The sequence below is a fragment of the Camarhynchus parvulus genome, chromosome 14 (genome assembly GCF_901933205.1).
Source record: "Camarhynchus parvulus chromosome 14, STF_HiC, whole genome shotgun sequence".
Lineage (NCBI taxonomy): Eukaryota > Metazoa > Chordata > Aves > Passeriformes > Thraupidae > Camarhynchus > Camarhynchus parvulus.
This window is the reverse complement of record NC_044584.1, coordinates 1,640,001-1,761,529: the sequence shown is the minus strand read 5'-3', so window position 1 is coordinate 1,761,529 and position 121,529 is coordinate 1,640,001. Positions and strand designations below refer to the sequence as shown.

Here is a 121,529-nt window from a genome sequence, read left to right as displayed (position 1 = left end):
CTGAGCCCCGCGGGGCTCGGCCGGTGCCTCGGCCCGCCGTGCCCGAGCCCCGGTGCCGCTGATGGCACCGCAGGTCCCTGCTGGCACCCCCTGAGGGCCGGGCAGCGCCATGGGTGCCGCGGTGCCGCTGGGCAGCACCGGCCCCGGCCGGAGGGCGACGCGGGACGGGGCCCGGCCCGGAGCCGCCTCCGTGCCCGGGGAGCGGCGGATCCCGGTGCTCAGCCCGGCCGTGTGAGGGCTCCCCGGCACTATGGCCCCGGCAGGGCCGGCCTGAGCCTCCGGCCACCGCTGGCACCGGGAGGAAGATGCCAGCAGCCCCCCAGCACTGCGGTCAGCCTCGGCCGGGCGCGGTGGCCACCGGAGCCGAGCGATGGATTCCTTCTGCTTCGTCTGCTTCCAGAAAGAGGAGCTGCAGCCCCTGCACCTGCACAGGTGAGTGCCCGGGACAGCCCCGGCTGGGACACAGCTGTGAGCGCAGGGAGGGCACGGCACGGCATGGAGCGGGCACCGAGCCGGCCCGGGGGGCAGTGCCAAAGTTTCCTCCGGAGCGGGAGCATCCTCTCCCGAAAGAGGAGCCCGGGGCCGGAGCTGTGTACACGGGATGTGCTTCCCAGGCAAGCAGGAAACCGCTGGGCATCCCGTGCCGTGCCGTGCTGTGCCAGCTCAGCAGTGCTGCAGTGCCCATGGGAGCAGTGGGGCTGTGGGCAGCAGCGTGTGCACCCAGGGCCTCCCGAGGTGATCCCAGAACCATCCCCAATCCATCCTGGAGCCATCCCAGCCATCCCAGAACCATCCCCAATCCATCCTGGAGCCATCCCAGCCCACCTGAGCAGGGGCCCTGGGCAGTGTCTGCTCCTCCCTGCCCGGCTGGGGGGCCCAGGGCACTTGGGGGGTTCACAAGGGGAGCCTCAGGCCCGTCCCTCCGGGCAGCAGCCCCGGCGCTCGCCTCCCCCGTTCCCGAAATGTCCCGTGCCATCGGCGCTGCTGAGCCCCAGCCAAGGAGGATGCGCGGGGCCGGAACGAGCCGGGCGGGCGGCAGGATGCGAGGGGCGAGTGCTGGCACACGCTGTGCCCAACTGCTCCTGGTGGCACCGAGCCACTGCCGGCTCCTGTGCCACGCTGCCAGCCCCGAGCACAGCCCCTCTCTGCTCCCTCCAGGCACTGGCTGTCCCCAGCAAGGTCTGAGGGGCCTCAGGGCCACCAGCTGGATCCATGCAGGCAGTCTGGCCTTCCTCACGGGTGGCAGGGAGCTGTAGGGTTTGTTTTGGTGTAAACTATGAGGGTTTGGAGCTCAGTTCCCGTGAGTCAGTGCCCAGGTGGGGAGCAGGGGTACCAGGGACCAGGAGGGCCTGGCTGTGGGGGCACAGAGCTCCCGGGGCTCCTGTCCCACAGCCCAGCCCGGGCTCGGAGCTGGCCAGGGGCACCCAGCCTGTGCCACACCACAGGTGGCATGGGCCTGGCACCCTCAGCCAGGCAGGGGGCACCCGGGGTGGCAGCGTGGTGGCCCAGGATCCCCGGGGCGGCTGCAGGGACCGCCCCTCCCTGCTCGGGGACAGCGAGGGATGGACACCCATGGCTTGTGCCCAGAGGCTTCTCCCTGTCCTGCCCTGCTTCGAGATGGCTGCGCTGGGGGGTGGGGATATGTCCTGTCCCTGAACACCCCCCTGGCTGTCACCAGCTTGTCCCTGAGTCTGCGTCCATCCCGTGGGGTCACAGCTGCCATCGCCTGTCACCCCCAGCACAGCCCCACTGAGGGGGGGCTCTCCGGGGTGACAGGAGGTGCTGCGGAGGTGCTCCCTGCTCTGTCACCACCCCTGACCCTCACCCTGTCCCCCCCTGTGCCAGGGGCAGTGCGTGAGCCCCACGCGTGAGTGCTGTGCCAGTGTGTCTGTCCCCCATGTCTGTCCCCCCGTGTCTGTGCTCATGTCTTTTCACCTATGTCAGCCCGTGGCTGTTCCCGGTGCCCGTCCCCCCGTGTGCCCGTCCCCCCGTGCCCGTTCCCGCAGCCTCTAGGTGGTGCCAGGAGAACGGGCAGCGAGCGGAGGCGGCGGCCGGGCGGTGCCGGGTGCTGTGGGGTACCGGGGTACCGGGGCACCACCGGCGTGCCAGGGTGGGCCCCGTGGCTCTCCCCCTGCCCCCAGCTCAGCCCCCCCTTCCCCTCGAAGAAACGCGTTGTGCTTCTTTCCCCGGGCAGCCCACCCCGAAGAGCCCCTCCGGTCCCGTTCCGTGCCGGTGGCTGAGCAGCCGTCACCGGGCTCAGCGCTATTCCCAAGGTCTGACCGCGCCCGGTGCTGCCCGGCCCAGCCCGGGATCCATCCCTGAGGCGCTGTGCTTGGGATCCATCCCCGGGGCGCTGTGCCCGGGATCCATCCCCGGGGCGCTGTGCTCGGGATCCATCCCCGGGGCGCTGTGCTCGGGATCCATCCCCGGGGCGCTGTGCCCGGGATCCATCCCTGAGGCGCTGTGCTCGGGATTCATCCCTGAGGCGCTGTGCTCGGGATTCATCCCTGAGGCGCTGTGCTCGGGATCCATCCCCGGGGCGCTGTGCTCGGGATCCATCCCCGGGGCGCTGTGCTCGGGATTCATCCCTGAGGCGCTGTGCTCGGGATTCATCCCTGAGGCGCTGTGCCCGGATCCATCCCTAGGCGCTGTGCCGGGATCCCCCCGCTGCTCGGGATCCATCCCCGGGGCGCTGTGCCCGCCCCGCTCGGTGCCTCGCAGCCCCGGGAGCACCGCACGGGCTCCGGGCAGCCCCCCGAGGGTCGGACCCCTGGCAGGGGCTCGGCGTGTGCCCTGGCCTCGAGAGCAGCCCCGGGATCCCCCCGGCTGTCCCCGCCCGGGGTGGCAGCTCCCGCCCGGGGGGCACCGAGCTGGGGGCGCTCCGAGCCCCCGCCCCGGCTGCGGGAACCGGCCCCGCCGCCCCTTTCCTAGGAATCCCCGAGGGTGACTCTGTCCCCAGGGAACACCGAGGGGACACGGGTGGGACACGCCGGAGCCCCGGGGTGAGCGGGTCCCCCGCCCGGGCTGCGGCTCCCGGCGTGCTCCGCTCCCGCCTTCCCTCCCTCCTTCCCTCCGCTGCTCCTTCCCAGCATCCCCGCAGCATCCCCGGCAGCTTTGGCTCCTGTCACCGGAGCGCGGCAGGCGCGGGTGGCCGTGGGACCGGGGCCGTGTGGGGCTCGGCCCCTTGGCTCCCGCTCCGGCCGAGCGATGGCGAAGGCACAAGCGACCTTCTCGCTGAATTCCGAGGGGATTCGGCACGCTGGGAATATTTTGGGCTTTCCAGGTCATTTCCCGCTGCCCACCCTGTCCAAGCGCATCCCACGATGTGCACGAGCCGGATATTCCTTTTCCGAGCACAAATCCCAGGAGCACTCGTGGTCCCTCGGGGAGGCGGGGGCTCTTTGCACGGTTTGGGATTGCACGAGGTGATAAACATGTTTGATCTGGCTCCTTTCATCTCGTTAATCTTAATTAGTTATTAATATTCCGGGAGTGCTTTGAAGACCACGAGCTCAGTGCGGGCGCTCCCCGGTACAACTGGTGTTACTATGGCTCGGTGTGCGCGTCACCCACGTGCCACCGAGGGACAGGGACACCCCAGAGGGACCCGACGGCCCCCACGGAGCCCCGTGGAACCCCCCGGAGTCACATGGAGCCCTGCTGGGCCCCACAGAGCCCTGCTGAGCCCCATGGAGCCCACAGAGCTCCGCTGAGCCCCGTGGAGTCCCAAAGAGCCCCAGGGAGTCCCAAAGAGCCCCATGGAGTCCCGAAGAGCTCTGCTGAGCCCCACAAAGTCCCATGAGGACCTGCTGGACCCTGTGGGGTCCCACAGAGCCCCACAAAGCCCTGCCAAGCCCCACGGAATGCCACGAAGCCCTGCCAGGCCCAGCTGGTCCCGGTGCTGGCTTGGGCCCTGTGTACCCAGGGCACAGCAGCAGGATGGTGACACCGGGGCTGAGCCAGGTGTGGGGCGTGTGGCAGTGTCCCTGCAGCCCCCATGGTCCCTGGGCTGGCTCCCCGGGCACCGGCAGCTCCCGCCTGACCTAGAAACAGCCCCGAGCTATAAATAGGGAGAGAGCTGACAGAGAGCTCGGAGGAGCCGCGAGCGGGAGGCTGCGGGAGCCAGGACGGCACCGCAAGGACAGGCAGGGGACACGGCGGGAGAGGGGCCACGGCAAGGGCCGAGCCTGGAGCCACCCCATGGAGGCGGCTGCGCCTTTCCCTGGGCGCGCTGCTGTGGTGACACCGAGCGCAGCCCAGCTCTGCCCATCTCCCCCGTTTTCCTCTTTCCCGCACCTCCGCTGCTCCTGCCCCGTGCCAGCCCCGTGCCAGCCCCGTGCCAGCCCCGCAGCGGCCGCTCCGAGCAGTGCCAGCCCTAACCCAGCCCAGCCCGGCTGGCCGGGGCACTGCGCTCCAGCATTTCTCCTCCCAGCCCCATTCCGCTGCCTCCATCCCGCTGGGAATCAGCACCCTTGGAGCGCCCCAGCCGCAGGAGCCGGGAGCTGTGGCAGGACCCGAGCGGAGCGGGATGGAGGCACCGGCCCCGGGAGCCGCCGCCCTGCCCGGGGCTGCCCGTGCCCCGTGCCCCGTGCCAGCTGCCGGGCGGCCAGAGGGTGACAGTGGCACAGCCGGCACACATTAAAGCGGAGTGTCGGAGTGTGATTCAGCCTCTTGCCTTAAAGTCATTCATGAAAATCTTTAATTGCTCTGCACGCTCAGCGCGAGCGGAGCGGAGCCATCGTGAGTCAGAGCCGGCGGCTCCCGGCCCTCCCCGCTCTCCGGGGGCTCGGGGGCACTGGCACGGCTCGGACCGGCGGGGCGGGCACGGCTGGGGTGTGGGAACAGCCCCTTGTGCCCCTCGGAGAGTGGGGCAGCCCCACCACCGTGGGTCCCTTCAAAGTGACAGCGAGGGAGCCAAGGGACCTGGCACCCAGCTGAGGGACAAGGAGGTGCCAAAGCAAATCCCGGCCAGTGTTAAACCTCCCTGCTCCGCCTCGGTGGGCACAGAAGGAAACCCGGGAAGACGAGGTGTGTCCAGGGATGCTCCAAGAGGGAGCACAGTGCCAACCCCTCATCTTCCTCTTGGAGAGCGGTCACTGTCCCCCCGGCTGGGGGTGCCTGGAGCTCCTGGTGCCCAGCTCTGGCATCACTTGCTGAAAGCGCTGCCAAATTTAAAGCACCTGAAGGGAAGCCCCCGTGATGTGTTTGCCTCATCTGGCATTCCCTGGCTTGGCCTGAACGCTCCCACCATTCACGAGCCACAGGGGAAGCCACGTGTCCTGCACACATTGAGGAGCAGCATTTTGGGGGGCTGTCTGTGCCACGGTGGGCATCACCTGTGCCACGGTGGGCATCACCTATGCCACGGTGGGCATCACCTGTGCCACGGTGGCTCAGGGTGCCCAGAGAAGCTGTGGCCACCCCATCCCTGGAGCTGTCCAAGGCCGTGTTGGATGGGGCTTGGAGCAGCCTGGAAGGCGTCCCACGGCAGGGGTTGGAACGAGGCGATCCTGAAGATCCCTTCGAACCCAAACCATTCCTGACCCAGGGTGGGCGTCACCCACCCACGGGGGCATCACCCGTGCCACAGGAGAGGGAACAGAGTCTGGGAGGGCTCAAGGACAGCAGGGCCCGGGGAAGCAGCGGGCAGCAGGACACGCTGCTGTGCTGGGACCCCCGGATCGGCCTCGGGGGGATCGGGTGTGAAGCCGCCGCTGCGGAGCGCCGCTCCCATCCCCATTGTCCCCAGCGCCGAGCTCTGCTCCGAGCGCAGCCCGCGGTACCGGAGCTCCGCGCCCACGGGGAGGGGGCGGCTCAGCCCCGACCCCCCTTCCTGGGCTGCTCCCGCCCCGGCTCCCCCCGGCAACATCGGGGGGCGGGGACGAGCAGCGCCCCGCATCGCTCATCGCTCATTCCGCATCCTCCCATCCCCGCGGGGCCGGCGGCGGAGCCCCCCCGCGCCTCCCGCTCCTCCCGCTCCGCGCTCCCTCCCCGGGGCGGCGCCGGTGCCGGTGCGGGCGGAGCGCGGCGCGGGGCGGGCGCTGCCGGGGCTTGCGGGGGCGCCGCGCTCCGCTCCCTCCGCTCCCTCCGCTCCCTCGGCTCCGCTCCGCTCCTCCGGCGGCGGCGGGGCCGCGGCATGAGGAGCCCGGCGGGGCGGGCGGAGCGCGGCGGCGGCGGCGGCGGCGGCGGCGGCTCCTCTCCCGCCGGGGACGGGGCGCGGCGGCGGCTCGCCCCTCCGGTAAGGCGGCGGCGCGGGGATGGGGCGCGGGCACGGGGGGTGCGGGGATGAGGATACGGGGATGGGGGTGCGGGGATGGGGGGTGCGGGGGCGCTGCCCGCCCGGTACCGAGGCCGCCCTTTGTTTGCCCGCACGGCGCGGGGAGGGGACAAAACCCCCCATCCCGGTACAAGCGGCGCTCCGGGTGAATGGAGCGGGGTGGGCACCGCGCGGCGCGGGCGCTGCCTCCGGGATCGGTCGCCCCCCCCCGGCCCGGGTCCCTCCCGCGGCCGGCGGCACCTGCGCCCCGGGCGGCCCCGGTACGGCGGGGGGGCGAGGGGGAGGGACGGGGACAGAGGGGCGTGAGTGACACCGAGCGGGGCTGGGGCCGCGGGGCTGCTCCCCGGGGGCTGCCGGCGGTTTTGGGGGTGTCTGGAAGGATGCACTGAGCTGGAAGGCAGCTGGGAACAGGGGAAGGGGAGAGCAGGGAGAGGCGGCCTCGGGGGCAGCTCAGGCCGTGTCCCCTCATGTCCCCTCATTGTGTCCCCTCACCACCTCCCCATCTCATCTCCCCTTGTTTCCCCTCATGTTCCCTCACCTCCCCTCGTCTTCCCTCACCAGCTTCCTGTCTTCCCTATTACCTCCCCTCATGTCTCCTCATGTCCTCTTGCCATCTCCCCTCATGCCCCCGTCCATCACCTCCCCTCGTTTCCCCTCATTGTCTCTCCTCATTGTGTCCTCTCTTGTCCCCTCATCTCCCCGTGTCATCTCCTCTCGTCATCTCTCCTTGTCTCCCCTCGCATCCCTTCACCACGTCCCCTGCTGTCTCCTTGTGTCCCCTCACCGCCTGCCCCAGCTCCCCTTTCACCTCGCCCGCTGTCCCCGCTGTCCCCGCTGTCCCCGGGCCTCGGGGCCGCTCTCCGGTCTCCATCCCAGCCCGGCGCTCCCGGGCCGCAGCGGGGAAGGGGGAGCGTGACCCACTTTCCTCCGGTCCGGCCTCGCTGCCGCCGTGGCCGCGGGCGGGCGGCGCCAGCCGGGAGCCCCAGCACGGCTCGGGGACCGGGGACAGGGCGGCCCGGCCTCGGCACCGCTCTGTCCGGGACCCTCGGGGCTGGCTGTCCGTGTGCCGAGCCCCGACCTGCCCGGTGTCACCGTGTGTGTCACCGTGTGTGTCACCGTGCCCGGCTGCGGGAGCAGAGCACGGCGGAGGTGGGAGCATCTCCTCCACGGGATCATCCCAGCCGGCGGCAGGCTGAGCTGGGGGCACACAAAGCCTTGCAGCGGAGTCAGGGCTGGGCTTGTGGCAGAGGGACGTGTCCCTGTTGTCGCCAGGAGCGAGAGGGGCCGGCCGGCCCTGCCGCGGGGTCGGGCAGGTGCCGCTCGCTCGGGGCGTTTGTCTTTGCAGATCCCAACCGTGCGGTGCTGTCGGCGCTGGCGGAAGAGTTTTTGGGAGGGAGATGATGACAGGCTGATGAAACCAATCAAATAATGAAGTAATCATAAGTCCCCGGTGCTGGCGGCGAACGCGGGAGGAGCTGCGGGCTGGAGGAGCTGAGGTCCCTAAGGAAGCCAATCCTGCTCGGCAGCAAAAACCCCGGGAGGCCAGAAGCTCTGAAAGGCAGCCAAGGTCCTGTCATCGGGGCCGATGGACAGAGACAGTCCCGTGCGCGGGAGGGCAGGAAAATCCTGCTGGCAGCTCCGGGAGAGCGGAGCGGAGGGCGCAGGGGACGGCGGCAGGAAGGAGGAGCGGCGGAGGAGAGTCCCGGCACTGCTTTGTTTGCTCTGCCCGAATCGGTGTGTGAAACCTGAATCCCGGGACCGAGGGCTGAGGAAGCTTGTCACAGAATCCTGGCCAGGACGGGAGATGGTTCCTGCAGCGGGGGACACCACGGATGGGTGTGACAGGGCCTGACCCTGCCCTGCATCTGGAACATCTGCACTGGGAGAGCAGCTCCTGCCCGCGCCTGGCTGGGCGCTATTGGCTTTGCCGAAGAGAATCCTGCTGCCAGGCAGGCTGCTGTGCCCTGGGCAAGGAGCTGGTATGAGAACTGCTGGATACCCTGGAGTTCAGTGCCAGTCCAGCCCTGCACAGGGGCACTGGGCAGTGCCAGTCCAGCCCTGCACGAGGGGGCACTGGGCAGTGCCAGTCCAGCCCTGCAAAGGAGCACTGGGCAGTGCCAGTCCAGCCCTGCACGGGGGGCACTGGGCAGTGCCAGTCCAGCCCTGCACAGGGGCACTGGGCAGTGCCAGTCCAGCCATGCAAAGGGGCACTGGGCAGTGCCAGTTCTGCCCCGCACGGGGGCACTGGGCAGTGCCAGTCGCTGCGGGTGCCTCGCTGGAGCTTTGGTGCTGGTTCTGGTGTGTTCGTGGTGCTCCAGCCTTTCCCGCTGCTCTGGAGCCAGCTGCACAAGGAGACCTGCCCCACCCATGGCCTCTGCTCCCTGGGCTGCAGGAGGGGCTGTCCCCAAACCACTGCCAGCAGCCAATGTCCCCGTGCCAGGTGTGACCTCCTGGACACACTCGCCTTGTCCTGAGAGGCTTTGCATGTCCCTGGGGTGGCACACGGATGCAGGAACCCTTTCCCTGTGCCTGTTTTGCTGCTCTGGGTGAGGTGGGAAGTGGTGGCTGGCCTGGCTGGAGGCTGCCTGGCCATGGTGGTGCTGGAGGCTCCGAGCCCCGGTGAGATTCCTGTCCTGCCCCCACAGCCACGCTGTCCCCGTTAGGCCAAGGTGCCTTTGTGAGCCCTCCCTGGGCTGCAGCATGCCACAGCCCCGGGAAGCACAGCTCAAATCTGCTGTGCGGGTCCCAGGGGCACGGAGGAGAGGACAGGATGTCCCTGGAACGGGGTCAGGCAGGAATGGAGGTGGCAGGGCTGGAAATGCAGTGGGGCACTGGGAGGCAGCAGCTCAGTGTGGGGCATGGCCAAAGCACCACTGGCCCCTCGTTCCAGTGACACCAGGGTGGTGCTGGCATCTGGAAAACTGGGAGAGGGGACGGCTCTGGCAGGGCCCAGGGCGTGACTTTGCTGGCTCAGTGCGTTGTTTAGGGGAAACGGGGCAGGTTTGGAAGCTGGTTGGGTGTGGAGGGAGGGAGGTCCCTCCTGAGGGATGCCCTGGCCCCCAGCCTGCTGGGCTTGGATGGGAGTTGGTGTTACGTGCTCATAACTGAGGGCTTGGGGATGGGAAACGGGGAAATCAAATCTCTGCCAAGTGCAGGGACAGAGCAGCGTGGGCCTGTGCCCATCCCACTGCTGCATTTCACAATTCTCCCCTCTTTAAAGAGGAATCCGGGTTTTGCAGAGCCCCTGCCCTGCACAGATTTTCCCTTCATCGAGTCCCAGCCCCCAGCGCTCAATCGTGCATCAGGCTCAGCCCAAACCCTTTTCCTGTAGCCTCCCTCAATAACTGGGTTGTTTTTCTGTCAGTCTCTGATGTGGCCAGAGGGATTTTTTCCCCCTTTCCCTCTGAATTTCCAAGCAGCCGCTGCTCCAGCAGCCTTCTCTGCGGGAGCCTGGGGCAACTCTCCCGGGCGGCCTCTGCTCCTCTCAATGAGCTCCTAATGAGTTTGCAATTAGTTATCGGCAGAGCCGATGTGCCCGGGGCTGGAGCGGGATGTGCAGCGGGATGCAGAGCAGGGCGCAGCGCTGGGGCAGGACTGTGGGCTGCTGGCAGGATGCTGGGCTGTGGCTATGGGATGATGTCCTTCGGGATGTGCTCCACCGTCCCGGGGATGGAGCCGGGAGCCTGGGGAAGAGGAGCGGCAGCTGCCGACGGGAGACGAGTGGCTGCCTATAAATACCTGCCAGGGAGCAAGGAAGAGGTGGGTGGATTATCCTCCTCACTCAATGAGATAAACGGTTCTGAAGCTTAAACACAGAACAATTTTAGTCTGAATAGTAGGAGAAATGGCTCAGGATGCGGAGATGACGGCAGGAACCGCCTGTGGTGCGCGGCAGGTCCCGGGGCCGCGCGGCAGCAGCTTCGCTGCCTCTCTGTCACTGCGGGACCTTGAGCCGTGGGGGACGCGGCCGGGATGCTCATCCCTGCTCCCTGCTAGGGAAAGCTCCTTCAGGAGCACCTGGAACTGAGCTGGAGAGGGTGTGTTTGTCCTCCTTCGGACGCGGTGCTGCCTCCCTTCCAGGGTTTTGGGGCGGGAGAGGAGCTGGGTGCCGGGAAAGGCCCCGTTGTGGTTCTGGAGTGACCCGATCCGGCGTGGGGCCGCACAGGCGCTCCTTGGTGGGACTGGCCTGGCTGCAGAGGGATGTGGGACCTCAACCCGGCCAGGCCAAGCTGGTGGCATCTCCTGCCTGGCTGGCACTGCCAATCCCTGTGTGCCCCGCTATTCCCGCTGTCCCTGGGAGTGCACGGCGCTGGAACCGAGCCCTCGCTGCCTCCTGCTGCCGCCCCGCTTCGCTGCTCGCATCAAACCCAACATGCTTCCAAAAGCTTTCAATTTTTAATGACAACTTCTGTGTTTGTGCTTCCCGTGGCCTCGGCGTGTCGGTGTTTTGGCCGCCGCCGCTGTTTGGCTGCTCCTGGGCCCGGTGCTGGCCCCGCGGTGTTCCCGGTAGCCCCGGGCAGGCGGGGCTGCTGTTGGGAGCCGGCCGTGCAGGATCCCGGCCCGTGCCCATCCCGGGCAGCACATCCCGGTGCCAGCTGTGCCAGCCCAGCCGGACTGGGCGGGATCCCCGCTCTCCGTGGGCGCTCCTCGGTTCCTGCCCGGGAAGGACACACCTGGAAACCCCAACAGGCTGAGCCAAGGGGAAAAACAAACAGCCCTTGACTTGGAGAGCACTTCCACAAGCTGCCAGCCCTCCCTCTCCTCTCTCCTATCCAACCAGCAGGGTTTTTCCCCAAACCCAACCTTCCCGACTTGAATAATTGCATTTCAATGCCGGTTAATTAAGGGACATTGATGAGCGCAGCCGTAAATCCAAGCGTAGCCGGGATTCTTCGTGCAGGATGCTGGGGGCTGTTCTCAGTCCTGCCTCCAGCGAGCTGCTGCTGATCCACCTCCACCTCCAGCACCCAGACACTGCGATGGTGCTCCTCTGCCAGGGGGCCAATGAAACACTATGGAGATGAGCTGCTTCGGAGATCTTATGAGTCAAACTGTTACATTTTTGGAACATCATGATGTTGAAGTTCCTTTTCTATTTTTTCCCCAACTTCCCAGGGAAAAAAAATATAACTATAATAAGTGAAGAAGCTGAGCTTTGGTTTGGGATGACAGGCAGCACGGTGGGGGGAAGGAAGGAAGGAAGGAAGGAAGGAAGGAAGGAAGGAAGGAAGGAAGGAAGGAAGGAAGGAAGGAAGGAAGGAAGGAAGGAAGGAAGGAAGGAAGGAAGGAAGGAAGGAAGGAAGGAAGGAAGGAAGGAAGGAAGGAAGGAAGGAAGGAAGGAAGGAAGGAAGGAAGGAAGGAAGGAAGGAAGGAAGGAAGGAAGGAAGGAAGGAAGGAAGGAAGGAAGGAAGGAAGGAAGGAAGGAAGGAAGGAAGGAAGGAAGGAAGGAAGGAAGGAAGGAAGGAAGGAAGGAAGGAAGGAAGGAAGGAAGGAAGGAAGGAAGGAAGGAAGGAAGGAAGGAAGGAAGGAAGGAAGGAGAAGTTGGAGATACGACTCAGCCTTATTGGGAAGGGGCTGGGAGGATCCTTGTGTGTGAGCCTGGGGTGCTGCAGGTGCTCTGTGGGGTGTCTGGCACCATTTGGGGTGGCTGTCACAGCCCCTGCGTGGGGCTGAGCCCGTGGGCACCACCTGGGCTCTCTCTGCCCATCCTCACCCACGTGCAGCCACCGAGTGCCCTCCCCACGCCCCTGCCTGCCCAGGGTTTGTGCTTGTGCAGTGATGGAGTGCCCTGAAGACATCAGAGGAGATGCTGGGGTGGTTTCACTGCTCTGCTGGGTGACTCTGAGCTTGGATCTTCTTGTGGGAATGGTCAGAGTGAGGAGCAAACCATCCCTGCTTTGTTGGGAGTGAGGAATGTTGGTGCTGTTGTCCTTGTGTTGCTGGCTGGGCCGGCCTCTGCTCGGCTTTGGTGAGATCCCACCAGGAATGTGCATCCAGCAGTTCATCCCCAGCACAGGAAAGACATGGATATGTTGGAGCAAGTCCAGAGGAGCTACAAGGATGATTACTGGGATGGAACACCCCTGCTATGAGGAAAAGCTGAGAGAATTTGGATTGTTCAGCCTGAAAAAGAGAAGACTTTGGGAAGACCTTAAAGCCCATTTCAGTGCCTCAAGAAGCTTCAGGAGAGCTGCAGAGGGATTTGGGACAAAGGCCTAGAATGAGAGGACAAGAGGAATGGCTTCCCACTGCCAGAGGGCAGGGATGGATGGGATATTGGGAACTGGGAATTGTTCCCTGTGAGGGTGGGCAGGCCCTGGCACAGGGTGCCCAGAGCAGCTGTGGCTGCCCCTGGATCCCTGGCAGTGCCCAAGGCCAGGCTGGACAGGGTTTGGAGTGACTGGGACAGTGGGAGGTGTCCCTGCCCATGGAACAAGACTGGCTTTAGGGTCCCATCAAACCCCAAAGCCGTCTGGGATTCTGGGGTTCTCCACACCAGAGTGTGGCACCCTGGCTGGTGAAGGCCAGGAGCTGGTGCTGGTGGATGGACAGAGAGATGGGAGGGATTTGCTGCAGAGCCATTGTGTCCCCTTGGTGCCAGGGCAGGGCCCTGGTTCCACCCTGGAGCTCTGCCCCAGCTGGGGTGAGGCTCAGCTCCAGAGGGGCTCAGTGTGGAGCAGACAGGGCTGGCTCCTGGGGTCCCCACTGGGGACACAGCAGCAGAGGGGACCCCCAAAGGGCCTCAGCTGCTGTCCTGCAGAGGGGCTGGGAGCACACCAGGCCTGACAAAACGTGTCCATGTGTGTGTCCCTGTTTGTATCCATGTGTGTCCTTGTCCCTGTCTCTGCCATGCCTGGACCCCTCCCTTTGCCCCCAAACATCCACACGCCTGCAGCCCCCATGGAGGCTGGAGCACCCCCTCCAGAGCCATTGGGTTGGTGACCCTTGGGGACAGAGGGGTGGCACCCAGTGGGGGCTGCTCAGCACCACCCTGGCAGCCCCATCCCCCTTTGCCATGGGTGGAAACCTGGGGAAGGGACAGGATGGGATGGGATGGGATGGGATGGGATGGGATGGGATGGGATGGGATGGGATGGGATGGGATGGGATGGGATGGGATGGGATGGGGTGGGATGGGGTGGGATGGGATGGAATGGGATGGGATGGGAAGGGATGGGATGGGATGGGACAGGATGGGACACCATGGCCCTGCAGCCCCCACGGAAGCAGTGCCCCCTGTGCCTTGCAGCGCAACCATGAGCGCGGGCTCGATTGAGCAGGAGCCGTCGCGCAAGCTGGGCTGCTGCGGGGTGCCCCTGATCACCGAGGACATGCAGTCCCTGGCCATCCGCACCCTCTCGGGCACTGACATCACCAAGCACTACGACCTCATCCGCGAGCTCGGCAAGGGCACCTACGGCAAGGTGGACCTGGTGTCCCACAAAAGCACAGGTGAGGGGAGCGGGGCGTGGGCTGGGAGTGCAGGGGCCTGTCTGTCCCAGCCGAGGGCTCACTCCTGTCCCCTGCCCTCTGCAGGCACCAAGATGGCCCTGAAGTTCGTCAACAAGAGCAAGACGAAGCTGAAGAACTTCCTGCGGGAATTCAGCATCACCAACACGCTCTCCTCCAGCCCCTTCATCATCAAGGTCTTTGACGTGGTCTTCGAGACCGAGGACTGCTACGTGTTCGCTCAGGAGTACGCCCCCGGCGGGGACCTCTTCGACATCATCCCGCCTCAGGTGGGACCCCAGCCCCTCCCACGGAGCCTCTGTGGGATGTGGGGGCTCAGGGGGTGCTGGGCAAAGCTGCCCCTGGGCTTTGTGCCTGTGTGGGAGGGGCTGCAGGGACTGAGCACCCCCATCTGGGCTGGGCTTGACCACAAGCACCTATAAACAAGTGTGGGGCCCATCACCCATCCTCTGGGTGGCCTAAGATCCATCACCCATCCCTAGGATGGCCTGAGACCCATCTCCTGGGGAAGCTGTGGCTGCCCCATCCCTGGAAGTGTCCAGGGCCAGGTTGGATGAGGGTTGGAGCAGCCTGGCATAGTGGAAGGTGTTCCTTCCTAGGGCAGGGGGTGGAACTGGATGATCCTTAAGGGCATTTCCAACCCAAACCATCCTGTGGGGGGCCTGACACCCACCACCCACCTCTTGGGTGGCCCATGACCCAGCACCATCCCCTGCCCCAGAGCACCCACGACCATCAGCCCAAGGAGATGTGGGTGCCCGGGCGGGGTGGGTACCCCGGGGCTCGCTGGGGGTGCCTGACGCCGTGTCCCCCCCGCAGGTGGGGCTCCCCGAGGAGCTGGTGAAGCGCTGCGTGCAGCAGCTGGGCCTGGCCCTCGACTACATGCACAGCAAGAGCCTGGTGCACCGGGACATCAAACCGGAGAACGTGCTGCTCTTCGACCGCGACTGCCGCCGCGTCAAGCTGGCGGATTTCGGCATGACGCGCAAGGTGGGCTGCCGGGTCAAGCGCATCAGCGGCACCATCCCCTACACAGCGCCCGAGGTGTGCCAGGCCGGCCGCGCCGAGGGCTTCGCCGTGGACACCAGCATCGACGTCTGGGCTTTCGGGGTGCTCATCTTCTGCGTGCTCACCGGCAACTTCCCCTGGGAGGCGGCGGTGGCGTCCGACGCCTTCTTCGAGGAGTTTGTGCGGTGGCAGAAGGGGCGGCTGGCGGGGCTGCCCTCGCAGTGGAGGCGCTTCACGGACAGCGCCCTGCGCATGTTCCAGCGCCTGCTGGCCCTCGACCCCGAGAAGCGCTGCCCCGTCAAGGAGGTTTTCTACTTCATCAAGTGCGACCTCATGGCCGAGGTGCGGTGCCGGCCCTCGTACCGCTCCCGCAAGCACGCCAGGGACAAGCTCCCGGCCGGGCCCCACTGCCACGAGGCCGGCGGCTCCTGCACCCCCGCCCCGCTCAAGAGGACCGTCCTGACCGAGGGGAGCGGAGCGGCCCGCCCCGAGCCCGGCGCAGCCGCCCCGGGCACGGCCGGCAGGACAGACGGACGGCAGGACAAGGGCAAGGGGCAGATGGTCCTGGCCACAGCAATAGAGATCTGCGTGTGACGGCGGCGCCGGGCGGCTGCGCGACCCGCCCGTCCCCCCGCCCCGGGGACACGGATGGGGGAAGCACGTCGTGGTGGTGGTGGCGGCACGAGCCGGGACCGGGCTCTGGGTTTCCCAAAAGGAAAAAAAAAAAAAAAAAAAAGGAAAAGAAACACGATGGAAGAGGAAGAGGAAAAGGACAGAACTGGTTGCGCTCTGTAGCGCCGAGGATGCCGATCCCCCCGCCCCGCCTGGGCGAGGCCAGTGGCCGGAGCGCAGGCGAGGGCACCGCTCGCTGCTGGGGAGGCCGGGGACACCCACAGTCCTGGTACGGCTGTGCTGCCCCCTCCGAGGCTCCCCGGGGCACGGGGAGGGGTCTCCCAGGGCGGGGAGAAAGAGTCGGGGGCAGCGGGCAGCGGGTGATGCGCTGGCTCTGCCCCTCCCCTGCCCTGCCCCACCCCGCCCGGGAGCGGGAAGGCCGATGACCCTGCACCGTGGAGGAGGCCTTTGGGGGGTTTGGGTGGGTGGCGATTTGCCCTCTTCCACCGGTCCCTGCCGCAGCGCTGCGGACCGGGAGGGCGCGGGGAGGCGGGTCACGGGGAGCCGGGGGGTCGCCAGCAGCCCCCGACCCCCGGCAGCCCCGGCTGCCTCCCTGCCGTGGGAGGTGCTGGCAGCCATTGATGTAGCAAGTGTCCCTGTCTGTGTGTCGTTGTGTGTCCCAGCCGCTGCCGCCGGCAGCCCCTGCCCTGCCCCAGCCGGCTCAGGCCCCGCCGCAGGGATGGGATCCCCCTGGCCGGTGCCGGCCATGCCGCAGGTTGGATGCTCGGGCCGGGCTGGCTGTGCCGTGCCGCTGTCCCCGCGGCCCCTCTGCAGACCCTTTGTACCCAGGGACCGGGGGAGGGGGCAGCGGTGCCCCCCGGGCTGGCGGGGAGCAGGGCAGGGAGCTCCGAGCGGCCTCCCGCGGGCCCGCCTGCTTCTCTGTGCTGTCCCCATCGCCCCTCCTCGCTGTCACCCCTTCCCCAACCTGTCACCCTCCCCTGGGGCTGGCGGGGAAGCGGCAGCGGGACAGACCCTGCCGGGGCTGGCTGCAGCGAGGCAGGGCGTGCTGGCAGCAGCCACCGGTGGCCCCTTAGTGACAAGGTCCTGGGGTGTGCGTGGAGGTCACACCTTCCCTCCTGGGTTTGGGCGCCCAGCAGAGCGGGGAGCTCACCCCACCGCCGCGGTGGGGACGCTGTGGGGGCACCCTAAGGCAAGAGCACCCAGCTGTGGTTCGGGCTTCCCTCGCACGGGGTGGGTGCCGTGGGGCGGCCCCGGTGCCCCAATTCCCCACAAAGGGCTATAACGCTTTCCAGCAGCAGCAGCAGCAGTTTACAGAGCAGGGGCCGCCCCCGCCCCCGCCGTGCCCCGTCCCCGGCACCCCCCGGGCCCGGCGTTAGACGTAGCATTGCCCCACGTAGAGAGCTAGGCACCGGTTTTACTCCTCTTTGCCTTAGGTCCCTCGATGTCCTCGATCTTTCGTGCAATAATGTAGATAAGGGATCCCGGCCGCCCCGGGAGGGCTCGGTGGCACCGCCCGGCTGTGCCCCAGGGGGTGCCCGGTGTGATTTCTGTCCCCGTCGAGGTCGCTGTGTCCGTAGGTTGTCAGGTTTTTATTTCCAGTCCCCTCAGCTGTCGGGTTTCGGACCTTCTTCCCGTAGGAGAGGCTGTAGTGTCACAGACGTTACCTCAGTTTGTCACTGTTGAAAAGGATTTAAAAAAACCACAACTGAAACCATAAAAAATGACAAAATACATAGTTATAAAAGCAACAAAAAATTTCTCAATGGCGGTGAAGACTTTATTTTTTTTACTAACTAAAGCAAACGTGATGCTGCTCGTGCACAGCAGTGGCTGTGGCAGCGTCCCTCCACTTCCACCCTGTCACCACGGGGAAAGGGAGGGGAGGGATGTGGGGACAGCACCGTGGGCACCCACGGGTGGGGGGCACCCACGGGTGGGGGGCACCCACGGGTGGGGGGCACCCAGCGGCCCTCGGTGCAGCCCCCTCCGAACAGCCAGGGCTGCCGGATGCCAAATGTATTCCAGCCACGTCCTCAGGCTAATTTCAATTTCCTGGTAATTATGCAAATGAATGTGGATTTAATTAAGGGCAGATTTCATTAAAGTCTTCTTGGGGAAATGAGAACAGGGTGGGGGAGAGCGAGGAGGAGGGGGCGGTGGCAGGGAAGCAGAGATGAAGGCAGCGCCTGCCCCGGAAGATAAAACGGCCACGGGGGATGTGGAGGGGACGGGCGGGATCCTTTGGGAATGGGGACCATCCTGCAGGAGGGCAGAGCAGTGCCGGGGATGGATGCTCGGTGCGTCCCCAGCCCCGCTCCGGGCACCGGGCAGCGAGTCCTGCCCGTCCCCGGCTCCAGCAGCGGCGGCTCCCGGCCCCTTCCCTCCCACCAGGGCACCGAAAGCGTTGCTCTGACACATGATTCGTATTTTTCTCTTCCCCGGCTAAAAATACGGATTTGGCCACGCCGAGAGGTCTAGGAAATCAATGTCATTGTCACCAGGCTGGCTGGCAGGACTCTCCCCTCCCCTATCCAGACAAAAAAGGCATCGCTGCCATTTGACGTCTCGGAGCCGAAGCGGAGCTGCCTTTAATCCAAAGGGAAACGGGGCTAATTTTATCCCGGCAAGGTCGGGATGCTGCGAGCCCGGCAGCGCCCGCGGGGCAGGAGCTGCTTGTCTCCAGGCAAAAGCTCCAGGCACAAAAAGCGGAGCTGAAGTTTGCCAAGGCAGCACCTGCACGGCAGAGGTGTCACCTGGCCGGCAGGGCCACAACCTCCCCGGCCCCCTCCGGCTTTGCTGCCCGGGAGCGGCCGCTGACCTTGGGCAGTCCCCGAGGGAAGGATGAGCTGCACAGTCACTGCCCTGAAAGGAAAATAATCCTCGGTTTGGACAGGTCCTGGAGGAGCGGAGGGAAGGGGATGGGGTGGCAGGTGTGGAATGGGGTGGGTGTGGGCGCAGCATCCCGTAAAACCAGATCCTTCCGAGCTGGGAAGGCCAGGAAGGCCCGGCTGTGACACTCAGCTGCTGATCCCGCCTCGGATTTCATCCACCCCTCGATTCCGGAGCTGGATTGTGCCCGGTTTTCCTCACAGACACTTTGTGAGGCACTGCAGCCCCAGCTAAAACATTGGGGGTTGGGAGTAAAAATAACCGGGAATGATCCGCTCGCTCGTTGGGAGCCCAGTGATCAACGCCAAGCTGGCATCGCACGAAGTCCCACCCCAATCGCAAACAAGCCCTTTAAAAGGTAATATTTTGCCACTAGGATGGTGCCGCAGCTCGCTGCTGACTCAGGAGGGGCCGTGGGATGAGGAGGGAGTTCCCACGCAGCCCGAGCGGGGAGCGGAGCGCAGGGTCCGGGCTGCCGGGGCTTCCCCAGCCCCGCTCGGGGACAGGGGGACGCCAGCCCGGCCTGGGGAGCATCCACGAGCTGCGCTTCTCGGGGCTGATCCGCTTTCAAAAACTTCCAAAAATAGCGGCGGCACCGCGCTGGAACGGCGTGGGGAGGAAGTGTGACTCATGTGCCACCCGGTGCCCCGGCGGAACCGGGCGGGCGCCCGGGCGGGAATGCGGGAATGCGGGAATGCGGCAGCAGGAGAGCGGGCACGGGGGCATCCCGATGCTCTTTCTGGTGACAGCTGACTGCCCACGGAGGGGACGCAGCTCGGGCTCGTCCCTGCCTGTCCTTCCCGCGGGGACCCGCTGCAGTCTGCGGTTCCAGCTGCCAGGGATGATGGACAGATGTCAGTCAAGGCCTGGCAGCGGCCGAGGGCCCCAGCGGGAATGAGCTGCCGGAGACAGACAGCAAAAACTGTCCCGAGGTGGGGAAAAACGCAGCCTGTGCCGCCTGGCAAGGTCAGCAGGCTGGGAGGGAGAGGTGACCTTGTGTGACGAGCCAGCCACCTTTGGGAGGAGGCAGAGCAGAGCTGGCTGCGCCCCCAGGCCAGCTCCCAGCACAGCCCTGCCTGCTGGAAGGGCCCTGGGGCATCCCACGGGGAAGAGCCGCTGGCCGGGCCCTGCCGGGGCTGCCTGCCCTTGCTCCAGCCTCGGCCCCCGCGGGTCTCGGCTCGGGGCCGGGGGAAGCAGCAAAATGCTGCGGGAATCTCCCCCGGCATCTCCCGCCCGGCGCCGGCTCCCCACAGCGGCTCCGGGCACCTTCTCCCACCCAAAGGTGTTTGCTTTCCCCTGGAACAGGCAGGGCTTGCAGCGGGTGCTTTCCTCGTGGAACAGGCAGGGTTTTCCCCATGGAACGTGGAACAGGCAGGATTTTCCCCATGGAACAGGCAGGGTTTTCAGAGGGTGTTTCCCCACGGAACAGGCAGGGATTGCAGCGGGTTTTTTCCCTGTTTTCCCCATGGATCAGGCAGGGTTTTCAGCGGGTGTTTTCCCTGTTTTCCCCATGGAAGAAGCAGGGTTTTCAGCGGGTGTTTCCCCATGGATCAGGCAGGGTTTTCAGCGGGTGTTTCCCCATGGAACAGGAAGGGTTTTCAGCGGGTGTTTCCCCATGGAACAGGCAGGGTTTTCAGCGGGCTCTTTTGGCTGAGGCATGGGTGGGGGTGCCAGCTTTGGCAGGAGGGGGTTGGGGGCAGTTTTGGGTGCAGGGAGCTGCCAGGGCTCAGAGCACCCCCAGCCCTGAACACCCCCAAAGGTTCGGGCTGTGGGCTCCAGCTCGCAGGCCTCCCACGTTGCCATGGCAACTGCAGCATCCCAGCTTGGCAGGGATGGGAAATCTCCTCCATCCCCTCAGCGCCTCGCCCGGCCGTGGCTCTGCATCTGGCACAGGCAGCATCCCAAACCCACGGAGGAGCACGAGGTGCAATTCCTGCTGGCTCCGAGGGCTGGGCCGCACTCCTCCTTCCTGCACAGCCCTCCCAGAGCCACACGGCTGCCAGGGCAGGGGCAGGAGAGATTTCTGCTTTTCACATGTGGATCTTTCCATTCTGAACCCTTCCACCTGCTCTGGATCCGTGGGGTCCTGGCAAGCAGAGCATCCATCCCCCAGGCTGCTCCCACACCTTCCTGTTTTCTCTGGGCCCTGCTCCCCCAGTTGCCCCAGATTTGGGGGCAGCAGAGCCAGGGGTGTCTCTGGCCTGGCGTTACCCCATTAATCAGAGCATCCTCACGAGCATCCTCATCATTGCTCTCTGCAGCCTCCCGACCCCTCAGCTCCGAGCCCGGAGAGATCCCGAGCTAATTCCTGGCTGACAGCAGCGGCACAGGGCTGGGGAGAAGCTTAGCTCCTCTCGGAGGCTGCTGCACCTCCACAAAAGTCGCATTTGAAGAGCATTAATACAAGATTAATCGAGGTTTTAATAAACAGCGAATCGAGCGCTAATGGAGCCCGACTTGTAAGCCATGTGTAACACCCCGGGGGCTTAAAGGCATCCAGAACGCGGCTGGAACAGCTGAAAGGGGATGTTAATCACCTTGTAGCCCTGAAGACGCCGCAGGGGAAGGGAATCTTAGGGAGAAGACTGCAGGTGAGCCTGGGGCACGACCTCACCCCTCCCACGGCCACACGGGGATTTATTTACAGGAGTTTCCCCCAGCCCAGCCCTGGCACGATGGCGGGCGGAGGAATTTGGGACACCTGAGTGCCCCCGGCGCTGGGGCCACAGTGAAGCCAGGCCAGTTCACAAGGGAAGGCCAGATGTGCCCTGCAGCGCAGCAATTCCCTGTCACGAAATAGGGGGTGGTAACGGGACCATTGGAGGGGGCAAACCCTGCAGCTGCCCTGGGGTCCCTCTGCTGGGCAGGAGCCCATTGGCACCTCCCTGCCTGAGGCTGCTCCCAGATCTGACAATCCCAGGCAGGGATTTCAGTTCTCTCCATCCCGAGCTCCCTCAGCCTCTGCTGGCCTCGCTGCTGTTTGTGGCACCTCTGCAGCCACTCGAGGGCCAGGCCTGGCTTGAGGAGCAGAGCCAGGAGCCACTTCCAAGGTCCAAAGTCCCCCTGGACCCCGTGAGCGTGGCAGCTCTGCAGAGCTCCTGGGTCATGTCCGCCCCACAGGGCTGGCCAGGATGATTGGTGTGTGCCAGGGCTGCCTGCCCCAGCCCGCCCAGACAGCTGCCTTGGCTCCAGGCCAGGGGCACTGCAATGTTTGGAGGCTGCCAGCTGTGCTGGCCGTGGCTCTGGGCTGGACTTGGACTCTGGCTGGGGCTGGGTGGGAGCTCAGCAGCTCAGGATGGATGGACTGTGGTGCTTTAGTGGTCAGGAGCTTCTCAGGAGTGCTCAGTTTGCTTGGATAGCCCCTGTGGGGGAAGGAGCAGCTCTGCAGGACCCCAGAGCAGCAGGGCTGGAGCAGCCCAGGATTCTCTGTCAGGAGCTGAACACCATCTAGGCTTCCCAAGGAGGCTGGATCCTGGGAAAGGACAGCCCTGGGGACCAGCACCAATCCCATTTGTGTCACAAGGACCTCCCTGCAGGACGAGGCCTCCAAGTCACTGCCCAGCTGTCCCACCACCCATTCCTGGGAGCCACCGGCTCCTGCTGCTCCACAGCCCAGGGAGCATTCTCTGGCCCCTCTGCTGTGAGAGACCAGCACAGCTCAGGATCTTCTGCCAGAGCTCAGGAGAGGAGGAGCCCCACAGCCAGGGTCCCCCCTCAGAGCTGGGATTGCAGCTGTGGGTGATGTGGCCTCCAGAGCCCCCCGAGCTCCTGTGAGCTCTGTGAGTTCCTGTGAGCCAAAAGCACTGTCCAGTCTCCAGGCAGTGGCTGCCAGCTGAGGGACAATGGCCAGCCCAGGCAGAGGAGCAGGGACATCCTGCCCCACCCTGCTCCCTCCTTCCCTCTGTCACTTGAAGCCTCCCAGGTGTCAGTGCCAGGTAGGACAGCTGGTACATCACAGCATCCAGAGCACAGAATTCCAGAATAGTTCCTCTTGGAAGAGATCATTGGAGCTCACCTGGTCCCACCCTGCTCCAGCAGGGTCCCCCAGAGCATATTGGTCAGGATTGTGGACAGATGGCTCTGGAATCCCTCCAGGGAAGGAGCCTTAAGGGCCCCTCTGGGCACTGCTTGGTCACTGGAAGTTCTTCCTCATGTTGATGGTTATGGGAATGGTCAGAGCTTGGCCTCACTGATCTTGGAGGTCTTTTCCATCCCTAATGATTCCATGTCCAAATAGAACTCCTGGGATCAGTTCCTGCCCATGCCTGGGCCCTGCCCTGCCCCTCCCTGCACCCAGGGACAGCCAGGGCTGAGGGTCTCTCTCAGCTGGGGCTCCTCTCCAGGCTGAGCAGCCCCAGCTCCCTCAGCCTTTCTCACAAGGAGATGCTCCAGCCCCTCACCACTGTCTTGGGCAAACCAGTCACAAAGAGCCCCATTGGAGCCACCTGGGGGTCTTGAGCACCTGCAGCATCCTGGTGATCTTGCTGGACACGTTTTCATCTTCAGAATCATCTCTGAAAGCTCACAAAGATGTCAGGAGGCTCTGATGGCCAGGAAATGGCCAACATCCCAAGGGTGTGCAAGGAGGAGACTCCAGGGGTCAGAGCCATTGGGTCACCTGGCAGAGCAGCCAAGCACAGCCTCAGGACAGGGCTCAGCAAAGCCCCAGGTGAGGCTTAAACATCCCACAGGGATGGATGGATGGATGATGGATGGATGGATGGATGGATGATGATAGATGGAGGGATACATGGATGGATGATGGATGGATGATGGATGGATGGGATGGATGGAGGGATGGATGGATGGATGGATGGATGGACGGATGGATGGATGGATGGATGGATGGATGGATGGAGACAGACCCTACAGCCCCTCAGCTGAGCTCCCCAGGAGTTTTTGTAGGCCCAGCAGCCCCAGTTGACCCCACACTGTGAAATGTCCTGGCATAGTTTCTGCCTCGGTTTACTGATCAAACTGGTCACTTTTGGGGACAGGCAGTGCTGTTGCTGCTGGGCCATGGCTGTGCCAGGGACAGGAGGGCCCAGACAAGGCATTGGTTCCCTGGTTCCCCGTGTGACCCGGTGAGAGCCTGCAGGGAGCTCCTGTGTCTGTTCTGGCTGAGCATCCCCGTTGCCTGGGTTCATTCCCCTGAGTGACTCATCCCGGCCCCTTTATCACACAAAGAGCCCTTTGTGCTCCTCAGCCCTGCCAGGGGGAGTGCCAGGGACCAATTAATCCCCAGCTCCTGCTGCCACAGGCCTGCAATGGTGCCCTGGGAAGGGGGGATCAGGGACTGGGGAAGGGCCACTGCCTGCCCTGTGGGACAGAACTATTCCCACCCCAGGGAGAGAGTGGTGAGGCAAGGACCCAGTGATATCACAGCCATGGAAGGAGAGTTGGGCTGGGTGTGAAGGGACCTTAAGGATCACCCAAATCCCCTGCCATGGCAGGGACACCTCCCACTGTCCCAGGCTGCTCCAAGCCCCATCCAGCCTGGCCTTGGGCACTGCCAGGGATCCAGGGGCAGCCACAGCTGCTCTGGGCACCCTGTGCCAGCCCCTTCCCACCCTCCCAGGGAACAATTCCTAATTCCCAATATCCCATCCATCCCTGCCCTCTGGCAGTGGGAGCCATTCCCTGTGTCCTGTCCCTCCATCCCTTGTCCCCAGTCCCTCTCCAGCTCTCCTGGAGCCCCTTCAGGCACTGCCAGGGGCTCTGAGGTGTCCCTGGAGATCAGCAGTGGCTCTTGGCCAAGAGACCCAAGTGCTTTTGGCTCTGTCAGCCAGAGCAAGGCAGATGTTTGTGGGCACGGGAGGTGCCTGGCACAGGATGATCCAGTTTGGTGAGTGTGGGTGATCCAAGGATGCCTGCAGCAGGTCCATCAGCTCCTCCTGCTCCTGAGCCAGCCATGGACCTCAGGAGATGAAACCCAAGTGCCCAATTTTGAGTTTGCTGGGAGGGCAGCAAATCCTGCTGGCTGTGCAGTCATGCCCAGGCTGGTGGCTCTGGGACATTCCCAGGGCTCAGCAGGGCTCATGTGCACAGGGCTGAAGCAGAACCCCACTCTTTTTGGGGGTGAAAGAGTCAGTTTGGCCAGGCTGAGGGTGCTGAGCAGCCCATGTGGCTGCAGAGGGTCAGCACCCAGCTCGCCCAGCAGTGCCAGTGCTGGCCCTGGTCACAGCCACCAGAGGAGGGCACAGCCAGGCTGTGCCCGGGGGGTTGAGCTGCTCCTGCAGCTCCTGCCAGCTCTGCCCCTGCCCTGCTCAGGCTGGCAAGGGCAGTGATCAGGTCCCCTCAATCACCTGGGGTGGTGTCAGTGTCCCACTGCTGCTGGGGACAGCCAGGCAGCAATTACCAGGCTGCTAATTAGCTAAATCCATCCTCAGCAGGAGTGAGGCTCTGCCTGTGCCCTGCCAGGGAGAGCATCCAGCACCTGGGACACCAATCCTTCCTGGGGAGGGACAAAGGGCTCACCTGAGAGCTCCCAGTGTGTGAATGAACACAGTGTGCCCACCCAGGAGCTGCTCTGCCCCCAGCACCCACCCCGAAGGGAGCTGGGAGAATGGGATTTCAGCAGCAGGCACTGTGCTCCCATTCCTGCCACGGCAGGACCCTAAGGGGTTAACAGCAAACGCCACCTCCTGTATTTTATCTCTCCTCCATTGAGGCAGCTCCGACAGTGGCAGCAGAACAATGCAAAATTCTGATTAGCTCTGGTTTTCCAGCAAGAGGGGAGGCACAAGAGGGTGGGGATTTAATACTATTCTGCATAATTTTTAATCTAAATTCCATTTCTTTTCTTTTCTTTCTCCAGGAAGCAAACAATCTAGGGGGTTTTGTACTCAATTTCTTGCTTTCATAATCTAAATGAATTGTTTGCAAGTAGGAGCCAGCTGCAAAGCTGGCAATCTCGGATCAAATCTGCCTTTCTCCTAGTTCTTTCAATCATTAATTTGCTCCTCAGCTCTGATTAGCTAATCCTGGCTGCCTCGTGGCAGTTTCCAGGGAAAAACAGTGCAAGAGCTGCAGCTCCCATGGATGGAGGGATGGATTCCTGGTGGTGCTCCTGGTTGTCACTTCTCCAGAGACAAGTGGGGTATTCTCTAGGAGAAAAGGCTGGCAGGGTTATTTCTGGCATGCTGGCATTTTGGAAATACCAGAGGATGCTTCTTCCCCCTGCTCTGTGCAGGGTGTGCGAGTTTGTTACGCTGAGATTAATTAGCTGGGCTTTAAAATAGGAACCCAAAGCACTGCAGCAGCTCCTTGCTCAGAGATATCTGGGTGCTGCCCCATTTTTGGGATGGTGCTGCTGTGCCTGGGGGATGTGGCAGAGCTGCCACCTTCATTTCCTAGGTGGGAAACTGAGGCACAGGCGGTGGATGGAGCTCACAGGGCTCAGGCCCCAGCAGGGATGCCTGGAAGGGGATGGGAAATGTTTTGTGCCAGGCCCTGGTTTGTTACACAGTGAATTGATCTCGACTCAGGGGGTGCTGAGGCCCTGGCACAGGGTGGATCCCTGGCAGTGCCCAAGGCCAGGCTGGAGCAGCCTGGGACAGTGTGAGGTGTCCCTGGGGGATAGGATGAGCTTTAAGATCCCTTCACAGCCAAACCATTCATAACTCTCTGATTTTATTAATTAATTCCATGAATTAATGAATTAATTGGTCTCAGCTCCTGGGAGTGCTCCTGCCAAGCCCAGGTGGGCTGGGGGTGTCCCCGTGGGATGTCACCTCCCCAGGCTCACTGCTGGCACTCACCAGACCCCCCCTCCCGATGTCCAGCTGCAGTCCCACAGGCCTGAGGGCGCGGGGGACAGGGACAGGGCTCTGTGACCCCCGTGGCACCAGGCTGGCAGGGTCAGGGCTGCTGCTGCCCCCTCCTCACGTGCAGCTCCACAGGGCTGCTCCCTCAGCTGCTCTCTTTATTCCATTCCTTTTCCAGATAAATTCCCCGAGTGCTGGGGGTGGATCCTTCTAATTTCCATTTGTTTCAAAGCCGTGCAGGGCTCACAAGCATGACAGAAATGTGCCTGGAGTGCAGGAAATGGCCTACTTAGCTGCAGGAGCAGAGCAGGCTCCTCCAGCCCATGACTCCAAGGACCTCGTCCTCGCCAGGGACAGGGCAGCTGCCTGCTCCCCTCTCCAGCTCCTGTCTGGAGATCTCTGGTCCCACCACAGAGCCCAAAGAGCCCATCCAGGCAGAGCAGGGCTGGGGAGCAGAGCTTGGGAGAAACTTCCAGGGTTGGACAGGGCTTGGGAGCAGCCTGGGATAGTGGAAGGTGTCCCTGCCCACGGAAGGGATGGGATGGGATGAGTTTTAAGGTTTCTTCCAACACAAAGCAGGCTGGGTTTCTGTGATGGTGACACTGAAATGCTGTGTGAGGTCAGGCCAGGTCACTGTGTCCCCCTCTGTCACACCTGGCTGGCTGTGACAATCCCTGTTGCTGTTCCAGGATTAGAGAGGGGCAGGGCTGTGTTAGGACTGGTCCCTGCTGAGGAGGCAGAGCTTGCAGGGCCCCACCTCTGACAGCTCTGGGACTCACTGGGCACTTCCATCTCATCTCCAAAGGGACAGGTGTCAGAGGAGTCACCTTCCCACAGCTGGGAGGGAGGAGGGCTCAGCCCAGGCTCACCCCCAGCCCCCAGAGCTGGGCTGGCCCCACTGCTCTGCCCTCCCCTCTGGGACACTCACAGGGACTGTCCCTGCCACCTCTGCCATGGCTGGAACCAGAGGCAGGCACAGAATGACAGAATGTCCTGAGCTGGAAGGCACCCCAAGGATCATGGATCCCGCTCCAGGTCCTGCACAGACCCCAAACAACCCCACCCTGTGCCTGAGCATTGCCCAAGCTCTCCTGGAGCTCTGGCAGCCTCGGGGCTGTGCCCATTCCCTGGGGAGCCTGGGCAGTGCCAGCACCCTCTGGGGATGAATCTTTCCCAAAATCCAGCCTGACCCTGCCCTGCCCAGCTCCAGCCATTCCCTGCCCCAGAGATCAGAGCTGCAGCCCCCCCTGAGCTCTGCCCTCAGTCTCCTCCTCCAGCTGAACAATCCAAGTGCCCTCAGCTGCTCCTCAGACCCCTCCCCATGCCCAGGTCCCTCCTCTGGACACTCCAACAGCTTTAGATCCTTCTGATATTGTGGCATCCACACCTGCCCCAGATCTGAGATGAGGCCCCAGCAGGGCAGGGTCTGTGCCTGAGCAGGGCAGGTGGGAACAGGAGCTTCCTGGGCTGAGAAGTCTTTCCCAAAGGAAAAGGAGGCCAGAGTGTCCCAGGAAGGCTGTGGGTTTGCATTAACAGCAGCTTCCTTTCCTCTGGGCTCCTGGAAAGGCTGGCAGGACCAGCAGCTGCTGCAGGAGGAGGAAGAGGAGGCAGGGCCCTGTGCAGGGAGCACGGTGGGGGCTGGCCCAGCCCAGGACAGGGCTGCTGGAGCAGAGGCAGGTGAGCTGTCCAGCCTTTCATCTTATTGAACAGCTCAGCCTGGTGTGCTGACCCTCCAGGGATGCAGCTTCCCCTCTATTTCCATTCCATTTGCTGGGGTTTGTCTGGCTCAGAGCAGCAGCAGCAGCAGTCTCTCCATGCAGTCCCTGAGGCCTGGGGGAGGTGGAGTCCCCAGGAGGCGCCTGAGAGACACAGAGTGAGCACCTGGCCCTGTGCTTGCCTCCTGAGGTTCTCCCAGCCAGGGGAGAGCTCCAAGCCTTGCTCCAGGCTCACAAGCACATTGTCTCTGGATGGACTCCATAGGGAAGCACAGCCACAGGTCCCAGGGGGTTGTTTTGGGGCACTGAGCCTTCCTCCACCACCCTGAGCCATGCTAACACCTCAGACTGTGTTTAATTCCAAACAAACAGTGCTCTTAGAGCTGCTGGTGCCTGTGTGTCCATGTCCACAGTGGCACCCAAGGCTGCCTTGCCCCTCTCTGCTAGCAGGGCTGGGCCTCAATTCGGTGGATGCTCTCTGATGTCAGGGGGTCAAAAAAGCAGCAGAGCAGATCCTGGGCCTGGGGAGAAACCAAGGAAAGGGTTAGAGGAGACCTGTGAGTTCTGTGAGTGGCAAAGAAACTTTTTTCCAGAGGCAGGTTCCTGTGCAGAGGCTGTTTCTGGCTGGATTGATCCCAGCACAGAGTGGCTGTGAGTGTCCCACAGCCCGGGACACTGCTCCTTGTGAGGCCCAGGAGCTGTGTTTGCAAGGAAATGAAGAAAAGCAACAACAAGCAAGGTGCTAAGTGGAAATCCCCTCCCTCCCTGGCTGCTCTGCCTGTCCTTCCCAGGCCTGGCACGGCTGTTTGTGAGCTGGAGAGGCCAATGGGGTGCCAGGGGCTGAGCCCAGCCTGCAATCCTGGCTGTGCCAAAGGGCCCCAAAGCACTGGGGATGCTGTGCTGCCACCCACCCCACACAGCCCTCAGGCTCTCCTGCCTCTCCTCACAGCTCCTGAGTCTCTTTCAGGGGACTGCAGCCCCTCTGCCTGCTGCTCAGGGGACAGGGTCACACCAGGAGGGGCTGGGAGGTTTTCCCTGCGTTGCTGTGCTCCAGTTCCACGTTCCAGGTGTCTGCAGGGACGGTGGCTCCAGGCAGAGTGGGGGGATTGCTGCTGCCAGGGGAGGCTGGGCTGCTCCCCGTGGGCTCTCACTGAGGGACAGAGACTGTGTCACCCCACTGCTGTGATGGTGGCAGGTCAGTGATGTCACCGAGGGACAGCCACTCTGTCCCCACAGCCCCACACAGCCGCAGTCACGGCTGCAGGTGACAGCAGTGTCCAGCCCCAGGACACCCCAGTGCCCAGGCTGAGCACTGCACTCCCTGACCACTCCCTCATCACTGGAGACATCCCAGTCTGGGCATGGACCAGCTGCAGGGACAGCCCTGAGGAAGGTCACCAGCCGCTGATGGTGGCACCAACAAACAGGGCTCTGTCACTCCCAAATGGGAGCTGTGCTGAGTGTGCCTGGCAGGGTCACTGGGGGAACTCCCAAAGCCTGGATTTCTCTGCTCCTCGGGCAGGTGTTTCACCCAGGGCAGCTGGAGTGCTCCAGGAATGCAGCAGAAGCAGGCACAGATGTCAGCACTGCACCAGGCCACGTTGGAAAGCTGATTCCTCATCCTGCTGCCTAATCCCAAATCACACTGGGAGCAAGGATGATATTCCATTTCACTTCCATGGCTTGACTCCACCAGCAAAGGCTGCAGCTCTGCTCAGACCATGAGGATTTGAAACCCATGTTCATTTAACCCTCCTGAACTTTGCCTGACACGGACTTGTTCCTCATTAGCTTTGCCCTGCAAAGCCTGGCTGACATTTCACAAACTCATTAGCAGGAGATCAGAGCCTCAAACACCATTCCCGGGGCCATCCTTTGAGGAACAGATTCCCGGTGGGTTTGCTCCTCAGATCTCGCTGTGATTCCTGAACCTGCCCTGGATTTGGGAGACAAAGGCCCATTGGAGCTGCTGCTGTGCTGTTCGTGCCCCCAGGGAGATGTGCTGCTGCCCCAGGACCGCATTCCTTCTGGGAACCCCCAGCCCCCTGCTTCCAGAGGGATTAGCCTGCACACCCCAGGCTGCCAGGAGCAGGGAGAAGGGCTGAGCATGTTTGCTTTTTCTCCTCCCTAGCACAAAAAGCCCTCTAAGCCTCTCCCTGATAGGCTCGTTCCCCAAGCAGAAGGGATTTTGTGTCAGGCACGGAGATGTAATGTCCTTTCAAAGCAAATCAGGAGACAGCCTGCACTCGCTGGCCTGTCACATTCCTTGGCAACAGCCTGGCACCCTGGCAGCAGCCAGGGCTGGGCTGGCAGAGCCCTGCAGAGCCGTGCCCCGGGCACTGCAGCGCTGGGATCCACTCGGGAAAGGGCTGGGAGCTCAGGGATCTGCCTGGGAAAGGGTTGGGAGCTCAGGGATCTACCTGGGAAAGGGTTGGGAGCTCAGAGATCCGTTTGGGAAAGGGCTGGGAGCTCAGGGATCTGCTTGGGAAAGGGTTGGGAACCCAGCTCAGGGATCTGCTGTGCCCTCGGAAAGGGAACCCAGCTCAGGGATCTGCTGTGTCCTTGGGAAAGGAAACTCAGCTCAAGGATCTGCTCAGGAAAGGGCTGGAAACCCAGCTCAGGGATCATCTGTGTCCTCGGGACAGGGCTGGGAACTCAGGGATGCTCTGTGCCCTTGGGAAAGGGCTGGGAACTCAGGGATCTGCTCGGGAAAGGGCTGGGAACCCAGCTCAGGGACCATCTGCACCCTCGGGAATGGGAGATCAACTCAGGGATCCTCTGTGCCCTCGGGACAGGGCTGGGGGCTCAGCTCAGCCTCTCCGGGGCACTCGGGGTGCTTCTGTGGCGTTAAAGGCAGGGATGCACACTGTTAAAAGCAGGAATGCACACTGTTAAAAGCAGGAATGCACACTTCAAAGAGGGCTCGGTGTCTTTTAAGGCTCAGTCCTTAGAGCACTGGTGCTTGAAGGCAGCAGCTCTGATGTGTTAGCTGAGGTTACAAACACATCTCACTCTCCTGCTGGGCTTTTACTGGGGGAAAAAAGGGATCCAGAGGAGAGGTTTGTCCACTTGCTATCGGTTCTCACTCTCCACAAGTCTTTTATCACAGAACCACGGAATGGTTTGGGCTGGAAGGGACCTTAAAGCTCGTGTCACTCCACCCCTGGCATGGGCAGGGACAGCTCCACCAGGACTTGCTACCTCCTGATCCCAACTCCTCAGGCTCTGCCTCCTCTCTCCAAACCCCTCATTTGTTTTGAGCTAAATTTTGATGATTACAGCCTGAATTTTGAATGCATTTATGCAGTTTATTCCCATTAGCTGCCCACATGTCTGGAGCTCAGTGTTTCCTTTCTTGGGCTGAATTACTGAGAAAATATTCAGCTAGACCATCCCTGGAATGGCTAATGGCTTCACTCCTCCTCTTCCACTTGGATTTGGGCTTCTGAAATGCAACTTCCAGAACACAGGACTTGTGCCATAGGGCTGAATGAACGTTTCTTGTCACTGTTTTTGACAAATATCACAGACACTTGAAATTCTGTCCTGGGAGGGTGGGCAGGCCCTGGCACAGGGTGCCCAGAGCAGCTGTGGCTGCCCCTGCATCCCTGGCAGTGCCCAAGGCCAGGCTGGGCGGGGCTTGGAGCACCTGGGACAGTGGGAGGTGTCCCTGCCATGGCAGGGGTGGCACTGGATGGGCTTTAAGGTTCTTTCCAACCCAAACCATTCCACACTTCTGTGATATTTTTCTCAGTATTGATTTTTCACAAAAAGTAACAGAGTTTCTATGGAAAATACAGAACCTTTATCAATATCTCCAAATGTTTTGATTCAAAGCTGTGTCACCACTGCAATGTGGGAGACAGTTTGACAGGATTTTGGTCCCACCTTCCCCATGTTCTGGGCTCTCAGCCTAAGCCAAGGCTTGGGGCTGTCACCACCTCTGACTCACAAAAGTTATCATTTTCTTTGAAATTTCAACCAATATTAACAAGTTTCCTACATCACAGGAGCACAAAGAACACATATCCATAGCACAAACTTCTCCACTTGCCTGATTCTCATTCTGGGGATAAAGGAGATGCTCTGCAGTGTCCAGGACTGACTGGTTCTGCCAGCAGGCACTGGGGGCAGAGACAAAGGGAAGCAGGGTTAGTTTGCCATGTCAGCTGGGAGGGAGCTCTGAGCTCTGTGCCAGCAGCTCCAGCCACAGGCATCTGCTGCTGCTCCTCTTTACACAGCTAAACCCTGGCTTTTACAAAGCTTTGTGTAAATGGCTTTGCACTATTTAAATACAAACCTTCAAACAAACTTTAAATACAAACTGGACAAGCCACGTCCAGTTGCATAAGGGTGGTTCTGGGGCAGTGGGAAAAGCACATAAATCACATAAAAGCCCTGGGCAAGAGGCTTTTTCTGCACTGAGATAACACAGGGACCCTGCAGTGATTATGTGACAGAGTTGGAAAGCAATTTGTAGTGAACCATAAGGTCCTGGCTAGAACTTAAACTCTAGTTTAATACCTGTTCCTACTTGGTATTTCCCACATTGCTCACACACTATGGTTTCTTTATTCAGAATATTGCAAAAGTAGAAAAAATACCTAAGTCCTGTTTCTCATTATGTTCACTCCCCAGGTGAAGAAATGATTATCAATGTTTTCTATTTCTATCTCTATGCTTTCAAAATACAAACATGGTAAAAACACTTCTATGTTTAAGGAGTTTCACCTTTGCTCCAATTTCTGCATCCTTTGTAGACAGGATTACCCTTATTTAGATAGCCAAGGACTTTTTTAGTGCATAAAAAAAAGCATTGTAAGGTTGTTTGTTCATTTTTAAAGTGTTTTCTGGGTGTTTTCCCCCAGTGCCAAGGGGAGCGGGCACTGCCTCACCAGTCCTGGTTCTGCTCTGCCCCTCCTCAAGCCACACACCGCCTGACCTCAAAACGTATTCCAGAGGGATGGAAAGGCGAGGTACCAAACTCAGAGGTGCCTTTTGAAGGGACTCTGTGCACACTCGGAGCCTCAGGCTCGAGAACTCCCCCGAGGCTTTGGAAACCCCTCCCAGCTCCCTCCCCCACAGCCAGGTATTGCGCTTGGCAACAGTTTTCCCTTCCCTGGTTTTCAACAGCTCCGAGATTTTACACCCCATTTTTTTTTTTTTTTTTTTTTTTTTTGAAATTTCTACACCTCCTTCCCCTCCAAAGCTCCCCGGGATGAGTTTCCTACAGGGACAACATCGCTCCCGGCTAGCAGCAATTAGCACTTGGTAAGAATGTTTCATCAGAGAGAAAAACATCCAGCTAAGTTCCTCAGCTCCTGGCTTCTGCTCTGATCGCAGGCCCTAGTTTCAAGGCTGCAAGGCACAAAGCCTGGCCTAAACTCTAATTTTTCCCTGCTGCAGCTTGGTTTGGGGGGGCTTTAGCCAAAGCCTGCCTATTGAGCTGAGTTAACCAGGTGAGCCGCTAAGTCTGTGCACAACACAGGCCCTGACAATCTTAAAGTGCTTTTTAAATGCTTAAACCATAGAGGAGTAATCACTGTGGAACCAGCATCACCTCTTAAGGCAGCTAAATCTGGTTTGTCATGCATAAAAAGCAGAGCATGCCTTCCTTCCAGGAGTTGCTTTGAATCTATTGCTATAAATTCTTGCCTCTGCCACCCTGCAGCCAGGAAATGTGGCTGTGAAAACAAGTTCTGACAGGGAAAATTCAGATGCTTTATCCTGAGCCATCCAGGCAGCCAGATGCTGCCAGAACAAGCGAGGGGAGTCCCACATGGTTTTCCCTTGGCTGTGGATAGGATGGGCTCACTTCCCTCTCTGGGGTCCCCCACTGCTCCCTCTCCTGTTCCAAACCCCCCCTGTGCCCTGTGAGCTGCCCCTGGCACACTGCAGCCCAAGTGCCAGGCTGATTTTGTGCCCACAGCTGCGTTGTTCTGCCCCTTTTTTCTGTGCCCGGTGGGTTTTGGTGCAGAAATGATGCCCTGGATGTCCAGGGAGCAGCCAGAGTGGGCCCTGCTGCTGAACAACCACAGCAAGGAGGGTTTGGGGGCGCCTCCAAACCCCCCAGATCTGAATGCCTGTCCTTGGCAGGAAAGCTTGAACAGGCTCAGGACTAGGAGCAGTTTCACTGGCAGAGCCCACATTGTTCCTCTCAACACCTGATTCCTCTTTATCCCAGCCCATCTCTGACATCACAGATGGGAACGTCCTTCCCTCCCTCCCTGCCCGTGGCACAAAGCCAGAGAAATGTGGCTCAGCTGGGACTCAAGGGCTGGAAAATAATCCCTTCACGGCGGTGAGGCTCCAGCAGTGCAGCTGGACCCGGGCAGGTATTGCAATCCTGGGTCCTGGCAGAGACAGGAGATAAATATCCAGTGATTTATCCGGGACACAAAGGGCTGATGGAGCTGCGAGAGTAATTAACCTCTGCTGTTATTTAAATTGAAGATGTCTTGGCATGAATTGTCCTTGGGAGGCACCAGTGAAGTCAGGCTCGTTTGAAAAAGTTCCACAGCTTGACAGACAAAAAGGGTGTGAGCTCCTGATCTCCCCGAGGATCAGAGCCCTCCCTCCTCCCACCCTCGGGCACACCTTGCTGCACCTCCCTTCCACAGGCATTTTCCATCATGAAGGCAAAAATTATGTTGGTTTTTTATTTCTTTGGTTTTGGGGCTTTTTTTGTTTGTTTTTTGGGGGGTTTTGGGTTTTTTGGGGTTTTTTTGTGTGTGTGTGTTTTTTTTGGTTTTTTGGTTTTTTTCGGTTTTGGGGTTTTTTTTTGTAGAGCTGGTTTGAAAAGGCTCTGTGATCACTGGTTCTGACACTGGGGGGAGAGGCAGAGTGGATCCTGCTGTTTGGGGCTGGATCCATTCATTTGAGAGTGGATCCTCGTATTTGGGGCTGGATCCATTCATTTCAGAGTGGATCCTTCTCTTTGGGGCTGGACCCTGCTCTTTGGGGGTAGATCCACTCATTTGGGACTGGATCCTGCTCTTTGGGGGTAGATCCATTCATTTGGGAGTGGATCCTGACCCCCATAAGTGACACACAGGTATTTTGGAGCTCAGCACAGAAGTTCATCCTTTGTGCAGAGCAGGAGGGGGGTGAAGGTGCAGACATTGGCACAATTCCTGCTCAGCCCCTGGGGGCTCTGAAAGCCAGGAGGAGGCACAGGAGGTGTCCCTGGAGGGGCTGCCTTGGGACTGGCCCCTGGAATCCCAGCCAGCCTGGAGGACAGGGGAGTGCTGGGCTTTAAGCAGCACCCATGGCTGTGCTGCTGGGCAAAACAGAGATATTGGGATCTGGAGTGACTCTCCCAGAACTCCCTCCAGCAGTGACCTCCAGGTTCCCAAAAGTTCACTTTTTTTTTCTCATTGTAAACCAGAGGAAGCTGGGAGAAATCTCACCACAAAGGCCTTGGCTGACTGGCTGTTTGTCTCCCCTTGCAGAGAGGAAAGTTTGGGATGTGGCTCCCAAGGGTGTGATTTTAAATGAATGGAAGTCAAAATCTTGTCAATAGATTAAAAACATTTTTGAAAAGTTACCAATGGAATCTGTTCCAACCATCCCTCCCAGGTGTGGCCCTGGGAACATTTCTGCAGGGTGAGAACTCTGAGGTGCAGCCACGGGGATGCTCAGCTTTGATCCCTTGGAGCCTGCAAACCCCAGCACTCCTGAATCCACTGACAGCACCTTCTGGAAGTGCTCCAGAGGGCACAGCCCAAGCCAGGATGGGTTTTTTGGCCTGGCTGCTGGGCTGCTCCACATGGGATGTGGCACAGCCCTGGCTCTGGTTCCTGTGCCAGAGGAGCCACGTGTGAGAGCTGCACATGCCAGTGCCAAACAGCAGCCCCGTGCAGGGAGCCCTTCCCTCTGGGGAACACAGGGTTAATTGTCCTGCTAATCACTCTGTTTCACTAATCAGTCCCTGCAGAGGGGTTCTGTTTGTTTTTCCAGGCTTATACATCCTCTACCCAGCTTTTCTGGTGGTTTATTTAAGAGGCTAATTTTTGATTTTGCTTTCTGGTGTTTATTTTAAGGTTTGGTTTTGTGTTTGTTTTTTCTTTTTCTTTTCCTTCACAGCAAACATAAAATCTGCTAAGATATTTCTCCTAGGAATTTTATTGATTCAGCAGGTCTATTCCCAATGTGAGTCCTAATTGCAGAGAATTCCCTGGATTCATGGAACCACGCTGCTGAGCCTTATGGACACTGCAGCTCCTTAACAAAGGACACAACTCGGTTTTTTAAGGTCCTGAGTAGAGGACACATGGCTTGGAAACTGGGGGACACTCTCAGGTATTGGGCCACTCACTACAAGAGACATTGAGGGGCATGTCCAGGGAAGGGAACAGAGCTGGGAAGGGTCAGGAGGGGCTGGGGGAGCTGGGAAGGGGCTCAGCCTGGAGCAAAGGAGGCTCAGGGGGGACCTTGTGGCTCTGCACAACTCCTGACAGGAGGGGACAGCCGGGGGGGTCGGGCTCTGCTCCCAGGGAACAGAGACAGGACAGGGGGAACGGCCTCAGGCTGGGCCAGGGGAGGTTTAGGTTGGATATTGGGGAAATTCCTCCATGGAAGGGTGGTCAGGGCCTGGCACAGCTGCCCAGGGCAGTGGTGGGGTCACCACCCCTGGAAGAGTTAAAATGTGTGGATGTGGCACTTGAGGGCCTGGATTAATGGTGAACTTGATCTTTCCCAACCTGAACAATTCCATGACCAGTGAGTGACCCACAACAGGCTGCCCTTGAGTCAGAAGCACAGAAGAGAGGTGCCCTCCCTCAGGGCAGCAGCAGCTCCTCCTTACCTGTCCAGCAGGGAGTCCAGGGAGGTGACAGAGCTGTCCCACTGTGCTGCCAGCACCAGGCACAGCCCATCCTTCAGCAGGGAGCACTGCAAGAGAGGGAGGAACAGAGCCTTGGTGCTGCTCTGCACCTGAACAAGTCTCTAAGGGTGGCTGATGGGTGAGGAACAGGAGCCACAGAGCAACAGATCCCCCCAGGCAGAGGCAGTGCCATGTCTGAGCTGTCTGTGACCCCCCCAGCCCTCAGAGTGAAAACCAGCAGTGCCTGGGTGTGTTATTCACTCCCTGCCTCTGCTGGAAGCAGGAACACCAAGGCAGGTGAATATTGAGATATTTTAGCAGAAACACTCAGTACTTGAAGCAGCCCATCTCCCTCCTAGAGAGGGAGAGCAAAGGCTGTGACATTCATCTGGCACTCAGCAGTGCCAGATGCTTCTGGAAACACCCCAGCTCTGCCCAGGGCCATTTATCTCTGACAGGAGGAGGGAGGGATGGCTCTGCTCCCCCAGAGCTGCTGTGTCCTTCCTAGAGAGCTGTGCACATTCCCTGTGCAGGGGATGGATCCTCAGGGGACTCAGGGCACAGGCAAGCAGTGCTTACACTAATTGGCTGCTAGATGTAATTGCTGTTCCATACAGATGTACTTCAAAGGGATGTGTCAGTTTTAAAAAGCACAACCTGAAAAGATCTTACATGTTCCTATTACAGATAACACCCAAGACTTAGAACTGAGAGCTGGAAGCCCAAATGTTTGTGTTTTGTGAGGGAGCTGCTGTGGTCTGAGAGCCCTTGTGTGACTGCCACTGTCATTACTGTCCCCCCTTGCTTACTCTCTGCTGCTGGCAGCACCTTCCTGCCCATTCCACCTCCCAGCTCTGCCCAGGCAAGGCTCCTGACTGGGTGGGCTTCTCCTACCCCAAGAGGAAAACAGCCTGGGCCTGGTTTTCTGCTGCTGTGGAGCAATGCCAGCTCAGCCCAGCAGCATCCTGTGCCCAAACCCCAGGGCTGCACCTGCTGAGAGCCACAGAATGGCCTGGGCTGGAAGGGACCTCAAAGCCCATCTCATCCCACCCCCTGCCACGGGCAGGGACACCTCCCACTGCCCCAGGTTCCCCATCCAACCTGGCCAGGGATCCAGGGGCAGCCACAGCTGCTCTGGGCACCCTCCCAGGAAACAATTCCTCATTCCCAATATCCCATCCATCCCTGCCCTCTGGTGGGGGAAGCCATTCCCTGTGTCCTGCCCCTCCATCCCTTGTAAATTGTCTCTCTCCATCTTTCTTGTTGCTCCTTCACACACTGGAGGGCCACAGTTAGGTCACCCCAAAGCCTTTTCTTCTCCAGGTGAGCAATCCCAATTCCCTCAGCCTTTCCTCCCAGCAGAGCTGCTCCATCCCTCTGATCATCCTGGTGCCTCCTCTGCACTGGCTCCAGCAGCTCCAGCTCCTTTCTGTGCTGGGAGCCCCAGAGCTGGAGGAAACACTCCAGCTGGGAAAACCTCAGGCTCCAGGGCACAGTCCAAGAAGAAGAAGGGGTTTTTAGCATTGTAGAGGAGGATTAATGGGGCGTGATTACAGAGAGGGAAATAGAAACTGTATTTCTATGGAGAAACAAGAGACAGCAGCAGAGCACACAGAACAGGGTGATGGCTGACTGGAATGAAACATGCAATAAATGAGGGGTGGATGGGCCATTCCCACGAGGGCTCCCAGGGATGCAGGACCATCAGGAAGTGCCCCCAGTGCCCACATTACTCACCAGAGGTGCCAGGGCTCAGAGGCAGTGCTGCAATAATGCCACCAAAGCCTCGGGGCAGCACATCACAGCAAGGCATCATTACAAGGCTCTTCTTTAGTGCCAAGGAAGCAAAGCCCAGCTCCAGCTGTTCCATACCTTTGCTGCAACGCTGCCCTTGGCCCTGCTGAGCATCTGGGAGATGCAGAGAGCCTGGGCTGAGTCCAGCACAGCCAGACGAGCTGCAGTCACCACGAAGCCTCTGCCCAGGAGCTCCTCCAGCAGCGCCACGTACGGGGGCGGCTCCGAGCCCCGCAGGATCAGCCCGGGCAGCACCAGGCACGTGCTGGGCCACAGCTGCTCCAGCAGGGCCTGGCCTGCTGGGAAAACAGCACAACATTTGATGGGTCTCTGCCCCCAGTGCCTCTGAGCCCTCTCAGTGCCTCTGCCCTGGCACAGATGTGTCCATGGCAGTCGGGGGCACCGCGGTGTTGGGATGGCCCGGGATGTGCCCTGGGAGGTCCTGGGATGTGCCCAGGGATGTGCCCTGGGATGTCCCTGGATGTCCTGGGATGTGCTCTGGGATGAGTGCAGGGATGAACCTGGGGATGTGCTCTGAGATGTCTCTGGGAGGTGCCTGGGGATGTGCCTGTGGAAATCCAGGGATGTGCCCCGGGAAATCCTGGGATGTGCCCAGGGATGTGCCCTGGGATGAGCACTGGGATGTGCCTAGGGAGGTGCCTGGGATGAGCCCTGGGATGTGACCTGGGATGTGCCCTGGGAGGTGCCCTGGGATGCCCATCCCAAGCTGCTGCACGCCTCTGTGTCCCTGTCTGGAGATCACAAGACAGCAGGAGTGACCCCATTTCAGGAGTCAGACAAGGACAACTGCTGGTTTGCCACAGGAGCTCCTCTTCCATTTCCATTTTTGCCAAGCAGAGAGAGCTGCTAATCCAGCTGCTTTTATAATCCCAAATGTAATTCTGCTCAGCATACGTGAGGCTTAATGTATTTCATATTTTCCTCCTGATAAATCTGCCTGTCCATTAGGCAGCAGCTTGGTGATAATTATTTGCTGGAAGGAGCTTTCCTTGTGTGCAAGAGCTTCCTCTAGTGTCCAAGATGAGCCCAGAACGTGAGTGATGTGTCTGCTTTGCTGGAGGCACTTATGAGATCGTGCCTGACAGTCTAGAGATCACGTGGACTTGCTTTTCCAGGGCAGTAACTCTTTGAAATACATTTTCTGAGACACAAACACATCAGAGCTGTACACTGCTTTCCTTTTTACTCTGCTTAGGCATCTTCAAAGCTGAGATATCCTTGTGTAGCAGGAAATTAGGGGCATGTATTTTGAGATTAGCTCCTGACACTGAGCTGTGCAAAGCCTGCAGAATACCTGCACGCTCTCCACAACAAGCTGGTTTATTATTTTATTTTGTTTTATGTAATCTCTTCTACAAATCAAGTGATTTGGTCACAGCAAACCTGCACTAAGATGATGGGGAAAACACCCTCCTCAAATATCTTGGGACAAATCTTCCTTTAGAGACTCCTTGCACAAAAGTGCCTTGGTGTTCACCCCAGGAGCAGAGGACTTGATTTACTTTCCCCCCACTGCACTTCTGCACCTGCTGGTAAGTGACCAATGCCCCCCAAAGCCCTGTGTCAGGCAGGGCTGAGCTGTGATCCTGTCACTTTTTTGCCCTGCTCCTCTCCCATCCACAGCAATCCTGAGGTTCCACTGCTGGGATTAAGGACTGCAGTGATCAGGTGTAGCACAGCAACATTTTCTGAGCTGCCACATCAGTCCTGAAGCTACAGGAATGGGAATAATTGTTCTAAACAATTCTGTTTCACCACAGGGATGCTTTCACCTGGTCCCTGCTTGTTTATAAACCTTGGGATCAATCCACACCATCCCAAGGTGGGAGCATCCCCTCGTGGCAGAGCCACCTCCTGCCCTGCAGCACAGCTGTGTTTACACATGTCCATCAAGTCAAATCAGCAGGACAGGCCCTGAGGAGCTGCTGCATCCCAGCAAGTGGCAGCCTGGCCATAGCTGGGAGTCACCTGGAGCTGGCAGCTGCTCAGCAGCAGTGGGAGCTGAATGAGAGCTCAGCTCAGCTCAGGAGAGGCCTCTGGCCACGCTGCCAGCAGCACTCCCTGCACCAACTGATATTTATCCACCCCCAGCACAGCACAGCTCACCCTGCCCAGCCCTGCAGCCTCTCCAGGGCAGGCTCTGGATGGACACAAACCACCAGGGCTGTGCTGAGACACCTGGGAGGGCTCAGAGAGGAACAAGTGCTGCTCTGACTCCAGCTGTGCTGTCAGTGCTTGTTCTGCTGCTGCTGTTAAGGTCAGCCCTGGGGACAGCTCTGTCTGTAAAGCCCTGAAGTGCTGGCAGGTGAACAGTTAAAGGTTGGACTCCCCTGGAGCCTGTTCTCTGCAGCTCAGAGCTGTCTCTCCCTTCTGAAAGCACATCAATACCCAATCCTGCTGCCACCAGATGGTTTGTCTTGCTGTCCAATTAATCAATAGCAGTCCCAGTCTATAAGAGGAGTTACATTTCCTTACCAGGGCTGCCTGGCTGCTCAGAGCCCAGGACACTGGGATGTCTCCCTGGCTCATGGGTGAGGATCTTGTGCTGCTTCCTGATTGCCAGGCTGAGGATGGGGTCGTGTTTCAGGTTATGGATCTGCAGGAGGGAGGGAGAAGCAAGTCATGTGAACACATTACCTAATGAGGAGGGATAACACTCCTCAAGTATTGATTCAGGCAAGCTGTGAAGCTTTTGTTGTTGTGGTGTACTTCTGTAATTGCCAGCCTAGAAAACACCTGCTTGTCTGGAGAGACAAGAACATTTTGCATGCATTCTTCTTTTTAATTGAGGTTTAATTCAGTGCAGCATCTCATCATCCTTTTCAAGGTCCCATATCCAGCCATCATTTTAAAGTCTCCACTCCCAGGTTTTCAAGGCCAGGAGCTCAAAGAAAGCCTGGGAGGGTCTGACAGCTTTCCCCAGTGCCACACTGGGGTGCAGCAGCTCCCTCTGTCCCTGAATGAACTGGCACAGGCAGGGTGCCCTGCACTGAGCTGCACAGCCACACCAGTGAGGCCTGTTACAGATGTGGCCATTTCCAGAGCTGATCTCCTGAGAGGGCCATCTCAGCTGGATCACCTCTGAGCGACAGCAAAGCTCAAACCTTTCCATCCCTTGGCTGAGCACATCCCAATCATTTCCACATCATCACCATCCCATCCCTGAATGATCCAGAGCTGGTAAAAACCAGCTCCTGGGTGCAGTGTGCTCAGCAGTCAGGGTGAGGCTGCTGTCCCTGCTCCAAAGCAGGGCTGGTCTGAGCCCTCCCAAATGCACAGCAGAGCTTGCTGAACAAACACATCTGCAGCAGCTCCTCCCCACCGAGGCTGCCGGGCTCAGTGCAGAGGGAGGAACATCCCCAGGACCAGGGGAGCCTGGCAGCTCAGGAAACACACCCAGAGCTGCATTATCTACAGATAACAGCAGAGAAGGCAGGGGATAGCAGGGTGGCACAGCAGGATCAGCTCAGGAAGGGGCTCATTCCTACCTCTTGCTCCTGCACTGGCTGACCCTGCGCACAGCACAGCCCTTCTGGGAAAAACAGCTTCACATCCTGCACTGCCATTGCATAGGATCTGGAGCCTGAGAGAGAAATACAATGAGAAGGTCCTCTCAGGCCATGAATTAAACATTCTCTAGACTCACACTCATCTTTTGGAGAGATTGATGATGTGCAACTCACTGCAGTAATTGCTTTAAAGGCCAGCTGTTCTGTACAGTAATAGCAAACATTTTAAACCATTATATTTAGAATAGTTCCCCTGTCTCCTTGGTATTTTGATTTTGTCCTAGTATCACTCAGCAGCTTCCTCTTGTAAACAAGACCCCTTCTATTTCTTAACAGTGGAGCTGAGGGAAGCATGTTAAGGAGGCTGTGAAACCTTTCAATTCCAGCTCTAAATCCTGTTGTTCCCTTGCTTCTGGATCACACCAGGCTCCCCTTACTGAAGGGGAAGAGCTGCTGGTTAGTGAAACAAATGTACTTAGTAACAATAATGCAGGTCCCAAATACACTGGCAACTCTGACTGACCAAGGAAATCAGAATTAGCACGAGGCACTGCTGGTGGAAGAACATTTTTCTGTCCACCTCTGGTCAAGAAAGGTAAATTGAGCCTGGAACAGTAAGAGAAATGAAATGAGGATGGGTGGGGAAATGGAGAATCCTCTCAAGAGTTAAACCAGACCTCAGCTCCTTTGACCCAACACGACCCAAAGCTGAGAAACAAATCTGATTTCTGATAAACACTTCAGGGTAGGAAAGGTCAGAGGTGTAAAAGAGCTACTTAAAATAAAGTCCAGAGAATGGCACAGGAACAAATGGGCACAAAGTGTACGTGGCTATATTTAAGTTTGAAGATGTAAGAAGATTTTTTAGCTCTCAAAGCTCTGTGACATCCATCCAGTTGGGGTGGGTGCTCATGGAAAGGAAAACGTGATGGGGCTGTCTGTGAGGGAATTAACTGAACTCAGTGGCTCGAGAGGTCCCTCCAGGCTCAGCAGCTGAATATTTCCCTATAAAGCAACAGTGTTATAAAGCATTACTCAGAATGTTTGGAGATTTGTGCATGGAAAATATTAGAGAGGGAAAAGCTATTTCTATTGGAGTTCATCTAGACTGTCAATGTGCTGGCACAGATCCATGCTCCTGGGATACAAATATCTTCTGAAATATTCCCACCTTGGAGGCTGCCCATTCACAGGATCCCACCTGAGAGCACTCAGCCCTGTTGGAGCACCATAATTCCAGGGTTTGTATAGCCAGAGCCCTTAAGGCAGCAGTTTACAATCCTGAGGTTGTGTTAAATCCCAGTGTATGAGCTGGGCTGGATCCTTTCCATAGCTCCACACCAAACCTCCTGTGCTTCCATCATTGGTGCCATTACAGAGAACACAAATGCTCCCAAATGAGCCTTTCACTCTCACTTTGCTCAAGGTACAAGACAGTGTAGGGTGCACAATGTAAGAGCTCTTTGGATGCAAGGAAAAGCACAAAAAGCACAGTCCAATGGCCCAGAGGAGATGGGAGGGTGCAGGTTCACCTCTGCAGCTCAGCCCTACAGGATTAAAGCTGCAGTCTCCCTGGAACCCCATCTTCATCTCAATTGCATTTCCTTTGTCACTCTGGGAGGGAAGAGCAGGAGTTTGCTCTGCTTCAGGCATTAACTGAAGTTCTTCCTCAGCTGGAGCAGAACTAGGAAAGCCTGGTATTCCCTGCTAGGAAAGGAGGATGGGCTTGCACAGTCCCCCAGTTACTCACTGAAGGTTCTTCCAGCTTAACTGTGTTGGAGGAAAAGCTCTGGGATGTGCAGGGGGTTAGGAACACTCCTTTGCTCATGGATAGATGGCTCCAGGGCAGGGCAGCTGGGCAGATCCATCAGAGTTAGCTCCAGCTGCATCCCTGTTCCTGCAGTGAGTGCAGGGGGGGCTCTGTGGGCCAGCCCTGCAGCTGGGTCCTGGCAGGGCACAGAGGGCAGGGCCAGCTCTGGGCTCAGCTCAGAGCAACCTCAGATCCCAGCCTAGGGGTCTGGAGGGGGTCAGAACATCCAAGGATCTCTCCTGTCCCACAGGGAGCTCCCTGTAACTCCCAACAGAAAGGGGATGAGACTCAGCTCCCCTTGCTTGTTTTCACCGAATTATGCTGGGGATGCTCCAGCTGTAGCAAACATCTGAAATTTGGGATGTTTATTACCCATTCTTAGCCATGGCTGAGGAGTTTCAGAGCAATCTGAACACACAATCCATCCATTCATCTCAAGAGCAAGAGAAGCAGGGGCTGACAATGGAAAATTGTTGGCTGGAGAGCCCTGATCACTTTTTTTTTTTTTTTTTTGTATAAGTAAATCCTGCTCTTCAGTCACTCCCACAAATCCTGTGGGATCTCTCCTGACATTCCAAGCCCTCAGGTTCTGCAGCAAGGCCTTGGCTCTCTCTCCCAAGCTGTGGCTCCTTCCCTCCCTGCCAGTTCTCAGCAGCCCACCTGACATGGAAGGAAATGGGGAGTGACTTCACAGCCCAGGCACAATGGGAAAAGCCAAAAAATCCAATGGATCTTGTCAGGAAAGTTCCTCTGGGACTCTGGGCACAAAGTGCTGCCAGCTCACCTGAGTTTACAGAAATTATTGCTTTAGTTTTCTATATTCCTTTAAGTATTAGAGCAAAATCAGTGCAACACTGAGGAGAAACACAGGCAGGGAGCTACCAACCCTTAATTCCATGTGAATTTTGGAATGACACCCTTCCCTCCTTGTGCCAATGATGCTGGGCTCTCCACAGGCTGCTCTCTCCAGGGATATTTCCCACTTTCCCATCCTTTACCACCTCCCACACACATCCCAGTGCTTCCCTGCTGGCAGAGGAGCTGGGATGGGGCAGAATTCCAAGGATGCTGCCTTGCCCTGTGCCTCTGCCCATGTGCCAGCTGGAAAGAGCCTTTCCAGATGGGAAGCAGCTGAGTTGCCCTGCTTGCCTCAGCAGGTTTGGGTCACCTCTGTCCTGCCAGCCATCAGCACTGTGAGATGTTACAGGATGTCCTGGAGTCTTTGGGAAATCTTGGAGCTGGCCAATGGGTAATGGAGACATCGGGAAGGGACACACAGGCAGGGAAGACAGATGGGTTCTTGGGAATAATTCCAAAAGTACAAAATGACCAAGCAAGGAAGAGCTCAAAGGGAATGTGTTCTGATAAAGGCAGAGCTGGGGCTGCTCTGGGAGGAAGCCTTTTGGAATTTATCTTCTGGGAGAATATTTCATTGCTTGAGACACGCTTAGCTCAACCACCAAGAACACAGGGAAAGTTTCCTGGGGAATAATGTCCTGCAGTGCCTGCCAAGGCTGGATCTGTAGTGACAGATCTAGTGACAGGAGGGAACAAACATAACATAACACATTGTCTTTTTGTATATCTGAGCCTTTGGAGTTTTCTTTTACAAAAACCTACCATAAAATCCATTCTGGACTGTGCTGGTGCCATACTGAGCCCTCCAGAGGTGTAGATCCAGTGCCTGGGCCAGCTGAGGATCCTCTGGTCCCAGGAGATCCATCAGCTTCTTCACAGCATTGGGCCTCTGCAGGCACAGCACGAGGGCAGTGCCTGAGGTCAGGTAGGCACAGTGAGCTTCTACAGCAGCTGCATCCTGAGAAAAATCAGAGATGGAACAGTTCATGAGGAGCTGGTGAGCACTGGGAAATCCCAGCTTTCCTTTGGCTATGAGGGAAAGTTGTGAGTAAGCAAATCTGCTGTTGCTCCTTGTCTTCTCTCCTCTTTAATACACTGCTGGTGTCACAGACATCTTTTATGAAAAATCCTTACATCAGGATTGTTCCTCCTGAGAAGCTGAGAGGCCTCAGGAACAAAATGTAAACAATGATTATCTGCTGCTGTGGAATGCAATGGGTGCATCTGTGATTGGTCTCATGTGGGTGTTTCTAATTAATGGCCAATCACAGCCAGCTGGCTCAGACTGTCTGAGACACAAGCCTTTGTTATAATTTCTTCTTTTTCTATTCTTAGCCAGCCTTCTGATGAAATAATTTCTTCTATTCTTTTAGTATAGTTTTAACGTAATATATATCATAAAATAATAAATCAGCCTTCTGAAACATGGAGTCAGATCCTCGTCTCTTCCCTCACCCTCAGACCCCTGTGAACACGGCCACACTGCTGGTGTACTAAAGATTCCAAAATCTAGAGCTCAGCCACCAAGCAGTGCCCATTTTGTGCCCACTTTGTGCCCATTTGTTCCTGTGCCATTCTCTGGACTTTATTTTAAGTAGCTCTTTTTACACCTCTGACCTGAAGTGTTTATCAGAAATCAGATTTGTTTCTCAGCTTTGGGTCAAAGGAGCCGAGGTCTGGTTTAACTCTTGAGAGGATTCTCCATTTCCCCAGCCATCCTCATGTCATTTCTCTGACTGTTCCAGGCTCAATTTACCTTTCTTGACCAGAGGTGGACAGAAAAATGTTCTTCCACCAGCAGTGCCTCATGCTAATTCTGATTTCCTTGGTCAGAGAGTTGCCAGTGTATTTGGGACCTGCATTATTGTTACTAAGTACATTTGTTTCACTAACCAGCAGCTCCTCCTGTGACATCCAGCAGGTCACAGGAGGGCTGTTCCTTCAGGGGGACATCTGGATCAGGAGGAAACACAGGCAGAAACAAGAACCAGGATCATAAATACCCTGGGATGAGGAGCCACGTTTTGATTCTTCAGCTGATGTAAAGTGATGGATCACAAACACCAGAGCTTTGCTTTTTTGAATTCACAAGTGGCAGGACACCCCCCTCACACTCACACCCTGCTTCTCCTGAAGAGTGAACTCCAGACACTGATTAGGATCAGGACTGCAGAACTTAAAAGCAGGAGGGTCAGACCAGGGGCTGCAAGAAATCAGTTTGTTCCTCTGGCCTTGTCTGATGCCCTTTGCCCACAGCAGATTCCTCCACCTTTGCTTCTTTCCCAAGCACAGTCAGTTCAGCCCTGCCCACCCTGAGCAGAGCTGTGGGGATCACAGCACCCTGGGATGGTACACTGGGGAAGGAGAGAGGAAATGACAAGAAGCAGCCACTGCACTGGTGAGAGGAGGCTGCTCTGAGGGCTGGGGACAGACAGACTGACAGCTCTGGGACGCTGGGACAGGCAGCAGAGCTGGGGCAGGTGGGTGGCAGAGCTCTCTGGCCTTGCTGCCTGCTTTAATCAAGGAAAACCTTGGGAAGCCAGGCCTGCTGCAGATGTCTGGGCTGGGCACAAGGTCAGGGTGCCCACAGCTCTGCCTCCTCCTGCTCCTCCAGCTGAATAACAGGGCAGGAACATCCAGTTCTGCCTCTTCCTGCCCTTCCAGCTGAATAATGTGGCAGGAGCATCCAGTTCTGCCTCTTCCTGCCCTTCCAACTGAATAACAGGGCAGGAGCATCCAGTTCTGCCTCTTCCTGCCCTTCCAGCTGAATAACAGGGCAGGAACATCCAGCTGTGCCTCCTCCTGCCCCTCCATCTGAACAAGGTGGCAGGAACACCCAGCTGTGCCTCCCTGCACCCCACAGAGCAGCAGCCAGGGCTGGATGTTCTCTCCAGTTTAGAAAACAAGGGCATTTCCAGCTCCCTGCCAGAATCAACCCATGGCTGTTTATTTTTTTTCCCCAGTTTTTGAGGAAATAAAAACAAGAGGGGGGGGAAAACCCACCATTTGATTCAGCTGAATCACGTCATTCCCAGAGGTTTTAATTCCTCTATTTTTTAATCTTCTAAAAGCAGCAGAGGATAGCAATTCTCTAGATAAAACACTTCCAAAAGCAAATCCTATCACTTCATTTAAAAATATGGAGATAAAACACTTCAAGGCCTCTCTGCTTTTCTATCACGTGAAACCATTCAAAGCCTTTGACCCAAATCTTCTCTCGCTCTCTGCTCCTAAATTGCATCTCTGAGAAGTAGGTTATGAATTGACAGCCACGGGCTCAAGCCTGATATTCCCCCCTCTCTTTGCAAAGGCAAAATATTTCATGAGAAAATCCCTCTGTGCTCAAACTGGTGATGTATTTGGGGTTGGGTGTGGTGTTTGTCAGTGCTCCTGCCCCCTGGGCACAGGGTCACAGCTGTCACTCAGGGGCTCTCTGGTGACAGCAGCTCTGCTTGCATGAGGATGAAAAATTTCAGCTTGTCACAGTGCACTGAGAAATGGTGACATTCATTCAGTTCTGTATAATACAAAATAATCCCTTCCTGCTTGAAAATTTTTGTTAGTTAAAAAAAAAAGGATTTAATCCACTTTTCTATGGGTTTTCTCTGTGGGTAATGAAAAGCCAGTGATATTTTTCATGACAACTTTCAAAAGGACTGATAAAACATATCAATATTCATCCAGGTTGGAAACAGCTGCAAAGAAAACATTCCATTTCTGTCAAACAGACCAGAAAAAATGAAAGTATTTTGTTCCAGTGATTTTAGATCTAAATAACAAAGCTCTTTTGTCTTTTGGTTGTTCCCCAGGAAATCCACAGGCTTGTGGTTGAAGATGATGTTGTTTCTAATGGTCACTGATGGTGCCAGGGAGCTTCTGGCAGCTCCTCTCACTGCTCACACCACTCCAGACTCTGCCAGCCTGGTGCTGCCTTCACCCCCTCCATCCCCATCCTGCTCCACATCCCTGTGCAGCTGCCTGCAATTCAGGGAGCAGTTTCCTTGAGAGGAGGAACTTCCAGCTGTGCCCTGGCCCGGGAGGACTGAGGGGATCAAAGAGCAGAGGAATTACCCAGCTGCATTTACTGCTGGAAGCACAGGATGGGGCTGGAGACAACCCTGGAGTTCCTGAGTCCTGCTCAGGAGGAGCAGGATGGAGCTGGAGGGAACCCTGGAGTTCCTGAGCCCTGCTCTGGAAGCACAGGATGGAGCTGGAGGGAACCCTGGGTTCTGAGTTCTGCTCTGGAAGCACAGGATGGGGCTGGAGGGAACCTGGAGTTCTGTTAAGCAAGGATGGGGAGTGGAGTCTGCTCAGGAGGAGCAGGATGGAAAGTTCCTGAGTCCTGCTCAGGAAGCATAGGATGGGGATGGAGGGAACCCTGAAGTTCCTGAGTTCTGCTCAAAAGGAGCAGGATGGGGCTGCAGAGAACCCTGAAGTTCCTGAGTCCAGTCCCTGCTGCTGCAGGGAATCCCCTGTGGTTGCTGAAAGTCTGGCCAGAGAGAGAAAGTCAGATAAACCTTCCCAGGCCTTGTCCTGGGGGAGCTAGAGAAAGCTCAGAGAAAGAATTAAAATAATCCTTAATCTTTGCAGCTGGTGTTTTGAACGTGTTGTTTCTCGTAAGATGTTTACAAGAAGGGTGCTGTTGCTAATTAGCCAATGGTGTGAGAAGTGTTGATGAGGATCAGTCAAGTCCAGCTGTATCCTAACTGTCTATAAAAATAATGTGGTGTACAATAAGCTGGATATTTGCCTTCTGAGACTTGGAGTCTGTATATTGCTTTATTCACCTGCCCTCAATACAACAGCAACAATCCCCCACAGCAAGATCAGGCCCCAGTGGAAAAATAAAGCCCAAACTGCCAATGTGCAGAGGGATGGATCACTGGATGAGCCCTGAAGGGAGGGAGATCCAGCAGAACCCCCTGGGAACAGGCTCTCCTTGCTGGCTGAGCACCACCAGGTCAGGCTGGAAGCTGGGGAGACAATGTCAGCTCTATTTCCATGACCTTTATTTTCTATAATCATTACTAAAGTGCAGATAAAACATCTTGTTGTGGCTCCTGTGACTTGATAACCTCAGCAAAGAGCAGAGCAGGTGTTTTTTCTCGTGCTCCAAAGGCCACAAGCCTCTCTGAGCTCAGGGGGACTATTTCAGTTGGAAAAACAATCACAGAGCTGAGCTGGTGCTGCCAAGGATATTTGTCAAGTGTATGTAAATAATACATTAGAAAGGAAAAGGAGATGTGAGGTTGTCTTGCTTGCAGTGAATAAACCCAGATTTGCTCTCAAAACACAACAAAACAGCACTTGAGGGTTCTCTAGAGATGGATTTTGGACCAGGTGAAGTGAGAACAAGCCCTGGCAGAACTTCTAGCAGGGACAGACACACTGGCTCCATCTTCTTCAGCAGGATATTTCATCATCTCATCAGTCCATATAAAAACCTCCAAGGGTGTCAGGGGATAGTGCCAGGCTCTCTCCAGCAGTGCCCAGTGACAGGATGAGCAGTAATGGCCAGAAACTAAAACAGAAGAAATTCCACCTCCACCTGAGGAAGAACTTTGTCAGGACCCAGAACACCCCTCTGGCTGTCCAGGACAGCCAAGACCCCTGCCAGGGGGCTCAGAAGCCCTGGCACAGAGCCCAAAACACCTGTGGGTTTGATTATGACCTGTGGAGCAATTTACCAACCTTATATGAAGACCAGCAAGCCACAACCATTTTAGGTAGAATAATAGTGAAGTTATCATGGGGTGGAAAAAGTAGATTTTGGGGTTTTTGGAGGAGGGAAGATGGAGGGAACTGGGCGTGTCCTGCCTTTCTCCTTCTTCCTCTTGGCCTCCATCTTCTGCTGTGATGGTGGCACTTACAGATTGGTTTAGAGTAGAAGCTCACTGCCTAACACAGGTGATAGGTATTGGAAAGTAATTGTAAATATTGTACACGTAGTTTTTAGTATAAAGACATGACACCTCCCCAGGGGCAGGCAGAGTGCCTGGAACTGTCCTGCTGGACAGACCTCGGCAGGACAGGAGAAAGAATTTTATAGATAAAATACAAAAAACAACCTTGAGACTGAGAAATGAAGAGCCCTGACTCCTTCTTCAAGTGCCAGGCTGGGAAAAGAGACTTTGAACAATCTCGGGGTCACTGTGACCAGCTCAACAGAACTTCCTTCCATGGGTGGTGGCAGAGCTGTGGAACAGTCACCCAAGGAGAGCTTGGAGTCTCCCCCTCTGGAGACATCCCAAAGCACTGGATATATCCCTGTGGAAACAGGGATCCTGCCCTGGCAGGGGGTGGGACTGGGCGATCTCCAGAGGTCACTCCCAAACCCAGGATTATCCCAACTAGGATTCTGTGACCTGCTAAATGTCAGCAATTTGCCCCTATTTTAGGAGCCTCATTTGAAGCCCACCACTGCACCCCTTTGTGCCACAGGCTGAGGAGAAAATCCATCATGAGCATTCCTCCCATCCAAAAGCTGCACATGGAATTCAGCTGGAACAAACAGCCCTGCCCCCATGGCTGCCATTGAGCCACTTACCCACTGGATTTTGCAAATAACCCAGTCCCTGGAGCCTGCTGAGGCTTTTTCCAAATCTCCCTACTTATCTTGGGAGCTGAGCCTTTCCCAGCCCGCCCCAGTGTGAGCCATTCCTGCTGCTCTGAAAAGGATCAGGGGCCCCTGGACAGCAGAAAGCATTTCCCACTGTCTGCTCCCCTTCAGCAGAGGCAGATTGCTCTCTCTGCTTCCTCACTTTCAAACCCTGCTTTTTTCCTCATGAACAGTCTGTAATTTTTATCCTCATTAGTCACCAGCTTTTCAAGGCAACTGAATCAATGCTCAACAGCTGCTCTGGTGTGTTGGAGAACTCCAAAAACAAGGAAATTTTCAGGAAACAACCTCTCCTCACATTTACCCCTCAGGCATCTGCATTGCTTCCTGAGGATATTTGAGGTTTTTAAGATGTTTTCTGTTCCAGATGATCAAAAAGGCATTTTGTCTTCAACTGTGTGATTAAATAACATTGGGAAGCACATGCCCATCAACTCTAATGGCCACTATATCTCTCTTGCCAGTGTAAATATTTCAAACCCAGGTGCCTGTGTTCACTGCTACCATGCAGAAGGTATTAATTGTTCCAGAGCATTGCCTTGGCATGTGCCTGTTTTCTTCTGGAAGTCTCTACCAAGAATTTCTATGAGACAATGTTATAAACTTTCCAAACTTAACCCAAGTGCAATATCAATTATAAATGTTCATTTTTTATAAAGTCAAGTGGTTAAAGGTCTTCAGGAAAGCAATCAAATAACACAGATTGTTTTTCCCTAAGGGAAGTAAAAAAATAATAATCCAACTCCTCTCAAATGCCCAGAGTTCAGTTCCCTGGCTGTCACAGTATCCTTACATTCAGGGTACATCAGACTGAAGAAAGAAAAGGTTTCTAATGCCATGAAAGAACAGAAACAAACATCTATTTTTAGCTAATTAACCCCACAATGCCCTAAGATTTAAAAAACCCTCTTTATTGCCTATTAGACATGAGCAAGGACAATTTCCTCTCCTTGCAGGGGATTTTAGAGCCTGGCTCCCAGGGTTCAGCTGTGTCTGCAATGCAATCTCAGGTAACAGCACCCCAGAGATGTGCATTCCCTGGCAGGCAGGAGGCTGCCCCAGCTTTAACCACATGGAATAAAGCCAGGCACACGTGCTCCCTGGATGTGCCCTACCTGGAATGACCTGGGGCAAGGAACAGAGTGTTGGGAAGGATGAAAGTTTGACAAGAAAGTCTCACAGATATGTGTGTGCTTAACAGAAAGATTTTTGAATGTAAAATCTGAAGAAGGAATAGAGATGGAAGCAAGTTTTGATATAGAAGAAAAGAATTGCTGGGCCAGTCTTACTGGCTAACCAAGGAGGCAAAGGGTGTGTTAGAAAGGGTTTTTATGACTCAGAGCAAAGGATAAACCCACCTCAAACAAGAAGATGTTTTTACCAAGCAGAAAGATAGCACAGGCAAACAAGTCAGCAAAGTTGCAAGTAGAAAAAAGGTCTCAGAATTTTCCACTGCAGGAAAACTGAAAAACAACTTCTAGCTTAAACTGTAATGTACTGACTTTTAGTGATTGGAGAATAGTAACATGAATATGGTAATTACAGTAGTTATGACAGGGTATAGGTAAAAGCTAAGGTACAGATTGGTTCTACCATATTAAGATGCTCAGCAAAGAAAAGTATATAATGCACTGTAACCAAAAGAAAAGTCTATAATGCAATGTAACCAAAACCAAAGGGTCTCCAGGCCTGCCTGCAGCTGGAGCTGACAGCTGTATGCACAGCTCTGTCACCCATGACCCTGGACTGCTGTAACATCTTGGATGGCATAAACTGCATTTTGGAGAGCTGCCTGGAGTCCTGCATCTCTCATTCAGGCTGTTACAACAGAGGCCACCTGTTTGGCAGAGCTGAACAGACTCCTGAGGGGTCTGCACTGCCCACATTCTCCCCAAAGTTTCGTTTGGGAGAAACCAGGGCTGTCTTTATGGCCTGTGATAAAAGCCCTGAGCTCTCTCTGTGCTGATGAGGTGCAGATCTGATTGTTTCATGTGAAATACAAAGCTGTGTTTTATGTCAAGTACATACAGGCAATGTGCGCATTTGTGATTGTAATGTGTGTGGAAACCAACCATGGGACAGTTATAGAGATGAATTCTAATAATAACTGAGGAAAGTAAAGCATGGAAGAAGGCCTTTGAACCTATCCTTTGTTTGCAATTAACCTTTATAAGTCTTAAGTTGATTTAGGAGCATATGAATTAAAGCTTTGAGGATGTTGCTTTTTGACAGGAACTTTCTGCTTGTAAGCCTTAAAGAGTTTTGCAATAATAACCTTTTGAAGTATAATTTTAGAATATTGCTTGTAGTAAGGATCTTTGAAACTATAGCTTTAGAATATATAAAAAGGAAACATGCTTTTCTCAAGCCTTAACAAAACAGTGAAAAGCAGCTTGAGAATGGAAGATGAACATCAACTCAAGGATTAATGGCTTCGACCAAGGAAAGCTGGACATCACTGTTATGAGATTTATAGTCCTTGCAATCAAAAGGTGGACCCACATCTGGAGAGCTGGACCCCACCAGATGGGATACTTCCTTCTTTTGGAAACTGGACTGCCACCATCTGGGATACTCCTTTTGGGATACATCCTGAGAAAAACTAAATCACAGCAGTGTATAGAATTGTGACGTAAAAATTGGGAAGAGAAACTGCTGATGAGTAAAAATTGGGAATAGAACTGCTGAGAAAGCTCATGAGTACCCCTTTAAATACCTGTAAGCCTCAACTATGGGTGTGCAGTTGGAGGGAAAACTTCCAGCTCATACTTTACTGTCACCCTGGTTTTTAAAGATTTTCTAGGCCTTCTGATGTTGACATTCTTGTGGTGAACTTTCGCAGACACTTTCTGTAAATAACTGATTGTTTTGTCTTCTTTTATGGAGGATGAGAAAGTTGATGGACTGTTGGTTTGACCAGTGTCATTGGAGAGGTGTCACTGTCACCCTCCAATCCACTGTCACTTTTGGAAAACTATAAATGTTGGAGTCAGAAAATAAACTTCCTCTTTCTTCCTTCACCTTGAGAACGGTGGTGTGCTTGTGTTCTTTTGTGTCTTATAGTGACACTTTACTATATTAATTAATAAATTGATTGCTGCTTGAATATTGGCCTAGTCAAGCTTCTCATTTATAACATTCCATACAGCTCTGAAATCCCGGTTGGGAACCACTGGGCTTTTCAGGAATGGATTATCCACAGCTCATCCCTTTCCTCCCCACACAGAGGTGCCATTCCCTTCACTGACCTGCTGCAGCTCACAGGGCAGGAGAGAGGCAGCAGCAGCCGCTCCCAGCTCCAGGTGCTTCATCCCGACCACGCAGAACTTCTCCAGGTGCAGATCCCGGAGGATCCGGGGCAGCCCACGGCTCCACACCCCGGGTTTGATCAGCAGCACCGTGCAGAGAAGCTGTGCCCCTGCAACAAACACAGAGGGGTTTGTTTACTGCCCTGGGCATGGGGAAACCCGGCAAGAAGTTCACAAAAAAACCAAAAAATGAGTCCATAAAAAACCTGGGTATAGAGGATCATTTATTGATTTGGGTTCGCTTTGTTGGGGTTTCAGATTAAAAATGTATCTGAAACAGTCCAAGCTTGGAGGTTTCTCCGTCAAGGAAATCTGCTCCAGGTCCTAAAAGTTCTTGTGGCAGCTCTGTCGGATAAGACTCAAACCTTTATATTACAGATTAATGTTTTAAGAGAGATAAAATATTCCCTTTTGCATTTTTCATGTGAACCATGGTGATTATGTGATGTGATCCTTGAGTAGCTCTTACATTCTTACTCTGGTGTTCTGTGTATTTTAGAGCTCTGTTTCAGAGAGGCACTGACAACCCGACAGGTCCCAATTAATGTCATAAACCAAAAATTAATTGAATTGTCTTTACCAAAATTGACATTCCAGAAAAAAACTTTCTGCTTCTGACACAGCTCTCCCAGCACAGCTGCCAGGAAGGTGCAGCACTATGAGGAGCAGAAAACAAACCAGACCAAGCAAGCTTTGCTGTCTGATGAAAATGGATTTAAAGGCAGAAAATACATAAATTCCGTTTTTAAATGACAGCATTTTCAAATGTTTAGTCTTGCTAAAGTACTTGCTACCAAGAGTATAGTTAATATTTTATCCTTATAACATCTTCTGGAGATTTATTGGCAAGTGCAGTGTCAGAACCAGTCTGTGAGGCCCAGGAACTGCTGGTGCTGAACCACATCAATCAGCAGGAGCACAGGGGAACATCCTACAGGCTGCTGAGACTGATCCAAGCTGATCTGTTTGGGTACAAAACATGTCATTTTCTGTTTCTGTACACCCCAGTACTAATTACACAGATGTCAATGCAGCAAAGCATCAACAAGGCTACCTCCAACTTAATGCTGTTATTTCCAGGTGACAAGCAGGACGTGGCACAGAAACACAGGATCAAAAATAAAATCCAAGATGATTTCCTCCCCACTTGATATGGAAACTTAACCCTTGTGCTGCAGGGAGCCCTCCTGTTACAGATGTGCTGTTTTCCTCACATCATTCCTGAACAGAAAGGTTCCATAGCAACAGCCTGGAAGTGCAGGCAGCTGCTGGGCTCCACCTCAGCAACCTCACCCCTGTGTGTTATGTAAGCACTCAGGGGCCTCCAGATGTTTTCCTCACCATCTGCAAGGTTTCTGGCAGATATTCTCATTCTTCTGCTGTGTGAGTCACTACCTGCTGCATATTTAGGGATTTGAGACACTTCAGGAGGATTGCCAGCTTGGTTTGGTCAGACACCTTGTCACCCAGAGCTGGCTTTCTCTCCTCAGCAATTACAAGCAACAAGGACTAGAGAAAATACCACTAATTACCAATGGAACAATCTCTGCTGATCATGAATGAGCAGAGGGACCTGTTTGGCAACGCTCAAACCTGCCTGATTTCCAGTTCTGGCTGCTCAGAGCCTTTCCTGGTCTTTATTACGTTTCTCTACTTTGTAATATTTTTAGATCCATTCTTCACAATCCTTTCCTTTTTGCCTTCCCCAAAAAATTATTACATAGGTTTTGATTTCATAGCCTAACTGAAAATAGAGTTTAGTTTATATGCTATTTACAGATAATAGTTCAGATAGGTCTGACTTCAAATAAGTGGGAACTCGAGCAGATACCACATCTGGCATGCTGGATTCCAGTCTAAGGAAAATGTTGGTATCATCCTTTTTTTGCTTATTTTGGGTTGCTGCATTCAGATGATTTAGTTCCACCAAGCCCTTTCAAAGGACATTTCTCCATTTGCTCTTCTCTTACCTGCTTGCAGGAAGGAGAACAGGGATTCTGCTCGGCACCTCCAGCTCTCACCCACTACAGGAGAGAAGCAGATTTGAGTGAGTTTGGTGTGCTCTGAGACAACCTGAGAATTGTGCTATCATCTCTACATAAAGCAGCCAATATTACACACTGATATTTTAGGGTGTAACAATGGGACATGGATGGATTGCTTTCAGATGTCCTGGGACACCCTGGGAGGGGTCACTTTTCCCCCTTCTCTGGTAATCCCAGGAGCACAGGCTGAGCAGGGCTGCAGGTCCTAAATTGCTGAGTTTGCAGGGATCCCCAGGACGAGGTGAGAGATGAGGAATCTGACTCCATGTTCTCAGAAGGCTGATTTATTATTTTATGATATTATACTATATTAAAGAATGCTATACTAAACTATACTAAAGAAAGAGAAAGGATACAGACACAAGGCTTAACAAAAATGATAATGAAAACTTGTGACTGACCCCTCAGAGTCCAACACAACTGATGGTGATTGGTCATTAAGTAAAAACAATTCACATGAAACCAATCAAACAATGACCAGTTGGTAAACAATGTCCAAACCACATTCCAAAGCAGCAAAACACAGGAGAAGCAATCAGATAATTATTGTTTTCATTTTTCCCTGAGGCTTCTCAGCTTCCCAGGAGAAGAAATCCTGGAGAAGGGATTTTTCAGAAAATACGACAGTGACCCTAAATCATGCTGGATCTTGGTTACCTTTTCTGGGATTTCAGGGAGTGGTTAACAGTGGTTTTAAACCTATCTGTGCTCCTAATATTCCACAGTCAGCTCAGATGCTGCCCTGTTTCTGGTGCTTTGTTTGATGTTCCCTCAGAAACAAAGAGGTGCTGTGGATCCTGAGTGCTGCTGATAAAACCTCCCTGGCACTTCCCCAGCCAGCCAGGAGTGGCTGCTCCAGTGGTTCTCCAGGAGAGCAGAGCAGGATGAAAGGAGTCTGGGGAATCAGAACTTAGGACAAGAGCCAACAGAAAATGTTCCCTTCAATTTAATGCAAAACCTGCAGTGACCTGGAGATGAGCACAACCAAGGCATTTCAGGCACATGAGAATTGAGAAGTTATCAAGATCTAGGGCACAGTGAGGGGAATCCTGCATCAGACTGATAAAAGACTTCCTTTTCCAGTGACTGGCAAATTTAGCCACTGTAACATGCAAGGTAGATAAGAAAAAACTAAAATCTGTTTGTCAAAACAGAATTACCTTTTTTTTATTATTATTACTGTTGATCCATATCTATCTATTTTCCATAGTTATGTATCTGGAAGGTATTTAGCCAAAGAGATTGTTTTTTCCTAATGAGCTCTCTTTCTCTTTCCACATGTTTGTTGCAACAATAAGAGCACAAATAACAGGTGGAACCAGCCCTAAGGTCCTTGCCTTATCTCATAACTTTTTAGCTTATCCTCCCAGCACCAGCTTTTTTTCCTTAGTGCTGGAGTTACCTTAAAGGATTTTCAGGATCTGTGAATCCCATGGTGACCTGGGCAGCACTGGGATGTAAATGACAGAGACACAGGAAATGCACCTTCTGCTCTGATTTCATCTCTCTAAAACATCATGAAAATCATCATTTCTGGGATCTACACCTGAAAAAAGCTACTAAAGAGCTGACATTAATTACTTTTCCAGCTGACTTTGCACACCATCCCTCAGCAGGTGGTTCTCAGGACTGTGGAGAGGAAATGTGACAATACTCACACCTTCCCCCGCCCCAGGGGGACCCAGCTGGCCTTTCCTCCCCAACTGCCTGGGATTAGGATGTCCAACCAAAGGTTTACTAATCCCATTTCAATGGCTCTGACAGAAGACACACAGTTTTCTTCAATCTGTTTAAGAGTCTAAAATAACTTGGTTTTTTTTTTTCAAGAGGCAGCTGGTGCTTACCTGTGGTCTTCCCTTCAGTCCTGGAGCTCCTGCTGGGTGGTGGCAGGAATTTCCCAGCAGGGCGGTGCTCTGCATCTGGAGAAGGAAGGACAGGTATTTTTATGGATTCAAGATGGGAAACCTTCAATGTTTGGGGCAGGAGGGTGACAAAAGTAATTTTATTTAGCAGAGCAGATGTTCAACCTGCTACAAAATATTGTTCTTGAGCACAGGTATCTCAATTTCTCCCACAAGAATAAAAATACAAGGAAAAAATGGAATTACCTTATAAAAGAGACAGTGCAGGATGCTGAAGTTTGGCCTCAGCTGTTCTCTTTTGTTCCTCACAGTGGCTTTGGTGCAAAAGGCTGGCACTGCCATTACAACCTCCCTCAATAAACTGAGCTCACAGCTCTGCTTTCCTCTTATCCTGCCTTTCCATCTCAAGATAACTTTAATTAAGGGCTGCAGTGCATGAACTCTTTAGCGTTTTAGGCACCACTTTGGGATGTCTGATGCCTTCTCTTCTGAAGGCTCCGCTTCTTGCTCACCAGTCCCACAGAGGACACCCCCATAGTTCACTGACAAATCAAACTTGTGAGCCTAAACCCAGGATCTTTTCCCAGACAAATCCTTCTTCATGGTATTCAGCAAAGCAAATTTGTTACTGCACACTATGCAGGCACAGTGGGTTTGACACAAGTGGCTAAGTTTGTGTTGATGACAAAGGACTTTTCTTCCCCAAGGAAAGATAAAGGAAGGGCTGTAAATTCAAAGCACGAATGCACTTATGGGACTGCATCCCTCCCCTTCAGCTGATACATGGTGTTACCACAATCTTTGATTTCTCTCTGCCTCTGAGTAATCATAAAATCCCACAATGGCTTGGGTTGGAAGGGACCATCTTGTTCCAGCTCCCTGCCAGAAACTGTCAGGGCTCAGAGCTGTTTCTCTCTGGGTGAGAGGAGTCAGGCAGCCCCAATTCTTCTCTGAATATTTCACATTAAAAGAAAACAGTGGGAGCTTGTATTCTGCTGCTCTAAACCATCCAGTATCAATAACCCCACAGTCTGCACAGTGATTTAGTTTTAAGAGGCATGGCTATACATTTCCTGCTACAGGAGGAAACTATCAAATTTACTGTGCTGAAAGATCGATGCTGGCACACATCACTGAACTCTGAGAAGCTTTTGACAGCAAAGGTCTCCATTCCTCTCTTCATTCTCCTCCAGGATAAAAAGAAATTCTCAAGAAATCTGTTTTCTTACAGACTGGTCACACCTTCAATCTCCTTGAGCACAGGGCAAGGCTGAGGCATCAAGCTGCAAGTCTGGCACCACAATTAGGGGCCCACATTTAGGTGTGAGAGCTCTTGGGCTATGTTCTTCAGTTTCTCTTACAGAAAGGGTTTAAAATGCATGGTATTATTTACTGATCTTGCCAATTGCTCTGATATCTAATTAGTACTTATGGAGTACCTCAAGATCATCAGAAAGGGCACCAGGCCAAGCACAGCCACATTAATTAAAAAAGCCACCTTGTGGGTGACGTCACTGGCTCCTGCTGGGTTCATAGCCTCACCATAATTCAGCCAAGCACAGAATTTACCCCCATATTATTACATTCTCCTGTGCCTGAGAAAACCCCCAGCACTGGATTCCTTTGTCCAAGCTCAATCAACTCCCACACCCCCTACAGCTGAGGAGGAGAACACAAACACTAAAAACGTGCCTTACCAGTTACCAAATCCGCCTCTGTGAAGAAGAGGATGGCTTGTCTGAAGGTCACCTCTGGGGTCAAGGCCATGAGTGCCTGTGGGAGGCTGTCAGCTGTGCTGAGCCTGTCCCTGCCCCGTGTCCATCCCTGCAGGGCAGCTCCCAGGGCCTGGAAGGCGTCGATGCCGCGGAGCGCGCACACCAGGACGGGGCTGGACGTCAGCGTGCCCAGGCTGCTCTGCCAGTGAGTGTCCCCAGCCTCAAAAGGGGTCACCTCCCTGGCCTGGCACCGAGTGAGGTGGGGCAGCCACTTCAGGCCCAGCAGCTCGAGTCCTGAATCAAGAAAAATGTTTTTAGCACCAGGCAGCAGTTTGTGTTTTGTAGAAGTTGTGCTTTCTTTTGGACACAAACATTTTATTTCACGTGGATTTTTTCCCTGCGCAAGTTCCAATGCTGTTCTGACTTCTGTTTCATCCAGAATGGACTGTAATGCAAATATAGGAATATACTGGGAAAACCCATGAGATGCAAATTCTAAGAAATGCCATTAGAGTGAAGAACAAAAAAAGGGCTATCTGGGAAATCAACAGGGAGCCACAGGGAGCAAGTGCCATGATTTGATTAGAGAGCACAGCTAATGGAGGAGAGTGGAAAGGGAATCACTGAGAGTACACTGATAACAACGTGGCTTGGCACAGCATAATCCATAATTATGGATCCTTTAGCACCTCTCAGAACACTTTAAGCAATGTTTAGAAGAATAACAAACTACAGCAGAATGCTGACTTGTCTCTAAAGTAGTTTCAGTGTTGTTGGGGTTGTAAAGTTGTCTTCTGACTATGTAGGAAGGTATTTAGGGCTCAGTCCACGAGTGATGGAAGTTTCTGTTGGCTCAGATCTCGGATACAGAACCTCATAGGATTTTAAGCAGTATTTCAACACAGTATTGGGAGAGTCAGATACAACACAGTGTAAGACAGGCAGACTCCGAGATCTTTGTGCCTACAGCTCCTGTGTTATCACACTTCAGTGCAACCTGCACATGAAATTACATAAATCCCTGTCCTGCCTAGGGCCTGACAGCCCTTTTCATGCACATGTGAGCAGCCAGTGTGGGGACAGCCTCACTGCTCCTCCCGCAGGGGAACCAGAGCGTGAGGGGCCTTGGTTCTGCTCACCCAGGCTGTCACTGCAGTCACAGAACAGAGCTGGGACTGCCAAATTCCTGTCCCACTTCCAGCCCAGCCTTACCTCCCCCTGCTCAGGGAGGGACACGGTGCTCTGTGTTACATAAAAGCTCTGCAAGCCCAAGCATTACTTGGAACTCATTTGATGCTCTCTGAAGCAAATTATGCCCACCTGAGCTGTTTGTGACTGCCCATAACAAACCAAGAGAAATTCTTCAGCTCTCTAGGCGGGTAACAAAGAAACCCATTCTTCCTGAGGCCTCTTCACCACATTTCCCATGATGTTCCTGCTATGCTAAAAAGAACAAACATTCCTGCCCAAGGTCTCCAGCCCTGCCCAGAGCTGGGTTACCTGCACTCTGAGGCTGATCCCTGAGGGGGGGCAGCAGGATCTGCTGGAGGAGCTCCCCAGCACTCTTCAGAGCCTGCATTCCCACCAGAGTCAGCATCACCACCTGCTCCATGCCGGGCTCAGCAGCAAAAGCTCGGTGGCACAGGAAATCCAGAGGGATGGGATGGGGCTCTGGCACCACGCTGAGGTTTCCTCCTGTCCAGGGAGAGCATCAAAACAAAACTGTTACCCCATGAAAACACAGCTCAGGCTTTTTACTGTGAAGGAATTGTATAAATCCCAACCAGAATTTCACTGTATCCTCACACTGCAGCTCAGGAAAATCCTCCTGAAGGAGGAATATTAACACAGCAAAGCCCCTCTAATTAGTCCCAGTCCTTCCCTGGAATTACATTTTGCCGTGTAAAGCAAATACATTCCTTGTAATTTTGATATCCTTATTCACACCATTAGGCAGAGCTGATAGATCTATACCAAAATGATTTAAGGCATCAGTTTGGGGATGATAACTAATGACTGACTTCACATTAAATCAATACCTCATTTTGCTTTCTAGGACATAGCAGGGCACACAATTGGGAGCTAATTTGGGGACTGCTGTAACTCTGTGCTTCTATCCACAGTCCTGTTGGGAACAGCACAGCCTGGAGAATCCCTGGCCCATCAGAAATCCCTTTCTGTTCCATACTGATTCACTACATGATTATGTAAGCAATAAACATTTATTTACTTACTTATTCCTACATCATAACATTTCATCATGCTAGAGAATTGTGAATGACATGCATTTAATTTTCATTTTTCCTTAGGATTTAGAATCACTTTGGTTTTGGAGAGCAATATGTTTCAACTCAAAGCCCTGGCATCCAAATTTTCAAATAATTAAATTAAATTAAACTAAGTTAACTTCCTGAACACATAAAACCCCCCAACATGTAGTTAGTGAAATAAACATGGGATTTTTTACTCCAAGTGTACAGAACTAGGAGGTTTAAGACTCACCCATGTGAGTCATAGATTAAGAACAGAAAACCCATTTCCTTGCTGTTTGAAATCATATCAATCTCCCAGCTTTGAATGAATGAGCTACCACAGTGAATACAACTGTACAAACTGAAATTTAGAATATCTGAGTAAAATGAAATTGGAAAGTGCCTTTTCTGCACCTACAGAACTATACCTGCCAGCATTTATCACTTCAGCACATTCCAGTTCTACACACAGCCCACAATTTATCTCATTTTAATATTTTGACTTCTCTTGAAACTATGGCAATAAATACGTATTGATTTGCTATTAATCTTCTAATTACCTTAATTAAGGCTTAATTGGATGTTACTGTGTCATGTTTCAATAATTTCTTTTTGCATGTATCTTTTAACTTACTTCATAAAGGTATTTTCACTTTGATTTCCATTGATTCTTCCATGAGAGTTACTGTGATTGACTGGCAGCAGAACTGTCACTGACATTTCATGAAAATCCTTTCACTAGGATTTTTCTCCTGAGAAGCTGAGAGGCCTCAGAAAAGAAATGTAAACAATAATTATCTGCTGCTGTGGAATGTGGTCTGGAGATGGTTTACCAACAGGTGCACCTTTGATTGGTCTCATGTGAATTGTTTTTACTTGATGACCAATCCCAGTCCAGCTGTGTTGAGGCTGTGAGCAGTCACAAGATTTTATTATCATTCTTTTCTAGCCTTCTGATGTCTCCTCTCTCTTTCTTTAGTATAGTTTTAGTATAGCATTTCAAATATAATATATCTCATCAAATAATAAATCAGCCTTCTGAAACACGGAGTCAAGATTCTCATCTCTTCCCTCATCTTGGGGACCCTCAAACACCACCACACAGAACAGTAAATGAGATCCTACAGACAAACAGCAGATTCCTAATGGTTTTATCCAGGAAAATCCTTGGTAGTGTGGTTGCTCCATCCCTGCAAGTGTCCAAGGCCAGGATGGACAGGGCTTGGAGCAACCTGGGATAGTGGCAGATATCCCTGCCTGTGGAATGAGTTCACAGAATCACAGAATAATGAGGTTGGACGAGACCTCTAAGATCATGAAGTCCAACCTGTGCCCTCACACCTGAACTAGACCATAGCACCAAGTGCCATGTCCAGTCTTTTTTTAAACACATCCAGAGATGGTGATTCTACCACCTACCTGGGAAGAGCATCCCAGTAATTTATTATTCTTTCAGTGAAAAATTTCTTCCTAATATCCAACCTGTCCCTTCCCTGACATAGCTTGAGCCTGTGTCCTCTGGTTCTGTCAGTGCTGCCCGGTGGCAGAGACCAACCCCACCTGTCTGCAGCCTGCCTTCAGGAAGGTGTAGAGAGCAATAAGGTCACCTCTGAGCCTCCTCTTCTCCAGGCTAAACAGCCCCAGCTCCTTCAAACATCCCTCACAGGGTTTGTGTTCCCAGCCCCTCACCAGCCCTGTTGCCTCCTCTGGATGTGCTCGAGCATCTCAACATCCTTCCCAAACTGAAGGGCCAGAACTAGACACAGCACTCAAAATGGGATCTCACCAGGGCTGAGTACAGAGGCAGAATGACCTCCCTGCTCCTGCTAGCCACACCATTCCTAACTGTTCCATGTTGCAAGGCAAGATGTATTCTATTACCATCTGCATGGCAGTTGTCTTTTGCCAAGTGGGCAGTTTGCCTTATCTCTCTCTGAGTAATCACAACCACTCTTCCCTTGGGAGGGGACATCTGCTGATAGCAGCTATTGAATGTCACTGCATGGCTGATAAGAACTACAGCATCCCATTGGGAGATGCGAGCCCAGAGGGAGGAGCCAAGCATTGCTACCTGGATATAATCTGGAGATCCTGGAATAACTGCACGGCTTCTCCACTGGATTTCCCAGAAGAGCAGCTGCCTCTTCTTCCACTGGATCTTCACAGGAAGACTGCACCTTTTCTCCAGGATCCCTGCTCCAGCAGAACCACACCTGACTCTGCAGGAGGGCTGCAGCCACAATTCCAATGGGACTGCTGCCAGCACCCTGACCCACAGGGTGTCAGGTTGTGTTCTGACTCTGTCAGTGTTGTTCTAGTGTACTGCACTGTTTATTTTATCTTTTTATTTTCTTCCCTATTAAAGAAGTGTTATTTCCTACCCCCATATTTTTGCCTGAGAGCCCCTTAATTTAAAATTTAGAGCAATTCAGAGGTGTGGGGAGGGTTCACATTCTCCATTTTGGAGAGGCTCCTGCTTTCCCTAGCAGACACCTGTCTTTCCAAACCGAGACACTCATGCAGGCCAGGATGCCACTGGCCTTCTTGGCCACCAAGAAGATGAGGTTTGAGGTCCCTCCCAGCCCAGAGCAGTCCCAGTGTGTGCTCCTGGAGCCCCTGACGTACCCAGGCTGTGCAGCGCCGCCGCGGCGTACGGAGCCCCATGGAAGCACAGCGACGGCTCCTCTCCAGCAGCTGCAGGGGGGAGGCTGTGCCCGCTGCCAGGGCCTGCCTCTGCCAGCTCCTCCATCAGCCCTGCGCTCAGAACAGCAGCAGATGTGAGCAATGCTGAGCTCTGCTCAGTCTGACATGAAAACACTCTGCTGTCAAATGTTTGAGTCACTGGTCACAGCTCCACTGCAGCCTGAGCTTACCCCAGACACCACACACAGCTGAACCATCCCCTCTCCCCAAAATCACATGGGCCACTTAAAAAGGGGCAAGGAGCTCTTGAAAACAGAGGCTGGCCCACAGCTTTTTCTTTTTCAGCAGCACCCAGTTGTTTCTATCCCCTTCTAACTCTGCTGGGAACTGAAACGTGGAACAAGTGCACAGATGCTGCCACAGAGCTCCTGAATTTGAATAAATATCTTAAATAAGGTGGTGTCCACTAGGAAGAGTCCCAGATCTGAGCCCAGTGCTCACGTGGAGGCCCTCAAGGTGTCTCACACATCCAGGCATGAGGCCAAAGTCCTGCATCCCACAGGGCCCTCATGGGCAGGGAGGTATTGCTGGGTGACAGACCTGAACAGAGACATCATGTTCTGCTCCTGTGATTTCCAGCCTGGAAAATATCCCATTCCACACCACTTTTACAGACACTAAGTGCTTAAAGCCACAATCTCTCAGCTCCCATTCTCCCTCTAAAGAGCTGGGCTGTGCACAGGCAGTGCATTAAGGTGTTGCATACAGTACATTTCCACAACAATTAGTTCAGCCTTCTGTAATAATGTTTCAGACCACAGTTTTAAAGGCTTGTTATTTTTTAAATTACTTTGTACACATTTGATTGCTTCCTACCGTAGAAACCTGTCAAAAATTCACTGTAGTGGAGCATGGGAAATGGATTATTGGTGTTAGAGGCTGATGGCAAAGCTTGGATGTCAAATGTACCACTCACAATCACCTGCTCCTCAAAATTCAAAAGGCATGAGGCACCAAAAATGGGTCATCACTGTCCCAGCAGTATTGCCTGTTGTTTATTCAAACTCAGGGCATGGCAGAAAGCAAAGCTTGGACAAAAATGTGTGGTGTTTGGACCTCAGGACACAGATCCCACCAATTTATCTGCTCTGTTTCAGGAGTATTTGTCAAGTTTTAACTTGCTTTGAAAATTGAACAGCATTCGAGACCCTGAAGGGGAAACTGCTTTTCTTATTGATTACAAATGCAGAATTTCTTAGTGAGGTATTTACCCTACTCCAATCTCAGTGCTATGCTGCACTTCCCAGAGGCTAATCCAAAGCTTGTGGGGAAAGAATATCAGCTTCCCCTCTCCAGGGCTCTGGAATATGGACTAAGGTGTCTTTCTGCAGTACAGGACTGATGAAAATAGCACAGAACACATGGAAAGAGGCATTTGCAAAATCTGTCACAAACAAAGGGGAAAACCCTGAGTTCTCTAGCATGAGGGAAAATATTTTACCTTTCCAGACTACCCTTCATTCCAGCCCCCCTTATGTATTTCTAGTGGAAATTTCCCCGTGCAAAACATGAACACAAAACATCATCTGTGGCACTGAGGGAAGCTGCAGAAACTGCACTTTTTAATGAGCAACTTTCCCTGGGTGCAGAGGCAGCAGGTGACACGGGGCTGTAATTACTGTGCCATGATTAATCCTCTGTGTCTGCACATGTTTTCAGAACATTCTGTGATAGTCTCAAGAGAAAAAGCCCAGGACTATTTGAATTGTCATTGTTTCCCCCCCTCCCAAACCTCTAAATGTTCTTTCCTATTGTGGATAAATTAAAGGAAACAATTGGGCTGGGGATGAATGTCTCCATGATGGGCAGTGTGGGATGGTGTTAATGGAAGGGTCACCCACAGTGATCCCTCTTGGGAAGGGGCAGGGCAGGATTTCTGTTCCCTCCTGACCACTGCTGTTGCCTCTGATCTTCCCCACTTGAGGTCCATGTCAACTGATCCTTAAGAAAACAGAAACTCAAGTAAGAAGATTTAAGGCAGCAGCTTGGCTGGGTTTTGGCAGTCCTTCCACAGAAAATGAGTTACTTTGGTGTGCTTGGAAGTCACAAGGATGCAGGACTCAAAGCTCAGGTTGATAGGATCAGATGCTGCCCTCAGGCTCAGAGGCACAGCTGGATTTTGGCACCCTACCTCTCTGGGCAAAAAGAGTTTCTGAGAGGAGGTGATTGAGGCCATAAAATCCCAGCAAGTCCTGAGCTGGGAGGGCCCACAAGGATCCTTGAAATCCAACTGTTGACTCTGAGCAGGACAGCCCCAACAGCACCTCCATGCACTGGGTGTGAGATGCCAAAGTCAGGCCCAGCTTTGAAGTGTCTGGGGACAAGGCTCACAAATCCAAACAGGAGGTTACAACTTCACATAAAGGAAAAACATTTCCCATAATGATGGAACAAAGGCCCAGGGAGGCAGGAGAATCTCAGATTTTCAAGACCTGACAGAAAAAAAGCCCTGAGCATCCTGAGGGAATTCATTGCTGATGCTCTGCTGAGTGGGATGCTGGATGAGAGACCTTCTGAGGCCCCTTCCACCAGGAACTACTTGGTGATTTTAAGTTCAAGAGGACTCCAGAGCTAAAGATCAAACAACTGGCAAAGGCCAGGCAGCTCTGTTGGATGCGCAGTAGTGACTGATTCACACCTCGGTCTGGAGATTCCTACAGCAACATGAGCAGGCCTTGATATTCCCAATAAATATTCCCTGCCCTGTACAGCTGGGGTTGGACTGCTGATGTGGAGCACCCTGCAATGCAAACCCTCCCTGGCAGGCTGCTGGGCAGGGCATTACCTGTCAGCAGGGCAGGGATGTGATGTGTGGCATTCTCCTTCCTCAGCAGCAGCACCAGGCAGTGCCTGCGGGGCTCACCAGGGACTTCTCCTCCTGCAGCAGCAGCAGGTGAGCCTGAAATCTTGCCAGGGCAAAAGACAGCAATCTGAAATAATGAAGGGCAGATTAAGACTGCTAAATCCAGATGTAATTACTATAGGGCTCAAGCAAATAGATAAATTACAATGGCATAACAAGATCCAGCTCACCACTGAGCCATAGGAACTCCAATATCTGGGTGCTCTGAGTCATCTTTTCCTGAGACAGAGAAACTTAATTTAAACTCAGGGAAGAGGCTTATCACAAAATCATTCTGCCCTGCAGCTGGGCTGGGCTAAAACCAGAGCAGTTGTAACTCAGCTGATAGGTGGTACCATCCACCATAAGTGGATGTACCATAAGTCACTCTAAGATTATCTGGAGTCTCAATTGAAGGGATGATTTTCACATTGGAGCAGTGGTTGCTGCTGTTAACTCCTTAATGGTCACTTAGCAACATGCTCCAAATATCTGGCTATTTGGGCTGTAGTATTTCATAAATAGGTTTGATTCATTCTACAAAATATTATGGGCAGAGACATTGTTATTCCTTAGGCTTGATCACAGAACAAGCAGAAAAGAGGGAATTTGTAGAGTTCGATTTGCAAAATTATGCATTTCCTGACTGACACAGCAAAGAACCCTCAGCATGATGATTTGAAGTGTGGGGTCCACTCCTTTGTGAGAGGTGGCATATAATTCCTGTGGGATTTATAATATAACAAGGGCAGCACTGGACTTCTTGCATATATTAAGTTTGACTGCAACCTTGCATTTGTGATTATTGCTGTTTCCTTAGGCTGACTTGTCAAAATGCCAAGTGCACTTTACCTCAAACCTATCACCGTGTTAGGCAGAGCTTCAAAGAAAAAAAAAGTTATTTTTGAAAGCTCTTTTTGAAACCCATCTGGAATGCACTGAAGTAGGGGACTTCATGCTGAAGAGCCCAGAGGGACTGTGAAGTACATCACCAAATATCAGTCTGATAGTGAAGACTCTTCTCCTGAACCACCTTTGCACATCAGTATTTTGGTTCATGGGGCTACTGCCAGCTCTTGCTTATTCTGACATCAGTGGCAAAATTCACATTTCTTTTAGTAGGAGCAGGGTGATGAATCTACACTCCTGTTCTCCATGAGAGGCCAAGGCTTTGTGGGGCTTTTCTGCTAGGGAAAAAGCCAGCACTGAAAGCAGCCAGAGCTCACTCACAGGAACACAGAGAGCTGGGAAAGAGGGAATGGGTGTCCTCCAGCACTCACTGGAGGAGGGCTGGCACCATCAGCTGCAGGGCAAGGGGTGAGGCAGGGCACAAAGGGCACAGTACCTGCCCTGCTGCCATGCCCAGCACAAGGCCCTGCTGTGCTGAGAGCTGCAGCTGCCGCAGTCCTTGCAGCACAAAGCCCCGGCGGGCACAGGCGGAAAGCACGGCCCCATAGGCACATGGAGGCACCACAGGTGACACCAGCAGAATGATGTCCCCTAGATCAAAGAAAGGGCAAGAAAAACAGCATATTATTGTCACAGGAGCTGTGGTATCAATGCAAGGCAGCTCTCAGAGCAGCTGCCTCCACCTTGAAGCAAACAGCTGCATCCTGAGCAGTGCCCTGTGCTTTATGGTTTGTTTGCTGCATCCAGCTCATCATGACTGCAATCCAAGGCCAGCCCAGAGTGGGAAAGCTTATGGCATCATCAGTAATATCTTTGTGAATCATCAGATGAGACAAGCCAGGCTGTCTCCCCAGGTCTGGGAGCTGCTCACAGGCAGTGTGCTGGTGCTGGCTGGGCTGTGGGAGCTGTCCCCAAGCAGCCCCTGGCACTCAGGGCAGGACTGAGCCTTGTAGGCCTGACCATGCTCTGAGTGACCAAACAGGGCAACAAGAACTACTTGTTCTTGCTCAGTTTGTCCACTTCAAAGAGCATGAAGCAGCTCTGGCCATTCCTCTGTGCTCTCATTCCTCTCTGCTGTTACTGGTGGTCCCAGCAATCCTGCCCAGCACCCCCTTCTGCTTCCTGTTGTCCCTCCTTTGTTCCTGCCTTTAATCTTCATCCCAGACACAAGCTCCTGAAGCTCTGGATCACCTGTGATCTCACCTTTGGTTTGGTACCCTCTGGGGCCTCACAGGTTCCTTGGACATCATGACAATGGCACCAGCCTGCCCTGTCCTACCTGATCCTCTTCCAGCAGCTCTGGCTGCCCAAGCTCTCCCTGAGTCCCTCATCCCAGTACAAACAATTGGCCTCCAAGGCCTCCTGAGCAGCCCCCCACATCTTAAGCAGTGCGAGACAAGCTCAAAACTTTTCCCTGGAGCCTCTGACCTGCCTGAGCTCTCTGTTTTTACCATGACCTCCATTATTACACTTTCTCAGTTCTAACACAGCTTTTTTATCCCTCACAATGTATATTCAGATCTCCATAAGCTGCCGAGAGTGAACTCTGAAGACAAATCCTTAGTACCACTTCTATATGGGTTTCCTCTACGCTGCCTCAGTAATTTCTCATAGCTTTAACCAATAGATTTAATGAGATTGGAGGATTTTTCATTGTGTCCCAGTTGATTCTGAGGGTAGGACAGTGAATATTTCTTTTTTTCTAGACTTTGTGATATGGATATCTGTCCTGCCAAGGCTCAGCTTGGTAATTCAAAGCAACAGCACCAAAACAAGGGAAACCTTGTATTTGTCACTAAGGATGGGACAGGCAGGATGGTTCTTTGCCTAAAATCTCTGTTTGGCTTTATGGCTTTAACACTGGATTTTAGCCACATTCATGATATGGGAACAGTCAAAATCTAAGATTGTTGATGGGAAGATTTTAGTTCCATTCCAGTTGATAACACTTTAAAAAACATTTTTTTTTGCACACACATATCCCAAACCCACAAGAATATCTGCTTGGGTCACCAAAACTGATTACTGAGAAGGGGCAGGTCTGCCTAGCTGCAGTACCTCTGCTCTGCATGGGTAAATATTCCTGGTCCAAGAGGAGCTACTGGAGACCAGAGGGAAGGAGTCACTGAATGTTTCTTTTCCTGAAAACCCCAAGGGTGTCTGCTCCCAGAGCGGAGTTTCAGCTCCTCTTGCCAGAGCAAAGTTATCTGAGGAGCAAAGCTTGACAGTGACTTCTGAGGCTCCATGCAGATGGAACGTGGTGTGGTGGAACGCAGCAGCCCACAGCAAATATGAATCATTAAGGGCCATAAAAGGAAGGGGAGGCAGCAAATGTGACTCATTCCATCAGTAGCCACCAGCTGCCATCAATCCCAATCCCAAATAACAGAGCCAAGGGCTGCCTGCCAAACTACCTGAGTTAACATGAGCCAAAAGATGAAAAACTCTCTCAAAATTGGTTTTTTCCTTTCTCCCTTCTCTATTTTCCTTCCCTTCTATTCCCTTTTCATCTTTTTGCCTTATGCTTCCATCCTTTTCTCATGGACTCTTTTCTTTGGCAATGTAATTCCCCAAGCCTTCTTTCCCTGTCACTCCAGTCCTGCTTTCCTTTTGCCATCTCCTCCCTGACAGCTGCTGAACTTCTGCTCCCCTCTGCTCTCCCTTCATTCCTGTGAATGAAATTCCCACCTTCAACTGGGCCAGCAGACACCAGCCAGGAGCACTGTCTATCCCCAGATGGGCTGTGCCAGGCCCACTCCAGGGGATGTTGGCCTTTCCAGCAGGAGCCCAACACCTTTTAGCCAGGCAGGGCCTCGGCAGGTGTCCCCTGGATATTGCTGGTTAGGTTTGCTGCTGCTTAGGTACAAATTCAGGGGCTGAACACTGCTCCTACAAAGGGAAAATGGGGATGTGAGGTGATAACCCATTGATATTAGTCCCATAAAATGCTCTCCTTTCTGATTGTGGTCAGCCCTGCCCTAAACAAAGCTTTAACCTTTTAATTCCCCTGATGATAATATTGACTCTTCAGCAGGAGAGGCAAAGGATCTCTGATCAATGAACCAGCAGTTTAAGGACTCTGTTAGCTCTTCATGTGGCTGTTTCTTTGTGCAGAGATTTCCTGTGAAGTGTTTTTTGTTTCTTTTTTCCCCTTTCAGTGACATCCAAGCAGCACCCAGGACTCCAGCAGCTGCTCCCATGGGGAGGATGAGGTGGTGCCACTTCTGTACTGCTTCATTTCAGGCAACAGTGTCCCACTAGAAATTCATTCCTGCCTCCAGAACTGGCCAGGTCACAGCCCTGAGCAATGCAGAGGCAGAATGCCTTAGCTGGGCTGGAGTAAAGTGATGTTATCAGTGAAAGAGAACTGTAAACCCTCAAATTTCATTTCCTAGCACTGACCTTTGGTAGTTGAGACAAGCATGGCTGGAGGTCGAGGCAGCACCAAGCCCTGGAGGTCAACTTTTTCTTCATCTGCTCCTGCCCCAGCTGGGGGAGGTCTCTCAGAGCTGCAGAAAAATGATAAATATTAAATGAAAAATATTAAAAGGTTCTGACTCAAACCTACTTTCTGTGACAAATCCAAGGCCACAGAAGCTTCTCTGGTAAAACTGCTTTACTGGAAAAGCCATTTCAATCCCTTGTCCGTGACATGAGCTGCATCAAGGTCTCTCTGACTGAACATCTTTTCATATTGCTCCCCCTGAGGCTCTCTGTGTTCAATTAAAAGTAGCTAATGCAAAGTAGTCAGCTTGGCAAAGAAATCTGGGAATCAAGAAATATGTCAGGCTGCACTAGCAGAGCTTTTCCCACCCACAGACACATCCTAGTTGCTATTCACTTTGGGTTCTTTAGGCTGAGTTTAACCAGTTTGAAGGGTTCGTGTTAGGCAACAAGCATGATCCAGTCTGGCAGGGATGTTCCTGCCAGAGAAACTTCCACAACATTCCTGCACATCCAAAAGGACCCAATCAGGGCAGGGTGAACAGAAGGTGTGCTTGAAAGCCAGGGACTGTCTGGGAACAGTTTTGGCGGGGATGTGAGCTCAGGCTGCTCAGGCAAACCTGCCTCATCCCCTGCCACCAGCACGGAGCTGGCTGGAACACATCCTGCTTGCTCACTCCCAGGAGCCTGTAGCATTTGCAAGTCTAATCTGAAAAGGGCAATCTGAGCTGCAGTTTGTATTCCTGTCTCCCAACAGACCAAATTACCAGCATTAGGAGAAAGACAAGTGCATTATTTAGGAGGTAGCACTGCTCCGGACTGAGTTATACCAGAGGAGCAGAATTTATCATCTTTGTAAGAGGAAAAAGGCATCCCTGAGGAAAATAAACAAATAAAGAGAATGAAACTCGACCAAATTGATTTTTTTTTTGACATCTTAAACATAAAAATGGTGACAGTCGCTGGTTGTGGCTGAGAGCAGAGCTGAACTCTGACACATAATCCTGCACAGCAATCCACAGGTTAATTCCACATGGCTCAGCTTTGCCACTCACAGAAAGCACTGACAGCAGTGCAGAGCATCTCACCTCCAGCCTGCTGCCTCTGACTGTGCCACCCTGCCCCCAGAACAGGCAGCATCCCTAAAAACCTCTTCAGAACCCGCAGGTCTGAGCTTTCTGCAGCAGAGTTTCTCATGCAGTACAAGGTTTATAAGCCCCCCTTCATTTTCACACACTTCTCTCATCATCCTCCAAAGAGCCTTTTCCTACTGAATCCCTTTATCAGTTGATAAATAGGGCAAAGCCAGAGGTTTCCTAGGAGAGGGTCACTCACTGGCACACAGCCTTGCAGCTCTACTCCAGCACCAGGTGTCCAAATAAGAGTGTGAATTAGGGGCCTGGATACCAGGGAACAGGGAATGGGAAGCAACTGCAACTGTCCCACACCTGACACATCCAGGAGCTGAGAGAAGAGGAGCTGGAGCTGTGCCAGGGCAGGTTTAGGATGGAGATCAGGAAAGGTTCATCTCCAGAGGGTGCTGGGCACTGCCCAGGCTCCCCAGGGAATGGGCACAGCGCCCGAGGCTGCCAGAGCTCCAGGAGTGCTTGGACAATGATCCCAGGAATGCCCAGGGTGGGATTTTTGGGGTGTCTGTGCAGGGCCAGGGGCTGGGCTGGATGATCCCTGTGGGACCCTTCCCACTCAGGATATTCCATGGTTCTAGGATCCGCTGCAGAAGAGAGAAGGATTTCTGCAGACTGCACAAGTGGCTTGGAAATGCACAAGTAGAGGGATTGCTCCCCCTGCGCTGCCGTGCTGCAGGACCCTTGGAGGGCTGGCACAGAGATCTCTGAGTGCCTGCCTGCCTCAGGACCCAGGACACAGAGATCTCTGAGTGCCTGCCTGCCTGCAGGGCTCACTGCCTGTGCAACAACAGCTCCAAGCCATCCGGGGCCATCACCTGGAAGGCAGGGGCAGCATTCCAGCAGCTCTCCCTCCGAACCAGAGGCACAGCTCCCGGTGCACCCGGCTGGCCAGGGGCAGGAACACGACAGGCTCCGCCCTGCCACAGCCTCGGGTGATGTCCTGCAGGATTCCGTGGGCTCTGGGGCCTCTCACACCTAATGCCAGCACTGGGGGCACCTTGCCAGGCTCTGAAGTGTAGGAGGAAGGCAGCTTTTCTGTGGAAACAAACACTTGTGTGAGTAAAACATGGAACAACCCACCCCAAAGTCGTTCACTCCACTCAAGGGCTCTTTTCAGATCTGTCAGAGCCAGACTTCAACAGAGAAACCACCTGGTTACCTGTCCTGGGAATCCATCACCTGGTTATCTGCCCTGTGTCACAGACACATCTTGTGAAAAATCCTTTCCCTTAGGATTTTTTCTCCTGAGAAGCTGAGAGGCCTCAGAAACAAAATGCAAACAATGATTATCTGCTGCTGTGGAATGCTACAGGTGCATCTGTGATTGGTCTCATGTGGTTGTTTCTAATTAATGGCCAATCACAGTCAGCTGGCTCAGAGTCTCAGAGTCAGGAGCTTTTGTTATCATTCCACTTCTTTCAAGCCTTCTGATGAAATCCTTTCTTCTATTCGTTTAGTATAGTTTTAATATAATATATATCATAAAATAATAAATAAGCCTTCTGAAACATGGAGTCAGATTCTCATCTCTTCCCTCATCCTGGGACCCCTGCAAAGCACCACATCCCTGGGAATCCATCTCCTGGTCACCTGCCCTGGGACAGAGATGCTGGCAGCACCTGCACGTGTTCACCCAATAGCAAACCTGAGGTTATTCAAGGCAATCTCTTGAAGAAAGAGGGATTTGTTGCCTCATGTTTGCTGTGAAAAGTTATTACAGAGCAGGTGATGCACTGGAAGTGTCCATGCCTGTGGCAGGGGTTGGAACTTGGTGGTCTTCAGGGGTTTTTCAGCCCAACTGTGACTCTGAGCCAGCACTTCAAGTTCCTCTTGTTCATCACCACAAGCAAGGCTGGGGGATTGAAGTGCAGGACAAGAACAGGGGCCTGAGGAATGGGATGGATTTGAAGGGCATCACAAAATGGAAATCTGGGGACTTCTTTTTTACACTATTTCCTTCTGGATTAAATACAGATTTTGTACAATGCTCTAAGGTCCAGGCAAATATTTGATTTGCCACCTTTAATTTTCTGCCAGGATTTGAACCCTGACTTCCCTTATTTCTTTCCACAGCTCTTCCCTATGACTCTGGCAAACCTTTCTCCAGCACAACTGGGGCCAAGGAAGTAACCCAGAAAAAGCAAATTTGCCTCCTTTCCAATTCTTACTGCAGATGTCAGAAAATGCAGCAAGGTGTGTGATTTTCTTCCCTTAGGTTTAAAAACATATACAAATGTATCATTTCTTGCATGAGAATCAGAAGGCAGAAAACAAATCTCCAGAGCAGGTAGATAATGGAGCAACTGGCTGTAAATATTTAAAAGAATAATTTTAGGATTATCAAGCTAAGGGAAAAATCTAATTTACAAACTTGCACAGCAGTTCTCAGCTCAAATGAATTGTCTCTTCATATGAAATATTCTTAAATAATGGTGCATGGTACAGAGCATTGAAGCAGATCTGCTGCCTGTCAGCTCCTAATGACTGCAGGTTTTATGGTTTTCTTATTCATCTCTGGAGCCCTCCTCCATTTCTCCAGCTCTCACCAGGAATGTGTTCTGTGCACAGCACCCAGACAGCTGCAACTGCAATCCCATTCCTAGGGCAGCCTGCTCCTACTGCTTTCAAATGCAAAAAGGGAGTGAGGAGACTGGGGAATTTTCTTTGCTTAAGCTGGTCTTCATTCCCCTTCTGCCAGAGGAGAAGGAAGCCCATTTCTCTCCCTCTCAGCCTGCCTGTGCCTTTCCCAAGAGAAATGGATTGTTTGTGGCACATCTGAACCTTCCAGAAGAACTTCCTGCCTTAAAAAGAAGCACAATCTCTAAACTCTGCAGCTAAGGGCACACCTGTTGCTCTGGAATACCTGAATATTATTGTGCTGCTGCAGCAACCAATAATATTCCATAATGCTTTAAGGCAAGCTTCATCATCTCTGTTTCTCAAATGGGAGAAAACAAAGACTTGAGTGGTACATGCCAGTATTTGATACATTGATGTCTGATGTTCAAGACTTTGTGATTTGAGTTCAGAGCCCCAGATTGTGTTTATTTACGTTCTCCTGCTGGTCTCCCACCTCAGATGGGATTCTATTAAATACTGTGGCATTTTGGTGATGGTTTATCAGCCAATGCAATTACAGGCCAGATAAATCAGTACTCCTGTGTCGGAGCCCAGTAAATTCCCCTGACTGCCCTGGAGGGCTCAAGCTCTTGCTCGGGGGTTCAGAGACCTTGGCACAGAGCCCAAGACCCCTGTGCCTTTGATTTTGACCCATGGAGCAAATTACCAACTTTATGTGAAGAATTGCAAGTCAAGAGAGTTTAAGTAGAATAATAGTTAATTTATCACAGGGCGAAAATGTAGAATTTTGGGATTTTTAGAATGGGGGTTCAGGAGGCAAGATGGAGGAATCTGGGTGTGTCCAGTCTTTCTCCTTCTTCTTCTTGGCCTCCATCTTCTGCTGTGATGTTGGCACTTTTGGATTGGTTTAAGGTAGAAGCTCACTGTCTAACATAGGTGATAGGTATTGGGAAGTTATTGTAAATAATGTACATGTAGTTTTTAGTATAAAAAGATAACACTGCCCTGAGGGTGGTCAGTGTGCCTCTGACTGACCTGCTGAAGGGACCTCGACAGGCCAGAGAAAGAATTTTATAGATAAGAAACAATAAACAACCTTGAGAATGAGAATAGGAGAGTTCTGACTCCTTCGACTGCCAGGCTGGTTGAAAAGGGACTTTCTAAAGCATCTCGGGGTCACTGTGACCAGCAGAAGTCCCAAGACTCCTGAGGTCCCACAGGCAATGAGATGGGGGAATTGTGGAAAAGGGAAGCTGGATTTTCTGCAGCTAAAAGCTTCAGGAGTATCAGTGGGGAACTAAATTATTTTATTTAACTCACATGAAATGTGTGAAAGCTCGCTGCAAAGGAACAACAGCTAAAGTCTGAGACCCAAAAATGCATGAAGAGTTAAAAATTCAGCTCATGGATATTCAACACCAGGAACAGAAAGAAAGAAACAGTCAAAGCTATTCTATCATTTCTTTTGGGAAAGATACAGGAACTGATAAAGTAACCCTCGTGCAAATCTGACTCTGATCACCCTTCACCTCAGTGCAGTTACAGATCAGGGAAGCTCTGGAGGAGAGGCAGAGCCCACCTGAGCTGGAGAGCAGCAGCTCCTGGCCGGGGTAGAGCAGGCGGAGGCCGCAGACATCCAGCCCAGAGCCCAGCAGCAGCCTCAGAGTGTGATGGGTCTCCAGGGGGTTTTGGAAGAGAGCCTCAAACAGCAGCACCATGGCAACCTGGACAGCCAGAGAAAAACATGGAAAAAGCAGGGAAATGCTCCCAAGGCCAGCAGAAGCTCAGAGGTGCAGCCCTGCTGCTCACCTGGAGTTCCCAGGATGGATCTGCACTGCCAGAGCTACAGAGAGGCTTGGGTTTGGTTTGTGTTTATGTGCAGCTCACACATGAGGCTCTTGGCTTTGGGCTAAATCACAGCTATTAATAATTATCATTTAATCTACTTCTGCTGATATAACTTTGCCTTTTGTCACATAAACCTACTAGTGAAAAACTGCAAGGCCTCTGGGGCAGAGCCCACAGTGCATCCCTTCTGTTGTTCACTTTGTGCAGCACCACTTGCCCATCTTTGGGTGATGAAATAATAATAGACCAACTGCCTGTGTCTCTATACCTTTAACAACACCAAAATCAACACTAAAAAAACATCAAAAGGCAAACACATCACTGGTGCTGTCCCAGATTTACATTTCAGAGTCTTCTGTACCAGCCTAATCCATTTCAGCCCATCCTGGCTTGTAGGAAGACTCACACCAACACATTCTGAATGTTTATACCCAAAAGGAAAGCAAATTATTATTATTTTCCCCATCAGAGAAACAAATTGTTTTAAAAAGCAAGGGCTTTACAACAGGGAGCTGTGTGGTTCTGTGGATAATAAATTGTCTAGCTGGGGATCAGACAAGGTGATTTTCTGGCCCCAAATTTGAGCGTGGTTCTCTTGGATGTTGAGCAGCTCAAGGATTTCCCCAGCTCAAGGTTTATGGCTGCAGCAAACACCAAATGAATCCATCACTACTGGACACTTGAAATGAAATGCTACTGCCCCATAAAGACATTATGAGGCTTTACCATCATGATAAATGAAGATAGAAATTTACTCAAATCATATAAAAGTGGTCTAATTAGGAATAAAAGCTCCATTTCTTTATGTTTGCCTAGCTGAAGCTCTCCTGCTATTAACCCAGTACTCACAGCAGCCAGGAAGGAAGAATTTTCCTGTGGCTGCTCTGAGTCCCTGGGGCTGCCTGGGCTTGGGGCCAGCTGTGATAACAGAGCCATCTAGCACAGGGAAGCCTCAGGAAGTGCCAGTGTCCCCTTTCCTCAGGAGCCTGGCACTTGGCCTGGCTCTCCATTGCAAATTGGCTGAGCTGTGCCCAGGCTGGTCTCAGAGATCACCAGTTCTGGCCACTGAACCCTGGGCTTCTGACTTGGCCTGGTCACTGGGGGCTCCCACTGCAGGGCTGTGCCCAGCTCTGGGGCCACCAACACAAGAGAGATGTTGGCCTGTTGGAGCAAGTCCAGGGGAGCCCATGGAGATGCCCCAAGGGCTGGAGCCAGGCTGGGAGAGCTGGGGGTGCTCACCTGGAGAGGAGAAGGCTCCAGGGACACCTCAGAGCCACTGCCAGGGCCTGAAGGGGCTCCAGGAGAGCTGGAGAGGGACTGGGGACAAGGGATGGAGGGACAGGACACAGGGAATGGCTCCCACTGCCAGAGGGCAGGGATGGATGGGATATTGGGAATTAGGAATTGTTCCCTGTCAGGGTGGGCAGGCCCTGGCACAGGGTGCCCAGAGCAGCTGGGGCTGCCCCTGCATCCCTGGCAGTGCCCAAGGCCAGGTTGGATGGGGTTTGGAGCAGCCTGGGACAGTGGAAGGTGTCCCTGCACTTTGCAAAGCTCCAGGGCAGACATCAGGGTGAGCTGCTGCCTGCTGAGAGAGAGGCTCACTGAGCCCTGCTTTGGAAATCAGCCCTGCTGCCTAACCAGCTATGAAAATGTGGCTGTTCCACCCTTGAAGTGTCCAAGGCCAGGCTGGATGGAGCTTGGAGCAGCCTGGGACAGTGGGAGGCCTCCCTGCCCATGGCAGGGGTGGCACTGGTGGCTTTAAGGCCTCTCCAACCCAAAGCAGTCCTTGTCTTTGTGACCCTGGGCTGATCCCTGTTAGTGCTGCTGGCCCTGCCCTGCTCTTCGCAATAAGAACTCATTTCACATGGGTGAGGTCCTGAACATTTTGTGCTGCACTCCTCACCAAGAGCTAATTGAAATCACTTTAACCTTCTCTTCTCCTGGGGAAGAGTCAGTACAAATACTCCCTACTTGTTCATACCACACACACAGTTACTCAAGGTCAGGCAGAACCAGAACCTTCAGAAATTTCTTGGAATGTTTCTGAGTTTAATCAAAGTTGTGCTGTTTACTGACTTACAGTCAAGTGGTTTCAGGTTATCAAAATTTTGTCTACTCTTACAAATTTGCACCTGGTTGGTAGCAATTTCTCCAACCTACACATTTCAAAGTTTAATCTTCTGTGGCTCAGAGCAATCAGCACATCAATACTGATGACATAAAATACTCAGCTGATGTATTTAGGTCTGAGTGAAAAATACTTCAAGATCAGTATTTGTATCAAAGCTCTAGATTGAAATATTCCAGGGCACTTAATTGTCTCTCAGTGTCCCCCCTGAGCCCCAGGGGAGGAAGGAGGGGGTTGTTTGTTGTTCTTTACCTCGATGTCTGTGTCCCTGCAAGCCTCCATGGCACTGCTGTCAGGGAAGTGTTTGTCATCACTCTCAACTGTCTGCCAGTAAAATCCCTTTGGCACTGCAAACGCCTTCTCCACAGCCTGAAATGCACAAAGGACAGCTCTCACTTCCATGTTGCCTTGGTCCCTTAAAATAAAGCAGGAAAATCAGGATCTTGTGGCCACAGAGCACACAAGGATGCAGCTAGTGGATTAAACTCAGCCCAGTGTTGTTAATTTATGTCATTTGCTTTCTTCCAACTATTCCAGGAGCTTTATTTAAGTGATATCCCAAGAATATGAATCTGCAACTGCTTCCCAAGAACCTGAGCATTCCCAGGGTCCAACCCAGTGACTCCCCAACATGCAGAGCACCTCCAGACAGCACCAGGAGCTGCATCCATCAGCTGAGACCTCAATTCTCCACAACTGTGCTGAGCACTCAGCAGAAAAGGCCTTTGTGAAAGCAATGCTCTAATTAACCAATCAAATGGAAGGGTAGGGAAGGGATTGCATGAATTTCTACATGCCTGTAGCCAAAATAGCACATTTCTCCTGTGCTCATGTCACCACAAGTGACACATATCTGTTAGCCTCATCGTGCCACATCCTCATGGATAGGCAAAAATCTGGCATTTAGGTCACAGCTCCACACAAGCACAGCATTTCCCAGGCTCAGCACCTTATTTTGTTTTTCATCCATTTTCTGGGCAGCCAAGCAAGCAACTTGTACAAGTGCAAGGGTAAGGATGTGTCACTCAGGAGAGGAGAATGTGCTGTGACTGCACGCTCTGTAAGCAAGGCCACAGTCCAGGGACAAAGGCAACCCTTGAAAGTCACATTTGTCAGCTTCTGCTTAGAACATTCCAGAAATACAGATGCATTTAGGCAGAGTTCACAGTGGGCAGGAATCATTCCAGGGACGAAGAAAACAAAAATAGTCACTTTTAAACCACAGGCTCAGGTGTAACTCAAAGAAGTTTCACTACTTTTAAAGGCTCCACTTTGATTTACTGCAGGTGTTAATTTGTCCTCAGCTTATGTGGACTGACCTTTTCAAAAACAGGAAAAGAAATTAATTTTCAACATGGTCTCATCAGGACTTTTATGATGGAGAGAAAAGGGGCTAACCCTGCATGGAGAAGCATCCACTCTGCATTATGAGCTCCATATAATGCTCTTTAATTGTGTCATCACCTGAGAGATTTCGGGTGTGCTGCTTGGCAAATGACAGGCACTTCAGAGCATTCCACAAATGTTTCAAAGTAACAACCAGAAAATGAAATTCATTTGAATATTAAAGCCCCTCTGACAACTGCCTTTCCACTTCAGTAACCTTTTGTGTTGTCTCCTTCCTCTGTTTCCTGTGCTTCATGAGATATTTGCCTGAAATCAGAACTGGGGATTTCACTTTTCACTCTGTTTCAGTCAAATCAGCTGCACCAAACAAGGGCTTTGGCATCTCCCAGTGGATCTGTGCATTCTGTCCTGCAATCCATCAATCCCCAGCCTCCACTGCTGATATTACACTTGGTTGCTGTGGAAAATATCATCAGAGGAAAAGCAGATTTAAGGGAAGGGATCTTCCCCATTCCCAGTGCATGATGCCAGCTCCTATCTGCAGCAGTGAGCCCAGACAAGCCCTACAGAGTGGGAATGCAGCAAAATCCCAATTTCTTGTTTCTTCCAGCTGTTCCTTGAACAAACTGTGAATGCTCCAGAAGGAAGAGACAAATGTGCTCAAACCAGCACCAGCCTCTATTTCCATAGAAACCTGCAGGATAATCATCCAACTCCAGGGCACAGGGTGGAAAATCCAAGGGGATTCCAGGGTGGAAATCCAGGCTGGAAAATCCAAGGAAAATCCAGGGTGGAAAATCCAAGGGGATTCCAGGGTGGAAATCCAGGCTGGAAAATCCAAGGGGAAAATTCAAGTGGATTCCAGGGTGGAAATCCAGGCTGGAAAATTCAAGGAAAATCCAGGGTAGAAAATCCAAGGGGATTCCAGGAGGAAATCCAGGCTGGAAAATCCAAGGAAAATCCAGGCTGGAAAATCCAAGGGGAGCACCCTGGTGTAAGCTGTGGATCCATGGTGGTCCCAGGATGCTGTTCCAAGGCCACAGCAGGGGTGTGGCCACACCTGGGAAGCAAGGCCTGTGGGAATTGTTCCTGTCATCTGTCACCTCTGTTTTCCAACAGCCAACCTGAATGGGAGTTCACAAACCAACAGAAAACAGAGCTTGAAAAGTCTTATTTCTTCCAGAAAATCCTTCTCCTTGAGACAGGTGGCTGCAGGATGAGCACCCTGCTTTGTCCAGCCTGGCTGTAATGTCCATTGCAGAGCTCCTGACACAGCCTTCCTGTGCCATCAACAGGAAAAAACAGGCAGAAAGTCACTTTCCCTGTGAGGTAGGACAGAATTGCATAGAGCCAGTTGTTCTAATACTGAGCTGAGCCCTTTTGGACACAAAAAGAGAGGGGGACCCTCTGCAGGAGCCTTCTGCTACTGAAAGAACTTGGACACTATTTCTGTTTATGACACTTTAGTGCTACTTTTAATGTTCCACAAGAGGGTGGGTGTGAGAATATCACCTCAGGGCTGGTTCCTGTCACTCCTTCAACATCACAGCAGCTGTAAATCCTTTCCCAAGCCTGTGGAAGCATCAGCTCTGAGCGCTGACCTGTCCCTGGTGGGAGGAGAGGAGACTCCCCAAACCCTCAGAATGGTGAAGAGGCAGCCCAGCCTTTGATCCCTACCTAGAAACACCTTCCCAGTGAGGCTCTGAGCCCTGCACCAAGCTCCCATCTCCTGGGAAAAGCCTCCTCCCAGGGAGGAAGGCTCCTGCACTCAGCCAGCAGCAGCTGCACAGCCCCAGGGATGCTCTGACTTCTGCTGTGACAGGTTTCAAAGCCCAGACTCATGAACCATAACCATCCCCATGTGTGCCTCCAGGGCTTCTTACAGCACTGACATCCTCTCCATCCACACTGCCATGATCAGGATGAGCAGGGAGGGAGGGCACATCCATAAACTCCTGGTTTTAGTTATTCCCTTTTGTCAATTTATCCTTATTTGGTTTGGATGCCAAATTCCAGCTTCTGCCACCTTAAGACACTGGAAAGGACCACTGTATGCCACAGCTAGGATTGAACACACACCAGTTTTTCCAAAAGCATTTAAAAGAAACCTCAAGCTCCTGCTTTGGTTCAGATAATATTACTCAGATGAAGGCAGAAAGAAGGAAACTCACAGGAGAACAAAAACATGCTGTAAAATCCTCAGCAGAAAGAAGAATAAGCACATTTCAGAGAAGACTGGAGCTGCAGCAAAGCCATGAATATTTAGCTGTCACACAGAAATATGACCAAGCCTGTGATCCCCTCTTTGTGCTTCCAGTGTTTTCTGTTCCCATCTCTGACAACAAAGGAAGAGCTTTTGCTGTCAGGTGATCTGAGAGAGTCTTCTGAGTTGCAAGGAGTCTTCCAGGCTGTTCCCAGCCCCAGCAGGAAAACAGAAACTGCAGGAAGCATCCCCATGTACTCCCCAATCTCATCTCACACACAAGACAAAGTTCTGCTCAGCCATTATCTCTGTGAGACAACAGCAAACCCCTTATAGAAGGATGGTGCACTTGCAGTGCCTGCAGAGCCAGGGGGGAGTTCTGTGCTCAGGTAACCTCTCCCTGCCAGCCCTGCTGAGCACATCAGGGCCAGCAAAGAAAGCACTTCCCTCTCTGTCTCTCACTGAGCAAGGCTCATGGCTGATGGGATTCACCAGATCCTGCCCCTGAATGAGGCACATCACTCTCAAACTCTCTCCTCTCCCTGCTGCCCTGGGCAGGAGCAGAATTTTCCTGGTAGAATCCAGATGAACACAATGCTGAGTGTGTTCCCTGCACATCTTCCCTCCCCACTGTGCAGGTTCTCTTCAGATGGATGCAGAATTTAGTACAGGTTGCTGGACATATTAATTATTTTATCATTTACTAGGAACTGGTATTCAAATTCCATTTTACACATCCATTTTTTTATCTTGACATTTTTTTTCAAATAATTAAACGATCTATGCCTACATTATCCAAATCATTTGTCATCAATACACATTCAATTAACCTTCCTCTATATTTCCTAGTATCAGAAACAATAACCAACTGTCATCATCACTCCACAACCACCCCCAAACACAGAAATAACCCCCCCCAAAAAAACAAACAAAAATACAAACCATGATGATAAATCATCAGCCAATCACCCACCAAATTCTACGTTCTTGTAGCTTATAAAAAGCATGACAAGTGGAGGCACCACAGGCAGCAAAATCTGGGATAGAGAGGGCTCAGCAAGGAAGACATGCAGTTGTGGTGAGTGGATTTCAGAGAGTTTGAAATGGATCTCACTTCCCCTTGCTCCCCTTCTGGATTGGGGAGATCTTAAACCACAGAAGACAGAATGAGAGAGCAGCTCCCAGCTTTGTGCCCAGCAGCACCAATGGCAAAGCACAGCAGCTTGAGAGTTCTTTAAAGCTGCTCTTTTCAGGAATAATGAGTGATGGACACAATCTAAATGTGAGCTGTCAAATTCTAGGAAGAATGAAAACCTCTAATGTTTTATTCCTCTCCAAGCTGTGCCTTCATCTTTGTGCCAGCTCTGGTAAACATCAGTGTAGTCCTTCCTCCTTCTAAAGGTTAGGGGGTTTTATTTACAAATGCCAGTGGCTGCCTGAACTCCTGGCTCCATGAAAATAAATGCCAGAGTCCAGCAGGATTCAGCCAGGGCCAGGATGTCACCTTCTGCCTCCTGAAGATACAGCCATGCAGCCATTCTGGGCTGCAGCTATGGATTATTTTCTATAAATGTAAATAGATGAAGTGCCAGGACAAACATTTCTCCTCCAGACAAGCCTTATCCATGTGGAATCTCACCCAAGCTGCTGGTACAATGTGAGCTGGCTGCCCTGCACACTGAGGCTGCCAGCCAGGCAAGACCTGAGCCTTTTCACTGACTCACATAAAGAGAAGCCACAGGCAAGGTTTGAAAGCAAAGGGAGGAGGAGCCTGTCCTTTTGAAGCTCCTGCTTGACAGTTCCAGCCTGGATGTCCCAGAGCTGAGTGCTGGCTCCATGGCTGGCACTGCCCATGCTGCAGGACCCATCCTGCCACCTCTGCTTTGGGTGAGCCCATGTGGAGGAGCTGTCCTGGGTGTTTTATCCCTCCCTAATGCCCAGTTCAGCTGCACAACAATCAGATCTTCCAAACCTTGGAGGAGGAAAGCACAGCCCTGGGCTGTGAACTGAAGCTGGGAGCTCACAGCAATATGGGGATCAGCTCTGGGAGCTGAGAAAATTCTCCAGGGAGCTCAGGCAGCATTTCCATCCCAAAACATGGCCCAGCTTGGGTGCTGCTCACACAGCATGGAATGAGAGAGAACACATGGGCAATAACCCCAAATCAAACCACAGCTGCCCCAGCACAGGCACAGAAGCACAGCAAAGCCCAGTGGCTGCAGCTGGGGATGTGTGAAAGGCAGTGCCCACACAGCCACTGCAGGGTTGGCTGAAAAGCTGATGTGGTGATGAGCAGCAGCTCCCTGAGCATGCCTCTCTCAGCACTGAAATTAAAAGTTGGTACAGCAAAAGACAGTGGAAGATGCTGAAGGCAACTCAGCAAGGCCAAGGCCATAGTGCTTGTCAATGAAATAATGTCACAACACTCAGAGCCCTGAGAGCTCAGAGTTCTCACTGAGCTCATCTCAAACACAGACTCACAGAGCTGAAAGATCCTCTGCAAGTGCCTCCCACTGCCTCTTCAGAGGCTGCACACACAGCCTGGGAATCTCAGCTCTGAATCTGTGCCTCAAGTGCACACAGCAACATCTGGGGCTGCTTTCCACAGGGATTTCAAATTCCAGCAGCAATGGCCAGCTCTTCATGTATCCAACATGGTTATTTCAGAATGTGAAATAAAGTGTGCAACTTTCAAAGCTTCTGTGTGTGAGAGCTCCTATGGCAACACAGTTAACATCAACTCCAGCAGGGAAAGCCCAGAAATCTGAAATTCCACATGAAAGAACTGCTCTACTTTCTGCCAGCCCCCTGCCACACATCAGCCTTGCTGTTAGGTCAGTCTTGTGCTGCTGAGCATTTTCAGCAGGCCTGGGTTACAATACTGGGGCAAATTCAGCTCCCTGGACCCAGTTCAGGGATTCTTATCTACAATTAGCCAGAAAAAAAAAAAATTAAAAATGGAGCTTTGCTTAAGCAAAAAGTAAGGAGGAAACTTTGTGTAGACCTGCCCTTAATCACTGCTATTTGAAAAAACCCACACAAACTTTGTGTCAGAGCAGGGAAGCTACTGAAGGAGCACCTGATCATCGTGAGGTGCACCAAAATCAGTTTTCTGGGACTTAGAGTAAAAAATCTCCTTCACCTTGACTTAGGGATGTCTGTGGACAGAGGAGGAGGGATGGAGGTCCTTAAAAGCTCCCTGGAAATGCTGCTGTGCCCTGACTCCTCTGTCCTGGCAGGTACCTGCACAGGCTGGGAGTTCAAGGAGATGCTCTGGAAGATGACCATCAAAAGCTGCACTTTTTGGGCAAATGTCCCAATGTCCAGAAAAACTGAGGGAGAGGAAAAGAACTCCAGGATGGAGCAAGAGGCTGGGGAAAAGCAGCATCAACACTTGCTCTGTGTGTGCTGTCTGTATCCCTAAGGTGAGAGTTTGCATCCTGAGGCTTAGCAGCAGAAGTACTTTCATTTTATGCTAAAATGAAGAAATCTTCTTTCTGCTGACAGGGGACCTTGCAGTTAGCAGCTTTCACAGGGATGTTGTCACTCCCAGCCCAAGCTGGGCTTTAATGACTGCATTGTGAGCTGCTGCTCCTATCAGCAGTGAATTGCTGCAGGTTAATGGGCTCATTGCACAGCACTCATAAAAATGCCTCCAAAACCAGCACAGGCAAAGCAATCTGTTTGAGGTCCAGAACAGGCAGAAAATCCAGCAGACAAATTGACTGAAAACAATACATTGGCTCATGCACTAACAAACAAAAAGCATAAAGGTTATTACAATTACTGCTGGCAATTGCTCCCCAGATCACACACAGAGCTGCTCAGTACACAACAGATTCCCTCTGTCTCCATCTCTACCCATTTTTTTTTCCACCATCCTGCCAGGATTTCTCTCTCAGACTCTGATCTACCTGGAGCAAAAGCAAGGATTCACTCACTGCATGTTCCTCCACCACGTGGGCACAGGTTCTTTGGGCTGCTTAGTTTTGTACACACTGCCTCAAAACAAATGCAAATGTACAAAAAGCAAAGCATGGATCACTGGCCTTGTACCAAACCTTCAGACCAAAGAAGTTAAAAGAAGATGATACTGAGTTTTCTATGCAGCACTTTTTGGTTGTATTTTAATGACACTTGGGAACATTCTCAGTTGGTAGCACTTTGCAAAGCTCCAGGGCAGACATCAGGGTGAGCTGCTGCCTGCTGAGAGAGAGGCTCATTGAGCCCAAGCTTTGGAAATCAGCCCTGCTGCCTAACCAGCTATGAAAATGTGGCTGTTCCATCCCTGGAAGTGTCAAGGCCTGGCTGGATGGGGCTTGGAGCAGCCTGGGACAGTGGGAGGTGTCCCTGCCCATGGCAGGGGTGGAACAGGATGGGCTTTAAGGTCCCTCCCAACCCAAACCATGCTGTGATTCCACAACTCTGTGAAAAAACACACAGTGGTCTCAGCCTCACTTAGTCCTGGGGGGCACAGAGCACTTGAACTTGGGAAGAGAATGTGGTTTTTAAACTGACATCATGTTTTCCATGGCATCAAGGCAAAGATCCACCCCCAGAAAGTGCCTGCTATCTTGCTGTTCAATTCCTAATGATTTATAATTCCTCTAATAAGGGATTTGCATAAAAGCCCTGGCTGTTTTAAATGCTGCCTTATTTTATGCCTTAAAAGCATGAAGCAGATTTATCTTTTACGAGTAGTCAGACTCTTTATGGCTCTTGCTTCTGCTTGAAAGCCACAGTGACTGCAAATCAACAACACTAAGCCTCCTTTTCCTGCACACAAGCGGGATAAACCTTTAGGCAAATTGCTAAGTGCACTGCTAAACCCCTAAGCTTTCATGGCATTGATTCTCACAGAGTCATAGTAATCCCCAAATCTGGGTGAAATGGCAGAAAAGTTCTCATGCTACATCATTTTCAAAATTAAAACATCATTGTGAACAAGAATTGCAGGCTTTGCCATTCCCTGGAATTGTGTCTCAAGGGTTTTGTTCATTTACAAATATTGGGAAAAGATCACAATTGTCCAAAGGCTGGTGCTGCTGTGGGAAAGAAATAAACAAAAGATTCCTTCAAAAGGTATAGAAATCAGGTCATATTCAGTGCTGCTTTGAAAACCCACTCTAAGTATTTATACCAAGGTAGGAAAGGCTGGGAAAGGCCTAAAAGCAGCATTGGGTGCCCTCAAGGAATAAATTCCCCCAATTAGTATAAGGAATTCTTGTTACATTTCATTTGGTGGAATATTTGTTATGGAGCACTTGCTAATCTGACAGAAGTGAAAGGTTAATTATTATTCTGCTTCTGGACAGCAGTGAGTGCTCCTGCAGACATTTCCAGGCAGCCAAGAGATTGGAAGCACTTAGTTTGGAGAAGTGCTGTGTCCTTGGAGCTCACACACTTCCCTGGAAATCCACAGATACTAAAATCACAGAACTGAATCACAGAATATTCTAATATTAGAAGCGTTTGTTTTCAAACTCTGTTTAAATCCTTTGCTAAAGCAAATGAGAATAACACTGGAAAAACAACTTTTACTGGACTTGATCAAAAAATTACCAGAAGTCCAAGCACTTGTGTACAGTACCTGAGGGTCAGGATTAACAGTAATGATGTTACTGAGCAGGACAGAGGGAATTGCAGGAACAAGGGGGCACAGCTGGTTTTGGAAGCGACTGGCCAGTTCATCTCTCCACCAGATAAGATCTGGAAGCCATGTAGACATCAGAAATGCAGAAATCTTCTGGTAAAAGCTGGATGTTCCCTGGAGATGTTCTGCAGTCTGCAAAGAGCCAGTGGTTAAAAAGCTTTGGTGATGGTTTCAGAAACTCTGTCTGCACCTGGCAGCTGCAGCAGCTCCTCCTCTGCCCAGAGCCACCCCAGACCCCAGTTCCACCCAGCTGCCCTCAGATTCTCCAAACCAGCCCCTGGTGTGACACCCTGCACCTCCCAAGCCACTGCACCCTTCATCCCATCCATCAGCTCTCAAACCCTGCTCCAAAGCAGATCCCACCACCCTCAGAGGTGGGAGAAAAGACCATAACCAGGACCATGAACCAGCCCAACACAATGAAACATTAACTTCCAAAGACTTTCTCAGGGATATAAATGAAAACAGGTGTTGGTGCCCCATCCCTGGAAGTGTTCAATGCCAGGGTGCAGAGAGCACCGAGCAGTCTGGTCCAGTGCAAGCTGTCCCTGCCCATGGCAGAGGGTTGGAATTAGAAGAGCTTTAAGGTCCCTTCCAACCCAAACTATTATGTGAATTTTAAAGATTGAGGCTAATATTAATACTGATACATTAATATTGAATACTGCACTGCTAAACTACAGTTTTCCATCATTTAACCTCCCCTCTAAGCCTCATTGTTCTTCAGGTTGATTCTTAATTAGCAGGACTTTCAGAGAATAAAACCAGTGACCTCAAGGAGACCTAATTAGAAATTAACAGACTCAACAACTGTGCAGAACATCTTCTCTCCACCAGTTACTCAGAGGGAAGAGAAGGAACTGGTGTGGCCTCATCTCAGATCTGGGGCAGGTGTGGATGCCACAATATCAGAAGGATCTAAAGCTGTTGGAGTGTCCAGAGGAGGGACCTGGGCATGGGGAGGGGTCTGAGGAGCAGCTGAGGGCACTTGGATTGTTCAGCTGGAGGAGGAGACTGAGGGCAGAGCTCAGGGGGGGCTGCACAGCCCCCCCCGGGCAGCTCTGATCTCTGGGACAGGGAATGGCTGGAACTGGGCAGGGCAGGGGTCAGGCTGGATTTTGGGAAATGTTCTTCCCCCAGAGGGTGCTGGCACTGCCCAGGCTCCCCAGGGAATGGGCACAGCCCCGAGGCTGCCAGAGCTCCAGGAGAGCTTGGGCAATGCTCAGGCACAGGGTGGGAGTGCTGGGAGGGTGGGACTGGGTGATCCCTGGGGTGCCTTCCCACTCAGGAAATTCCATCACTCTGTGATTATTGCACCTAAAAAGTGAAGCTCAAAGAGGAAAACCCCAAATCAAAGAACAGAGATTGGGAGCTCCTCTGAGCCTCCAGAGAATGAAGTGATGGAGGGACAGAGAGGAGCCCCAGATCTGCCCACAGTGCCAGTGGGATAACTGGAGATGCCTGGCAGAGAGCAGAGGCTACACAAATCTCATTCCCATGTACAAATCTCATTCCCATGTACAAATCTAATTCCCATGTACAAATCTCATTCCCATCAGACGTGGAACTGCAGCCTGTCCATCAGCACACAGGAATTACAGGAGGTGAGTGTTTTGACATCTCTTCTGACAACAAGAAACCAAGACCAGGCAGGGATGTTGAAATCTGCCTCACTTCTAGCAGCTGTTTGGAGGAGGACAGAAATAAAATCACCCCTTAATAAGCTGATAAAAATGAGAGGAAACATAGCAGAACCCCTGGATATAAGACTAGATGCCATCCCAGCTGAATAAGCCAAAAGACTTCTCAATGTGCAAAAAACAGGGGCTTTTGCCTGGAGAAGCCACTCTTATAATTCTATTTATAACTATTAGACCTTGAGGCAGAAAACCAGAATGTGATAAATAATAAAAGATACACACAGAACAGTGAAGTGGTCAGTAATTAAGAAATTGATGGCTCAGAGCCCCCTTTTGGGGCTGCAAATGGACCCTGGGCTCTACACATTAGTATTAAAATATCATTTGTCATCATGGTTAACATTTACAGATACTGGGTCTTTTTTGCATAATCAAAAAAAAGTAGCTTAAGGTATCCCTGAATTCTTATAACAAGCAGATGCAACAAGAGCACCTGGAAACCCAATCATATTTTAAAGGTAAGGCTTGAAAAGTGTCTTTTTGTGCCCACAGGAGACAACTGGAACAAGAACCAGTAAGTGCCCCAACAGGACATTGTTTTCCAATCCATCCACTGAAAACTTGCACTTTAACAGGACAGTGAGAGACTGAGGGCTGCAGTGTGAAGAATAAAGTCCACATTTCTCTCCACAGCAGCTGAAGCTGCCCAAGGGCAGGAACAGAGAGACTTGCTGTCATTTTCCTTGTCTCTGCTGGGGCTGACATCCCAACTTGTGTTGTTCCTCCCAGCTCTGATCTCTGCTGGGGAAAGCAGCAGCTCTACAAATGCCTCAGGAAAAAAAGATTGACACAAGTCAGTGCTACCACAAAGAGCCTCTAATGAGGGACAGGAAACTCAAGTCCTGCTTGCAAGAGCTGCCCCAACACCTGAAATGTCACTGCTGTGCAACAGAGCTGAGCTCAGAAGTTTGTCATGATCAGGGTGGGCAGGCCCTGGCACAGGGTGCCCAGAGCAGCTGTGGCTGCCCCTGGATCCCTGGAAGTGCCCAAGGCCAGGTTGGACAGGGCTTGGAGTGACCTGGGATGGTGGAAGGTTGTTGTTCACAATGTGAACTGGCAACTTCCAAATTAATGTATTTTTTGAAAGACTTTTACCATGAATGCATTCCCACAAGAGTTACTAACACTTTACAACAAAGACAAGACTTTCTAAGTATAGACAAGGACAGTAATAGAATTCTTAGACTTTCGGTTTTCCCAGCTATCATCTCAGCAAATTGTACTGAGAGCTGATGATTTCAGCTCTTACTTACAATGCTCCAATGGTAATTCAACCAAAACCAACAATGGCTATTGCTCTTGCATTACCAATGAATATAAATAAGCAAGTTGTATACTAAGAAATGCCTGTTAAGAGTTTCAGCCCAGTGCCTAATGTCCTTTAGATAAAACACATCCTTTAGATAAAATATGCCTTAAGAATTCTCTACAAATTCATTTCTTTCTCACATTAGGTGTCCCAGCTTCTTGCAGGGATTTGGACTGGATGGCCTTGAATGGTCCCTTCCAATCCAAACCATTCTGTGATTCCATGAGAAGGACTGGAAAAACTGCACAGTTTGTTCCACCAGGTTTGATTTAACCCTTCCCAGCTCCAACCAAACACTAAGGGCAGCCTGAGCCCACAGCTCCAAAAGTTCATTCTGTTCTGTAACCCTGGGGAAATATTTTGAGCATAATCAGTGCTCAATAATTTTGGTGCTTTGGCCAAGCCCTCAGCTGGAATCAGCAGAGAGCAGGTCAGGCTCTGTCCCTCCATTCCCTTTGCTCCACAGAGGAAACACCTTGAATTCATATAAGAATTTAGGGAGAATTTATAAGAATTTAGGAAGACCTTAAGCTACCTTTTTTGGATTATACAAAAAAGACCAAATATCTGTAAATGTTAACCATGATGACAAATGATATTTTAATACTAATGTGTAGAGCCCAGAGTCCATTTCCAGCCCCCAAAGGGGGCTCTGAGCCATCAATTTCTTAATTACTGACCACTGTCATCTGTGTATCTTTTATTATTTATTACATTCTGGTTGACTTCAGTTGCCAACAGCAAGTCCTTGTCCAGCCCAGCAGAGCCTGGCCTCTTCAGCCTCTGCTCAATCACTAGTGGAAAAGCTGCTCATTGTTTTGGGCTGGGGTTTTTTGGTAGTGTTTTAATCATGACATTTGCTGCCAGCATCCATTATTTATTTTCAGGAGCACTGGAGCCACAGCTGTGAAACTCCAGGTTTTGTGATACAACATGGGAAATTCAATTTTTGCTGCTTCCAGGAGGCAGCTGCAAGTGAAGGGGATGCTGAAATGTGTTTTAAAACCATGTTCACACATCCTGATCCATTTAGGCTCCCCATGGTGTGGCCAGCAGGTATAACACAGAGATCTGGGGATGAAACAGGCAAAACCAGAGTAGAAAATCCACTGAAGCCACAGAAGTTGCTTTGAGCCACCTGAGAGGAACTCAGGAGCCTCAGCAGAGCACAGGGCAGCACCTCCAGGGTTCCTCAGCCACAGGACAGTTATTCAAGCAAGTGGCTCTCAGATTTGGGGGACACAGGGATTGCTGCTCCCCACATCCACCTGGCCACATTGCTCAGGTAAAACCAGGCAAAAGTAGCAATACTACCTAAAAAGCTGTCTCCAAAAAAGAAATAGGTACAAGATGCTTGAGCCTGTATCAAATCAGCTCTGTGAAGGACAGAACCAACACAGCAGAGCCCAGAGCTGCAATTTCACAGCTTTGTGTTCAGGACAGGAGCTCATTATCATGTTTTACATCACAGGTGCTCACAGTTCATATCATGTTTTACATCACATGTGCCAATCCCAGCATTTGTGCAAGACCTGCCAGTTTTATTGCACAGCTCAGGCTCTGGGGCCCACCAAAACTGAGGGCACAGGCTCATGTCCTGCTTCCAGGCCTCAGCTCCTGGCAGTCAAATAAAAATAATTCCTCTTCCTGTGCCACACTCTTCACATGGTTAAAATAAAGGAGGAAAAACCAGAATAGGTGCCAAAAGATGTGCCTCCTCCAAATGCAGCTCAGTTTCTGCAGTGTGAGGTTACAGCTAATGAACAATTGACAAAAATGATGCCACGGAGAGCTGGTTTCTGGTCTGCACATAACCTAAAAGCAGCATTGTTGGATTATGCCCTTTTCTGACTCAGAGATGGGGCAACTGAGAGGCATTTAAAAATTTTTATTCTATTTTCTCATGTCTCACGTGAAGGGTGAGACAATGTAGATGTTAAAATTCACTCCATCACAGTTAAATGCCATAACCTGACTGCAGCACAAGTGAGGACAGCTTGGGTTGGCAATCAGCTGTAAAAGCAACCCCTCAGTTCCATAGCATTGGGCTGTTCCCCATCCCAGTCTGGGCAGCTCTTCCACTGCTCTGTCCTACCCTGCTGGGATTGCAGCTTGAACTGGCACATCCAGCCTGGTGCTCAGTGCAGAGCACTGCTTGCACAACTACCAGCTGTAAATGCTGCTACTCACTGATGCCTCGTGGCTCTGGGGGCAGCTCTGGGCTGAAGGTTCCTCTGGTGCCACCAGGCAGGCGTAGAGGGCCAAGCCTTCCTCTGTCCAGGCCTGCTGCAGCCCCACCACCTCAAATGGAGCTTTGGGACCATCCTTCCTCTTCACAGGAGGCACCTGGAAATCCATTGGAACACAATTCCATTTTTAGATGGACTGAAAAAAAACCCTTTATCTTGCTCTGTTGCTTTTGAGTAGAGCCCCACAACAAGCCAGGGAGAACTCTGCTTTGATTAGTAGATTAGCTGTGGTTTAGCCAGTAGAAAAATCAATAAAGACCAAATTAAATAGGAATAACACATTGCTTTTGATAAGCCATAGGATTTATTTTCACAATGAGGACTTGCAAGCTCTGACTTCCACCAGTTTCACTGTGTGGAAGCAGGAATTCACATTATTTCCCTGCTCCAGCAGGGGTGAGCACAGAGCCCCTGCCAAGGCTGCCCAGAATGTTCCTGTCACAGCAGCACCGTGTGTGCCTTGATCAGTGACACTGAGATCAATCCAATCCCAGCTACAGATCAATGCAAAGGGATGATCCATGCCAAGGGGCTGCTGCAGGCTTCCCTAAGAACCCAAACTGACAGCCCAAACCCCAGCAATCCCCAGAGTGTGAATCCCCTTTTAGTTGGGCTGAGGTGATTTCTTTTTCATGGATTTTTGTGCACATGTGTGTGGGAGGCAAACATTCTATTTTCCAGTTTATAGATCTGATTTAAAGCAAAAAGGGTGAAAAGTGATTTCTGCAACCCCAAGACATGAATTATTATTGTGAATATCAGTTTAGATCCAGGGAGAAGGTTCCAGTGGGACAGACTATGCCCTGGCTCTTTAGGTTGCTCAAATTTAAATAAAACATAATCCACTTTAACATGCAGAACACATTGAAATCTTGATCATAAATTAGAAAAGAGAGAGGAGAGACACCTGAAACAGCCTGGGAAGGCACTGGGATGCTGCCAATTGTCCATGGCAGCTGGTGAAAAGGGGCAGAAAACTCTGGGAAAGCCAGACACAGGGAATCAGCAAAGCCAGGAGAAAGGAAAAGCAGAGGTATCTGATCCAGAACATGCTCTGGATGGAGAGAAAGGCAAGTCTCAGCTACAGGGCTGTAATTCCCTCCCAGGGCTCTGGTGGATACAGAAACTCCAAGTCTTGTTCTCCTGGTTTATACCACCACCAGTCTCTAGGTGCATTATCAGCTCTATTTACTGCATTTACAGGGAGATAAAGGCCTTTAAAAACATGTTTCTAACACAGGGCCAGGCTGGATTTTCAAACAGCTCAGCTGGATCATTCAAAACACCAGCACCAAGTCCTCCACAGCTCTGAACACTGGATTCCCATGGGGAATTCTGCACCATCCAGGGGACCACTGCTCCCAGCTGGCAGCATCCAGCACACCTCCAATGGAATCAGCAAGGAAATGCTGATTTACACAAGCCAGTCCATGGAATTGCATGGATTATCAGATGAGAATTTGGTCTAAAAATGTCTCAACATTTCCAATGGTCACAGAAATGTTTTATGAGAAATCCTTTCCTTAGGATTTTTTCTCCTGAGAAGCTGAGAGGCCTCAGGAACAAAAGGTAAACATTGATTATCTGCTGCTGTGGAATGCAACAGGTGCATCTGTGATTGGTCTCATGTGGTTGTTTCTCATTAATGGCCAATCACAGTCCAGCTGTCCAGACTGTCTCGGTCAGTCACAAGATTTTGTTATCATTCCATTTTTCTTCCTTTGTTTGCTAGCTTTCTGATGAAATCCTTTCTTCTATTCTTTTAGTATAATTTTAAAAATATATATCATAAAATAATAAACCAGCCTTCTGAAACATGGAGTCAACATTGTCATCTCTTCCCTGGTCCTGGGACCCCTGCAAACACTGCCACATTCAATTCTTTCAGTGAAAGAAAAGCAAACTTCTTCATTGCTATCCAACAGCCATTGCAGAGCCTGTGTAGAATAAACTGGTGGATTTTACCTCAGTTTTTCTTGGGCACAAAATCCATCTGAACATCTGAGCCTACACCCAGCAGAGTGACACAGCCCGGGAAGCTGAGGAACCCTTTCAGGCTCAGAGAGAATTGCTACAAGGCAGAGCTCAGTTGTGGTTTTTTAAATGGTAATAACACAAAGGAAGAGAGCTCACACTGCAGCTGGTCACAAGCTAAGGAGTCTGAAAGGAAAATTCAGGATGCAGGGCTGTTCCAGTGGCAATTTTCATTAGCACTGGACTAACACTAAAGAATGATAGCAATGTTTTAATGCAAGCACGAACATCATTAACAATTAATTGTATTTAAGTGGAGTTTAAGTGATTTAAAAGCCTGGCTGCTCAGGGTGAAATCTACCTTGACTGCGTGGATCAGTATTGGTATCCCAGAGTTTTCCCCAGGGAAAGGAATAAGGCCACTGAGCAGGGTGGGAAGGAAAAATATATACTGGGGAGGAAAAATACACAGTTTTCCCTAGGGAATAAAGAGTGATATGGATGGGAAGGAGAGAGGATGGGGTGGTTTCTTTAGAGGAGAAAAACATGTGAACCAAAGGACAATTAAGGAGCCCCTCACTTGTTCACAGCACTCTTGACCATCAGGAAGGGTCTGTTCTTATCTAGAACAGTGAAAACCAGGAACCTGTGTCCACTGCCAAGGACAAAGCCTAACAGCCAGCAGTCACTTTCAACAACTGGAAATCCTGCTCAACAATCTTTCACTTCTTCAGAAACTCCACACACAACCCAGCTCCACCGAGTCCAGCGAGACTTTTATTTACAGACCCTGAGGTGAATTAAAACTCAATTTCCACTTTGTTCAGCCACTGTTTTGTAGCTGTTGGGTGGAAAAAAGGAGATTTCAAGAGTGGTTATGCATTCAGTGGAGGTCCAAACACAGCCCTCATCACCCAGAGCCTTTAGTGGCAGGTCACTGCACTCACCAGGGACAGCAGCCACGTCACGAGGGCCTGGTAGATGTTGGCTGCTCCCAGCACCTTGTCAGGCACCTGCCCCTCACACTGATCCGTGGCCACTTGGCCACAACTTGCCAGCCAAATGGTCAGCAGCAGCACCTCCTTTTTCACACTGCAGGATCCAGGCAACGTGGCAATAGCTGGCAAAAAAGAGGCTTCCTGTCCAAAAAAAAAATAGTATGAAAATGAAAGTCATTTGGATTACTGGAAGTGTATTCATCATCAGGAATTAATTATATTCATTGCCATCACAGGAGGGGCATTTAACACCCAGAGAGCATTTATCAAAGAGGGAGAATGAGCCATAAAAGCCAGGTTGTTCCATCAGTGACACCTGCCTGAGCACTGCAGGTTTTCTTGGACAGCTGTCACCTGGGTCCTCTTTTAGTCACACACTGCCTGGTGAATGGAAGGTTACACTGTCACAGCTGGAAAAGTGTGATTGAATTTATTCTGTATTCAAGACTCAGTGTTTGGGGTTTTTTTTTTAATCACTGAAAAGCCCTCAAACAAACCTGATAGTGTGAAAACTCATTATTTTCTGCTTCACCTAACATCCCTAATTTCAGAGATGAGGTCACAGTTAAGGGAACTCACCTCCTTTCTTTACTTCAGCATTGATAGTTGGTTATTTAGGATACAAATTCCCTCTCCTTTAAGATAACTGTTCAAGACACAACTTCAGGCTTGAACTCTGGACTTGCAGTTTTTTGTCTTCTCACAGATGCTGCAGCTGTAATTATTGGCTGTCTTCTTTCTATTCAGCTTGCTTCCCATGACATTCTTTGGTAAATTAACCAAAAAGTCCCTAAAATGCCAAAGATTCTCCAGTACTGCTCCTCAATAGTTACCATCACAGAATCATGGAAAGGTCTGGCTTGGAAGGGGCCTTAAAAGTCATTTTCTTCCACCCCCTTCCACAGGCAGGGACAACTTCCACTGCACCAGGCTGCTCCAAGCCCCATCCAACCTGGCCTCATGTTTTCAGTTGCTCCATGTAGCCCATAATGAGGATTTCTGCCCACACCTCTACACTGAATGAACCTTAATTTGATTTACCTGAATTTACTCTGAAAGCAAAGTAAGCTAAATCCAATTACAGTCACTTTAATTCTGAATTAAAATGTCCAAAAGTGTGTTTCACAACTAATCCACTTGACAAGTTAATGTAGCTTGACTTTTGTGCTGGTCCTCAAAACAGACAACTTCTTAAAATGGTTTAATAAGGACTCAAACTAAAGCAGCTCTACTGTGTCACCCAGTGTTTTGATACAAAATAAAACTGTTAATTAGCAATAAAGGCAAAATAGCCATGAAAACATGTGTGATGCTGCAGATTTGTATTAATTCATGGTACTGCAGTCCTGGGGTGCCAACAGAATTCCTCAGGGCTTTGACTCCTCCACTGAAATCCCCTGAGGAAGAGACCTTGGGATAAACTCTGGGATCATGAGGGAAAAATGACCTTCTGCTATACCCTGTGCTGGAGAAAGGATTCTTCCTCCTCCCTCAGCAAGGGTGTGGGGATCAATTTAAGAGCTGATGACATAAACAGGATCTGTAAGTAATGTTTCAGCAGGAAATCTCCAACTATTCCAAACTTCCTTGGCCCAGTGGTTTTCTGACCAAAATCAGATAAATTTACTCATTAAGGTTCTTTCTGACTGAAGTTCTGGTGAAGGTTGGACCTTCCCTCTCCTCCCTCTGCCAACCTCCTCACCCCAACAAGAATCTAAGTGTAGAGCTTGAATAACTTCTCAAATATTAAGACTAATGAACAAAAAATGAGTTAATCCAGTTTCATTCTGGGCAAGAACAGCTGAAGAAAGATACAAGTGGTGCTTTCAGGGTATGGCTTCCCACAGCACTGCCCAGTTTACCCCAGTCTGCAGAAGAGAGTTCAATCTGCCCACGTTACACTGGCTTTTATTGGTGAAGTATTAGGTTATAAAAAGCCTAAAATTACTGAAATGCTGGGCTATTTTTGGTCGCTCTGGCTGGAATTGTGCTGTCACTCAGAGATAGGCTTGCAGCTGATTGCAGTCAAGTGCCAACAATTACCAAAGAGTAAATAAGATAAAATTTCCTATTCCCAAATTCTTGCTATTTTATTTTGCAATTATAGTTTATGTCATTACAAGTTCCAGCCCTTCAGCTCAGTTTCCCAACCCTCCTCCATCCCCAGCTCTGGCCTTTTTAACTCTCACATAACACCAGTGCAAGGAGGAGCAGCAACCACGGTGAAATATCCATGATAATCCCAAAGGAAGCTACTATTCATTAAAAACTCATTTTAAAAAGTTGAAATTTACCTCCATATTATTATTATTTTAAACCAGAGCTGTTTATGATAACAGCAAGCCAAGGCCTGGTGGGCACAAGATTGCCAGCCAAGATTAAGATCATTTTATTTCTAATAAAACAGCTCAGAGTGGTTAAATGATGCTTTGTTGATGTTTTTTAAAAGAGTAGTTAGCATTACTCTTCCTACACATCCATGTTAGATTGGACAAAGAGTTTCAAAGACTGGGAAACATTAATGCCAGAGCTGTGAGAGGCTGGAATGACCAACTTTAGGAGCCAGGCAAGAACTTCACAAAGATTTCCCAGCAGAATCAACTCATCCAGTCCCAGGAGATGCCCCAGCGGCAGGATAGGCCAAGGAAAAACCAATTTTTTACTTTAATAGACACAATCTCTCCCTTTGAGGTAAGTAAAACCTCAATATTTCCCTCCCAGCACCTTTTCCAACACTAATGTGGAAGCAAGGCAGCATGTTCCATCCAAATACCCTCCCTACTGCACTGGACAGACCCTGCAGCAGCAAAAGCTCCATCCAAACATCCTCTGCTTGGAAAGGAAGAGAGGTTAAACTCACAAAATCTCCTCCTTCACCACAGAGGGGTGAGTGAGGGGCAAGGGGAGGAACAGCAATACTGTCACTCTCATTGGCTGGAGGTTTAATCAAAATAATTGTTTTCAGCCCTGTCTAAATTTATCCCCCCTATGTCATCTGCACCTTAGCTTGGATCCCAGATTTAAGAGGCAATCCCTGATGAATGGCAAATTACTGACTGCAGAACTCTTTTGCCAAAGGATGCATCTGCTGTGGGTTTGTAAATGTGAGCTGATTTCTAAGTGCTGGAGCAGCTCAGCTCATTTCTCTAATGAACCTTCCCCTCTCATTGCACAGCTGCTCTGGCATTCCATGTTCTGCTCTGCCCTGTTCAGAGCTCCTGGTACAGGACATAACCATGATGATTGTGTGGTTATATCCCCATTTTCCACACAGACACGTGGGAAATGCAGGATTTTTAGGACACATTTAACAATTCTGGCCATCTAAAGCAAAGCAGATTATCACTATTCCACGGCTTCTAAAAATTCCTGCATTAGATGAAGACATATTGGAAATGTCAAGTGTTTGTTCATTTTCATTCTGTGGGGAAGGAAAAATGATGACAATGCCATCTGTTAGATGATTTGAAACTCCACGTTAAAGTGTGGAATAAACCCTGAAACCATTCAAAAAACTGCTTTATCACTGCAAAGTGGGAGAAAGGGGTGAGAATGAGGAGAGGCTCTGCAGTTCCTGCATGCAACTGGCAGAACACTCTGGAATTAGGAAGTTGACTTTTCCTGACAAAAAGGAGAGTACAACTGATGTTTAATGGTCTGAATGGTCTTTTTGTAAATGCATTTCTGTAGCAGAGTCACTCTGTGGCCACCACTGCCTCTCTGAGCATCATGCTGAGGTTATGGATCTGAAAAACACGATGGGGGCAAGATGGCATTGACATTTCTGATGTGGATGAGGCTCAGATTGCTCAAATGGAGGAATTATGGTGCTCCAAAGCAGATAACTCTGCCAAGGGAGGCTGCAGGGATTCAGGGAGCTGTGTAATGGAGCATTATTTGCTCTGATCTCCATAGTTTTCAATTCACTTAGGGCACTCCAGATCATGAGAATTTAAGTTAAAAATATAATAATAAACAAAATGTCTTTGCTGACAGTTTTCTTGCTCTGGACAATTATTCTTAGTCTTGGGTATGAAGAATAAAACCTCTTAACTGCACTAAGGGAATTCTCAGCTGCTTCACTGGAGTTAATGGCTCATCTATCAAAGATGTGGATAAATCTGGCCCATAGCATTTGTTAGCAGGGAGATGCTGTGGATAACACAGGATCAAAATATTTTTGGTCCAAATTCAACAAATTAAAAAATCCATTCAAATAACCTGTAACAAACAGTTTTTGTTTTGTTTTTTTTTTTTTACATATAATTTCTTCTTTATTTTTAGAAGTAGGAAAATTTTCTTTAAAAGGCTCAGCTCAGGTAAGCACTGACCTGAGAAATGCATTAAAATTTAAACCAAAGCAACACTGAGCCTTATTTGCGTTTGTTTGCTTTCCAAGCCATAATCATTAAAAATGAGAAGTGCCTTTTCCATGATTGGTGTTTACACTCCAGTAACACTTGGAGAGGCTCAGAAGGATTCCCAGCCTCATTGTGCTGGTGTTCTGAGCACATGTAACAAAAAGTTCCTCCTCTAATGAGTTTATACTCCTGGTTAATGAGAAGCAGCTGAAATGAGTAAAGGAAGTTTAATTACTTACACATTTCATGTGAGCACAAGACTGGGAATGGGGAGCTTGTGCCTCAGTCCTGGCTCTGGAATGAAGGATTTCTCTGTGGAACTGTAAAGTGAGGATAATATTTCCTTATCCTGGTCCCTGTCTAGCTGGATTAATTATCAAGACTCTGTAAAGTGCTCTGAAGAGGAAGAGTGTAAGATAATCAACAAACTTTCAAAATTAACCTCTGTTCCCCTTCCTAATCCTGAAAGTGTTGTGGCCTCTCTGCCCCCTCAGCATGATCCCATCTGCATCTTCCACTTGTTCTTCAAAGGATTCCAGCCTGCCTCACACATGAGATGTGCCAGCACTTCCAGACCCTCCCAGGGAAGGGAATTGCACCTGCTCATCTGGAATTGCTGGGACAGAGCATGGACTTGCTCCTCAGCCATCTGAAATCTAGGCTGGCATTTGGCACGTTCTCCAAGATGGGTTTAAATCCTATAGGAATGGCTGTGTTTGAATACTACAGGAGATTCCCAGGGGGGTGGAACAAGAGAATCCTTAAGGTCCCTTCCAACTCAAACCATTTGGGATTGGTTCTATGATTCACCACATATTTATCACCTTGGAGAAAGCCTCATTTTTTCTTCCCATCTATTTATCTTTTTTATTTATCATTTCCCCTGATTGTCTATGGAAATCCCCAAAGAAATAAAGAATAATAAAGGGTCTGGGAGAAGAAACTCTGCTCAGATGCTTTATCAGGAAGTTTTTAGCAGAGCTAAAGTGGTTTATTCTACAGACTGTCAGCTTCCAATTAAAATGGATTGTATCCAGTTTGTCACAGGCTCTGTGCTCTTCCCTCCAGCTATAAAACACCCTCCAGACAAATCTTCAGACCTGTGAGTTTGGGGCTGGGTGATCCTGAGAACTGCTAAGTGCTTACAGTGCTCCCTGAAGCTGGTGGGAACTCCAGGTGCTCGGCACTGAGCTGGGCAGAGCTCTGTGTTTGCCAAATAAAAATAACTGCACGATTCTTCCACTCCATAATCTCAGATAAAGCCCGGAATTCCATTCCCCACCACTGAGAATAATGCCCCATAATGAGTATTTGTGGAATAATGTGTTTACAAGTTGTGACCAAGCTTATCTCCCTGTGTGCTGAGATTTGGAACAGGAGCCCAGCCCAAGTCAATGCTGAACAAGAAGGCATGAGGGAAACCAGGAGTGTAATTTAAATCCTGCAGTTCCTTTAACAGACAAGCCTGTACATCCCCTTGGAACAACAGAGGGGCAGGTTCAGCCTCCTTTCATCTACAAATAGCATCAGTGATCACAGCCCTGAGGTAAGGCCAGGAGTTGGGAATTCTATTTTGATTCCAAGAGAGAATCACAGCAGAAAGTATTTGTTTCTCTGTGTAATTAAACGTGACTGGCACTTGTTCAGAGCCACTGCAAACCCAGGGCAGCCTGGCACATTGCAGGACCTGAGGAGACAAAAAGCCCAGATACAGTTTTGTGTCCTCCTGCCCTCTCTGGGATAAGAAATAGAATTTGGCTCGTGGACATTTTACATTATTGTCTTGAAGTTTAATGTGATCATCCTGCTAATGTGAATGGAGGAGTATTCAGGACCTCTACGGGCAGCAAGCTCATGCATGGAATCCTGGAAACTGTGCTCCTTTTCCTTGTATTAACCTTTCCCTTAAGCAACAGCAACCAATGTTCCCATCTGTCAAACTCAGGCAGCAGTGTATTGAGGAATAAGCCTGAACTCATTTTAATCACTTCCAAGATATGCCGAGGACTATAAAGGATTAAATATCTCACATTATCCTGGGGCCTTTCCAAACTGCAGTCAGAGAAACAGCACTGCAAGATCTCATTGCTTTGTGAATCTCTGGCTCTTCAATTCCTTCCACAGCTGGAAAAAGCACAAACATGGGAGCCCCTGGGAGCCATCAGAGTGCCTCTCCAGGTTCACATGGAAGGGTCTCCACGGCTTTTTGGTGACCCTGTTGCATTCAGCACAGGTGAATTTCCTGGTTCTGAGCATTTCTACAACAATTTGGCTGGAAACCCTCTTAAAGCAGCCAAAGGTTATGAAAGCAGCTTTACTGTGTGGCTCTTGGACCTGCTCTGGTGGTGTGAGCTGAAATGGGGAGAGGAGCCATGAGGATTGTTGTCATCTTATTGCATACCTCCTTGGTATTTCCATACCTTCTTGGTGATTTCTCATGGGCATCTCCTTGCAGCACTGACTCCCTCTTCTTCTTCACAGCACAGCCAACAAACTCCAACTCTCTCCTCTAACCCACTCTTTTGTGGCACTCTTCTTCTTATTGGACACAGCTGTGGCCTATTAAGAGCAGGCCTGTTCCTAATCTTTGGTGATTAGTACAGCTGCAACTCCTCAGGTGTGAGATTACCTTCTGCACTATCTTCATTTTCTTTATTTTCTTAACTTCTATCCCTCCACAGAGGATGGGAAGTACAACCTGCCCTAAGAGTGCCTGGGCACCTCCATAACATTCCTGACTCTGGGAACACAGAATTCACAGGATGAATTCACAGAATGACCAGGTTGGAAGAGACAGAAAGATCATTGAGACCAAGCCATGCTCTAACAGCTCCACTAAACCATCAAATAAACCATCCAGTCTTTTTGTAAACACATCCACAGAGATCCAACTCCTCCTGTGTGGAGGGAGGTGTTTGTAACACAGACAGGCAAGGCCTGGACCCTCTGCTTGCCTCTTAAGGCAGATCCTCAGGTCAGATCTGTGCCACGCTGAGCCTCAGCTCCTGGGATTTGCGCCCACAGCCAGGGACAGCAGGAAGCAGCTACTCCAGCAAAGTGCTGTGCCAGCAATCCCCCCGTTTGCTTTCCCTGGCACCATGTGGGAAGATGAAGAGGAGGCCAGAAAGACAGGCTCTGTGCCAGCCACCCATGCTAGAAAAACATTTCCTTGGGATCTTCCATCTATTCCAAATGCTGTGTGCTGGGCTGGTGGCACAAACAGGAATCTTGGCCTCCTGTCTCTGTGTGCTAAGTTTAACTCCATCTCTAATTGCCTTAGTTTATTTTTAAGCCTTTCTTGAGTCGAGGCAGAGGGTTCATTAAGTACAAGAGATTTTAATCTCGTTTCAGGAACTCATTAAATGCCTGGCAGGAAAAAAAAAAAAGGAGGAATTCAGGGGCCATCTGGTGGCTGTTGGGCACAGCACTGCTGGCCACAGCCTTGGCATCAGCCCAACAGGGAAAGCACCTGGAGCCAGGCAAACCCCAAACTCAGCTCTGGTGTCTGAAAAACATTACTGTAGGAAATATTTGATGATTTTTACAATTAATGGGGTTTTTTAAAGCTTTATTAAAATAACAGTAAGGGCTAAATGCTGTTGTAATTATATGCACACAGATGCAGTTGCTTTGGCCCAGGGTCAATGAAAACATTTGATCACAGGTGATTTATATTACCAGGATCACCTTTGGAGTAATGCAGATATACAAAAATTCAACTACTGTGTAACAGAATCATTATAATCATAAAAAGATTTTATAGGTTTCCTCAGCTTCTCAAATATATGTACTGCACCACATTTTGGGGGATAAATTGGCATTTCTGTAAGGAAGTGGCACAAAACCTATTCCTTCATGAGTGGTTGATCAGGCTTTTGTCCATTCTTTAAGTGCAGACATTAATTTGACTTTCTTACAGTCCTTTTCCTTTATCCATTTTCCACCCAGCAATAAAAGTGGTGTATTTTTAAATAGTGCTGAGGCCATCATCTCAGTGCAGTCATGTGGGCAGCTCCAGAGGAGCTGGGGAGGTGCCCAAGCGCCCTGGCCCAGCAGGTGAAGAGCTGGGTTGGGATCCCAGGATCCACAATGTCCTTGAACAACCCAGAGAGGGAAGAAAAGGGCAATTTCCAATGCTGATGTCAGCACCATCACCTCAAAAAGATCAAAACACCCATGGAACAGCAATGGCAATCACAGGCACCTATTTAAGGAAGACAGGTAAAGAATCAAAAGCATTTCACTGACAAATTGAGATCAAGGCACCTCCTACTTAAAAATAACTTCTGGGGCCAGTAACTGAACTAAAAATACTTTACAAGTTTTGGAAATCAATCCCTACTTTCAGGCAGACCATGCTGATGCAGGGTAACTGTCCCAGTAGAAGAATGTCCAGCACTTCAGCACCACTCTGGATGGTAAATATGGATTTTGTCAGGGATTTTCCCCTGAAGAAATACAGGATCAAAGAGAGAACAAGGCCATCAAAGGGCAAGGAAGGATTTGACCATGATATATTGGTAATTTTATCTTCCAGTTTGTAAAAACACTGAGATTTTAAAACACTGAGACACAGAATAAACCATTTTCCATTCCTTCTGGGAAGAAAACAAAAATAAGCTTAAATTGGAGAGAGAATAATTTCAATTAGACTTAATGAAAAGCTTTACAACTCTAAGGGTAATTAAACAGCAACATGTACTACCTGGGAGTCAAAGAATCCTCACCATTGAAGATTTCAAAACAAGTTCTATAAAGAATTAATTTTGTTGCAATACAAGTGGAACATCTTGTGGTTGAGAATTCTCCCTGACACCAGTGAGCTGAGTCAACGGGGTGTTAACATAAAGAACCTGCTGATTTTGACAAAAAGGTGATGGAGCCTGTGTTTACAAGATGGAAAGGAAAGTACCCACATCATCTATTTGTTAAGGTAGAATGACTCTGTTGTGCCTGGATGTTTCTGTTGTGTAAGGCTAAGCTGCAATGAGATGAGGATCATGGTAATATAATTACTAATACAAGGTTAGCCCAAGTGATTGTGCATGCCAAGAAAAATGAGATGCTTCAGTGTGAGTCAACACATTCATTTCCCAACCACCCTGGCTGTGTAAGGGAGATAAAACTGTTTTTATGAGGGGCTGGTTACAAGGTGGCTCCTAATAGCTCTCCAACAACATTATCCTGTTCTGCCATATCATGATAAAGCAATAAATGCAGAATCAAGCTGAAGCCCTGCTGAAAACACTACATTTTTTCCAATAATAAAAGAGATAAGTACAAGCTAAATTCTAGTTGTTCTGTGTGAAATGAATGCCAGGGCTGGATGGGCCATGCAGGGGGTTGGCTGCAGTGTTCAAGGCCAGGTCTGACACAAGCTCAGGTGTTTCACCTCACATGGGGTTGCTGTAAAAGGAGCCCGGGGAAGCTGAGACATTTCCCTTGGTCCTGGACAAGCTGCAGAGCAGCTCTACCTCTGCCTGGCCTCACCCCCTCACTTGCACTGCCTCTTCTCTGACTTTGTGGCTCCCGCTCAGCCCTGTTCTATCTCTCCAGACCCCCTGGGTGATCACTGGGCTGCCCCTGGGTCTTGCCCCTGCCTTGGCTTTCTGCCCTTCATCTTGCTCTTCCTCATTCCCACACATTTGCCATCTGGCCACCCTCACTGAGCTGCTCTGCTGCTCCTTTGGGACTGTGGCACTGCCCTCCCTGCTGGCAAGGACTGCCCTGCCTGCCTTGCTCTCAGCTGCACATCCTGCTTTGTCTTCCCACTGCCAGAGGGCAGGGATGAATGGGATACTGGGGACAAATTCTTCCCTGTGAGGGTGGGGAGGGCCTGGCACAGGCTGCCCCTGGATCCCTGGAAGTGTCCAAGGCCAGCCTGGGATAGTGGAAGGGGGTGGAACAGGATGGGATTTAAGCTCCCTTCCCATCCCAGTCTGGGATCCTGTGGTATCCTTAGAATAACCTGCTTGTGCTGCTCCTGACACAAAACTCAGCTCTGATGTGGCAAAAGTTACCACCATTATCTGGATGCCACCTAATGGGAATGTGACAGAAAACAACACCAGCACCAAGTTACTGATCATAACAAGCAAGATGAATGAAGTGACAGATGAAACCCATTTCATTTTACATCCTCCATTTAACTGCTTTACATCCTGTGAGCATTCCTTCTGTCTCCCTCATCAATAACACTGCTCACATAATGAAGGAAACCCTGTGCTGTTCCTCTAACTCCTAATTCAGCCTGACCCTACAGCAAGGATCTCACCACCACTCTGCTGGCCTTCACAGAACTCCAGGTGCTTCCATCAGTTCTGAACCAGATTCAAAGGTTAAAATGTGGTTGGGGCCCAATTTCAGAAGAGATCAACTCACACCAGTCTTAAATTTCACCAGAAGTTTGGGTGGGGCAGAGAAGGAAAAAACAAACAAACAAAAAAAAAACCCCAAAAGACCCCAAACAAATGAACCCAAAACACAGCATTAAAAAAACAGGTTCTTCTCTGCATTATTTTTAAAACCAAGAGGTGAGCCAGATTGCCCAAGTATTCAGACACCTCCAGACATGGACCTGACAGGCAGAATTCTTAGCAAGAACCCACTGATTTCCCAGGGAATTGGCACCTGCATGTCTTGAAAATCCACTGGATCTCAGCCCCTGAAGTGCCCCTGGAAGTGAATTCTCAGTCTCTCAAGTTCCCTCTCCCCAACCCTGACTCTCAGAGTGAAGCTGAGGACAGAGTTTGACTGAACTGGGTTAAGAAAAAGGAGACAGCACATTAAATCTGCTTTTACATTTTAGACAAGAACTCTAATGTAACCCTAATGCAGCTTTTTAAATTTCCTTTGCCAGTCTTTCCCAGCACCTCAGCTACAGTAATTGCAGAGTTTCTAAACTTTCCCTCTGATTATTATTCAATTCAATTATTTATGTACATTATAAATGGTCAGAAGAAGTCTGGAAACTGTGACAAGTGTTCCAGATCTGAACATCTATCACTGCCAAAACAAAGGACTTACAAAACAAATTTGCAAGTGTGCTACTCTGTCAAACACTGGGGATTGTTCTTTGAATATATGTGTTTATATATAGATATTAGATATTTTCACTGAGACATAGCTGCCAAATTACAAGGGCTCTTAGTTTTAAATGTCAAAACAGTCAAAATTTTCTGTGTTCATAAAAAAAGAAAGAAAATAAAACCCTATCCAGATTCAAAGGGAAAAAGTGCTGCTATCAAAGCAGATTTCAAGTAATCTTATAAAGGATTGCTGTATTTGATAGATGATGTTGATACATTTTTTAGTCTTAATTTTAATAATGAATATTTCTGAATAAGAACCAAGAGCAGAGTTGCCCAGACAACATGGTTATTATGGGTTGTGCTGATTTCCTGTTACCATTGGTGCCTTGGGAGGTCAGGCAGGTCCCCTGGCACAGGCTGGCACTCAATTTGGGATCATGGAATGGGTTGGGTGGGAAGGACCATAAAGATCCTCTCATTCCACCCCCTGCCATCCCAGACTGCTCCAGCCTGGCCTTGGACACTGCCAGGGATCCAGGGGCCTCCCCACCCTCACAGGGATGAATTTGTTCCCAAAATCTCACCTTAACCCTGCCCTGTGTCCTCTCTTGCCTGTAACAAGTCCCTGTCCCTCTTTCTGGGCACTGGAGCAGTTTGCACAGGCAGCAGGAGCCTGGGCTGGTGGGAAATGTTCCTTTCCCTGCTGCCACAACTGGAACATCATCCCATCCCTCAGGGGAACATTTACAGCTGCAGTTCCAGCACAGATCCACCCTGAGCTCTGCTCCAGACAAAGCACATCACCAAGGCCATCCTCATTTTATTGGCATCAGCACAGCAGATGTGGGAAATGACCAAACACAGGGTAATTCTGCATTGTCTGGTGCACTGTCAGGAAGGAGAGAACAAGGCCCACGTGGATTTCTGAGGAGCAAGAGAGTGTCTGCATCTTAATCAAGGCTAACTGGAAGTGGGTGGCACCTGCCAACAGCCAGGGAGGAGCAAATCCAAAGGATCCACAACTTTTACACTCCAAAGCAGAGCTATGGGTGCTGTGTTCTCCTTGTCAAAGCAGGCTGGCAGAGGGAAACTCAGCTGGGAGCTTTTTAGTCCTTTACTCCTCCTCACTGACTAATCCAGTGCTAAATAAAATGAGCTTTCAAATCTCCACAACCACAGCAATCAATTTACAAAACAAACCTAAATGGTCCAGCCCCAAATCTAGGGCTGTGAAGTCTTTCAACTTTCGTATTGACAAAAGAGCTTTGTTATTGGCATTAGCCCAGAGAAATCATTATAGTGGATTCGTGGTGGTTCTGCAGTTTCTCACCTCCTCTGACCTTCTCACCTGGCCTTGTGTTCAGCAAAATCAGTGCATGGATGAAGCAGGACTGCTTGCCACAGAATCATGGAACGGGTTGGGAGTGATCCTGGAGCTCATCTCATTCCAAGCCCTCTGCTGAGGGCAGGGACAGAGACAAATCTTCTGAGGAGTAACAACAGCCTTGTCCTCCAAGCCATAGTTAGGCCTTAGCTAAAATCAGGATCATTTCATACCCCCTTAACCAGGAGTAAAATCTATTATTAAATCCACAATCCTCAAAACCAACCCACAAAATTGAACTATAAAGCTGCTGGGGGCAGACAACAGGACACAGCAGAGACAGTAAAAATATTTCACTTTTTTAGGAAAAGTTATTAAAAATCATGTGGGAGACTCTGGCTGCTGTGAAGTAGATGACACTGAGCCACTGATTCCAGCAAGCCCTGCCAGGTCAGAACTGGAGGGCAGATGCTTGGGGAGCTCTCCCTGCACAGGAAAGTGGGGAATTCTCCTCCCTTAGTGTGAGAGAAGAGCTGTAGGGCTGCTCCTCTCCTCCACTAATGGTGCTCCATCACAAACAGATTTGAAGCAATGCAATAAAAATGACATTTTGCTCTCAGCTGCCACTGGCAGGGAGCCCCTGTGTCTTAGGCTGGGGCTGTTGTTCTGTTCCCATCTGTCAGAGCTGGGGCAGTTATCCTCTGTTCATTGGGCCATTTTCTTTATCTCTCCCACAGCCAACCCTCCCTCCAGGAGATCTCTGCTGTCCATGGCCACTGAGTGTCCCTGCAGGGCTGATCCAATTCCAGCATCCCATGGGGAGATGCTGCGCCCAGGGGAGGAGCCAAGCATTCCTACCTGGATCCAATCTGAGCCTGGAGCAGCACAGCAGCCTTTGCCCACTGCATTCCCAGAGGAGCAGCTTTCTGCTGCCCTGCATTGCCAGAGGGAGCCCAGGCCCATCTGCAGCAGCCCTGGAGCTGCAGAGGAAAACTCCCCCCTTGTGCAGGATCCCTGCTCCAGCAGCAGCACAGCTGGCCCTGCAGGAGGGCTGAGCCCCCATGGGATGGGGCTGTGCCACCCCCTGACACACAGGGGGCAGGGCATGGTCTGACTCTGGCAGTGGTTTTTTTTTTGTACTATTGCATTTGTATTCATTTTTCGTTTTCCTAGTAAAGAACTGTTATTCCTATTCCCATATGTTTGCCTGAGAGCCCCTTAATTTCAAAATTACAGTAATTCAGAGGGAGGGGGTTTACATTTTCCATTTCAGGGGAGGCTCCTGCCTTCCTTAGCAGACACCTGGCTTTTCCAACCAGGACCCTGCCAGGCCCAGCCCACCCTGAGGCACTGACCCTGTGGAACAGGAGCGGGGTGTTCTCTGCCATGGGCTGCTTCCCCCACACCGAGTGCTGAGGCTGCCACTGCTCCAGCTGCTCCTGCAATCTGCATCTCCTCTGCCTCTCCTTCATCTCCTCTTCCTTTTGGGATAGCTCTCTGTCAATTCCTTCTCTCCTGGAAAATACACAGATTAAGCTTTTCACTTGGGGGGAAAAAAGCCACTTGTTCATCTGGTTGCACTTCTTTTTTTTCTTTTATTTACACCATGCACTTGAGGGGGAATCATGACATGAAAGGCTAAAATAGATTTAGAGAGCAATTCTGCTGTTTGTGGGGGGACAAAAGAACTTGTCAGTGGATGAAATCATCTCTCTAAGAAGAAAAACACCTTAAAGAAAAGGAGCAGAGATCAAACTTCTGGTAAGTGGTGATGATCTATGTGGAGATGCAAACTCCTTTAAGCACAGATGTGTTTGTGAGGCGTCCCTTCCCATCTCCACACCAAGACTTCCAGTCTAGACCCATTTCCTTTCCTATTTGCTACAGGATATGGCAGAGATAAAGTTCCCCTGACCCCAAGAACTCCCATCTTTCTACACCTGGATGCCCACAGAGAGATTTCATCTGCCACTTCCATGGCAAACACAAAGTTCAATTTCTTCTGAATTCTTCCAGCCCCAGATGCCCCAGCAATAATTAGAACAGCAACAGAGAAAACTGAAATCAGTGAAAATCACTGAGTTATCACTCAGAGACAATAAATAACCCACATTCTTGCCTGGCCATGGGCTGCCATCTCAGGTTAAGAGGTAATCAAAATGCAGTTTAGTATTCCTGATGGAAGCAATGAGCTTAATGTCAGGAATTCCAGAGGGAAAAAACCCTGCAACCAACCACCTGCCATTTCAAGCAGGTACACAGGAGCTGAGGTGTCTAAGTGGCAGGGCAGGCAAGTGTTTAACTCTGACACAGTAACAGTCTCCAGAGCAGGCAGATCCTGATTCTTTCCAGGGCTCATATGTCAAAGTCAGAATGTTAAATTTCACTCTGAAAATAGCAGGATATAACCTTTGAAAAGGCAGCATAACGGAGCTCTCCCAAACAGTTGGGCAGGTGCACAAGGCAACCACCTGATTTCACTTTGAAATTAGACCCTCTGCAGAATACACTACATTTAACTAAGCCCAGGGAGGTAGAGGCCCAAATAATTCTGCAATTTCCTCACTTATATCACTCTTATTTCTATTTTTCAAAGCTTTCCAAGATATTCCTGTGGCATTCCTCACGGGTGTACTTTGTAACTCCAAGATCTTGCACTTTTCTTGTTGGCAAAGAGTCAGAATTCCTTTGTTTGGAAGAAAAAAAATTAAAAGACTGATACATCTTCCAGTTTGTAAAAGGTGTTTTAAACTGAGACACAGAATAAACCATTTTCCATCCCTTCTGGGAACACAAAAAAAATAAGCTTAAATTGGAGAGGGAATAATTTAAATTAGACTTAATGAAAAGCTTTACAACTCTAGGGATAATTAAAAGCAAAATGTACTACCTAGGAGTCAAGGAATCCTCACCATTGAGGATTTCAAGACCAAGTTCTATAAAGATCTGCCAGGAGATATTAGGTTTTACCTCACTCTTTATTGGCACAGGGAGACTGACCCTTCCAGACCTATTTTCTAGGAAGCTGTGCTTAGGAAACCTCAGTGCTGTTGTTCCTAAAGGAGATCAATACTGTGTTATCCTCCTCTTCTGTAGAATAAAAGCTATAGAAAAAGGCTCCATTTCCAATGTCAGAAATGCCACAGCTCATCTAATGCCAGGCCCCACTGAGGCTGCCTCTAAACCTTCCAAGAGTAGCTGCCAGGACTGTTGTTCTTGCCAGGTAACAAATCCAGACACCCTCTTGCTCCAGCTCACAGCCCAGGTAAGCAATTTTCTTTAATCCTGGACAATTAGAGAAGCCACATCCAAACCCTCTGATTATTTTCCCTGTGGGATACCTTGGCAATTCTGCTGTAATTAGAGGACACACTGGAGCATTTCCTGCACTTGGAATCTTCTCAGCTTCCATTTTGTTCTCTTTCTCTGTGTCAGCTCCATCACCCCCACAGCTTGAAAAGGGGGGACTTTCCTTGCCTGGTTCCAATCTCATCAGTTTCCTGGGAACCACCTCATTTGTCTCTTGCCTCACTTTACAAGATTGGTTTTGACTTTTATTAGAGGAAGCTGTGTCTTCCAGCCTTTCTGGATGCAGTTTCTCAGCTGGAACAGACGTTTTATGAAGAAGCTCCAAGGCCTCCTTACGGGCTGCTCGGAGTCGTTGCAGTAACAGGCTCTTCCCTGAGCAATTCCTCCTGCAAAGGAAATAAAAACCTGATTTCATCAAGATAAAGCATTATAGGAATAAACTCAATCTCTGAGGAACTTCACATATGATGAGAGCTCAAAACAAGGACTGGGCATCTACAGGAGAAATAACTGGGGGTGACAGTAGCAATGTCACTGTCATATTTTCTGGAAAAATCCCTTCACCAGGATTTCTTCTCCTGGGAAGCTGAGAAGCCTCAGAGAAAAAGAAAAACAATATTATCTCATTTGCTTCTCCTGTGTTTTGCTGCTTTGGAATGTAGTTTGGAGATTGTTTAGCCAACATGTGAATTGTTTTGACTTAATGACCAATCACAGTCAGGTTGTGTTGGACTCTGAGGAGAGAGTCACAAGTTTTTAATTAGTATCTTGTTAAGCCTTCTATATGTATCTTTTCTCTATTCTTTAGTATAGTTTAGTACAGCATTCTATAATATAATATAATATAATATAATATAATATAATATAATAAAATATAATATAATATAATATAATATAATAATAAATTAGCCTTCTAAGAACATGGAGTCAGATTCATCTTTCCTCCCCACGACAGGGGACCCCGAAAATACCACATAGCATCAGCACTCAGGTGACACAAGCAGAGCCAGAACACAGAATTGATCTTCCTGGCAATTTATTTATCTCTTCTGCATTCAGGCACAACACAAACACCTACCAGAACAGCCCTGAACAAATGTATGGTTGGCATTTGTCCCGTTTGGATCCAGGGGCTGGGGTTCAAATACACACAGATGAAAAGTTTTTCTAATAATTATTACAGTTTTTGAATGCTTGGCTTAATTTCCTCAATGAGACTGCTAAACTTTCAGCAAGCACATTACTGTGGTAGTGGAATGTCCTGTCCTGACATAATCTACATGCACAGAATAATGTTTAATAATTTGTTCCAGATAAAAATGAAACTGGATAGTCCCCTCATGAATGAGATCAGAATCCTGCCCTGCTGAGACCAAGAGCATTTCTTATTTACAACCAAAACTGAGCAGCATTTGCCAGGCATTACATTTGTGCATGCTCTTTAGCAACATTAAGGTGAATCAAAATCCAAGCTCTGCTCTCCATCACTGCAGATTTACATTGATGGAACTGCTGAAGTTGTGTCAGTGCCATGGAGAGTTCCTCAAGCACCCCCTTGTCCCTGCCTTTCACTGGTTTTGGGTTAGATGTTCTAAATTACATTGTTTGGGCTTTTTGTTTGGCTCATTGTTGGGCTCATTGTTTGTCAAATCACCTCTTCTTCCACACCATTAGAAGAAGTGTAGGTGGCTGGCACGTGTTCTGTTTGTCCCCTGCCCTGCTGTGAACTTGCAGGCTGCAGAATTCCAAATGGAACCCAGAGCATGAGTGCAGGAGGATGGTTAAATCTGACACCTCTGCTTCACATTAAACAAATGTCTAATAACCTATGGATATGAATCCAGGAGTTTGGCAAGAAAAGGTTGACATCTGTGCATGTTGAGGAGTTCACACTTTAGGATTCCACCCATCCCACTCTCTCCCCTTTCCTCTCCAATTAAGGAGAATTGGGAGGGTCCCTGCAAATACAATGTAGTCAATATTCTCTTTAAATATCTATCCATTCTAGCCTCTTTTATTATTTATAAAAATAAAGGTTTGTCTGACTCAACTCCCTACAACATTTCCAAAGTTTGGTTCTGAGTCTTGTCAAACACAGTTCTGGTGTCACTCACACAGGGCTGGAGAAAAACTCACATTTTCCAGTCCCCAGGGCACCTCTGGCTGTGTTTTGAGCTGTCCCAAGCAGCTGCACAGATGCAAATATTGCCTTAAGGATCAACAACTCTCTACCTTTGGTAGCTTTACCATGCAACAGGAAAACAGGAAAAGAGTGACCTCCTGGGGCCACACTGGAGCACTTCCATTACTGGGCTTTTTTTTTTTTTGCTGTGAAGACCAGGAATGACAATATTTAAGTACACAAACTTTCACTCTGATCATTGTTAGGGCAATTATTTTCGTTTCAGAAAAAATGAACATCATATCGCTTAGAAAACAGTCCTGATAAGGAATCTTACATTCTCCTTTCTGCTTCATCCTGAATTGTCACAGTCTCTTCTTCCTCTTCTTCAGAGGAGGAGGAGGAGGAGCTGTCACTTGCACTGTGAAACAATCAGACCACATTAATTAACCCTGTTCTAGCTGAGTGTTGGCTCTTAGTCATTTCTAATATGCAAATTTAGAAAATGAGGAAAAAGGGAGAGATACCTCCAGGGAAGATCTCTGGAGAGTCCTTCACATATTACTCTTGCGAAAAGAAAATTCAAATATTCAAGCAACTAGAACAAAATGTTTACCTGTTTATTATCTAGTAGCTGTTTATTAACTAACAAGGTTTCTCCTTATGACAGAGGTGTGAAAGAACATTTTTAAAGTTACATTTCACAAGCATGAGATTCAGAAAGGTTTAAGTTTCTCACTTTTTATTACTTATTTCTCACTCCCAATAAAGCCAGGATTTACCTTTGTTCCTCTTCAGGGACTGTCACTGGCTTTGGTGGCTCAGCATCTCTCAAATCTATGTACACAGTTGCACGTTTTGGCAGGTCCTGGAAACTCATCCTGCCCATCCTCAGAGAACTTGGTGGGGATGACAGCAAGGCAACACCCCTACACACAGAAAACACATCTCAGCACATCCTCTGCCTTATCCACCAAGGAATCCTGCAGGGAGAGCCTTAGGATCAAAACTGGACTGAGAAAGGAGCTCTGTGGTTGGCTACCACACAGATTCCAACTCTGCTTCTGCCTGCAATCAGAATTCAAGGATTCAGCTTCCCCCAGGAGCACAGCTCACAGGCAGGATGAAAAGGGATATTTAGTTCTCAAAATGTGACACCACCAAATTGTTCTGGAGAACAAAAGCAGGCACCAGAGAGATCACAACTTTTAACATCTCAGTGTAAGACCAAGTTCCCCTTTCCTCTCTGCCTCTTCTGGCAATTCCATTTTATCTTCCCAGGCATACAAAGTGCAAATCATCCTAGTGGCTCTCCCTGCTCTGGCAATGAGGGTATTTCCCACCTTCCCCTCTACTCTTTCACTTGTTATCTCCTCTGTGCTGCCACCATTGATGTTGCTCCCTCTGAACAGCCTGAAAATGCTTTTCCTTCTCACAGAAACCTCCAAGAAGCACTGACATCTCCACTGATACCCACAGAAAATCATCCTGTGTATTTTTGCTCAATTGAGGTACCAGTAAGAGAAACTGGTACCCTAGATGACAAAAAAGGCTGGGCAGGATAAATGGCTTAGCCTCATTTCCCTGCCTTTCCCATTTATCCCAAGTGCCTGGTAAGGCTTAGACAAAGGTTGATGGAGAATGCCAAGGTGTTTGTCATCAAAGGGAAATGAATCACTGACTATTCCAACTCCAGTATCAGCTTCCTGCAAGGCTACAGAGAAAAACCCCTGTGGAAGACCAGGAGTTGCCCAGTATCCATTCTGGCAGCCAGGATTAACTGGGATATGTGACAGAAAAGGACTCACTTATTGTCCTGCTGTCCCTGGAGGGAGCAGAGCTTGGCTGATGGCCTCTCACAGGGAGGGGACACTGCCTTGGGCTGCCTGGCACACAGCTCTCCCAGCCTTTCCATGAGCTCCTCTTCACACTTCCTCCTGAAGGACTCTGTGGAAGAGCAACAAAATAATCATCAGTTGTGGTCTTCTGCCATGAAATCACCCAGTATTCCCCATGTTCACATTGTTCCTGTTCCTACAGCCTGGCAGCAGGGGGAGGATAAAGATAATGTTGTAACTGGCTTGTCTGGCCCATGGCAGGCTGTGAAGCACTGGCTTCAGGCTAAGAAACCTAGATGAAATCTTGAGGGAAGCTAATTAAACATGTTTTAGAAGCATTTAAAAAACCCACTGTGATTTCTGCATTCAAAATTATGCTGCAGGGAATAACTTAAATACAGAAACCTGAGTTTTATTTATTTTTATGCCCTTTCAACTAGTGACATTACCATAATCTGCTGGGAAGAAAGCAACTTCTGCACGAGTTTTATCTCCCTGCTGCTCCAGCTCCTCAAGATTCTTGTCTACATTCCACTTTTCAATAGTCTGAAAGAAGACAAGAGAAACATGATGGAAAATTGACTCCCAAAAGACCACCCCTAATTTCAGTGCCAGCTTGCTTTCAGCAATTCCAGAGGAAGTGCTGTAGGGAAAGAAATGCATTTATCACATTCCTTCAGACACTGCATCCCTCCAGCTGCTTCAGCTACTTCTGCTGAGGCTCTTTCTTTGAGAACCACGAACCCTTTTGATAAGACTTCAAAAGATCACTGGAGACAGTGGAACAGATTAAAAAGTGGCCTGATACAACGCCAAGCATGTGCATTCTGATCCTGAATAATGTGAGAACTTCTCACTGCCACCCACAGGAGAAGGACTTGTGCCTCTTCAGCTCTTTGAGATGAGCCCTTTCCTCCCCCTCCAGTTTCTGAGTAGGGTAAATTCCCATTGCTGTGGGTACAGTCAGTATCAGATGATATCTCACAGCTGCTCACCCCACCCTGAAGAGAGGATCCTCCATTTCCTTGCTCTGAGTCCCTGGCTGAGGGCACACTCACCTGACTCAGGTGCAAGAGGCTGCCATCAGAGTCCATATGCATCTAAACCACCCATTGCTTTCCCCTCTGAATATTATTTATAATAATTTATATAAACTGAAGTTTTAATGAAAAGAATTCACACCCATGTGAAATATCATCACCAGAAATTAGAAGTGCTTATGAGTTTTATTGAAAGGAAGGGGGCTGTGAGTCGTGACAATGACACCACTGCCACAAACATGCATTTAACACAACCACTCATGGCCTTTAAGAAAGCAGAAGCAGCCTCCAAACCCAGCAGTTTCACCTTGTAAAACCTCCAGCATCTGCCCCTCTTGTTGAAGAAAAGGTTCCCCTCCTTTCTGAGCAATAAATCTTCACACATATCTGAACCTTGATTAGATCTATTCTAACACTGCAGCACTGGTTTAAGTTCCAGAAGGTTCAGAAGAAATAGAAGTGAAGATCTGCACAATTCCATTTCTAATACAGAAAGGAACTTAAGAAAAAAAAATCAAATTAACTGATAGGAATCAAGAAGAAACTGTATATTAGGTTTAGCAACTTGACACAAACTGAGGTGCCTGGCTGAGCTGGGGAGCAACAACCCCCTCCAAATGAAAGTGAGAACACACTGAGCCTCTCAGAACTCACCCCAAAGCACCAGACTCCAGCTCACTGAAGTCACTGACATCAAACAGGCTCTGAAAGGCAAGTAGTGCTTCCTGAATTAACAGAGACTGAATTCTATGAGGTGAGCTGGGAATTACACCCAGACCCACTTGAAAAAGATGTCCTTCAATGATGCAGCACAATTTAACTCACAGGCCAGCAGCTGCATGATTTGCCTGGACTGGAACTGCTCTAACATCAAAAAGTTCATTTCTGTGAATACATGAAAGGAGGAAAGGAAACATCTGTACTCTGACCTGTGGAAGGCTTTGAACAGAAAGATCAGGACCTGTTCTGTGCTGATTAAGTTCTAATGAACTTAAAAATCAATACAGGCAGATCTGTAACTCAGTGCTGAAGAAAACCACCCCTGACTCTGGGCCGCACTCCAGCTAACAATGAGCTGCTCATCCCACCTGCCTTAGGTGGGTGAGATTTAGGACTTCAGGAACAACCCTAAACACCTCTTCACTCCCAGCACCCCATTGGAGGGCCAGAAAACTCCCTGGTTTAATGCAATTCTGTGTGGGACCTGAAAAACTCCTTGCCTTCCCAGGGACAGGTGCTATGGTTGGCTTCCCTAGCAGTTCATGGACCTTGCTGCAGATCCATTTCCATGGGGGTTTGTGTGTGTGTGTCAGCTCTTTTGGAAAATAGCCAAAATTTGATCATCACTTCCATAGTTCCTAATGAAAGGCTTATTTATGCTCTGAGCACACTCAGAACTAAGCTGTATTTTGCAATTTCTTGTGGAATCTTTGGGAGTAAAGTTGTATTCTCTGTTATGATTTGTTACACTCTCCTGAATTTCTGATGCTTAGCAGACAAACATCACCTCAATTAGCTGTGCTTTTTCTTGTCAATTACTCGAATCTAACAAAGTAGCCCAAATAATCTGTATCTTCTGACCTAAACCTTATGGGTCATGACCAGCTTGATCTCCTTGGTCATTCCTGAGACTCTCCTGTGTTCCTCTATTACATTAAGAAGGGACATGGAAGTTCTAGCAGGTTGAATGTGCATCTCCTTTGGCCACAAGTAAAAATGGTATTAAACTGAAGTCCTTGAATTGGGAAACCCTGGGAAATCCAGCGCTCCAGAGTATTTGGGGAGTATGTTACAAGATAAGTTTGAGCATTATTTCACAAAAATAAAAAATTAAAATAATAAAATAAAATTTAATTAAATTTTAGCAGCTTTGTGCTTAGGTTAAGTCCTTTCAGAGTAGTTGTGGCCTTGACTACTAACCTAATTTCCTTGTACCTTTTGTTTCTAGCAGTAATTTTTCATATGTCTAAGTTGGTTATCTGCAGCAGCTTTTGCCATGGTTTGGACTTGCACTGACAGCTCTGGGACAGCTTTTGGTACCTGTGTATCACCCAGCCCTGTGGAGTGTCAGACTGGGACTTCAGCTGCTCCCTGCAGTGGGGTTATGCAGGCACTGCACTGTACCCCAGCCCACCTCCAGCACCCCCAAAGCTTTATTTTGGGGCCACTTGCCTGCAATGACAAATGGATCACTTCTCCAAGATGCTCAGCTGAGGAGGTTTCTGCCTTTGCAAATCTTCCTAGGTTGTTGTTGATGCCATGGGAGGGAGGTTTGACATCCTGCTTTGGGGATGGCTCCACAAGGATCTTGGACAGTATCTTTGTCTCTATCAGCTTTTTTCTCTCCTCTTTACTGTACAGCTCTTGCACAGACACTGCTGTGTTAGGCCAGGAGTTTGCTCTTTCCTTGGCCTGTGTCCTGCCCATTTCTTTCTCCTCAAGGTGATCTGTGGAATCTGAGGGAAACTCTTCAAGAACTGCTCTCTTTTGGCTTGGCATTTCTTCAGTCTGGCTGGCAGGTTCAGGAGTCTCATCTTTAATCATTTGTACATCTTCTTTTGCAATGATTTGGGCACCATCTGTTTTTTCCTGAAAGTCAAAACTTTCCAGGTCTTCGTTCCAGATCTCCCATGGAAGTCTTTCTGTCTCCTGGATTTGCTACAGGTAGTGAAAGCACAAACACAGAGAAAGTCAGTCTCCCTGAGCTTTGGAAGTGGATAAAAAACAAAACAGAGTGATTGGAAGGCAACAGCTCCAACTCAGACACCATAAGGAAACAACCCACACCACATCCCTCATGGAAAACAGTGAGGCTGTTTACTTTCCAAAAACTTTAATTTCAGAAACTGCTAAACATCCTTTAAATTACTTTTTCTTACATGTGCTCATTATTCCAACCCAAACCATTCTGTGATTTCATGGATTTATCTTCACTGAAAGAACAATGTGATTATTTTACCCCAGAAAAGCTGTTCAAAGAGTAAATTTCATACTTTTCCTCTTTCCTGCACTGTCCTAATTCATTTTCTGGACACATAAAATGATTGCACAGGAATTAGTGCACAGGAAAGAAAAACAGTAAAGGGACAATAAA

The 121,529-nt window shown here is 50.8% G+C and overlaps 2 protein-coding genes across 3 annotated transcripts; one reads left to right on the top strand and one right to left on the bottom strand.

Annotated features, from left to right (window-relative positions):
* Positions 1-240: 240 nt before the first annotated feature.
* Positions 241-17,151, top strand: SBK1 (SH3 domain binding kinase 1). 2 transcript variants are annotated; one of them, XM_030958472.1, is made up of 4 exons: positions 241-432; positions 13,527-13,729; positions 13,814-14,016; positions 14,567-17,151. In XM_030958472.1, the coding sequence occupies exons 1-4, from the start codon at positions 371-373 to the stop codon at positions 15,347-15,349; spliced, it is 1,251 nt and encodes a 416-aa protein (XP_030814332.1). In that variant the 5' UTR covers positions 241-370; the 3' UTR covers positions 15,350-17,151. The 2 variants fall into 2 exon arrangements, with proteins under 2 accessions (XP_030814332.1, XP_030814333.1); XM_030958473.1 differs by lacking the exon at positions 241-432 and adding an exon at positions 6,194-6,238.
* An 11,050-nt stretch (positions 17,152-28,201) lies between these two features.
* On the bottom strand, positions 28,202-116,451 carry C14H16orf71 (chromosome 14 C16orf71 homolog). The gene is made up of 21 exons (XM_030958418.1): positions 116,340-116,451; positions 115,895-115,978; positions 113,468-113,821; positions 111,482-111,641; positions 97,360-97,551; positions 94,380-94,535; positions 89,118-89,312; positions 80,230-80,346; positions 77,581-77,725; positions 74,237-74,456; positions 72,232-72,338; positions 65,001-65,129; positions 61,624-61,818; positions 60,242-60,417; positions 45,337-45,532; positions 41,886-41,980; positions 40,873-40,993; positions 38,455-38,675; positions 36,565-36,650; positions 31,813-31,882; positions 28,202-28,279 (listed from the first exon to the last, which is right to left on the bottom strand). The coding sequence occupies exons 1-21, from the start codon at positions 116,444-116,446 to the stop codon at positions 28,202-28,204; spliced, it is 3,204 nt and encodes a 1,067-aa protein (XP_030814278.1). The 5' UTR covers positions 116,447-116,451.
* Positions 116,452-121,529: the final 5,078 nt, after the last annotated feature.

Coding starts and splice junctions, on each gene's coding strand:
- SBK1 (XM_030958472.1), top strand. CDS start 371: ATGGATTCCTTCTGCTTCGTCTGCTTCCAGAAAGAGGAGCTGCAGCCC. Junction 13,730..13,813: donor GGTGTCCCACAAAAGCACAG/GTGAGGGGAGCG, acceptor TGCCCTCTGCAG/GCACCAAGATGGCCCTGAAG. Junction 14,017..14,566: donor TCGACATCATCCCGCCTCAG/GTGGGACCCCAG, acceptor TCCCCCCCGCAG/GTGGGGCTCCCCGAGGAGCT.
- C14H16orf71 (XM_030958418.1), bottom strand. CDS start 116,446: ATGGGCAGGATGAGTTTCCAGGACCTGCCAAAACGTGCAACTGTGTAC. Junction 89,313..94,379: donor CCCAGAGCCACGAGGCATCA/GTGAGTAGCAGC, acceptor GGCTCTTTGCAG/ACTGCAGAACATCTCCAGGG. Junction 80,347..89,117: donor CTGTTAATCCTGACCCTCAG/GTACTGTACACA, acceptor TGTGCATTTCAG/GCTGTGGAGAAGGCGTTTGC.